The 144,179-nt window shown below is 41.6% G+C and overlaps 1 protein-coding gene across 3 annotated transcripts; it reads left to right on the forward strand.

Moving 5' to 3' along the window:
• The first annotated feature begins 46,253 nt into the window (after positions 1-46,253).
• LOC147625170 (xylose isomerase family protein) lies at positions 46,254-119,214 on the forward strand. Of its 3 annotated transcripts, XM_086818420.1 has the most exons (21): positions 46,254-46,392; positions 46,516-46,592; positions 46,966-47,073; positions 48,744-48,818; positions 48,972-49,101; positions 52,816-52,907; positions 55,149-55,199; positions 55,287-55,366; positions 55,475-55,529; positions 55,942-56,043; positions 56,441-56,492; positions 56,604-56,649; positions 69,537-69,592; positions 69,716-69,767; positions 70,106-70,185; positions 70,264-70,334; positions 94,393-94,433; positions 94,551-94,650; positions 94,885-94,956; positions 95,047-95,124; positions 118,990-119,214. In XM_086818420.1, the coding sequence occupies exons 2-21, from the start codon at positions 46,527-46,529 to the stop codon at positions 119,023-119,025; spliced, it is 1,443 nt and encodes a 480-aa protein (XP_086674546.1). In that variant the 5' UTR covers positions 46,254-46,392; positions 46,516-46,526; the 3' UTR covers positions 119,026-119,214. The 3 variants fall into 3 exon arrangements, with proteins under 3 accessions (XP_086674546.1, XP_086674547.1, XP_086674545.1); XM_086818421.1 differs by lacking the exon at positions 46,516-46,592 and having other exon boundaries at positions 46,256-46,392; XM_086818419.1 differs by having other exon boundaries at positions 46,301-46,592.
• Positions 119,215-144,179: the final 24,965 nt, after the last annotated feature.

The following is a 144,179-nucleotide window of genomic DNA, read 5'->3' on the forward strand; positions in this document are numbered from 1 at the left end:
GACTTGATGAGAATTTTTAAGCACCTATATTTCGATGCTTTGATGACAATGTCTGTATATCTTATCATAAATCTCCTATAGAATGATGCAAGTCCTAGGAACCCTCTAAATTAAGTTGTATTGGTCAAAATAGGCCACTTGTGCACACTATGCCTTCTTGGGATCCACTCTAATGTCGACTTTCCCAACAATGTGAACAAGGTACTCCAACTCACTAGCCATGAATGTATATTTGCTTTCCTTAACATACATTTGGTTGGCAAAGGCATCCACAAACATTGCACACATGTTTCAAGTGATTATATTCACCCTTAATATACACCAAAATGTCATTGAAGAAGACCAACACAAACTTGTAGAGAAGAGGTTGAAGCACTTTATTCACATTAAGGCTTGAAAAGTGGCGGGTACATTGCATAGCCCAAACGACATAACCATGTAGTCATAAAGACGCACCTCAATCCTAAACTCCATCTTATAGTCATCACCACTCTTTATCCTTATTTGATGCTATCCGAACCTCAAGTCAATCTTGGTGAAGATACAAGAACCCTTCAACTCATCCAACCAAAAGCTAATTAATGCAAGGTATAGAATACCTATTCTTATTAATAGAAGCTTTGTTCAAATCACCATAATCCACAAACATTCAAAATTCCTATCCTTCACCGGAGATACAAAAGTATATTTACTTGGCTCCACCCGTCCCACATCCATCAGTGCTTACCCTTGTTTCACCACCTCATCTTTCTCCACTTTCGACAATCTAAGTCGTGGCTTCTTGATGATAGGACTAGTAGCATTAGGAGATTCATAGTATTGAAGGATCCAAGACTTGAGAGCCAATCACAACTAGGAACCATATTAATGGGTCCCATGTCAGGAACAAGAAAATCAACTTTTCATGTGTATTGTTTTGATAGCTCCAAATTCACATCTTGACACATCATTGTGTAATCCAATGTACCCCCATTTGCCACTTGAACTTCATGAAAAGTTACCAAAGGTATGGGCTGTAATTTGAGACTGCACAATGACTTCTTATTCACAAAACTATGCATACTTCCGCTATCCACCAAAACATGAGCCACTCTACCATTGAAATGAACCTTGAACCTCAAAGTGTTTGCACCCTTGCAGCCCGCATAAGAATCATAAGATAAGGTACACAAAGTCGGCTTCATGCTTGCTCGATCAAAAGTACACATAGGCATCCATCATTATATACTTGCAAAGTCTCTTGCAATGTAACACCACGGTCAAAAGGAAACTCCCTCTCTAGTGCATGATTATCATCACCCTCTTGATGAACTCACTGCAAATTACCAAAGGTTTCATTGTCTTCCACACATGTTCATTTTTAATAACTTTGGGTTAAACTATATTGATAGTGACATTTCTAAATTTGCATCTCTTATTATGCTCCTTATGCCACTTCTCACCACGTTTATAGCAAAGGCCCTTGTATCTCAGCCTATTCATTCAGTCTTCCTTCATGAAATTGCTTTTATTGACACAACCATTGGCTGGATTTGCATCCCCACTCAGAGCTTCAGAAGGAACCACTACCAAATTTGAAATTTTGCATAGACGGTGGGATACCTAGGAATGGTGGGAGTTGACAAGACATCCCTGTCAAACGTTGAGGCATTCAAATCAACCCTACCACCACTCTTTGTTGGTCCTATAAGACACTTTTATTATTAAAAAAGATGCTTCTTGGACTATAAGCGAGTTTTAAAGAGCTTTTCTCAAGTGCTTTTGGGCAAGAACTATAACTTTTCATCTATTCTTTCATTGTTAAGACATGAAAAAAGACAAAAGTGCTTCTTGGACTATAAGCGAGTTTTAAAGAGCTTTTCTCAAGTGCTTTTGGGCAAGAACTATAACTTTTCATCTGTTCTTTCATTGTTAAGACATGAAAAAAGACAAAAGTGCTCTCTAGCTCTAAGAACTTGTACCAAGACTCCTCCAAGGAGTTTTATTTAATATAACTTGAAGTGAGCGGCTGGCCCAAGACTATTTCAACCCCTAGTGTGGTGTCTTCTCTCTTTACTCTCTCTCTTTTGTTTATTTTCATATTTTCTAAAGGTTTTACGTGTGAAATTGTTTTTTTCTTGAAGATAAGCTAAGTACCCGTGCCATAGCCCTTATGAAGGTGTATTTCAGTGGTATCAGAGCGAAGGTTATATGTGTCTTCGACGAGCACTAACCATATTTACACATGGTGCTTTTGACTTTTTTTTCACATGTTTCAAGGGATAATCTTCACCCTTACTATACACCAAAATGTCATTGAAGAAGACTAACACAAACGTGAACTTTTCACTGAATCCATCCACATGGGAACTTTTGTGTCACTGAAGCACCAAACACAAGTTGTTGATATGTAAAAAAGCAATGTGCGCACAAAAAAAAAATGTTTTGCAAAAAAGTAGCGTGGTACTCATGATGTGGCACTAATACGTGGTGGCAAGAAGAGAACCAAGCCACTAAAAGTGGAAAGTAAACCCAATAAGACCCAAAAACCCTCATGGTCAAAGAAACTATTTGGACACTATTCTCAAAGATCCCGACTTGATGAGAATTTTTAAGCACCTATATTTTGATGCTTTGATGACAATGTCTGCATATCTTACAATGAATCTCCTATAGAATGATGCAAGTCCTAGGCACCCTCTAAATTAAGTTGTATTGGTCAAAATAGGCCACTTTTGCACACTATGCCTTCTTGGGATCCACTCTAATGTCGACTTTCCCAACAATGTGAACAAGGTACTCCAACTCACTAGCCATGAATGTATATTTGCTTTCCTTTACATACATTTGGTTGGCACGAAAGGCATCCAAAAACATTGCACACATGTTTCAAGTGATTATATTTACCCTTACACCAAAATGTCATTGAAGAAGACCAACACAAACTTGTAGAAAAGAGGTTGAAGCACTTTATTCACATTAAGGCTTGAAAAGTGGCGGGTACATTGCATAGCCCAAACGACATAACCATGTAGTCATAAAGACGCATCTCAATCCTAAACTCCATCTTATAGTCATCACCACTCTTTATCCTTATTTGATGCTATCTGAACCTCAAGTCAATCTTGGTGAAAACACAAGAATCCTTCAACTCATCCAACCAAAAGCTAATTAATGCAAGGTATAGAATACCTATTCTTATTAATAGAAGCTTTGTTCAAATCACCATAATCCACAAACATTCAAAATTCCTATCCTTCACCGGAGATACAAAAGTATATTTACTTGGCTCCACTTGTCCCACATCCATCAATTCTTACCCTTGTTTCACCACCTCATCTTTCTCCACTTTCGACAATCTAAGTCGTGGCTTGTTAGGCCTAGTAGCATTACGTGATTCATAGTATTGAAGGATCCAAGACTTGAGAGCCAATCACAACTAGGAACCATATTAATGGGTCCCATGTCAGGAACAAGAAAATCAACTTTTCATGTGTATTGTTTTGATAGCTCCAAATTCACATCTTGACACATCATTGTGTAATCCAATGTACCCCCATTTGCCACTTGAACTTCATGAAAAGTTACCAAAGGTATGGGCTGTAATTTGAGACTGCACAATGACTTCTTATTCACAAAACTATGCATACTTCCGCTATCCACCAAAACATGAGCCACTCTACCATTGAAATGAACCTTGAACCTCAAAGTGTTTGCACCCTTGCAGCCCGCATAAGAATCATAAGATAAGGTACACAAAGTCGGCTTCATGCTTGCTCGATCAAAAGTACACATAGGCATCCATCATTATATACTTGCAAAGTCTCTTGGCAATGTAACACCACGGTCAAAAGGAAACTCCCTCTCTAGTGCATGATTATCATCACCCTCTTGATGAACTCACTGCAAATTACCAAAGGTTTCATTGTCTTCCACACATGTTCATTTTTAATAACTTTGGGTTAAACTATATTGATAGTGACATTTCTAAATTTGCATCTCTTATTATGCTCCTTATGCCACTTCTCACCACGTTTATAGCAAAGGCCCTCGTATCTCACCACGTTTAATAACTTTGGGTTAAACTATATTGATAGTGACATTTCTAAATTTGCATCTCTTATTATGCTCCTTATGCCACTTCTCACCACGTTTATAGCAAAGGCCCTTGTATCTCAGCCTATTCATTCAGTCTTCCTTCATGAAATTGCTTTTATTGACACAACCATTGGCTGGATTTGCATCCCCACTCAGAGCTTTAGAAGGAACCACTACCAAATCTGAAGTTTTGCATAGACGGTGGGATACCTAGGAATGGTGGGAGTTGACAAGACATCCCTGCTGTCAAACGTTGAGGCATTCAAATCAACCCTACCACCACTCTTTGTTGGTCCTATAAGACACTTTTATTATTAAAAAAGATGCTTCTTGGACTATAAGCGAGTTTTAAAGAGCTTTTCTCAAGTGCTTTTGGGCAAGAACTATAACTTTTCATCTATTCTTTCATTGTTAAGACATGAAAAAAGACAAAAGTGCTTCTTGGACTATAAGCGAGTTTTAAAGAGCTTTTCTCAAGTGCTTTTGGGCAAGAACTATAACTTTTCATCTGTTCTTTCATTGTTAAGACATGAAAAAAGACAAAAGTGCTCTCTAGCTCTAAGAACTTGTACCAAGACTCCTCCAAGGAGTTTTATTTAATATAACTTGAAGTGAGCGGCTGGCCCAAGACTATTTCAACCCCTAGTGTGGTGTCTTCTCTCTTTACTCTCTCTCTTTTGTTTATTTTCATATTTTCTAAAGGTTTTACGTGTGAAATTGTTTTTTTCTTGAAGATAAGCTAAGTACCCGTGCCATAGCCCTTATGAAGGTGTATTTCAGTGGTATCAGAGCGAAGGTTATATGTGTCTTCGACGAGCACTAACCATATTTACACATGGTGCTTTTGACTTTTTTTTCACATGTTTCAAGGGATAATCTTCACCCTTACTATACACCAAAATGTCATTGAAGAAGACTAACACAAACGTGAACTTTTCACTGAATCCATCCACATGGGAACTTTTGTGTCACTGAAGCACCAAACACAAGTTGTTGATATGTAAAAAAGCAATGTGCGCACAAAAAAAAAATGTTTTGCAAAAAAGTAGCGTGGTACTCATGATGTGGCACTAATACGTGGTGGCAAGAAGAGAACCAAGCCACTAAAAGTGGAAAGTAAACCCAATAAGACCCAAAAACCCTCATGGTCAAAGAAACTATTTGGACACTATTCTCAAAGATCCCGACTTGATGAGAATTTTTAAGCACCTATATTTTGATGCTTTGATGACAATGTCTGCATATCTTACAATGAATCTCCTATAGAATGATGCAAGTCCTAGGCACCCTCTAAATTAAGTTGTATTGGTCAAAATAGGCCACTTTTGCACACTATGCCTTCTTGGGATCCACTCTAATGTCGACTTTCCCAACAATGTGAACAAGGTACTCCAACTCACTAGCCATGAATGTATATTTGCTTTCCTTAACATACATTTGGTTGGCACGAAAGGCATCCAAAAACATTGCACACATGTTTCAAGTGATTATATTTACCCTTACACCAAAATGTCATTGAAGAAGACCAACACAAACTTGTAGAGAAGAGGTTGAAGCACTTTATTCACATTAAGGCTTGAAAAGTGGCGAGTACATTGCATAGCCCAAACGACATAACCATGTAGTCATAAAGACGCATCTCAATCCTAAACTCCATCTTATAGTCATCACCACTCTTTATCCTTATTTGATGCTATCTGAACCTCAAGTCAATCTTGGTGAAGACACAAGAATCCTTCAACTCATCCAACCAAAAGCTAATTAATGCAAGGTATAGAATACCTATTCTTATTAATAGAAGCTTTGTTCAAATCACCATAATCCACAAACATTCAAAATTCCTATCCTTCACCGGAGATACAAAAGTATATTTACTTGGCTCCACTTGTCCCACATCCATCAATTCTTACCCTTGTTTCACCACCTCATCTTTCTCCACTTTCGACAATCTAAGTCGTGGCTTGTTAGGCCTAGTAGCATTAGGAGATTCATAGTATTGAAGGATCCAAGACTTGAGAACCAATCACAACTAGGAACCATATTAATGGGTCCCATGTCAGGAACAAGAAAATCAACTTTTCATGTGTATTGTTTTGATAGCTCCAAATTCACATCTTGACACATCATTGTGTAATCCAATGTACCCCCATTTGCCACTTGAACTTCATGAAAAGTTACCAAAGGTATGGGCTGTAATTTGAGACTGCACAATGACTTCTTATTCACAAAACTATGCATACTTCCGCTATCCACCAAAACATGAGCCACTCTACCATTGAAATGAACCTTGAACCTCAAAGTGTTTGCACCCTTGCAGCCCGCATAAGAATCATAAGATAAGGTACACAAAGTCGGCTTCATGCTTGCTCGATCAAAAGTACACATAGGCATCCATCATTATATACTTGCAAAGTCTCTTGCAATGTAACACCAGGGTCAAAAGGAAACTCCCTCTCTAGTGCATGATTATCATCACCCTCTTGATGAACTCACTGCAAATTACCAAAGGTTTCATTGTCTTCCACACATGTTCATTTTTAATAACTTTGGGTTAAACTATATTGATAGTGACATTTCTAAATTTGCATCTCTTATTATGCTCCTTATGCCACTTCTCACCACATTTATAGCAAAGGCCCTTGTATCTCAACCTATTCATTTTTAATAACTTTGGGTAAAACTATATTGATAGTGACATTTCTAAATTTGCATCTCTTATTATGCTCCTTATGCCACTTCTCACCACATTTATAGCAAAGGCCCTTGTATCTCAACCTATTCATTTAGTCTTCCTTCATGAAATTGCTTTTATTGACACAACCATTGGCTGGATTTCCATCCCCACTCGGAGCTTTAAAAGGAACCACTACCAAATCTGAAATTTTGCATAGACGGTGGGATACCTAGGAATGGTGGGAGTTGACAAGACATCTCTTTCAAACGTTGAGGCATTCAAATCAACCCTACCACCACTCTTTGTTGGTTCTATAAGACACTTATTATTAAAAAAGATGCTTCTTGGACTATAAGCGAGTTTTAAAAAGAGCTTTTCTCAAGTGCTTTTGGGCAAGAACTATAACTTTTCATCTATTCTTTCATTGTTAAGACATGAAAAAAGACAAAAGTACTCTCTAGCTCTAAGAACTTGTACCAAGACTCCTCCAAGGAGTTTTATTTAATATAACTTGAAGAGAGCGACTGGCCCAAGAATATTTCAACCCCTAGTGTGGTGTCTTCTCTCTTTACTCTCTCTCTTTTGTTTATTTTCATATTTTCTAAAGGTTTTACGTGTGAAATTGTTTTTTTCTTGAAGATAAGCTAAGTACCCGTGCCATAGCCCTTATGAAGGTGTATTTCAGTGATATCAGAGCGAAGGGTATATGTATCTTCTACGAGCACTAACCATCTTTACACATGGTGCTTTTGACTTTTTCTTCACATGTTTAGGGATAATCTTCACCCTTACTATACACACCAAAATGTCATTGAAGAAGACTAACACAAACGTGAACTTTTCACTGAATCCATCCACATGGGGAATGACCTTCAAGAACTTTTGTGTCACCGAAGCACAAAACCGAAGCATAAAACACAAGTTGTTGATATGTAAAAAAGCAATGTGCGCACACACAAAAAAACGTTTTGGAAAAAAGTAGCGTGGTACTGATGATGTGGCACTAATACGTGGTGCCAAGAAGAGAACCAAGCCACTAAAAGTGGAAAGTAAACCCAATAAGACCCAAAAACCCTCATGGTCAAAGAAACTATTTGGACACTATTCCGACTTGATGAGAATTTTTAAGCACCTATATTTTGATGCTTTGATGACAATGTATGCATATCTTACAATGAATCTCCTATAGAATGATGCAAGTCCTAGGAACCCTCTAAATTAAGTTGTATTGGTCAAAATAGGCCACTTTTGCACACTATGCCTTCTTGGGATCCACTCTAATGTCAACTTTCCCAACAATGTGAACAAGGTACTCCAACTCACTAGCCACCATGAATGTATATTTGCTTTCCTTAACATACATTTGGCTGGCAAAGGCATCCAAAAACATTGCACACATGTTTCAAGTGATTATATTCACCCTTAATATACACCAAAATGTCATTGAAGAAGACCAACACAAACTTGTAGAGAAGAGGTTGAAGCACTTTATTCATTAAGTCTTGAAAAGTGGCGGGTACATTGCATAGCCCAAACGACACAACCATGTAGCCATAAAGACGCATCTCAATCCTAAACTCCATAGTCATCACCACTCTTTATCCTTAATATCCGAACCTCAAGTCAATCTTGGTGAAGAGACAAGAACCCTTCAACTCATCCAACCAAAAGCTAATTAATGGAAGGTATAGAATACCTATTCTTATTAATAAAAGCGTTGTTCAAATCACCATAAGAATAGGTATAGAATACCTATTCTTATTAATAGAAGCTTTGTTCAAATCACCATAATCTGTAAACATTCAAAATTCCTATCCTTCCCGGAGATACAAAAGTATATTTACTTGGCTCCACCTGTCCCACATCCATCAATTCTTACCCTTGTTTCACCACCTCATCTTTCTCCACTTTTGACAATCTAAGTCGTGGCTTGTTGATAGGCCTCGTAGCATTAGGAGATTCATAGTATTGAAGGATCCAAGACTTGAGAGCCAATCACAACTAGGAACCATATTAATGGGTCCCATGTCAGGAACAAGAAAATCAACTTTTCATGTGTATTGTTTTGATAGCTCCAAATTCACATCTTGACACATCATTGTGTAATCCAATGTACCCCCATTTGCCACTTGAACTTCGTGAAAAGTTACCAAAGGTATGGGCTGTAATTTGAGACTGCACAATGACTTCTTATTCACAAAACTATGCATACTTCCGCTATCCACCAAAACATGAGCCACTCTACCATTGAAATTAACCTTGAACCTCAAAGTGTTTGCACCCTTGCATCTCGCATAAGAATCATAAGATAAGGTACACAAAGTCGGCTTCATGCTTGCTCAATCAAAAGTACACATAGGCATCCATCATTATATACTTGCCAAGTCTCTTGCAATGTAACACCACGGTCAAAAGGAAACTCCCTCTCTAGTGCATGATTATCATCACCCTTGATGAACTCATTGCAAATTACCAAAGGTTTCATTGTCTTCCACATGTTCATTTTTAATTACTTTGGGTAAAACTATATTGATAGTGACATTTCTAAATTTGCATCTCTTATTATGCTCCTTATGCCACTTCTCACCACATTTATAGCAAAGGCCCTTGTATCTCAACCTATTCATTCAGTCTTCCTTCATGAAATTGCTTTTATTGACACGTTGGATTTCCATCCCCACTCAGAGCTTTACAAGGAACCACTACCAAATCTGAAATTTTGCATAGACGGTGGGATACCTAGGAATGGTGGGAGTTGACAAGACATCCCTTTTAAACGTTGAGGCATTCAAATCAACCCTACCACCACTCTTTGTTGGTCCTATAAGACACTTTTATTATTAAAAAAGATGCATCTTGGACTATAAGCGAGTTTTTAAGAGCTTTTCTCAAGTGCTTTTGGGCAAGAACTATAACTTTTCATCTATTCTTTCATTGTTAAGACATAAAAAAAGACAAAAGCGCTCTCTAGCTCTAAGAACTTGTACCAAGACTCCTCCAAGGAGTTTTATTTAATATAACTTGAAGAGAGCGGCTGGCCCAAGACTATTTCAACCCCTAGTGTGGTGTCTTCTCTCTTTACTCTCTCTCTTTTGTTTATTTTCATTTTTTCTAAAGGTTTTACGTGTGAAATTGTTTTTTTCTTGAAGATAAGCTAAGTACCCGTGCCATAGCCCTTATGAAGGTGTATTTCAGTGGTATCAGAGCGAAGGTTATATGTATCTTCTACGAGCACTAACCATCTTTACACATGGTGCTTTTGACTTTTTCTTCACACGTTTCAAGGGATAATCTTCACCCTTACTATACACCAAAATGTCATTGAAGAAGACTAACACAAACGTGAACTTTTCACTGAATCCATCCACATGGGAATGACCTTCAAGAACTTTTGTGTCACCGAAGCACAAAACACAAGTTGTTGATATGTAAAAAAGCAATGTGCACACAAAAAAAAAATGTTTTGGAAAAAAGTAGCGTGGTACTCATGATGTGGCACTAATATGTGGTGGCAAGAAGAGAACCAAGCCACTAATATGTGGTGGCAAGAAGAGAACCAAGCCACTAAAAGTGGAAAGTAAACCCAATAAGACCCAAAAACCCTCATGGTCAAAGAAATTATTTGGACACTATTCTCAAAGATCCCGACTTGATGAGAATTTTTAAGCACCTATATTTTGATGCTTTGATGACAATGTCTGCATATCTTACAATGAATCTCCTATAGAATGATGCAAGTCCTAGGCACCCTCTAAATTAAGTTGTATTGGTCAAAATAGGCCACTTTTGCACACTATGCCTTCTTAGGATCCACTCTAATGTCTACTTTCCCAACAATGTGAACAAGGTACTCCAACTCACTAGCCATGAATGTATATTTGCTTTCCTTAACATACATTTGGTTGGCACCAAAGACATCCAAAAACATTGCACACATGTTTCAAGTGATTATATTCACCCTTAATGTACACCAAAATGTCATTGAAGAAGACCAACACAAACTTGTAGAGAAGAGGTTGAAGCACTTTATTCACATTAAGGCTTGAAAAGTGGCAAGTACATTGCATAGCCCAAACGACATAACCATGTAGTCATAAAGACGCATCTCAATCCTAAACTCCATCTTATAGTCATCACCACTCTTTATCCTTATTTGATGCTATTCGAACCCCAAAGAACTCCAGCCACTCAACAAGCGTGGGTACCAAAAAGGTTACTGCAAGCTCAAGGGTACTACCAAGGTAATACCAAAGCTTGTATTCCCAAGTGCATCAAGAAGTCACCTAAGCCTACACAAAGAAAGAAACCTCAAAACCAAAATAATCCACACCCACTTCATAATGTTCATTAAAGATGGGTGTCTGTGCACATGCTTCAAGAACAAGGATATTATGATGGAAATTCCATCATATGGTTTAAAATCAAACAAAGTGAAAAAAGCCTCACCCCACCGACGTCAATTCCAAGAACTTCACCTAGAATTCGACAAGAATGGAGGCCCAAGCAACACCAAGCAAGCCACTCAACCCATCTCATGCATACAAAACATACACATTAGCTTGCATGTTCAAGTAATACTAATGGCAACAACCAACTAGCAGCTGTACCTATCGCCTCGACAACACTTGAGACACAAATTCAAGAATCAATCCCCACGTCACGGAGACTTATGAGCGCATCAAGGACAAACTCACAATGCTATTTTCACCCCTCTGGATGAGAAGCATGAATGTAGAAGCTATGCGACAGACATAAGTACCTATTCTCTCAAAAAGGATAGTTGCCATAAGAACCTGTTTGCTCACAAGGTGGTAACCAAAAATAAAGAAAAGAAAAAATTTACAAAAATACAAAAACACAAGGGAGTCACACAAATGGCCTACCTGAAAATGGTAGAATATCACAAGAGACTCCCAACGATCTTGAATAGCCAATACTTTTTTGTTAAGCTTATAGCTTACTATTGTTTTGGCTAAGTTAATATAGTAGCTTCTCCATGAGTACATATCCATACTCATGCACTGGAGGAAATTTGCACCAAAGCCTCATCATTGACAACTTTCTAGGTACATCTCTAGATGGGGGGGCCATGGTGGGTGAAAACCTGGTCAATGGTACAACCCATCGCCTATAATGTTCCTTCAAATTGCAAATATCTCCAATGCAAACTTCACAACACATTAATCTCTAATCGTTTAGTGAAGATTTCTATATTAGCCTTGCAAGTTGCCATAATTCTTTCATGCCTCGCCAATAAGTGGTTACTTCAACACGCAGTAGCTCCATAAGAGTCTATTTGACTCAATTCATGTACTTCATGTATATCTATTTCATAGAATACTTAAAAATAAATAAAATCATAAAAAGCACATGGGAAGAAGCATGCAGGAATATGTCCTATTCAAAAACATTTGACAAGAATCTTACCACAAAAAAGGACATCATCAAAGGCCAAACTCTTCACATGATGAATGTTGCTTCAATGAATCAAATGAGGAACTGAAAATCACAATCTCATTCTTATGATCTTGTCTACGTTCATTCAGATCCTTCCTTCTCGTCTCCCCCATTATAAACATCTCGTAGTTTACCAACTAACACAAATAACATGTAACTCTGCTTATGATTGCATTAAAAAAAGTGAGCTAAAAATATACCATACAAAAAAGGCTCACAAAAATATAAAAATGCAATCACTAAATAAAAACCCCCACCCCGTTAGGAATTATAGCTAATCTCTAACCTTTTCATTTAATAACTAGCCTTTTTTTATTCCTTTTGGAGGAACAAGGACCATTGAACGTCACTCAACATCAAAAGCCATCAACAAAGCTTGTCAATTCTCCCCACACAAAGGTCAATGTGATCACGATGACACGATCAACATCAAGAAGGGGGGAATGTTAACCCATTTTTAGGGTTAACAAGAACTAATGCCATTATCTTAAATCAAGGAGTCAAGGTAAACACACCAAAAGGTCTTACTTTTAAGATATAAAGTAATGGTGTCTAAATCTACAACTTAGATGGGCGCCCATAATGGTCCGACAAAATACTTATGGCAATTTCCGCTTCAAGAGCATGTGGTAGCAAGTTAGGATGAAGTCCCAAGTGATGTACTTCATGGATATATTATGACAGTAGTAATTGTAATACCATTAGGCCTCTTATGAGCCTAAAGTGGCCGATCGGACATAGTTTAAGTGAATGTGAACACTTATGGCCATGTATATAAGTGAAAATCTCTCATAATACAAAAAACTCTCCCATTGTGCAATAGAGTCTTGCTTTGCTAATCCTAAAGTGGCCGACCGGACATAGTTTAAGTGAATGTGAACACTTATGCCCATGTATAGAAGTGAAAATCTCTCATAATACAAAAAACTCTCCCATTGTGCAATAGAGTCTTGCTTTGCTAATCCTTTTCCTAACCTCTCTCTAATCCATGATAGTGAGTGTGTGTGAGTGAAGTGAGGTGAGAGGAGAGATGAGTACACGTAGTGCAATGGAGCGGTGTGACAACACACCTGGGAGGCTACGGTCAAATTACTTCTCAAGGAGTTGTGGAGCTTGGAGACCTCAAGGATTACGAGCTCGGCCACCATTGGAAAGATCCTCACGAGACAGTTGCGGTTTGCCAGGTAATCTTCTTGTTGGATGTGTTTCAACAAGGGTTTGGGCGAGCCAAACAGCTTGCTATTGTTGCCTTTCCATCACCCTCAGATTCCTGTTCTGAGTATTGTAGAAACACATTTCTGCCGTATGATTGTTCCTCCTGCAAATAGTATATATCTACTGAGTGTTTCTTAACTGGCAACACTCCTCCTTCATGTGACCTTGATTGTTACACCTTGTGCACCAGATGTCTAGTGTGTGAGTCCAGATCCTGCATGTCCTTTAGCAATCTTGGCTAGGGCGGCCTTTAGTTCTTCTTGAAAAATTACTGCCTACTTCTTACCTTTGTTTTTCTAGGGCTTCTTGCCTTTCTTGAACATTTACTGCCTACTTTCTACCTTTCTTTTTTCCGGGCTTCTTGCCTTTCTTGAACATTTATTGCTTGCTTCTTGCCTTTCTTTTTTCGGGGCTTTCGCTCTTTGGTGAAAGATCCCTACCCGCTCCGCATAATGAATTCGGGGTTACTAGCAGCGGAAGTAGCACTTCTTACGTAGGGCACAGCCTCTCACTCGGGGCCTCGCCCGCGGATATCCGGACAAGAGACTAATCCCTCAGTTCTTCCAAAACCGAACCCGGAAAAACTTCCCTCGCCCAAAAAGCACGGGCGATTCCTCCAGGATATTTTTATTTTAACGTAGTCAAGGTCATCACAAACCAAACTGATCCGACCGAACCCGTAAGTCACATGGTCAGATCCAGGAAAAGACTTGCACTTCGATCATAGAGACCAATGCTTTTTTCCTCATCGAGAGACACATCCGTTGATTCTTTTCCATAGAATAAGGACTCTCCGATATTTACTTCATCTATCGTACCATAAAAGAATTGAGTCTCATTTTTTAAGGATCCATCAGTCCAGCCTAGTCCCATGCGTTAGCCAACCGCCCAACCACTGTAGTGAGGATCCATTTAGGAATTTGGTTATGTTTTGTCCCGAGTACCAGGGAAAAGAGTTCCCAGGCCCCCTAGCCAGCGCTTCATGCAAACTTCAAGATAGTCACATCACTTACACACCCAATATGAAATTGTCTTTTTCACAGATTTGGCTGTCTTTAAAACAATCTTTTAATGAAACCATAGTATCACTGATCATAATCCTCCAAAATATCCGGTTGAATTCTAATTTTCAATCATTCCTTCATCGGTGTAATATTCGCGGGCGAGGCCCCGAGTGAGAGGCTCTGCACCGTGCAAGAAGTGCTACTTCCGCTGCTAGCAACCCCGAATTCATTGTACGGAGCGGGCATGGATCTTTCAACTGCTATCAAAGCGAATTGGCTAAAGTGGATCAACCGAGAAGCAAGAAATATCAAAAATTTATGAAGTACCAGTAAAGGATTGTAATTGTGTGATGAAATTCATACAAATTGATATTCATAATGAAGATTCATAAATAGGTAATTGGGTCTTCAGATGGAAGTACCGCAATTGTATAGAATCCCTGACTTACTTGAGGGCCTAGACATGATGGTATTTACCTTATAATTCCAAGGACCATGACTACCCGTATATACCGAGGGTATAACTGGAGCTCTTTACTGGTAGTATATACGAGTAAATCTAAGACCTTGAAATTATAAGCAAAAATACTATCCAAATGATGAATTCGAATGCTAGTTGGTATGATTTTAAAATTATGGTTAAGAATTGATGAGTTGATTTGGATTCTGATTGAAAGATGATGATTTTTGAATTCTAGTTGAAAGAAGATAAGTTGAACAAAACCACAATGAGGATGAATGGGACGAATCCCAGTAATGATGTTAATAACTGGAATGGTGATAAGGACTTCAGCAAATCACTATGAGATTAGTGGATTGTGTTGACAGATTGCTGCTATTAACACTTGACCCAGTGGATGAAGTTAAGGGATGACAAATTAAAAACATGCAACAGATGGAATTTTTGGTCTAATGGACCATTATTGTGTTAAGGATATGAATGATATATTCTGAATGAATTGTTATCTGATAATGAGTTCTATATGTTCTTCTTGTAAAAGGGATCTTTATCCTAGGATTCTGTTGGATTCACCACCAGACTATAAGGAAGCCCAGAATCAGTTGGATCTTAAGGGAAAGAGTTGTCCTCTAGCTACTGCCGTCGTCGCGAAATGAGGACATCTCGCGGTTTTTAAGTAGGGTAGGATGTAAGATTCCTCCCTCCAGCTTTTGAGGTGTAAAGTAGTAAGAACCTCCCCTTCTGTTCTTGAAATTCTTCCCCTCTCTGGAATAAAAGAAAGATCTTGTTTTACCCTGTTTTGACCTGGAGAGAGAAAATGTCTAGAGAGAGAAAATCAAAATTTGATATATTTCCTCCTAGTGTCTAAAATGGTTTCCCCTAAACAAGAGATTAATTCCTCAATTCTTCCAAAGCCAAACCCGAAAAAACTTCCCTCGCCCAGAAAGCACGGGCGATTCGTCTAGGATATTTTTATTCTAACGTAGTCAAGGTCATCACTAACGAAATTGATTCGACCGAACATGTAAGTCACATGGTCAGATCAAGGAAAAGACTTGCACTTGGAAGACCAATGCTTTTTTCCTCATCGAGAGGCACAACCGTTGATTCTTTTCCATAGAACAAGGACTGTCCGGGATTTACTTCATCGAGAGGCACAACCGTTGATTCTTTTCCATAGAACAAGGACTGTCCGGGATTTACTTCATCTATCGTACCATAACAGAATTGAGTCTCGTTTTAGGGATCCATCAGTCCAGCCTAACCCCATTCCCGAGTACTAGGGAAAAGAGTTCCTAGGCCCCCTAGCCGCCTCTTCATATGCAAACCTTAAGATAGTCACATCACTTACACACCCAATATGAAATTATCTTTTTCACAGATTCAGCTGTGAAAACAATCTTACACACCCAATATGAAATTGTCTTTTTCACAGATTCAGCTGTCTTTAAAACAATCTTTTAATACAACCATAGTATCACTAATTATAATCTTCCAAAATATCCGGTTGAATTCTAATTTCCAATCATTCCTTCATCGGTGTATCTATGGCATCATTGGCAACCAGAACGCTCCACCACCTGTCCACTCAAGGGCCTTTTCAATAGTTCCTAGATCATAGTACCCGGAAATATATTCACTTATAAAAATCCAAATGGAGTCTGTTGAAGATCAGAAAGATCACCAACGAGATCCATATAAAAGAGCCATGGACTCATCCGTTGGAGAACCAGCAAGGTCAGTTAACCAGATCCATGCCCGGTTTTAAAAAACAACTCTAACTCCTTGTTCCATTTTCTTCCTCGATGCAAGCGTGGGTATCTTTGACGACCCAAACCCCGAGCACTGTATGGTCAGCACCCTCTAGGATCCTTCGTAGGTCACCTAGCATTTCACTCATAGGCCGCTTCCTTGGTCCCTCATCCACCGTACCAGAAGCTCACCATTTAAATCGAGGCTGGTCTCGGCCGACGACCTTGCTACACGCGAGACGTCCTCCATTGACTCTCCGTCAACTGTTGCAACTTTATCACTTAGGTCTCCACGACCTCATTCACAAGACGATCAAAATGCTTCCCTAGCATTCTTAACATAAAACAGTCATTTAAAAACAAGTCATAAATACAGTTTCTATAAAACGAACTCTCGTCTTTCCACATTGTTTCACATCAATCTGCATTTCTTAATCCATGTCCAATCATATGTATTCCCATAGTCCTTCATCCATTCTCATCCAATTACATCATATTCCATCTCATCCAATTACATCATATTCCATCTCATCACATCTATCCACATTTATTCTTATCACATCTCATCCATTCGCATCTACCCATGTCCACATCTCATCACATTACATTCATTCACATCTCATCCATTCATATCTACCCCGATCCACATCACATCACATCTCATCCATTCACATCTATCCCGATTCACATCACATCTCATCCATTCACATCTATCCTGATCCACATCACATCACATCTCATCCATTCACATCTATCTCGATTCACATCACATCACATCACATCCATTTCACATCACATCTCATCCATTCATATCTATCTCGATTCACATCACATCCATTTCACATCACATCTCATTCATTCACATCTATCCCGATTCACATCATGTCACATCCATTCACATCCATCATATCACATCCATTCACATTCATCACATTCATTTATATCACATCCATTCACATCCATCATATCACATCCATTCACATTCATCACATTCATTTATATCACATCCATTCACATCCATCACATCACATCCATTCATATCCATCATATTCATTCTCATCGCCATCCTATCACATACATTCTATCCACATTACATCACATCCACATCATATCTCATTCATACACATCCCATCTCATTCATCCACATCCATCTAATCATTCACACGACTATTCACATCCATCCATTCATTCACATTCACACCTATCACTTCACATCTCATCACATTCACATTCACATCCACATCCCTTTATATCACATCACACCCACATCCCTTTACATCACATCACATCCATTCACATCTCATCACATTCACATTCACATCCACATCCCTTTATATCACATCACACCCACATCCCTTTACATCACATCACATCCATTCACATCCACATCCCCTTTAAATAACATCACATCTCATTCCACATTCCCATTCACATCCATTTACATTACATCACATCTTATCGCATCCACATCCACATACACATCCATTTACATCCCATCACATCTTATCACATCCACATCCACATCCACATCCATTTACATTACTTCACATCCTATCACATCCATATCCACATCTATTTACATCACATCACATCCTATCATATCCACATCCACATCCATTTACATCACATCACATCCTATCACATCCACATCCACATCCACATCCATTTACATCACATCACATCCTTTCACATAACCTCACATCTCATTCTCATCTCATCATTCACATCCACATTCATTTACATCACATTCTTTCACATGCACATACACATCCATATCTATTTATTTTACATCACATTCTTTCACATGCACATACACATCCATATCCATTTATTTTACATCTCATCATTTCGCATTTCACATCTAATTCTCATCTCATCGTTCATATCCACATTCATTTACATCACATTCTCTCACATATACATCCACATCCATTTACTTTACATCTCATCCTTTCACATAATCTCACATCTCATTCTCATCTCATCATTTACATGCACAATCCTCTTTTCACGTTATGCATAAGAATGATTTATGTATCACTTTCTTAAAAATTTTGCCATAGCTCCACTGTTATTACTTATTTTTAATATTTTTGAAAAAGAATAAACTTAGTAATATAATTATGATAGTATAACTATCTTCTAAACTTAAATCTAATTTATGGATTTAAATCATAAGATTATCATAATTTTAGAAGCATAAAAGTATAAAAAGTCACTTTCTTAACCTCTAGCTTCACAAGCCTAGAGTTTGATTTGTGAATTGAGAATTTATCGATGAGAAGCATCATTTGGATAGAGAATTGGTCATAAGAATGACCATTCTTTTTGGGAGAGAGATAAACATAAAAAGCATTCTAATTAAGCATAAATGTAAACTTTTCTTAATTATTCATTAAAACTCTTAAGAAAAGCTTGATTTGCATTATAAACACTTAATTTAGAAACTTCTCAAGCTTGAGAGGGTTTGAGAAGTGAAAACATTGAGAATAGTAGAGAAAAACCATAAAATTACACTTTGCCTCTTGTTTTTGCTTGCTTCTCTATCTTAGAAGAAGCCCCCAACCAATTAATTGGTTAGTGTGTTGAGAGGAAAGCTCCAAGGAAGGTTGAAGAGAGAGAGAAGCTCTAATCTCTCCAAAATGTAGAGGATTTTTAAAGGATAATAGAAAATATCATTATTTTAATGTAATACTAGCATGGTATAGTTCACAGATGAGAATACAAAAGAATGAGGGTCTATTTATGGTGAGGGAGGCCACTAATTGAGTCCAACTAAGTTCTAGAATTTTCCAGCTTCAGTTTGGCTGAATTTGGACAAGATTTAGATCAATTTGGCTCCCTTTTTTATTTGGTCCAAGAGAGAGGAGAGATAAAAATATCAGTTTGGACAAGATTTAAATCAGTTTGGCTCCCTTTTTTATTTGGTTTGATCCAAGAGAGAGGAGAGATAAAAATATCACAATTTTATTGAATTAAAAACTCCACCATATGTGTGAAATAGGTGCCTCCTTCAAGTCTCCCGTCCTCCTTTTACCAAGGTGTCAAAAATGTATCATTATACCAAAATATCTCATTTTTTTAGTAATATCTCATAGTTTTTAACTAATAAACCTTATACTCAGTCAACTCTTCATCTTATGTGAGCATTTACTCATTTTTGGGTATTTTCTTTTATTCTCTGAATTTATCTCCCCACACTTGGATTAATCCAATTGGTCCATAGGAACCTTAATTGGACCATAATCCAAAAATTTCTGAAAATCTTGACCCTTAGGCTAAGGTATACACATTTTCAATTAATTCCAAATGCACATTAGAAAGTTTTTTTTGAAATTTTGTTTCAGGGGAAACCATTTTAGACACTAGGAGGATTTTTATATCCAAAAATATCTCAATTTTGAATTACTCTCTCTAGACATTTTCTCTCTCTAGGCCAAAACAGGGTAAAATAGGATCTTTCTTTTATTTCAGAGAGGGGAATAAATATAAGATCAAAAGGGGAGGTTCTTACACCTGTACACCTCAAAAGCTGGAGGGAGGAATCTTACATCCTACCCCACTTAAAAAACGCGAGATGTCCTCATCTCGCAGCTGGAGGACAACTCTTTCCCTTAAGATCCAACTGATTCTGGGGTTCCTTATAGTTTGGTCAACTCAATAGAATCCTGGGATAAAGATCCCTTCTACAAGAAGAACATATAGAACTCATTATCAGATAACAATTCATTCAGAATATATCATTCATATCCTTCACACAATAATGGTCCATTAGACTAAAAATTCCATCTGAACATTCCTCCATGGGAATTCCAGTTATGCATGTTTTTAATTTGTCATCCCTTAACTTGATCCACTCGTCGGTCAAGTGTTAACAGCAGCAATCTGTCAGCACAATCCACTAATCTCATAGTGATTTGCTGAAGTCCTTATCACCATTCCAGTTATTAACATCATTACTGGGATTCGTCCCATTCATCCTCATTGTGGTTTTGTTCAACTTATCTTCTTTCAACTAGAATTCAAGAATCATCATCTTTCAATCACAATCCAAATCAACTCATCAATTCCCAACCATAATCTTAAAATCATATCAACCGGCATTCGAATTCATCATCTGGATAGCATTTTTGCTTATAATTTTAAGGTCTTAGATTTACTCGTATATACTGCCAGTATTAAAGAGCTACAGTTATACCCTCGGTATGTACGGGTAGTCACGGTCCTTGGAATTATAAGGTAAATACCATCATGTCGAGGCCTCAAGCAAGTCAGGGATTCCATACAATTACGGTACTTCCATCCGAAGACCCAATTACCTATTTATGAATCTTCATTCTGAATATCAATTTGTATGAATTTCATCACACAATTACAATCTTTTACTGGTACTTCATAACTTTTTGACATTTCTTGCTTCTCGGTTGATCCACTTTTAGCCAATTCGCTCTAATACCAGCTAAAAGATCCGTGCCTGCTCCGCGTAATGAATTCGGGGTTGCTAGCAGCGGAAGTAGCACTTCTTGCACAGGGCAGAGCCTCTCACTCCTCGGGGGCAAGGTCAAGGTCACTAACCAAACTAATCCAACCGAATCTGTAAGTCACATGGTCAGATCAAGGAAAAGACTTGCACTTGGATCATAGAGGCCAATGCTTTTTTCCTCATCGAGAAGCACAGCCGTTGATTCTTTTCCATAGAACAAGGACTGTCCAGGATTTACTTCATCTATCGTACCATAATAGAATTGAGTCTCATTTTAGGGATCCATCAGTCCAGCCTAACCCCATCCAATCGCCCAACCACTGTAGTGATAGGATCCATTTAGGAATTTGGTTATGTTTTGTCTAAGGTACCAGGGAAAAGAGTTCCCAGGCCCCCTAGTCGGCGCTTCATGCAAACTTCAAGATAGTCACACCACTTACACACCCAATATGAAATTGCCTTTTTCACAGATTCAGCTGTCTTTAAAACAATCTTTTAGTGAAAAACCATAGTATCACTGATCATAATCCTCCAAAATATCTGATTGAATTCTAATTTCTAATCATTCCTTCATCGGCGTACCTATGGCATCATTGGCAACCAGAACGCTCAGGGGCCTTTTCAATAGTTCCTAGCTCATATTCCTTCATCGACGTACCTATGGCATCATTGGCAACCTGTCCACTCAGGGGCCTTTTCAATAGTTCCTAGCTCATAGTACCTGGAAATATATTCACTTATAAAAATCCATATGGACTCTCCGTTGAAGATCAGCAAGATCAACCAACAGTTCCATATAAAAGAGCCATGGACTCATCTCTTGAGGACCAGCAAGGTCAATCAACCAGATCCATGCCCGGTTTCAGAAAACAACTCTAACTCCTTGTTCCATTTTCTTCCTCGACGCGCGTGTGGGTATCTTCGGCGACCTAGAGCCCGAGCACCGTATGGTCAGCACCCTCTAGGATCCTCCGCAGGTCACCTAGCGCTTCACTCATAGACTGCTTCCTTGGTCCCTCATCCACCGTACCGGAAGCTCACTATTTAAATCGAACCGAGGCTGGTCAAGACCTCGGCCGACAGACGTCCTCCATTGACTCTCCGTCAGCTGTTGTAACTTTATCACTTAGGTCTCCACGACCTCATTTACAAGACGGTCAAAATGCTTCCCCAGCATTCTTGATATAAAACAGTCATTTAAAAATAGGTCATAAATTTAGTTTCTATAACGAACTCTCATCTTTCCACATTGTTTCACATCAATTTGCTTTTCTTAATCCACGTCTAATCATAAGTATTCCCATAGTCCTTCATCCATTCTCATCCAATTACATCATATTCCATCTCATCACATCTATCCACATTTATCCTTATCACATCTCATCCATTCGCATCTACCCATGTCCACATCTCATTACATTACATTCATTCACATCTATCCACATTTATCCTTATCACATCTCATCCATTCGCATCTACCCATGTCCACATCTCATTACATTACATTCATTCACATCTCATCCATTCATATCTACCCCGATCCACATCCACATCACATCACATCACATCCATTTCACATCACATCTCATCCATTCACATCTATCCCGATTCACATCTATTTCACATCACATCTCATCCATTTCACATCACATCTCATCCATTTCGCGATTCACATCACATCCATTTCACATCACATCTCATTTATTCACATCTATCCCGATTCACATCACATCACATCCATTCACATCCATTCACATTCATCACATTTATTTATATCATATCCATTCACATCCATTCACATCTATCACATCACATCCATTCATATCCATCATATTCATTCTCATCACCATCCCATTACATACATTCTATCCACATTACATCACATCCACATCTATCCACATCATATCTCATTCATACACATCCATCCAGTCATTCACATGTACGACTATTCACATCCATCCATTCATTCACATTCACACCTATCACTTCACATTTTATCACATTCACATGCACATCCCTTTACATCACACCACACCCACATCCTTTTACATCACATCACATCCACATCACATCCACATCCTCTTTACATCACATCACATCACATCTCATTCCATATCCGCATTCACATCCATTTACATTACATCACATCTTATCGCATCCACATGCACGGCCATATCTATTTACGTCACATCACATCTTATCACATCCACATCCACATCCATTTACACATCACATCACATCTCATTCCATATCCGTATTCACATCCATTTACATTACATCACATCTTATCGCATCCACATGCACAGCCATATCTATTTACGTCACATCACATCTTATCACATCCACATCCACATCCATTTACACATCACATCACATCTTATCACATCCACATCCATTTACATCACATCACATCCTATCACATCCACATTCACATCCATTTACATCACATCACATCCTATCACATCCACATCCACATCCATTTACATCACATCACAATTCACATAACCTCACATCTCATTCTCATCTACATCCACATTCATTTACATCACATTCCTTCACATACACATCCATATCCATTTATTTTACATCTCATCCTTTCACATAACCACACATCTCATTCTCATCTCATCATTCACATCCACATTCATTTACATTACATTCTCTCACATACACATCCACATCCATTCACTTTACATCTCATCCTTTCACATAACCTCACATCTCATTCTCATCTCATCATTCACATCCACATCCATTTACTTCACATCTCATCCACATTCATTTACATCACACCACATCCTATCACATCTCATTCACATCTTATCACATCCATTCACATCCTATCGCATCCCATATACATCTTATCACATCCATTCTCATCCTATAACATCATCACATTCACATCTTATTCCCATTTAGTAGCTTTTCCTACTTCGATACTGATAATGGGACTTTTTCTAAATTTATGTCAATTCTTTGGTCTAGATAAAGGTTCTTTTTCTTGATGGCTATTTCTATATTCTTTCTGAATTTCTCTCGAGTGAATTATATTCAATATTCTTCTTTTCAATAAAAGAATTCATGGGATTTACAAAAATTAATTCTACCCATATTTTTCAATAATGCTCAAAATTTCACTTTTGATCAAAAGTGTTGCTTTATGATGGAATGTGATCAAATGTGCTTGTAATCACTTGATCAAAAGTGTTGCTTTATGATGGAATGTGATCAAGCAAGATAAACATCCATCGAGCAGGGTAAACATCAAAATTGCTGCTTTATCAAAAGTGTTGCTTTATGATGGAATGTGATCAAATGTGCTTGTAATCACTTGATCAAATGTGCTTGTAATCACTTGATCAAAAGTGTTGCTTTATGATGGAATGTGATCAAGCAAGATAAACATCGAGCAGGGTAAACATCGAAAGTGCTGCTTTATGGTGGAATGTGATTAATAAGGATAAACATCACCCTTTAACATGGAAAGAGTTGGATAAACTCTTAAAGAAGCACTTCCTACCATCGCAATACAAGGCTAAATTGTGTCAACAACGATGGGACATTTTACGCCAGGTCGAGAAAGAATACTCATTATGCTAAAAATTTCTCTTTCTCAATTATCATGAGAATTCCTCTTTTTACATTTAATTGATTGAATTTAAATGTCATGGGAGTTCCTCTTTTATCATCAAATAAATTTATCTAAAATTTTTCTTTTCTTTAATAAAAATATCCATTAATTCAATATGCCAAGAATTTCACTTTTACTATTTAAATGATTGAATTCCAAATGTCATGGAAATTCCTCTTTGATCATTTAAATATTTCTCATGCATAAAATAAATTTGTCTAAAATTCTTCTTTGAATTTTAATAAAAATATCCATTAATTCAATATACTAACAATTCCACTTTTACTATTTAAATGATTGAATTTCAAATGTTATGAAAATTTTTCTTTTATTATTTAAGTAAAATTACTATATTTTTTTCTTTTCTTAATTATTTAATTATACATAAACCTTAAAGATTAGTTTTCCATTAAATGTGATGAAAATCATTCTTTTGGCATAGGATGACCAATCCTAGAATATGGTAGGAAGTCCTCTTTTCACGTTATGCACAAGAATGAATTATGTATCAATTTCTTAAAAATTTTACCATAGCTCCGCTGCTATTACTGAAAATTTTTAATATTTTTGAAAAGAATAAACTTAGTAATACAATTATAATAGTATAACTATCTTCTAAACTTAAATCCAATTTATGGATTTAAATCATAAGATTATTATAATTTTAGAAGCATAAAAGTATAAAAAGCCACTTTCTTAACCTCTAGCTTCACAAGCCTAAAGTTTGATTTGTGAATTGAGAATTTATCAATGATAAGCATCATTTGGATAGAGAATTGGTCAGAAGAATGACTATTCTTTTGGGGAGAGAGAGATAAACATAAAAAGCATCCTAATTAAGCATCAATATAAACTTTTCTTAACTATTCATACAACTCTTAAGAAAAGCTTGATTTGCATTATAAACACTTAATTTAGAAACTTCTCAAGCTTGAGAGGGGTTGAGAAGTGAAAACATTGAGAATAGTAGAGAAAAACCATAAAACTATACTTTACCTCTTGTTTTTGCTTGCTTCTCTATCTTAGAAGAAGCCCCAACCAATCAATTGGTTAGTGTGTTGAGAGGAAAGCTCCAAGAAAGGTTGAAGAGAGAGAGAATCTCCAATCTCTCCAAAATATAGAGGATTTTTAAAGAGAGAGAGAAGCTCAAATCTCTCCAAAATGTAGAGGATTTTTAAAAGATAATAGAAAATATCATTATTTTAATGTAATACTAGCATGGTATAGTTCACAGATGAGAATACAAAAGAATGAAGGTCTATTTGAGGGAGGCCACTAACGGAGTCCAACTAAGTTCTAAAATTTTTCAACTTCAGTTTGGCTGAATTTGGACAAGATTTAGATCAATTTGGCTCCCTTTTTTATTTGGTTTGATTCAAGAGAGAGGAGAGATAAAAAATCACAATTTTATTAAATTAAAAACTTCACCACATGTGTGAAATAGGCACCTCCCTCCTCCTCCTTACCAAGGTGTCAAAAATGTATCATTATATCAAAATATCTCATTTTTTTAGTAATATCTCATAGTTTTTAACTAATAAACCTTGTACTCGGTCAACTCTTCATCTTATGTGAGCATTGGATATTTTCTTTTATTCTTTGGATTTATCTCATCCCCACACTTGGATTAATCCAATTGGTCCATAAGAATCTTAATTGGACCATAATCCAAAAATTTCTGAAAATCTTGACCCTTAGGCTAAGGTCCTTTAACCATTTTAGACACTAGGAGGATTTTTATATCCAAAAATATCTCAATTTTGGATTACCTCTCTCTAGATATTTTCTCTCTCCAAGTCAAAACAGGGTAAAACAAGATCTTTCTTTTATTCCAGAGAGGGGAAGAATTTCAAGAACAGAAGGGGAGATTCCATCAGGTGGGCTTTGACGCATCCTCAGTTGGTCAGGCTCCAAGCAGCAGCTAACCGTATCCAAAACTCCCAATTTTTTGGATATGGTCCCTTGGTATTCAGGGTATTTTGGCATCCTACCTGGCACAATCTCTTAAATCTCCATATTGTTTTCAAATTTTTGACAAGTCTTTTCCAGCTAACCAACTGTTTAACATGGGTGCATAACATCAGCTGAATTGTTTAAAACTGCGTTCGTACTACACATTGTAAAATCATGAGCTTCTTTTTTTATAGTTGCTTAGAAGCGTGCTACGGGGGAGTCCACTCCGTCAACGTCACCTGGGATTCGAAACCCGACCCTCCATAGGCAGATTCACATGGGAGGTAAATCATAACCATTAATGAGAGCCCACTTCATTGATGGAGGCCACACGCAACCACATTGAGGGTGCCCATTCCTCCACACACACACACACACACAGAGAAGATTTTTTTTTGTAATACATACACACAGACACATCTCTAGCCTAACAAACACAAACTCTGGCACACACATGACACAGAGAAGATTTTTTTTTGTAATACATACACACAGACACATCTCTAGCCTAACAAACACAAACTCTGGCACACACATGACAAGACACATAAAAAATACAAAACACATGACAAAACAAAAGCACAAAAATAGACACACACAGAGAGAGAGAGAGAGAGAAGCAAAAAAAAGCATCAAATAGAAAGAAAATGATCTACCTGTACACGTCCAACGTCCTCAAGATTCCTGCAAGTTTAACCGCTAAATCATGATTGCAACACTTAGAAGTTGTAAATTGCAACACTTAGAAATTGCAAATTGCAGCACTTGGAAAATTGAAAACGCAGGTCTTGTATACCTCGTTGGATCGCCTTACATAGTCATTGAACAATGCGGTGCGCATTCACAGACCCATGGCCCATTGGCGGGTCATATCCCTCTATCTAAGAGCCTCGTCACCATTAGGGTGCGGATCTCGTTGATCAGTAGGTTCGACCTACCCTCTTAGTTGAACATAATTGTGCAAGACACAACAAGCTACTACCACACAGATAGTGCAAAAGGTAGTTTGACATTCAAATCTCTTAAGATACGCCAACAGTTCCTTAAAATTTCAAAAGCATTCTCCACTTTCACTAAAAAGCTAGTTGGCTTGTACGCTGAGTCTCCAACCAAATATAGCATGACAGGCAAGCCCAAACACTAGAGGTCTATCAAGAACCTCACAAGATTTAAGTTTTCCATATATCCATGAACCTTTGAAGTTTGTGGAATCATGAGTGGCCCCAGGTGCACTACATACCATATTCGAAAAAAAATTCTTTGCATCTACAATTCCTTGCAAAAAAGGAGACTGTGAAAGCCATGTCGGCACACATATTGTGCCGGAAAGTACTGTGTTCTTGGTTTCCTTTGAAGTTTAATGTGGGAACCATCAATAACCCCACACATATTTGGCAAGGTGGTTATGGCCTCAAAATCAGAAATGATTATTGCTAAACATTCACCTATCAGGACCACTAATTAATTTTGCAACATGTATGGATGGCATAAGACATGTACAATAATCGTCATGTACTTTCAAATGGTAGAGTCACCTATACCGAACTGCTCAGAAACTGCTATAGTTGAATGTCCGTCTGCAAATCGCCATAGAACAACTGCGAGGGCTAAGTCCACAGTGTCCTGGATTTTGGTTGTGCCCCTTGCCCATTTGGGAATGCGAACATTAAAATGGCTCATGGTGAGATATATTACACACACACAACACCACACCTACATTACACGTTATGGTCCTGACATGTAGATGAAAATCAACAATGAATGATCAACCAATTGTTTTTTTTAATGTGTGGTTGTGCGTGGGCATCAATATGCGATCGGTCTTTTCTGTGCTTGGTGGAGTGGAAGTGCTCACCAACTATAGGGTTTCTTTTAAGGGGACAAAAAAAACTGTATTGAAAATGACGGGCTCCTTTACAAACACAATAAGAAGATGGGCAAAAGAGAAGAAGATGTGCGAAATATTATCGTATATTTTGGCAAAAAATAAATAATATGAATTGTATTGAAATGACGGGCTCCATTACAAACACAATGAGAAGACGGGCGAAAGGGGAGAAGACGGACGAATGTGCAAAATAAACGACAAATGAGAACTAACCTGGACAGTGCGTGCGCCTTTGCATAAATCAACAGCAGCACGTAGAGCCGGGAGAGGTGAGGGGAGGAGAGTCGCCCGTTGGGCGCTTTCTTTTTTTGGGATGCCACGTACGTATACGCGCCTGTTGAAACGCAAGCTTGGCCAGCTGGTTCGTGCTGTGTGCTAAGTGCAAGAGCCCCATTCAGAGAGAAAGAAGATTATGTTGGAGCAAGAGAAAGAGACATCGAAGAGAGAGAAAGATGCAATGAAGAGAGAGAAGGGGCAGTGGGGCAGGAAGGCCAAAACGAAACCCTATGTACGCACAGTCTACGAACCTCATATCAGATGAAAAAGCCCTAATTGGTGCAGATGACATGGCAAAAACATCAAAGGAGAAGGCTAGCTGGCGCACGTCAAAAGGTGACGGGCTGGTGTGCATTCTTGTACTACTGTGAGAGAGAGAGAGAGAGAGAGAGAGAGGGGGCGAAAACCTTTAAAAAAGATGAAACCCTAAAACACGGGCAAGAACCCTAAAAGAGAAGCAAAAAAACCCTGAAGATTAGGAGGGCAAAAGCGAAATCCTAAAACAGAGTGTGAAATCCTAAAAATAGAAGCAAAACCCTAAATAACAATAATGAAACCCTAAAAATAGTTGTGTATAAGAAGAGTATCTATATGTTGTTGGTTTTTTTTGGGAATAATAATTATATATATTATTAATATTAACATCTCTTTACAAAAAGTTCACATCAAAGACTTAGTAGACACCTTTTCTGCATACCAAATTTACATCACAGATTTAGTCCCACTTTCTATTTAGCAAATTGCATACTAAGTCCCACATTTCATCCTCCCATAAAAAAGAAGAATTTCCCCATGAGAAGTGGTATCCCAACTGCATACAGGCAATAAGAAGCACATCAGAGGTGTATCCATTGGGGGACTATTTTTCTCACTCCTCTCCTTTAATCCATATCTTCACTGTTGGTCTCCTTCCCATAGGATTTTCCACCAGAGCCATGAAGATCTCTTGTGGTTGCTTATCTTTGAGGTACCACCTTCTGGATCTTGGTCTAAATTTGGGAAACTTCACTGTAACATCATCCCATGTATATTCCTGCAGGTGATCAAACTCATTAAGCTAGCCCAGTATGCATTAACATTTTACCTTCCTAATTTATATCACCTAATCCCATATTGTAATGCCTAGACAGCCTCAGGATATCTATTATTATTCATCCTATTGATGTGATACATAGCCCAACAAAAATGTACACTTCTAAACATAACTTCAGTGGCCTCTACTCCCTGTTTGTCCCCTGCAAAAAATTAGCTCATTTCTAGAGACCCAAATTCCCCACAAACATTGATACCTAATAATGCAAAAAAGCAGATCGATCTCATCAGTCATTTTGTATAACTTTCTCAATAATCAGTCCCACCAAGACCCTCTCACTCCTAAATTGTCCTTTACCCATCTACTCCTTTTTCCCAAAACCCCCTTAAAGCAGGGCACTCCCAGAAAGCATGCCTCCCAGCTTTGCATCTGGGGCATGTCCAGCACTAAAATTCCTTAGGAGTAGCTTGAACCCAAGAGGTAAAGCTAGGAGATAGACTCTCCACAAAAATACTTGGGCTTTCACTAGGATCAAGGCATCCCATTACAGATTCCATCTTTTCTTCCAAATGTTCCCATCCCAATTGATTCTCCAGACTTTATTGCAATATTTGACATTCATTTCCCCTTTGCACATTTCTTCATACAATGTCTTTGTATTGATTCTATCCGGTTTAGCCCCATTAAACCAGCTCTAATCCTGGAACTAGGAGTCTTCATTATATGCTGTAGAGGGAACAATTGTTTTCCACCTCAGCAAGAATTGAGCTCAGAACTTGAATCTCACTTTGTTGCAATGTGAACTCTCCCATAATCTGCTGGAGCTCTTTCCATCCTGCTTGAGAGAGATCCGATATGTCTTCTAGTCTCCTAATTCCCTTACTAATCACTCTTCTGGAAACCCTAGTATCCAGCAGGGCTAGGGGAGGCTTAACTCTATGGGTCCACCAAATATTCAGATTCAATAGAGAATTTCAAGTGATCCTGGTGCACCCATTCGACTTGATCAGACCCATTGCTTCTTTCCAATTGTAGCAAAGGAACTTGCAAAAGGAAGAGCTTCTTACTTTTAATGGAGCAAAGGATAATCTTTTCTCTTTCCGATTGAGACCAAGCCATTTTACCCCTAAGCTGTGGACTTCTGCCCCCACTATCTCTTCTCTCTCTCAGTATCCTAGCCCATATACTTTCTTGTTTAAGAAATTTGGGGAAGCTAACTAGTATTCTGGCTTTAGCATGAGAGGGAAGGTGAAGAATTCCCAAGCCTCCCTGATTTTTGGGGAGAGCTACCTTGTCCCAAGCCAACCAAGATAGGGCCTTTTTTCCATTGTGACCATTCCTCCATAAAAAGTCTCTAATAGCAGCAATAATTTTTTCCCAGTGTCCTTTCTTGAACTCTATCTTAAGATAAATAAATAGGATGTATGCATTGAGGACTGTGTTTAATTTGGCAATCTTGTCCTTTCTTGAACTCTATCTTAAGATAAATAAATAGGATGTATGCATTGAGGACTGTGTTTAATTTGGCAATCTTGTCAGGAAAATATAGCCTTATCCCTCCCCATTTCTTGAGCTTGGAATAGAATCTCTCAATAGTCCATTCAGTCAGGTCCTTGTTGCGTACTCCCACTCCCATGGGGACCCTAGGTGTCTTGTAAAAAACTCATAGAGATCTCTCTATATAATTGTTATGCATAAACATGCATTAATCCAGCATAAACTCATCCACCCGACCACCGCCGAGCCCAAGGGATGCACACATAAATTATAATGAAATACATCATACCTTTACCTTGATGTCCCATACCATCAAGAGGTATAACTCCAATCTATCAGCATGTAGCTATAGTGTGAAATGGTAGGTGAGTAGTTATGATCCTCTACACGAGAGCATAACATAACCTAGCCTCAAGCTAACAACAAGAGACCATAGCCTAAGCCTCAAGATAACATAGCCTTGGTGTAAGATTCCTCCCTCCGGCTTTTGAGGTGTGCAGGTGTAAAAACCTCCCCTTGTGATCTTATAATTATTCCCCTCTCTGAAATAAAAGAAAGATCCTGTTTTACCCTGTTTTGGCCTAGAGAGAAAATATCTAGAGGGAGGTAATTCAAAATTGAGATATTTTTGGATATAAAAATCCTCCTAGTATCTAAAATGGTTTCCCCTGAAATAGATATTCAAAAAGAAATTTCCAATGTGCAATTGGAATAAATTGAAATCAGGTAAAAAGGACCTTAGCCTAAGGGTCCAGATTTTTTGAAATTTTTGAATTAAGGTTCCTATGGACCAATTAGATTAATCCAAATGTAGGGAGGAGATAAATTGAAGAATAAAAAAAAATCCCCCCAAAAATAAGTCACATAAGATGAAGAGTTGACTAAGGACAAGGTTATTAGTTAAAAAATGTTGGAATTAGGGTTGCAAGAAAGCACACAAAGCTTGGAGAAGAAGAATGCACACAACACACAATGTATTAGATTGTGTCAATGTACAAAAGATAAGTTAGCCCTAGAGTGATGGGCGTATATACAAGCCGGGGGAAAAAACCTCCTAAAGAGGGAAAAAGTTCCCCGGCGGTCCTAAGTGTGTTCACACATCACTACCTATATATATATGGCAACAAATCTCCCCTGGGAGTGATGGTGTGAACGAGAGCTGGCACTCATGTATAGGGGAGTGCCATGCCCAAAGTAGATCAATCCACAAAGGGAAGCAAGCCCAAAGCTTTGCGAAAAGCTTTGAACTTCTCAGGAGGAAGCGCCTTTGTGAAAAGATCGGCGAGGTTGTCCTGTGTTGGCACATAGGCCAAGCTGATCTCTCCTGCTGAGAGTCTCTCCCTGACATACCTCAATGTGCTTTGTATGAGCATGAAAAACTGGGTTTCTCGCAACTGCCAATGCGCTCTGACTGTCAGTGAAGATAGAACCGACACCCAAGTCAGCCCCATAAGCCGTCTGAGCCACACACACTCAACCGTAGCTATGAAAGCTGCCCTATACTCAGCTTCACAACTCGAAGTGGCCACAGTAGGTTGCTTCTTGCTCAACCAAGATATGCATGAGCTACCGAGCATGAAACAAAAACCACTTGTGGACACTCTTGTGTCATAGCAACCAGCCCAATCTGAGTCCGAAAAAGCATGTAAATCTGCTGCAACAATCCCCCTTGGGATAAAACAACCCAAGATATATGGTGCCACTCAAGTAGCGAAAGATACGTTTAACTGCCTTCCAATGCTGAGACCCTATGCTATGCATAAACCTGCTCACCTGTGAGACTGCAAACTGAATGTCCGGCCTCGTAATGCATACATAAATGAGGCAACCAACAGCTGTCTGATAGAGTGTGACATCAAAGTGATCTCCAGCATCATGAAGACTCAACTTTAAACTTGTCTCCATTGGAGTAGCAATAGGCTTGTAGTCTTCAAGGCCAAATCTCCGCAACAACAATGTCTCAATATACTTTGTCTGACACAAAGCAATACCTCCATCACACTGCTTAAATTGTATCCCCAAATAATGATGCAAATGCCCCAAATCTGACATCTCAAAAGAGGCATTCAAATCAGCCTTAAAATCAGCAATATGACTCTCATTTGGTCCTATGAGCAGCATGTCATCGACATAGAGAGCAATGATTAGATGTACATCACATACAAAGTGCTTTCTGTTGGACTATTCTAAAAACCATGTGCAGTCAAATATGCATGTATCTTTTCATACCAAGCTCGTGGAGCTTGCTTTAAACCATATAAAGCCTTTTTCAACCTGCACACTTTGTTTTCCTGCCCTCTTTGAACAAAACCACGAGGCTGCGATACATACACCTCCTCATGCAAATCTCCATTCAAGAACGCAGTCTTTATGTCCAACTGATGTACATTCCAACCATTATGAGCTGCCAATGCACAAATGCTACGAATGGTAGTCATACGACAAGTGGGAGCAAAGGTCTCATCAAAATCAATAGCGATCAACACTGCCATCTGGCTTTCGTTTCAACTTAAAAACCCACTTACATCCACCAATGGCCTTTTTACCAATAGGCAAATCACACAAAGACCATGTACCATTCTTCATTATAGCATCATATTCACTTTGCATTGCAGCCAACCAATTTTCTGATTTTTGTGCCTCATCAAATGAAAGAGGTTCTTCCTCTTCACACATACTAGACACAGCCAAAGCATAACAATCTGATGCATAAGAGGCATGTTGAAAACCTGAACGAGTACGAGTAGACATAGGTGCATCAATTTTACTATCATGCAAGGTTTGCACCAGCAATTTAGGCATACCTCTAGCCTGCTCATTTTTAGCCCTATCCTCATGAATTACATCCTGTAAATCTGCATCAGAAATAAGCTGATCGATGATGTCGTTTGAAATCTGCATAGGCTGAATATTTGCCTCATTAGGACTTACATTTGAATTCCCACCTGTAAAGAGAGGCAACAATGTATCAAATACATCCCGTGAGCTCACACGTGTCTCTTTAGTACATGATAACAAAGGCTGCACAGCATCTTCCACAAAAACAACATCTCGACTAATCAAGATACATTTTGACTGCGGATGATACAATCTGTAATCCTTGCTCTCTCAGCACTGTAGCGAACAAAAATGCATTTGACAGCCTTATTATCCAATTTCCTGCGTTGTTGCACAAGCACTAAAGCATAGGCCAAGCAACCAAAGACACGCAAGTGACCAATAGAAGGCTTCCTGCCATGCCAAGCTTCGTATGGAGTAATAGACTGCAAGGCCTTAGTGGGACACCTCTTGAGTACATATGCAGCACACATGACAGCCTCAAGCCAAAACGCATGTGGCAAAGCTTGGCTCTTGACCATACATCGTGCCATCTCCATAAGTGACCTGTTTTTCCTCTCAGCAACACCATTTTGCTGAGGGGTATACGGCACTGTACATTGGTGTTTTATCCCACGACTAGTTAGAAATGCATCAAACTCTTTAGACGTACTCCCCCCCTCGATCAGAACGGAGGGTGCCCACAGTACAATTGGATACATTTTCAACCATTAGAAAAAACTGTTTGAAGCACAAAAACACTTCGGACTTTGCCGTCAGTGGATATACCCATGCATGCCTTGAGTAATCATCAATGAAAGTCATGAAGTCATGAAGTACAAGTGTTTACCAAATGACGGAGTTTGCATAAGCCCACATACATCACTATGTACAAGTTGCAATTTGTGAGTGGTCCGCACAGAACCATCCTTTGGAAACACAGAACGCTGCATTTTGCCCAAAATACAGCCTTCACAAACATGTTTCAATGGTGCCTCAAGAGAGGGCAATGAAGCAACCATATCAAATTTCTGCAAACGCAGCAAACTAGCAAAGTTCAGATGACCAAAACGAGCATGCCATAGTTTTGCATCTGAAACTGCCATAGTTTTTCATCAGAAACTGCATTTGTTGAATATTCCACACACTTGTCATAAGAATTGAGCCTATATAGCCGTGCCAGATGCAATAATCGTATCACCAGAAGTCAAATCATGAACAGTACATATGTCATCCAAAAATTTGACTACAAGTCCAAGTCTACGCAGAGACAGACAATAGATTCTTCTTTATCCCTGGCACATACAAAGCATCTGAAAGTGTGAAAGCGCTGCCATTTGCAGCAGTAAAGCATAATTTTACCAACGCCCTTCACTGGGTAAGAAGCATTATTGGCACATGTGACAGTATTTCCATTAGAGACAGCCTCAAGACAAGTGAACATATCACGATGCAAGGTAATGTGCTTTGTAGCACCACTGTCAAAATACCATACATTAGAGTCAACAGAAACTGCCAAACATGCATCATGTACAGATGGGTCATACTGGCAATACACGTTAAACGCCCATTCTGTATCCTGCACAACATTTGCAGAATCTGCATTTGTAGAAGCATTCGCTATTGTGGCTGCATTTGACTCTTTCTTCTTTGCCTCTTTAGCCTTTAGCTTAGGGCAATTCTTAATGACATGATCATTTGCCTTACAATAGTTGCACCTGGTCTTTTTCTTGCCTTTATCAAGAGCCTTCTCAGACTTATTGTTGCTACATGTGGAAGGAGAAGAAGTTGCAGACGTACTAATAGGAGAAGAAACAGTGGAAGGGGCTGCCTTACCACTTCTTCTTTGCTGCTGGGCAGCAATAAATGCTTGATCAACTGCACGCTGCCTGGCCCTATTTTGCCTGGATTGCACTTCTTGCAAGAGCTTGTTGACTAAAGTATCATACTTGACAGCATCAGTCAGTGTAAGAAGTCTCCACGTGGAAGCAAAAGTCTGATATGTCTCAGGTAAAGCATCAAGAACAGTCTGCACAAGAGAATGATCAGGAATAATCTCACCTGCAGAAATCAACTGTTCTTTGAGATCTTTAATCTCAGCAAGAAAAACATTCATGTCATCATCTTCCTGCATAATCTTCAATTCTAGCTCTTTATGCAGGTAAGAGATTTTTACCTTGTTACGACCTGCATACAAACCAGCTAGAATATCCCAAGCCTGTTTTGCTATTTTAGCTGAACGAATATGTGGGGTGATGTTACGTTTGACAGAAAGTGCAATCAAGGCATGAGCCTGCGCATCTTTACCATCCCAACGAGCTTGTTCAGCAGTGGGTAAAACAACAGCAACAGTAGAGCTGCTAGAACCTGCAACATCCTCAATAGATCCTACATCCAAAGAACCTGGACGTACATCCATACCCTGCACAATGTTCCACACTCCTTTTGCAACCAAAACATACTGCATCATGTATGCCCAAAGTGGGTAGTTGATGTCTTCATCCAGTTTGTCTTCAGCAGACAACATGCGAAATACATCATTGTTGTTATCAGCCATGGCCACTGACTGAAACTGATGCAAAAGCCACCTGTAATGAAGCAAAGACTGAACAGAGAACAACTCGTACTATGTAGCACGGTTCACAATAGAATACGTATGCCTGTTTTGCAAAAAATTGCACTGTCGAAATTTCTACACTAAATGACGAAAACACCTGTGCAGAACTTGAAATGCAAAAATGGAGCCCGAAACGACCTCAGATGTAAATTCTGAAAACGCTAAGCCCTACGGGCTTATTTGCAAAGTATAAGGACCTGCAAGCGCTCGTGAAACACCTCAATCGGAGAACGTGAGTCGGAGGGTGCTGGCGGTGTAGCCCTGGGAGCCGATGCCTACTCTGATACCAATTGTTGGAATTAGGGTTGCAGGAAAGCACACAAAGCTTGGAGAAGAAGAAGCAAGAATGCACACAACACACAATGTATTAAATTGTGTCAATGTACAAAAGATAAGTTAGCCCTAGACTGATGGGCGTATATACAAGCCGGGGGAAAAAACCTCCTAAAGAGGGAAAAAGTGCCCCGGCGGTCCTAAGTGAATTCACACACATCACTGCCTATATATATGGCAACAAAAAAGAAGAGATATTTAGAAGAGTTGACTAAGGACAAGGTTATTAGTTAAAAAAGAAGAGATATTTAGAAGAAATGATGCATTTTTGACACCTCAGTGTGGGGGAATTTCCCTCATAAAGGAGGCGCCTATTTCACATGTGTGGTTGAGTTTTAAACTCACAACAAAATAATGAGATATTTTCATCTCTCCTCTCTCCTGCTTCAACTAGATCCAAAAAGTAAGCTAAACTAATCTAAAAATGGTCAAAAATTGACCAAACTGATCTGGAAAATTCTAGAATCAGTTTGCTTGTTAGAGGCTCACTTTTCCTATAAATGAAGCCTCCCCCTTTGTAAATGGTAACAGTGAATTTATTGATAATTTATTGACCAAACTGATCTGGAAAATTCTAGAATCAGTTTGCTTTGTTAGAGGCTCACTTTTCCTATAAATGAAGCCTCCCCCTTTGTAAATGGTAACAGTGAATTTATTGATAATTCATTAGTTTTTGACCATTTCCTCTTCAAAAGAATTGGTGGCCACTCTTGTTGCAAACAACAGTAGATCCCTCAGACCATCAAGCCAAAGGAAAGCTCACAAAAACTCATGTAAGCTAGAAATCTTACTTTTTCTTTATTCCATTTAATGGTTTTCTAATTTTTGTTTCTTTAAAATGAAAAATGATGCTATGCCTTGTTGAAAAGGCTTTCCCCCTCTCTTCATTCTTGAATTCAGCCTTTCTTTACCCTAGATGTGTAATCAAATTGTTAGAATTAAACTTTTCATATTATTTCTCTTTAAAAAGTGGAATTTGATTAGTTTAGAATGCTTTAAACCAATTGGGATAATTTCTAAGTAACTTGAGAATGAAAAAATTTGAAAAATGATCAGCCATACAAAGGAGGTTATGGTAAAATTTTCTTAAATTTTGTGAAATAAGTTTTATCTTTTATTATTCAAAAAGAGTAATCCCCACCGCTTGTGTATTCTAAAAGTGTTATTTTTATTCTATACATAGAAAAATGCATATTAGAAATATTCTTATAATAAAAGTGTTATTTTCATTAGAATTAATTTCTATGCATAGAAAGATGCATATTGGAATATTTTGATTATAAAAGTGTTACTTTCATCAAAATTGATTTTTATGCATATTTTTTTTTGTTATAAAAGTGTTACTTTCATTAAAATTGAATTTATGCATAAATAGATGCATAAAAGTTTTTTTTTTACAAAAGCATTACTTTCATCGAATTTTGATTTTATACATAGAAAGATGCATAAAGAAATTTATTTTATTTCAAAAGAGTTATTCTCATTAATTTTGAATTTGTGCATAGAAAGATGCATTAAAAAAATTATTTTTATTTCAAAAGAGCTATTCTCATTAATTTTGATTTTATGTATAGAAAGATGCATAAAGAAATTTATTTTTATTTCAAAGGAGTTATTCTCATCATCTTTGATTTTATGCATAGAAAGATGCATAAAGAAATGTATTTTTATTTCAAAAGAGTTATTCTCATTAAAATTGAATTTATGCATAGAAAGATGCATAAAAGATTTATTTTTATTTCAAAAGTGTTATTCTCCTTAAAATTGAATTTATGCATAAATAGATGCATAAATAGATTTTTATAAAAGTGTTATTTCCCACTGAAGTTGTTCTTATGCATAAATAGAGGCATAAAGAATCTTTATATCAAAAATAAGAATTATCTTACATTCTATAAATAGATGTGATAAGATGTGATATGAATCAAATAGATGAGAATGAATAGAGGATGGATGTGATGAGAATAGAAGTGATGAGAATGAGAGGTAAATAGATGTGATGAGATGGGATGCGAATCAGATAGATGGGAATGAATGGATGGATGGATGTGATGAGAATAGAAGTGATGAGAATGAGAGGTAAATAGATGTGATGAGATGGGATGCGAATCAGATAGATGGGAAAGAATGGATGGATAGATGTGATGAGAATAGAAGTGATGAGATGGGATGCGAAATCAGATAGATGATGGGAATGAATGGATGGATGGATGTGATGAGAATAGAAGTGATGAGAATGAGAGGTAAATAGATGTGATGAGATGGGATGCGAATCAGATAAATGGGAAAGAATGGATGGATGGATGTGATGAGAATAGAAGTGATGAGAGTGAGGTAAATAGATGTGATGATATGTGATGCGAATCAGATAAATGGGAATGAATGGATGGATGGATGGATGCAACGAGAATAGGAGTGACGAGAATGTGAGGTGAATAGATGTGATGAGATGTAATGCGAATCAGATAGATGGGAAAGAATGGATGGATGGATGTGATGAGAACAGAAGTGATGAGAATGAAAAATAAATAGACATGATGATATGTGATGGGAATCAGATAAATGTGAATGAATAGATGAGATGTGATGTCATGTGAATCAAGATGTAAATGAATGATATAGGATGTAAATGAATGTGATAACATGTGAATCGAGATGTGATGAACGATAAGGGACGTGAATGAATGTGATAACATGTGAATCGGGATGTGAATGAACGATAAGGGATGTGAATGAATGTGTTAGCATGTGAATCAGGATGTGAATGAATGAGATGTGATGTGAAATGGATGTGATAAGATGCGATGTAAACTGGATAGATGTTAATGTATGTGAAGTGATGAGATGTATGGGTAGATGCAAGTAGATGTGATCTGATAAGGATAAATGAGGAAATAAGTGATGAGTTAGAAAAAGATGTGATTAGATGAGAATGGGAATACTTATGAAATGAATGTGGATTGATGAGAATGGGAATACTTATGAAATGAATGTGGATTGATGTGTAGGTAATGTGGATTGACGTGTGGATTGATGTGGATGGATGAGTGGATAATGTGGATTGATGTGGATGATGTGGATGGATGTATGGATGATACGGATTGATGTGTGGGTAATGCGGATTGATGTGGATTGATGTGTGGGTAATGTGGATTGACGTGTGGATTGATGTGGATGGATGAGTGGATAATGTGGATTGATGTGGATGATGTGGATGGATGTATGGATGATGTGGATTGATGTGTGGGTAATGTGGATTGACGTGTGGATTGATGTGGATGGATGAGTGGATAATGTGGATTGATGTGGATTGATGTGGATGGATGTATGGATGATATGGATTGATGTTTGGGTAATGTGGATTGACGTGAATAGATGTATGGATAATGTGGATTGATGTGGATTGATGTGGATGGATGTATGGAAGATATGGATGGATGTGTGGATAATGTGGATTGATGTGGATGGATGTATGGATGATGTGGATTGGTGTGGATGGATGTATGGATGATGTGGATTGATGTGTGGATGATGCAATTGGATGTGATTGGATGATGTGGATTGATGTGTGGATGATGCGATTGGATGTGATTTGATGTGGATGGATGTATGGATGAAGTGGATTGATGTATGGATGATGCGATTGGATGTGATTTGATGTGGGAATGATATGATGTGATAGGGATCGATGAAGAAAAAAAATTTATGGGAAGATGAGAAAAGATGGGGACTAATGTGAGTGATGAGAAAAAATAGAAATATTGTTGGAACTGTATTTGTATGTGAAATCTATTTTTAAATGACTGTTTTATGTCAAGAATGCTGGGAAAGCATTTTGACCATCTTGTGAATGAGGTCGTGGAGACCTATCTGTTAAAGTTGCAACTGCTACAGAGAGTCAACGGAGGACGTCTCGCGTAGCAAGGTCGGCCAAGGTCTTGACCAGCCTCGGTTTGATTTAAATGGTGAGCTTCCGGTACAGTGGATGAGGGACCAAGGAAGCGGCCTATGAGCGAAGCGCTAGGCGACCTGCGAAGGATTCTAGAGGGTGCTGACCATACGGTGCTGGGGCTCTGGGTCGCCAAAGATACCCACACGTACGTTGGGGAAGATATTCGAACAAGGAGTGAGAGTTGTTTTCTGAATTCGGGCATGGATCTGGTTGGTTGACCTTGCTGGTCCTCAACGGATGAGTCCATGACTCTTTTATATGGATCCGTTGCTTGATCTTGAACGAAGATTCCATTTTGATATATGTGAATATATTGCCAGTTACTATGAGCTAGGAACTATCGAAAAGGTCCTTGAGTGATCAGGTGGTGAGCATTCTGGTTGCTAATGATGCCATAGGTACACCGATGAAGGAATGATTAGAAATAAGGATTCAACCGGAGATTTTGAGGATTGTGATTAGTGACAGAATGGTTTCATTAAATGATTGTTTTAAAGATAGCTGATGCTGAGAAAAAGGCAATTTCATATTGGGTGTGTAAGTGGTGTGACTAGTTTTAAGTTTGCATGAATATCCGGCTAGGGGGCTTGGGAACTCTTTTCCTTGGTACCTGGAAAAAAACCTAATCAAATTCTTAATTGGATCCCATCACTACAGTGGTCGGTTGCTAACCCACGGGACTGGATGGGGTTAGACTGGACTGATGGGGTTAGACTGGACTGATGGATCCTTAAATCGAGACTCAATTTTGTTATGGTACGATAGATGAAGTAAATCCTGGACAAAAATTGTTCTATAGAAAAGAATCAACGGTTGTGCCTCTCAATGAGGAAAAAAGCGCTGGTCTCTATGATCCAAGTGCAATCTTTTCCCTGATTTCGGGCTCGTTCAGATCAGTTCAGTTAGTTAAGGCTTTTGACTACGTTAGAGAAAAGTTATCCTGGAGGAATCTCCCGTGCATTCCGGGCAAGGGAAGTTTTTCCGGGATTGGTTTTGGAAGAATCGATGGATTAGTCTCTTGTCCGGATATCCTTGGGCGAGCCCCGAGTGTGAGACCCTGCCCCCTTGCAAGACGTACTACTTCCACTGCTGCTAGAACCCCTGAATTCGTTGCGCGGTGGGGATAGGGACCTCACACTTGGCCTCCCAAGCCCCCAAGCCTCGCTTGAGTGTGCCCCATGCCCCTATTATATAGGAAGGCCCTCAAGTGACTCTTGACTCTCCATTTCCCATGTGTATACTGTCTAGGAAAATATGAATAAAATCCTGTATAAAAGGAATAAGATGGCCTTATCCCAGACTTTCACATACTAAAATCCGTCTCTATATACCTGAGACCACATCAATGAATAACTCTTTCCGAGTACATCATTAGAAAAGAAATTAAATTATTGGCGTCTTTCTAATGATAACTACCCAAAACACAATAAAGTTAGAGTAGAAAAAATCCAAACAAAAATAACTATTAATACGAGGTACAATCGTATTAATAATATACGAATAACCCGCATCTATCTGATGTCAGCATGAGAAAACGTACTTCAACATTAAATAACCCTTGAAAATATTAAATTCTCGAGAAAAAGAATTATCATAATTTTTTTCAAATTTTCCTAATTTTATAGGACCTCAAAATACAATAATTTTGATTTCCACCAAACCTTTCTTATGACATTCCAAACTTATATTTTTCTAGAAAATTTTTAGTAATTAAATTTGCCAAAATACCATTGATATTTTAAAAAATACCAATTTCTATGATTTCTAAAAATAATATCTAGAAAATTTCTATTTTTTTTAAAGAATCCTATCATTCACGAAATTTCCAATTCTGCTCGACAATTCTCAAATCCAATGAAAATTTATAATTTTTATGGATTTTCTAATTTTCTATGTCAAAAAATATATTTTTAAAGGAATTTGAATGGTCACGGGTGCCCAAATGGACACACCACATGCTAAACACCAATCCCACATTTTTCAAAAATTTAAAATAACATTTGTCTAATTTTTCACTAATTTTCAAGAATTTTTTGAAATTTTTAATTTACCGTGAACGCATTCAACTTGAGTTGGAGCCTTGGCTCTCGATGCTAGTGTACACCGGCCCTAAGGCTCGAACTTCAGATTGAGCCTTTGCTCTCCATGCTAGTGTACTCTGGCCTCAAGGCTTGAACTTGAGTTTGAGCCTTTACTCTCCATGCTAGTGCATCCCGGTCCTTTAAGGCTCGAACTTCAGATTGAGCTTTTGCTCTCCATGCTAGTGCACCTCGGCCCCTTAAGGCTCGAAGTTGAGTTGGAGCCTTTGTTCTCCATGCCAGTGTACACCGGTCTTAAGGCTCGAACTTGAGTTGGAGCCTTGGCTCTCGATGCTAGTGTACACCGGCCTTAAGGCTCGAACTTCAGATTGAGCCTTTGCTCAATGTATAAAAAATATATTTTTAACCATAAAAATGCTCAAAAATTTCTAAAAAATTAGGAAAAATTTCCTAAACATTCTAGAAATTTAGAGAATCCATTTTACCAAAAATATCCACACTAAAATATGTAGTATTTTTGTAAAATTTTTATTAATGTTTATTTTAAACCACAAAAAATAGGAAAAAATAGCATTTAAACTCATGAAATTCCCTTGTAACGTCGATTAGTCCATTGAATAGTAGTAACACGCATTCCAATCGCTATATCGATGATCCACGTGCAAATCATCAATACAAATTAATAAAATAATATTTTTATTTAGTAAATATTAAAATTTACTTAAAAAAATTTCAAAAATTACAATAAGAAAGAAAACATAACAACAATTAACAAGAGATTGCTTTGATACCACTGTTAAAACCCTAAGATCTCTCTAGATAATTGTTATGCATAAATATGCATTAATCAGGCATAAACTCATCCACTCGACCACCCTCGAGACTAAGGGATGTACACATAAATTATAATGGAATACATCATACCTTTACCTTAATGTCCCATACCATCAAGAGGTATAATTCCAATCCATTAGCATGTAGCTATAGTGTGAAATGGTAGGTGAGTAGTTATGATCCTCTACACAAGAGAGCATAACATAACCTAGCCTCAAGCCAACAATAAGAGACCATAGCCTAAGCCTCAAGATAACATAGCCTTGGCCTCCCAAGCCCCCAAGCCTCCCTTGAGTGTGCCCCATGCCCCTATTATATAGGAGGGTCCTCAAGTGACTCTTGACTCTCCATTTCCTATGTGTGACCCTTGGATGCCTGACCCTAACCTTAACCCTGACCCTAACCTTAACCCTTAAGGTTAGTCCTAACCCATGCTCCACTAGAGCTTGTTCCCATGCTTCCATGCTCACAAGCCTAATGTGGGTTAGCCTCCTAGTATATGTACACATAATATGCATATAATCCTCTACACAAGAGAGCATAACATAACCTAGCCTCAAGCTAATAACAAGAGACCATAGCCTAAGCCTCAAGATAACATAGCCTTAGCCTCCCAAGCCCCCAAGCCTCCCTTGAGTATGCCCCATGTCCCTATTATATAGGAGGGTCCTCAAGTGACTCTTAACTCTCCATTTCCCATGTGTGACCCTTGGATGCCTAACCCTAACCTTAACCCTTAAGGTTAGTCCTAACCCATGCTCCACTAGAGCTTGTTCCCATGCTCCCATGCTCACAAGCGTAATGTGGGTTAGCCTCCTAGGATATGCACACATAATATGCATATAACATGTCTAATGATCCTTCCTCTTTTAATGACATCACAATCCCATCTTTCCATGTCAAAGCTGTCTTCTTCTGTTAGGCTTATTATTATGGATTTAGAGATATTACATTTAGGAGCTATAAGACTTATGAGTCTATCTTATAATCCACTTTTATTGTAAGAATCCGATACCCAAAAGTGACGCCGAAGTGCTAAAGGTCTAAGTGGATACTAAGGGGGGATATTCGCCTCCTCTCAAGCATGTTAATGACCATGCACACATCAAGGGGGGGTGTTGAGATAATGATGTTAGCATGCCTAAGATGAGCAAATGCATACTAGAGCATAAGTAAAAAGAATGGAAATTGAATGGTTGTAAAGGGGATCCAATGGCACTTTTTGGGAATGGAAGAGTCCAATAGGAACAAGCTAATGTCCAACTGACAACAATGATTGTAAAGGAGATTGATGTATGAAGCCTATATATTAAGAGGCTTGTGTCACGAGAACTAGCTGTAGAGCATTCCTCACATTTTCATTGTTAGCTCTCAAGAATAGCAGAGAATCATCAACAAAGCCTTGAATGATTAATTGTTACCCATTCCTTTTTCACTAGCATCCTCTAGTGCTATTATCAAGGGATGAGAAGCCACATCAAAGAACAAGGGAGCTAGGGGACAACCTTGCCTTACAGACCTTCTAATTTCAAATCCCCCCATTAACCTCCCATTTAATAGAAGCTTAGAGTGAGCTCCAGCTGTTAAATTGTATATGCATGTAACAATCCTATAGCCAAAGCCCATCTTCTCCGGCTGTTAAATTGTATATGCATGTAACAATCCTATAGCCAAAGCCCATTCCTAAGTTTCAGTCCATAGATCCTTTTTCACTAGCATCCTCTAATGCTATTATCAAGGGATGAGAAGCCACATCAAACAACAAGGAAGCTAGGGGACAACCTTGCCTTACAAACCTTCTAATTTCAAATCCCCCTGCTAACCTCCCATTTAATAGAAGCTTAGAGTGAGCTCCAATTGTTAAGGTGTATATGCATGCAATAATCCTATAGCCAAAGCCAATCTTCTCCATTGCTCTAGCTACAAATGACCAGTGTATTTTGTCATATGCCTTCTCTAAGTCTAGTTGGAATATTACACATTCCTGTCCTATTTTTTGAGCTAGATCCTTTCCAGCAGAGCTAGAAAGATGTTATTATATATGGACCTGCCTTTGATAAACCCATATTGTTTTTATTGGAGATCATTTCTTGGAGAGCAGGTCTAATTCTCAGAGCTATAACCTTTGCCAAAATTTTGTATATCAGAATGAGGAGTATCTTTGGTGTTGGTTTTAAATATATAGTTGTGTAGAAGAAGAGTATGTATCTGCTGTTGGTTTTAATACATTAAAATAGTTATATTTCCAAAAAAAATGTGGATGCTCTCACTGAGCTCATTAGAGTGTGGAACAGGTTCTACATGATTTCTTGGATATACACATTGGGCATCAACTAACACTTGGCGCGTGTGAGGTTGCATGCTAGGCTAGCTCTAGTGTGTAGCTGCGTTTGTTTTTCAGGTGAGAAATTCTGCTTTTTGTGTTGTGGATATCGGCTTAGAGGAAAACCATTTCCTCTCTCTCTCTCTCTCTCTCTCTCTCTCACACACACACACACACACACACACACACACACACACACAGCTAGAGGAAAAATGGCAACCAGAGAACTGCTGATCTCGACTCTTGTGCTGTCTTGCCTCCTCATTTCCTGCGCAGAGGTAAGCTATGGCGCAATTTTCTGATCATTTTTTCTTTCCGTGATTCTTTAAAACAAAATACTTAGGTTGACCTCGTAAATTCGATCAGTAGTGGCATTTTTTGTGCTATATTTCGTGCAATTTTCAGCGCATTTTTGGCAGTATTATCTGCAATACTAGGACCATACAGTTTTGTTGCAAAAAAGAAGAAAAAGATATGGTTGGTTTGTGTTAATTTTGTCCTTATTTTTTTTTAAAATATGATTGATTGTCTGAGAGTATTATTCCCAATAATGAGGGAAAGAGTTTCAAAAAAGAATATTTGGCAGATCTTTGTTGGAATTTATGCTTATTTTTATCTAGCAATGATCTTACAATATCTGCTGTTGAACAGGATCGCCTCATTGCAGACATGACGTGCCGTGCTGACGTAGGAGGGGTTGAGACCCCCAAAGAATGGATGGGAGAGTTCTTTCCCAACGTTTCTCACATCAAGTATGAGGTATGGAATTCTCAAACTGAATCTTCTGTTTATAGTCATTCAATCATTAATTCTTATAAATAATAATTGTTTTTTAATTTGGATTTAACCAATTTCTAATGTTTGGATTGGAAATAAACGAAGCGTTACATTTGTTTGAGTGTAAGAAGTTAATGTAAATTAAATAAGGCACATGCCATCACATGTGTAAGGTGGAGGATTCCTCAGGGATTTCCATTTTAATACGGTAGAGATTAATGGCTACCCTTTTCCCTAACGCTTGTAAAAAATATTGTTCTCAGCACCTGGTTCGAATGGCATGAGTGTGGTCAATGTGTATGTGTTCAATCACTTGCACACTTCCACATGGGTGGCTTGCTCTTTTCTGCATCAATCAATGGGTGGCATCCTTGCTCTTTTCTGCATACTTCCACATTCCACCTACATTACTCAGTTGAGTTCTCATGCTAGATAAGTGTCGATGATCCATGCTCCTCCTAAGCAGAGTTATGCACTTAAAACTCACCACCAGGAGAATTACAATGCATCAGTCAGTTGGCAGATTCTGTAACAAAGTTGCAGGCAAACTAAAGATCTCTTCATATGGGTCAAATTGAGTGTGGTCTTGCCTATGTCCCTATGTCTAGCTCAACATGTGATATTTAGTTTGCATGATGATGGACCTCTGAATGCTACGAAGTCAAAGTCCATCGTGAGTGTACTGGAATCACACACATTGAGAGGCATCTGGGGATACATTTATCCTCATGCTGTACTGTGGAGGATATTCGGAGGTTCATTAGGATATAAGCTTTTGGCCTTTTATGGAGGCTGATGAAATCAATACAATCATTTGGGAGATTTTATTGCCATGCACATAGATGCCACCTATGTCTCCTTGTCCTGCACATTGGATGGCATGTGCTAAGGGCTTGTCAGATTGAGGTAGCTAATCTTACTGCTACCTTTTTCTGCTTGTCTTACATGTTGTATTACACTATTTTTTTGTTGTAATTGGTGTGTGCATTTAAGCTATACTAACTTTGAACTTCTTAGAGTTATAATTTGCAGGCATGCTACTCCCGTCATCCTTAAAGCCTGAAGTTCCAGGTCTAGGAGCCCATCTTACAGCTTTTTTTGGGAACTGGCCTACATTTTCAATGCCATGGTGAGGGGTGAAAATAGTATGTAGCAGGTCTCAGGAAATTTGAAAGGTTTGGCAAACTGATTGTTCTGGAAAACTGAAAAGGGAATTTGCATACTGACTCTACACTAGGTGTAGGAGGATGCGTGTCTCAATTTTCACCCTTTGTTAGATTCATTGCTTAGGAAGGTCCTAACTCACCTCAAAACAGCTCATGCCGTTTGATAAGAAGAAAATTCTAAGGTAATTTTCCTTCTTTCTTGGTTCCCTGGTCTGGTCTCACTGCAACTTATAAAATTTTTCCCCAGAAAAGATCATCTATTAGTGAAAAATAAGATGTCTGCTCGTGAGCAAACTCCAACCCTCCAAGGAGTCAAATGTACAATGCAGAAGACGAGGGGGGGCTCCCTCCATGGCTAGGCACTCTCAAAGGGAGACTACATCAAGAAAGTGAAGGGAAAAAGCCACAGTGGAGGCTGGAACTTTGTTTTGAGCTGCTCGTTTTGCATGCACTTGTTTGTCTTTACCTACCTTTTTGCTTTTGTAGGGGCCTTCCAGTCGGAACCCACTTGCATACAAGTGGTATAATGCAGAGGAAGAGATAATGGGCAAGAAAATGAAGGTATGGACTGGTTGGACTGCTTGGGAAATAGTTTACTTATGGCTGAAGTTGAAGACTGCAAGTGTCTCGAGAAAGTTGTACAAGTTTCTGCTTACATGACAAGGATATAGATTTCCGAGTCCTCATTATTATTTGGCACATGTTTTTGTGCAGGATTGGTTAAGGTTTAGTGTTGCATTCTGGCACACGTTTAGGGGTGATGGAACCGACATTTTTGGATCCGCCACAAAAAAGTGGCCATGGGATCAAGGCACCGATTCACTCACTACAGCCTTCAATAGAAGTAATATGCTGAACTCATATTATGGCATTCTTTTGTGTAGTCAGGACTCATAACAACCTTTCTTGAAGTCAGTGCATGTAAAGGCATTGGCCATAGGTTAAAAATGTGATTTGAAAGTCTTCGATGTGTCTTCGTTTAGGTTTGCCTTGCCAATAAATAGTAGATTGCACCACATGTCAAGTGGGCCCCATACTGGTGATTGGACAATCTCCCATCTTCCAAGCTTATACTCCAATAATCTGAACTTGGGCAAGGGTATTGACCTAGCTTGCCTCTGAGTTACCATGATCCATCTTACCTCCACGAACATCTCTCATATTCATTGATCTTGGGGATTAGTGTCCAATTGGTGACATTTAACCTTGGTATGGTACAAACTATTTAACCTTATGATTCACATGTAAGAGCTCAATAATTTACCATAGGAAACCTATTATTCCTACATGAATTAATCAAATAAATTTACCTCTAATAAGAGGAGCCTTACTAGTACTATGTTGGGTTGTATATTGTAGCAATGACTGTTAATGGGGAGGAGTTTTATGATTCCTTTCAACAGAAAAGGAGAGCTCTTGTGTGGCACTGATATGCCAAGTGTAATGGAGTTATTTCCAGATAGTTTGAACATTGTAGTTGAAGGAATGCTTCATGGCGAAGTGGGTTTTTTGAGGGCTGTAGTGAGAAGGTTTGATACATTCCATGTAGCAAAAGAGCATTTTTATCCACAATTTGTCAAGAGTTTAAACACTCTTTTATGTTTTCTGCAGTCGGCAACTTGCTTCCCATGCAGTCATTGGCAGCTTTGTTGCCTTTCCCATTTTGAGTGTATACTCAACCATCCTAGGACTTTTATTGGTAGGGTCCTTGACTCAAAGAAGAACAAGCTTGATACAGAGTTCTACACCCAAGCTTGGGCACTGATGACGTTAGTGGGGATGTTGCAGTATCTAGTCCATACTATGCATAATGGAGTTGATAGTTATATAGTCTTGTGGGTTGACTACCATGAGTATATAACATGCACGTTCCTAAAAGGTGAATTTGGGCATGTTCTTGGATTCATCTAGGTATATAATTCAGCCGTATTAGCAGACATGCAGATTTCACATTGTGAAGTTTTTGTCCGAGTTGCAGCCAGTTGATATTGTGCTTATTCTTTCTATCTTTAGCGGTGCATTTGCCCTATCAACTACTTATTTGCTGGACTAATTCTTTCTATTTGCTACTTCCCTTAGTGCTAGGCTTCATTATGGCTGAGTTTGCCTTGCATCTCTGGAGGTTTGATAGAAACTTAGTACGAAGGGCTTTGTGTGAATATATGCTCTTATATGTGTGTGTGTGTGTGGAGTGCGTGTGTGAGAGCATATCTTGATACAGAGTTCTACACCCACTATTAGGCACTGATGACGTTAGTGGGGATGTTGTAGTATCTAGTCCATACTATGCACAATGGAGTTGATAGTTATATAGTCTTGTGGGTTGACTACCATGAGTATATAACATGCACGCTCCTAAAAGGTGAATTTGGGCATGTTCTTGGATTCATCTAGGTATATAATTTAGTCGTATTAGCGGACATGCAGATTTCACATCGTGAAGTTTTCGTCTGAGTTGCGGCCAGTTGATATTGTGCTTATTCTTTCTATCTTTAGCGGTGCATTTACCCTATCAACTACTTATTTTTTGTACTAATTCTTTCTATTTGCTACTTCCCTTAATGCTAGGCTTCATTATGGCTGAGTCTGCCTTGCATCTTCGGAGGTTTGACAGAAACTCAGTACGAAGGGCTTTGTGTGAATACATGCTCTTATGTGTGTGTGTGTGTGTGTGTGTGTGTGTGTGTGCGGAGTGCGTGTGTGAGAGCATATCTTGATACAGAGTTCTACACCCACTATTGGGCATTGATGACATTACTGGGGATGTAGTATCTAGTCCATACTATGCATAATGGAGTTGATAGTTATAAAGTCTTGTGGGTTGACTACCATGAGTATATAACATGCACGTCCCTAAAAGGTGAATTTGGGCATGTTCTTGGATTCATCTAGGTATATAATTCAGCCATATTAGTGGACATGCAGATTTCACATTGTGAAGTTTTCGTCCGAGTTGCGGCCAGTGGATATTGTACTTATTCTTTCTATCTTTAGCGGTGCTTTTTCCCTATCAACTTGCTGTACTAATTCTTTCTATTTGCTACTTCCCTTAGTGCTAGGCTTCATTATGGCTGAGTTTGCCCTGCATCTCCGGACGTTTGATAGAATCTTAGTACGAAGGGCTTTGTGTAAATATATGCTCTTATATGTGTGTGTGTGTGTGGAGTGCGTGTGTGAGAGCATATCTTGATACAGAGTTCTACACCCACTATTAGGCACTGATGACGTTAGTGGGGATGTTGTAGTATCTAGTCCATACTATGCATAATGGAGTTGATAGTTATATAGTCTTGTGGGTTGACTACCATGAGTATATAACATGCACACTCCTAGAAGGTGAATTTGGGCATGTTCCTGGATTCATCTAGGTATATAATTCAGCCGTATTAGCGGACATGCAGATTTCACATCATGAAGTTTTCGTCTGAGTTGCGGCCAGTTGATATTGTGCTTATTCTTTCTATCTTTAGCGGTGCATTTGCCCTATCAACTACTTTTTGCTGCACTAATTCTTTCTATTTGCTACTTCCCTTAGTGCTAGGCTTCATTATGGCTAAGTCTGCCCTGCATCTCCGGAGGTTTGACAGAAACTCAGTACGAAGGGCTTTGTGTGAATATATGCTCTTATGTGTGTGTGTGTGTGTGGAGTGCGTGTGTGAGCATATCTTGATACAGAGTTCTACACCCACTATTGGGCATTGGTGATGTTAGTAGGGATGTTGTAGTATCTAGTCCATACTATGCATAATGGAGTTGATAGTTATATAGTCTTGCGGGTTGACTACCATGAGTATATAACATGCACGTTCCTAATAGGTGAATTTGGGCATGTTCTTGGATTCATCTAGGTATATATATGTTAAATGAATGTAGATTAAATTCAAAAGAAATTCCTATAAAACGTTTTCATAGTAAAGAGAAAAACCGGTGGCTGACATGACCGGCATCATTGGCATGAGTGATACCTCCAGAGGAGCAGCAGGCCTGTGTAATTATTTTGTGAGATTCCCTTTCTTTCCCAGTATATAATTACCTGAGTGTTGAAGTATGGCATAAATACAGCCAAGGAAGGCCTCAAGTAAATCTCCAAGTGGATGTTCCCAAAGAAAAGTCACAGAAAATGTGAGATGAAATGGTAGAGGTGTAATACATTCGAAGAGTGTAGACAAAACAAGCACTATCAAACCCTTCAAGGATATGTCTGTGTAGCTAACCCTTGTCAGTGACTTCATTATGCAAACAAACAACAACGTAGTGAGCACTATCACACCCTTCAAAGATCTGTCTTCATTATGCAAACAAAAAACATAGATGATATTTCAAAGAGAGAACTTTAGTGGTTATGTTCTCACTGTAGCTTTGTTTGTTTCCAGGTCAATCACAAAGTAGGTAGCTAGATAGTTGACATGTCTTCTTCATGTTTTATGAAGTATTGCTTGATAGCTTATTTTTGTTTGTGTGTTCGTTGGGAATAATAGGGTTTGAATTAAATTTTGGTCCCATTGTATTTGCGGGGGCTAGGTTATGCCTTAATGTGTGGGTGGTGCTACATGTGCAGTGAGAGCCAATTTTGAGTTTTTAAAGAAACTAGGAGTGGATCATTGGTGTTTTCATGACAGAGACATTGCTCCTGAGGGGAACACTCTGAAGGTGAAGTTTATCCCCCGAGTTATGCATTTAAGTCCCTTGTGTTTTTGTATTTGCTGTCTGTATTCTGAAGTAATTGTGTGTGCGTTCCACTGGTTTTACTTGACTTCAGCCATGAGATTGGATACTATCAGCAATGTCTTTTCTTTCTTCAAACCCAGAGGAGCACACAGAGCACAAGGTGTTGGACTGTTGCATTTGAATGAGGTGTACATTCACAAGAGGAATTCTTTTCTTATAAGGAGTTTTTTTTTTTGGGATACCTCAGTAGCTCAGATGATATTTCCTTTGACCCAGCTATTATCTTGAGTCAGTTGATTTTCACATCTTAAAGGGGGATGAAGACCAATAGGCAGAAGTTTCAAGTCACTGGACGGCTATTGGGCACTTTTATAGGTGGAGAGGTTTTTTTTTGGATACGCCACTAGCTCAGATGAGATTTCCTTTGACCAAGCAAAGGTCAAGTTTATGTTGAATTGGTAGATTGCTACATCTGAAAGGGGGGTGAAGACCAGTAGGCAGAAGGTCTGAGTCACAGGGACGGCTATGGACACTTTTATAGGTGGAAGTAGTTCAACCTTTGTTGCATTAGCACCAGTGTTGGCAATGGCCCGGTGGGACTGACCATTTCAGGTGACTTACAACGCTAGAACTCACACCATTGTGGTGTTTTGCAACTTTTATAGGTGGAAGTAGTTCAACCTTCGTTTGCATTAGTCCGACTTTTTAAATGTATTGAAGTCTTTTGTCTACGGCCACTCTTTGGGAAACATTGTGTATGACTCTCTTCCCTCCTGTTTCAAGATAAACATGCGAGTGTGCCACATGCAACATGAGTCATGTCTGTTGGAGACACTAGATTAGGTTTAACCAGAGATAGCAAGCCTTTGTGAGCCCTATTGATAAAATGAGAGGCCATAAATGTAACGAGGATATATTTTTTCACAGGGATACAACTTAGATGCAAGCCATACCTGGTGTTGAAAAGCCCAGTGACTTTGCGCCTTATAGAGTGTCCGGCTTGGAATCAAAGGAGAAAGTTTAGGCATAGTTTGTCAAATGTCCCAATGGATGAAAATGACACCCCCCAAATCGTTTTGAAAACAGTGAAAACAAAAAAGTTCCCAGCGCCATGGCATTGTACCTCATCATAGGGTTAGTTGAGTTTCATCAACTTGCACACAGGCATGAGCAGGATCAAGTTAACGAATGTGCAATGTTGATTAGTTGGTTAAATGCACACCACAGGTGATGGCATAGCTGCACTTAATGCAGTTGCTCACGATATCTTCATTGAAATTTAGGTAGGACATTATTTTCCCAAGGGAAATTTTAATGTGACGTGGCATTGTAACCAACGTGGCCTTTCCCGAATTGTCAACCAATGCTTACCAACATCATCAGCAACATGTAGGAAAGGGTTGCCTGGCAAGTTGGGATACAAACGTCTCAACAGGGTTGGCAACCGCTCCTCCCTAGAAAATAGGCGAGAATGAGGTTTGGACCTTGCAAGCGACAAGTTTCGACAGCTATGAGTTCATGGGCAGCCAAAACTAGCTGAGGCGAGGTGCCAAGGCCCGGCCTCTGGAGTCAGCCAAGTGTTGGACTAAACTCCTTTTTTTCTGGTTGTGAGGATGACGAATCAGTGAAGGGGGTAAGGAAAAGGGAAGGGGGTGGCCAATGAGGTGATAGCTCAAGTGGTGAAGGTGTTTGCCTAGGACCAGGAGGTCCTGGGTTCAGAACCCCCCTTGGTGCTTCCTCGGCGGCATTGCCTACGGGCGGATAATTAAACGCCTACAGGCGGTGAAATATCGTTAACTACGGGAGGATCTTGGGCCAAAGGCCAGTCAGAAAAAAAAAGGGGAGGGGGTGGGGGGGTAAGAGCCTATAAAAAGGCTCCCTAGAAATTCATCAATCAGAAACTGTTCTGCAGCACTTCCAGTTTGCAGAAAATTTCAGCAATCTGTTGGGATGATAAATGGGCCATGTAACACAAAGAGAGCACACTGGGGCAGTAGTTCAGTACCTTTGCCTTGTGATTCTGGACATTATGTGAGATTTCAATGATTTGATAATTTAACCTCTTGATTGTCCAAAACACTTTTGGAAAGAGTTCCTAAAGAGTTGGTACCAAATATGTGCATAGTTGCTCCAAATTAGCTAGATAGATGGAATTTGTCATGTTTTTTGGTAAATTTATCTTGCTTTTAATGTTTTGCGCTTGTTTATGGTTTCTCTTGACAGGAATCAAATGCTAACCTGGATGCAGTAGTCGCTCTTGCCAAAAAGCTGCAGGTAGCTGCATTTTGAAGAGATTGACATCGACTTGCTTACTTGGACTGGCTTGGTTGTTAACTTCTTACTTGATTAATATATGGGCAGAAAGGGACAAATATTCGCCCTTTGTGGGGTACAGCACAGTTGTTCAAGCATCCCAGATACATGCATGGGGCAGCCACAAGGTTTGAGGAGGATTGGGTTCTTCCATCTAGATCGCATTTGGTTATAATTTTCCACTATATACAACAGTGCATGCTGTCTGCTCATGTTCTTAACACACTGTTATGCAGCCCTTATGTGAGCATCTATGCTTATGCTGCTGCACAGGTCAAAAAAGCCATGGAGGTATGGTTATTGAGCATAGCTAAATAGTTATGAGTATTCCTAGGAAATGTAGCTTGTACTGTTGGTGGATGTGTATGGTTACAGTCTTGTGGATGGCATTATGCAAGGATAGAGTCTGCATGAAACCCATATTTGTAGAAATGCGTGCATGGTGTACATGGGTGTGCATGCATCTAAGCATATCAAGTGTAGAGTTTGCATGAGACCCATTTTTTCTGTGCATGTGTGCATCGTTACATCATGCATGCACATAGGGGTGCATGTGTTCAAGCATGCACACCAACATTTTGAGGAGAATTGTGCTAGATAACATTGCTCTTTTAAGAGGAATATAATCCTGTTTGTAACTAATTGACCTTGGTAGGCTAATGAGGGTTGTGATTATTGATGAGAGTTCCAATATTTCTTGCAGGTCACGTATGAGCTTGGAGGAGAAAACTTTGTGTTTTGGGGTGGGAGAGAAGGCTATCAAACCCTTCTGAACACTGACTTAAAGAAAGAACTTGATAACATGGTAAATCTCTTGGCCCTCTTTTTCTAACAGTTATTCTTTGATCTTCCAAATAGTTGATCACATCGGGACATTCCTTGCCTCACAACTCTACTATCATATCCAATCACATCCTCCCTATACGCCTAATTGTAGAGTATCATCTCCTTTGTACTCATTTCAATTCATCCTCACTTCTTCTAGCATTCTGTACCTCACTTAATCAAATCAATTATCTTCACATCTGACCAACCCGGCCTACTTGGCCATTAGAAAGCTACATAGCAAGGATCAAGGCAAGGTGGCCAATCCTCTTAGTGATGCCTACAAGACCTATTTCTTCACTCACTAATTTTCTTTGAAGGCATCAACATCACCAAAATGTGGCTTGATTTTGAGTCATGCGGTCATGTTTATGCAGGCTATGTTTCTGAAGCTAGCTGCTGCATGGAAGGAAAAGCTAGGCTTTCAAGGTGCATTTCTCTTTCATGGCAGCATGTTGAAAGTCGAGCCTGCTTTTACTCCCTATCATTGCATGTATTTCTTAGTTGAGAAGCTAATCAACAGTAGTTGTTTTTATGCAGGAACTTTGTTGTTGGAGCCAAAGCCTCAAGAACCTACAAAACACCAGTATTACATGATCTCAGCCTTGGTGTTTTTTTAAAATGACTAGTGCTGGTGGCCCGGGCTCTACATGGGCTCTCTTTTTTTTTTTTTTCGTAATGGTTGGTTGATTAGATTACGAAAATGTAATACAAAGCAAAGGTCACATGAACAGCTATACAAACATGTACATAGAGGCCATCAGACTGCACACACTAAAAGGCCACATGAGGCATGCCCATCGTACGAAGAGCATGTATCCAGGGGTCAGCTTGCGCCCTGGTGATAACATGTGCATCGATCAAAGAAGAAACTTGCCAAAGCAATAGACCACGAACATGCTGGACATGACCTTTCGCCCCTGATTGTGAATCAAAGATGAAAGCGTTTCACATGAGACATCTTTGGATAGTGATGTGTATGATGCTTACCTTTGTTGGTGGAGTTTTCCTCCCAGATGTTATCCATTAGGAGCTCCTAGGACCGTACTTTTCCTCATAGTTGTTTCAGTTTCAGTTAGTTGTTTAGTTGTTTTTAGCTTTTCTTACACAGACATTGTATCAGATCCACCAATTGTTGTAATCTTTTTTGGTCTCATAGGTCATTTTGGCCTTCTGAAGACGTTAATATATCATTTCATTTCATTTCATTTCATTTCATTTCATTTCTTCGTGAAATAGTGTTTTATATTATATGTAAAAATGTACATCAGCCACATGGCTCACACAGAACCTATGGCCCCAAAAAAACCCCCACAAAAGATCCTCTAAAGGATCATGACCATGCAAACCTGAACACTAATAAGAAAGCCTCCTAGCCAAATAAGGATCCCAGATAAAAGCATCAAAGATGAGCCAGCCGAGCCGCCGTAGACCATAACGAAATAACATCTGCATCCAGTAGCTGAGCTGAGAGAAGAGAAGAAAACTGCCAAAGCAGCAAACCGCGGATACGTAGAATGTGCCCATGTATTCCAGACAAGGAATCAAAGATGAACCCATTCCGTGTAGTCCAAATATGCCAAAGTCCTGTCCATCTAAGGAAATGGAATGTCACAAGGTGACTGTCCGAAGTAATGACTTGAGGACAAATCCCAAATATCCACTGATGAGCCGAAACAGTAGACCTCTCTACTGCCTCCCAAACGCGAGAGACAACAGACCAAATCTGACGGGCCACTGGACAACTCATGAACAGATGCATAACTGTTTCAGTGCATGTCGTGCAGTAGAAGAAGCAAGAGGCCAATGTAATTTTAGGACGGCCGAGCTGATCCCGTGTAGGTAACCCTCCCACCAACATCCTCCAAATGAAAACCTTACCTTGGTAAGGGAGTTTAGACTGCCAACCACGCATAAGAGTTTTCTGCCACCATGATTTAGACTTGTGCAATCCCCACACCTTATTGGCCTTGGCTGAAACCCAATCTTTCTCTGATACGAGCTTATGATAGACCTGGTTAGCTGAAAGTGATATCAAGTCACCAGATTTACATAGTGCCCAATCAAGCCAAGGCTGATCTGCAGATGGCCGAGGCAATGGAGTAAAAGGCTCAACTGCATGCATGATGTCAACCCATAGTGGCTGAAATGTCCGAGGAACCTTAAAGTGCTGCCGAATACGACGAATCGAATATGGCCTGTCACGACCAGGTATCACAGCATCTCGGATTCTAACCAAGCCTAACGTGACCATGCGGTTTGGTCGTATGCGTGAAGCATCTCTGTCTGGCCAAACAATGACACGCGACTCCACAAATGTTTCGAACTGCAAAGAGTTCAAAAGTAGTCTTTCATGACCAGGATCCCACCGAGCCAATAGTAGAACTTCATGCCAAGAAAGGAGAATATGCGATAAAATGTGAGATGAGCGGATACGGTCAGGATGAGCCGCATTCACAATGTCCCACCATCATGTCCGTCCATGTGACAATCCCTCCAACTCAATCAAGTCACGAGCCATGAATACCCTAGGCTGCTCTTGCAAACACATATCCTTAAAAAGCGCCCACCTACGCGCCACCATATGCAAGCGGGCATCCAGTAAAGCAGCCCCACCCATTCTTTTGGGCGTCGTAATGTGATTCCAAGCTATCCATGTTTGACCCATAATAGTTCCTTGCCTCTTCCACTGCATAAACCGAATGGGAGCAACCAAACGGAGAAGAGATTTGTGTGTCCAAGGTAGCAAAGGCAAAAAATAGGAAATCATGCTAAGCATAATAACCTGAGCTACCTTAACCCTCACGTGCATAGGCCACCCTTGAGCTTTCCAATACACAAATTTATCCGAGATCCGAGTGAAAATCCAAGCAAGAAGAGCTTGGGGGTCCACATCCACACCCATCGGATACCCAAGATGACGAACAATATCTCCTGTATGCACCACACGGCCTTGCCACCCTAATGCCTCAAGATCAAATTCCGTGCATACAATTGAGGGCTGATTTTGTTGAATTTAGTTTCAGCCAAGAAGCCAATGCAAAATTATTCCAAGCTTCCATTGCTCGATCTATATTGGCTTTTTCGGCCCTGAGAAACATAAAAGTGTCATCCGCAAGGGCTTCAGCAACCAATTGCTTGCCATGAGGGAGATGCAAACCAACCACTTCACCATGCGATGCCATAGCATCTAGGCGAGATAACATAGGATGAGTGGCAATGGCAAAGAAAAGAGGGCTAAGAGGACAGCCCTGCTGGAGAGAACGGGTGAGAGAAATACCATCCGAAAGTCCTCCATTGAGCATAATCCGCGTGATAGAGCCAGAGCCAAGTAAATGCACCAAATTAGCCATTTTGGGACCAAAGCCCATGGCTGTCATTAACTGAGAAAGGAAAGACCAATTGACATGATCAAAAGCTTTTTCAAGATCCAGCTGCACCATCACAATCTCTTGCTTCTTTGTCTTGGCATAATCCACTCCAATTTGAACATTAAGAATATTATGCAAAATATTCCTGCCATGCACAAATCTATATTGATATGGATGAATAAGAGTAGGAAGCACCTTCTGCAAGCGATTGGCAAAAATCTTTGTAAAGATTTTATACATAATACCCATAAGTGAGATCGGGCGCCATTGAGCCAAAGAAGTAGGCGAAGGGACTTTGGGCAACAAACGAAGTATGCCCAACTTCCAATCGGTAGGCATATATCCCTCATCCCAAACCCTTTGACAAATAAGCGTCAAAGGCTCTGCAAGCTGATCAGCATATTTTCGGAAAAACTCATTTGTCAAACCATCCCAACCAGGGCTCTTTCCCATGGGAAGTTTGGAGAGAATAGCTTTCACTTTCCCTTGAGTAACAGGAGCATCAAGCTGAACCGCCACATCAGGGTCAACTTGATATCGTACTTCAGCAAACAATGACTCCCTTGCAGCCTGGATAGCCGGCGAGACATCCTCTCGAGGGGCAAGCAAATCTTCATAAAACCTGATGCAATGCTGAATAACCTCAGAAGGTTGAGTAACAAGGTTGCCTTGGGCATCCATCAGCCTAACAATATTCTCACGCATATGTTTTTGATGCAACTTATCATAGAAGCGATGAGATTGACAGTTAGCATCCCGCAAAGCATCAAGACGTGCAAGTAGTTTAAGGCGAACATATTGTGCTTCCTGCACCCTAGATAGCTCCTTTTTCAGCCATTCTATGGCATCCACAACTTCAGCATCCATAGAGTCAGTAAACATGAACGCCTGCAAGCCCTTTAAAAGCGACTCAAGAAGAGCCACATGCTGTTTTTGTATAGAGGCATTAGCAAGACCATAATGCCGCGCTAATTTCCGAGTGTTGGTAAGGAACACTGGCCAAGCATGATAATCAGCCATGGACACTCTTGTGGAGAAATGTCGTATCAACTGACGCATATAAACATCAAAAACTTCATGCTCCAAAAAAGTGTGATTTAAGCGCAAAGGCAAACGTCCCAACAAGCCTTTATATGCATCCACAGGATGATAGATTATTTCAAACACAAGCGGCCAATGATCCGAGAAAACCTATTGCTGATTAACCATCATAGTAAGAACCTCTGGCAAAAAGAGATCTTGATGTAAAATATAATCCTATCCAATCTAGCATAAGTGTCCCGAAACTGTTGTGAGGTATAAGTGTAACCCCTTTCATCTGGATGCAACCAAGACCATATGTCTTGTTTTAGCGACCTTGCTGCAAAAGCTTCCCACGCCATTCTCTCCGGGCCATCCATTACAGAATGAGGCGACGTGGCTTGCTCCCTGGAGACACACATATTAAAGTCTCCCATCACAAAGCCAGGATGAGAGATTGAAAGAGCACACAAGTCATTCCACAGCAAACGGCGTGCACGAGCATTATTTGGAGCATACACCCCTAACAACCATAAAGGCGTATCATCCCAAACAATCTGTATCACTAGAAATCTTCCATGAACATCTTGTATCACAAGAGAAGGCTGAAACTGCGAACGAACAGCAAACATAACACCTGATTGCGAAGCAGGATGTCCGCTGTAGAAAACATGAAACCCCTTATATACATAGGCTTTGCCAGCCAACTTATGCTGCTTATGTTCAACTGCACACAAAACATCCCAACCATGACAAAAAGTTGTACGCCAAAGCCTGAACTGCTTTTGGCGCGAAGAAATACCCTTTACATTCCATTGTACAATTTTCATAAGCCTTCCCAGAAAAGGAATCAACAAGGCCGTGTACTAGGCCGAGGATAATGTGCCAAATCACGAACCTTTTGAAGCATTGCATTTTTAGACATGGTATTTGTGATCTCAGACTGCCCTTGGAGTTCCCGAGCATGTGCCGAAGGGTAATGACCATCCCATGGCGAGATGACCTCACCCTTCGAACCAAACACAAGAGGCAATTGTTGTTGTGCTTCTTTTGTTAGGCGGCTTCTAATAGGATAGCGTTCTACTCTATCCACCCCAAGAGCCCCTGTACCTTGAGAAAGTTGGCCTCCCGGCCTCTCAATCCTGGTCTGTTGCTGGGCACCTGAACCCAAAGGGCGACGAGCATATGTATGTAAGGGCCCCTGATGAGTATGCAAAGGCCCCCGCCAAACAACATCTGAGAAATCTCCCCGCGGGGCAACAAATCGTGTCTTTTTACCACGTACTTCCACCCATGGCTGCCCAACCTCATTCTGAACATCCACATGTACATCCATGTGCTTGGCATCATGTAAAGGAGCATCATGCTCATCTTCCACGGGCAACTGCCCATCAACGATATCCTTGGTAGCAACAACTTGTTCTTTCTTAGGACATTCGGAGACAAAGTGGCCTCTCTCACCACATTTGAAACAGTGGCCAGCAAATGTATCCCACCTCAATTCATACATTAAAGGTTGCAGCCCAGCCATATTGACGCGCAAATGTGTCGGCCTAGGTCTCCCAGTATCCCACAACATGCATAGACGATTTCGGTTTCTAGATGTCATTCGAGGCACCACCAAGACATCACCGATACCTCGCATGAGACCTGGTAAAACACGCCAAAACATTGGTGGGAATTGTTTCACTTCAACCCAAACTGGGCAAGCCTGGCGCAACATATCTTGGTACTCTGCCATAGGCTTCCACAGAACCACATGAACCAACTGCCCATCCAAAAAGAGTGGCACCTGCTCCAAGACTGCCCTATGGGCTTCCGAAGTGCGAAAAAGTATTTCATAAAAGCCTCTCGGACCATCATAAATCTCCTCAAGTGCCTCAGGCGACACCAAGTGGCCCAACCATGCTCTAAGACGAGGCAACAACGGAATATGCCCAGCAAAGAAGAAGATAGCAGCATGATCATGAAAATTTGCTAGCTGTTGTAGCAACAAAGGAGTCTCCATGCATACATCAGCCACACCACCATTATCTACTGCAGCTATTTGCACGCTTTTTGCCTTCACATATTCTTGCATAAGCTCACCAGTGATCTGCAACAAACGTGCAAACTCCGGAGAAGGTACCTGAGAACTTTCCTCTGCATTCTCTCCAACATTCACCGGAGTGTAGCTTGCATCAACATCAAGCCTTTGACGTTTTTGTTGCTCCGAGGCATCTGAAGTATAACCCACATCCTTCTCGATCATCTCCTCAATAAGATCCATGTTAAGGCTATTGGCAGCCATGCCACCAACAGCAGCATGTACAAAAGCAAAGAAAACCCGTTCTCTCAAACCCTAATTCAGCACCTGAAAACCCTAATTCAGCACCTGCAAACCCTAATTCAGCAGCTGTACAGTCTCCATGGTCTCCAGTTCACTTTTCGAAGGCTGAGGCGATATATTGCAGACTGCGAACTATGAGTGACAAATCTCTGCTGGAGCGGCTAACGAATCTCTGTTGAGCGGCCTGATGGTGGCGACTTAATGCTGAGGGCGATGAAAGAGAAAAGGCACACTCCTGCTGAGGACGAGCGACAAGGGCGACTATCTACAAGCGACTGTCTGCTGGACAAGGGATGAGTGACGAGCAGGACTCTCTCTCTCTCTCTCTCTCTCTCTCTCTCTCTCTCTCTCTCTCTCTCGACGCACGAGGTGCAATCGGGCCAACCCGATTCTTTTCTACGTTACTCTGGCCGTGTGACTCTACTGTTGTGCGAGGTAGTCTCTCTCTCCATGTGTTTCCTGCATAGTGGAGATACTAGTATGGTGGATTACCTCCTCATGGTCTCTCTCTCTCTCTCTCTCATGTATGCACATATGCACGATCCCTATACGAAATACCAAATCAGCCCCCCATCCCACCACCATCACATCCATGCCCCATCACATCCGCCTTCTTCACATCCAGCATGGTAGCACGAACCATCCGGAGACCCATAAATGATAGATCACAGGACCACAAGGGCCTCTTGGCAGAGCATATCTCCCATGTAGGGGAGACTCTGGCACCCCTTCTGGCCCATATGTTCAACCGGGCTCTTTTGGAAGGCTTTCCACCCACCTGGGCAGCCCATATCGTCACACCCATCCATAAAGCGGGAGATCCTACACATTGGCCAAACTTTATGGGTCAGTACTTGAGCTTGAGCTCAACACACTAGCAGAGAAATAGGGGCACAGAGCATCAGGGCAGGCAGGATTCCGCAGGTCATTCTCTACTTTGGATCGCATCTTTACCCTCCAAGCCATCATAGAAGAGGCTAGAGCACGACACCAACGGGTTTACCATTGCTTTGTGGATTTCCGCAAAACATTTGATACGGTGCCTTGAGCCAGACTACTACAGAGACTCCAGGACTTGGGGGTACCATCAAACATGAATTGGGGGATCATGACATTATATGAGTTGATCATAGGGCGGGTGAGATACCTAGGAGGGTTATCAGAGGAGATCTCCAGTGCCATTGGAGTGAAGCAAAGATGCCCACTGTCTCCCACTCTCTTTGGCCTCTATATCGATGAGATTTCGGCCTTCATTGATAGAGGAGGGGGAGGAGGCGTATCACTAGCAGACATCCTTGTTTCCACACTACTTTATGCGTGCTGACGACGTTGTGCTTATTACAGACTCTCCATAGGCTCTCCAGAGGCATCTTGACACGTTACAGGGCTTTTGTGCACAACAGGATCTCATGGTAAACCTTGGGAAAACCAAGGTTATGGTCTTCAACACATCCACTCTTTTCACATCTCAACTGAGTCTCACCTACATGGGCAGCCCAGTGGAGATTACATACTCATGTGTGTACTTGGGAGTCACTTTTACAGGACCGGTCTTCTCGATGAGCCATGTTACAGAGGATAGGTTGATACGAGGGTATGCTTCTCTTGCTCTCATGGAGACTCCAAAGAGAGTGCTTCCAAGCCCACTTCCAGGAGCCGAGGACCAAGATGTGGCTATTTGACACCTTGGTCACTCCAGCATTGATGTATGGAGCACCCTTTTGGGCACTTCATCTTACAGTGGCCAAATGGCCGAGGATAGAGAGGCCTCAGGTCATGATGCTCTTGTGTATGATACGCAGCAAACCATTGGTTCCACATGATATTATCCTAGCAGAGTTTGTTGCAGCACCCATGGTAGTAGAGGCACTCTTCCAGGCAGTCACATACATTCATAGGATCAGTGCCATGCCCCCTGGAGACTCCCGATGCTCGCCCTACAGTCCTCCCAGCAGCTAGCAGCAGATGGCACACAAGTCATGGTATAGCTGAGTATGCACCTGGTTAATGAGGCAGGGACTCAGGATGGATCGCCTCCGCCCACTCAAGTATGACCCGGACTCCCCATTCATGAGGCTCTCTCAGGATGACAGGAATAGGGTGATCAGATACGATTTATTGGGACTATACATACAAGATACCTGGATCACAACACACGAGCCACTCTCACACAGACGGCAGTACTACGTGGATGCTTTCATGAGGCTTACAAAGGATGGTTTCATATTGAGGGCCAGATTTCTTGAGATATACATGTCACATGCCATATGGTGGGCCAGTTGTGGGTGTCATCGCACTACCTGAGGATAGAGACAGGGAGAGCCATGCAGATACCTTGTGAGGAAAGGATATGCACTATGTGCTAGCAGGAGGTCGAGTCAGAGGAGCACTTCATATGCAAATGCAGCGTATATTATGAGATTCGAGGGAGGTTCCACTATCTCTTCAGAGAGGTCTTTGGACCCTTATCTAGGATTATGGATTTCCCAGATCAGTGGTGCCTAGGCCTCTTCCTACTAGAGCTTCTGGCCGTAGAGAATCACTGATTAGGGAGTCGAGACCCCATGGGAGACATCCACCCCGGCCCCAGACGACCATCACTCAGTTCGTCCGACCACGAGAGGATGCCCCACCAGCCATGCATGACATACCCACAGCCTCATGGAGCCACACATTCTTCAGTGCCTGACCCCCTGCCAGATCCCACTTGGCGTGACTCTAGACCGGGCCACGACACTACAGCGAGCCCAACGCCCTAGACTCCCTGGACCTTGCTAGCAACACAGACATCAGGCCCAACTTAAGGAGATCTTGGAGAGGCACACAGCCACCTTCCCACGCCTTGCGGATCTGCAGAGCCTTCTACAGGCTAACCCCATGCTTGATATCCTTGACGGCCCTCTCCCCCTACCTGGGGGTCAGCTCCATAGGTTGTACGATGATGATGGTCCCACTTTGTATCATATGGCGTGAATTTGACATTCCAAGCTCATAGCTCTAGGCTTTGTTTTCTTTTGTACGTTGTTGAGATTACATGGACACTATTAGAGGCAATCGAACCTCCCCCTAATCTCATAGTATACCAGACACCAGCATATGTTTCCGCCTCTGTATGGCAAAGCTGACACATCCTATCCTCTAGTGCAGTCGTCCCTGGTCCATATCTGGCTATCTCCACTCTCAACTGGTGGGATGAGGTGCAGATCTGGCCAATCACACCTCTCACTACAAATGATAGATGTGTGTCCATGTAGTGTGGGCATGTGATAAAGCTATCCTCCATCAAGTGAAGAAGGTGATCTCTGTAGAAGGCCATCTTCATCCCCACGAGCTAAGTGGGTAGAGAAAGAAAGAAAGAAAGTTATACCAAACGTCTTCAAAAGATCTAGTGGGTCTATGAGACCAAAAGTGATAAAAGATGGGTTTGGACCACTCTTCAAGATCATGAACTTCCCGGATCAAAGACGCCTAGGGCTGTTCCTTTTGGAGCTTCGCAGACATAGGCAATCACTATTGCGGCCTGACTAGCAGCACTTACCCGAGGACCAATGTAGAGAGCTCTCATTTATTTCTTCCAGGCTCGAGCTTCGAGGGTAGACCCACCCACCCTACCTGGAGCCCAGGCTGATGTAGGAGCCCGACGGAGAGGAGTGACACTAGACAGAGCCAGGGAGCTATGCAGAGGTTGACGACCTTGACCTGGGGGCCCTCACCCACACCCGTGTCACCATAGGAGGATCAAGGCCATCATTTTACACCATCATAGGACTCCCTCACGTTGGCTCAGCTTTACCACTCTGAGTGCCATGTTGCAGCATCCCATGCGGGATAATCTTAGGATGATATGCGAGCTTGTACGCTTTGTACATGGATCAGCTCTAGCATTCAACTCTAGCATTTTAGCTTTGTCGTTTTCTTTCATTTCATTTTAGTACCCATGATGATGTATTTCATGGACATGATGTAATCCTTTTGGTCTCATAGGTCATTTTGGCCTTTTGTAGGCGTTAATATAACTTTCTTTCTTTCTTTCTACATGGGTTTCCCGCATAGCGGAGCTACTAGTATGGTGGATTACCTCATGGGGTCTCTTGCTTTCATACCACACATCCTAGACCTCACTATCCCTCCATACATCTCTCTCTCTCTCTCTCTTTTTAGTCTCATTTAGTTGTTCTCTTTGATGAGACACCAACTTCAGATGTACTTTCAGTTTTGGTCTCATAGGCCATTATGTCCTCTTAGAGATGTTAATATTTCATTTCATTTCATTTCATTTCTCTCTCTCTTTATTACTATTTTGTACCCAGGATGATGTACCTCATGGATATGACGTAACCTTTTGGTCTCATAGGTCATTTTGGCCTTTTGAAGACGTTAATACAACTGTCTCTCTCTCTCTCTCTCTCTCTCTCTCTCTCTCCCTCCCCCCCCCCCCCCCCCCCGGTCGGCCACGATCACCTCATCAAGTCCAGATCTAGGACATGCTCCACCGCCATCGAGCTACCTTTCCACGTGACATAGCTGAGGGAGACCTCTCGGCCATACTCATTAGCCCCATGCTTGATATTTTGGAGAGTGGTATACCATCTACTCGGAGCTGATGTTGCTCTCATGTTTCTATGTTCTTAGTATTCCATGATGAGTTTCCATGGACAGCTTTGTATCACCCCATTGAGATAGCTATGTTTATGTTTTCTTTCTGTTTTATTTTCCATTCCATGATGAGATATGCCATGGAAATTATTGTATCACTTTGGTCTCATAGGCCCATCGGGTCTTTAGTAGACACTTAATATCTCTCTCTCTGGGTTTCCCACATTGCAGAGGTACTAATACGATGGATTACCTCATGGGGTCTCTTGCTTTCATACCACACATCCTAGACCTCACCATCCCTCACCCCCCCCCAATACTAGCCGACCACGCATACCTTTTTTGTCATGATCTCATGCCCCACCCTATTGCCGAGACCCACACCCCCTACCACCACCTTCACCCGCATTAATTTCCATCACGATCTTGACCACATCTACGAGGACCACCTCTCCCGTCACATTTCAGCCCTAGACTTATCCCTTCCTATCTCCACCATTACAACCCAATTCTCCTTCATCATCCATGACTCCACCCATGCCAACTTCTGCTACACCACATGCTCCTTAGCAAGTTTGCAAGTGAACGCTAGAGGGAACATGGACTGATTTCAGTATGTGAGATGCAATGCATCTTCCATAGACTCACTCGTTGAAAGAAGTGGGCATTTCTTGCCAAATGAGAACATGAGTTATACCATCTCTTTTTTGAGTGAGGATAACTGAGAAGCTTGGTGCAGTCTTGAGGAAAAAAGAACCCCTACACCTATCATAGATCCTAGCCTCTAGGAAGCCTATGCACGATAGTTATAGGATGTGCCAGACCCCATAAATGTCACACATACCTCGGCCTACAATATCTTACATCTTCGATTCTCTCAATGTAACTAGGGTTCTTAAAAAGTTGCATAATGGGAGAGCAAAAGATCACGAGGATCTATGCGTGGAACACTTTGCCCACAAGCACCACGTATTGGCTTCCATTCTTGCAAATCATGTGAAGGCTTTTCCCCACACCATCATCCCCATCCACAAACAAGAAGACCCCATGGAGGCATGTAACTGCAGGACTATTATCATTGGCCACACAATGGCTAAGATCTATGTAGTAGTACCAGAGGACATGATGAGCTCTGTGGTAGATTGGATGGGAAACAGAGCATCAGGCAGGCTTCAGGAGTCTCCACTTTCGACCATATCTTTACTTTACGGGCTATCATAGCGAAGGCAAAGTCTCGGAAGAGACATGTGTATTACTGCTTTGTGGATTTCCACAAAGCCTTTGACTCCGTCCCTTGATAGGATGCTTGTAAGAGCTCGAATTCTCACATGATATGACATGGTGTGTGATGGCACTATATGAGGCAGTACTTGGCCATGCTATGGCTGTGTTGTGTTCTATTCTGGAGGATGATATCACTGTATAACCACCCATTGTAATCATGTAGTGTCACATGGATACTCTAGCTTTAGCTTATGTAGTTAGATGTTAATCTCTCTCTCTATAGCTTTGGCTTATGTAGTTAGATGTTAATCTCTCTCTCTCTCTCTCTCTCTCTCTCTCTCTCTCTCTCTCTCTCTCTCTCTTTCTCTCTCTCTCTATAGCTTTGGCTTATGTAGTTAGACATTAATCTCTCTCTCTCTCTCTCTCTCTCTCTCTCTCTCTCTCTCCAAATCCAGTTTATTCTCCAGCATCACGGAGCGTCTCCTTTGCAACTGGTCTCATGGATCATATGTAACATCATCTGGCCTCATAGACCTGCCGGGTCTGTTTGTAGATGTTAAATCTCTCTCTCTCTCTCTCTCTCTCTCATGCGGGAAGGGAGTCGGAGCCAACGAGATGTGCCTCTGACCTCCATCACAGATATTATATCCCACCACAGAGCTTGACACCCAAGATCGACAGGAGCAGCAGGATTAGGTAGGTTATAGCTTACAAACACGGGCACACGATTCTATGGCCACCTTGCACTTTGTTTTGGAGGAGGATGGTATTATTGAATGACTCTAATACACACAATGGCACCTTCTATGAGCCACATGGTGGCTACTTGTATTGTCTGTCTGTCTTATCTCATTGGCCTGTCTCATCTTTTTTTTGCCTTAATGCTGATACCACAAAAGCTATAAGAACAGTTTTTTTGTATGCTTGTGACAGGTATGACTGGGATGTAGCAACCACAATGGGATTTTTAGAAAGACATGGTCTAGCAGGTTTCTACTATGGAGGCCTTTTCCTTTCCTCATTGGGATGTGATTGCAGCATTAGTTTCACAAGTTACTGGACATCTGTCTTTTAAGAAAGGGCACACTGATGATGTTTTCTATTTCTTGCAGGTGAATTCAAGCTGAACATAGAGTGCAATCACGCCACTTTAGCGGGGCACAGGTATCACGATCTCTCACCATTATGCACTAGATGGCTGTGTAGGCAAGGCGGCCTTGACTAGTGTTATAGCTTGTCAAACCTTGTAAAGCCATTCTCATGAATGGATTAGAGAAGCCTTGAAAAATCAATAGAAAGGTTATTTGATACCTTTCTCCATCCAAATGCTATCATTTTAGCAGCTGTTCTCACCTCTGCAGACTACCTTAAGTGTCCTCATGCTTTTTACCCCTGATTAAAATTTAGATTTTCTCTTATTATATATATTTTTAATATAATATTACTTTTTAAAATTTAGCACTGAATCGTAGACAAAACACTTGTTTCTACTAATTTCGCAGCTGCTTTCATGAGCTAGAATTAGCAAGAATCCATGGAATGCTTGGAAGCTTTGATGCCAATACTGGAGACCCACAAACAGGTGTTTTAATAACCTGTTTTCATTGGTTTATTCTATTTTTTTTGAATCAAATATACCTGACATTTTCCATTTTAATAGGGTGGGATACGGATCAGTTTCTTGTAGATGTTGCTGAGGCAACCTTAATCATGCTTACAATAATCAAGAATGTGAGTGGGATAACCCATTGTTGTCACAAGTGAGCTTGTGTTTGCTGTGTTTTTCTTATACTTTTATATGATTCCAAGCAATTTGGCGGTCTCCTTTTTGGTGATGATGGGACCTTCTACTTGTTTTAGATCACTTTTTACCTTGTTCTTCAAGACAGATACTATCCTAGAGAAATGGAAGGGGTGCAGGGAGCCGTAACCACCCCACCATACTCTTGCATAGTACCTATTGGAAGACCTGAAGTGTAGCCCAGTCAATATAGGTAGTATTACCATATTGGTAGACCTGAAGTGTAGCCCAGTCAATATAGGACCTGTCACATGGGAGTATTACCATTTTTTAGGGTTAAATATTTTGTCATTATTTATGCAGTGAAGCATGTAATCTGCCTTGGCTCATGATTGTCTGCGTGAGTGTGGAGGTCCTTGCACTTCCTGCCCAGAATCGGTTCAAGTCAGAACGAGATGAATATGAATAGAGTGAATGTTTTTGCTTTTCTTGAATAATCTTTTCTTCTTACTCTACATGTGTGTGTGTGTGTGTGTGAGTGAGAGAGAGAGAGAGAGAGAGAGAGAGAGAGAGAGAGAGTGTTCTACTAAGGAAGGAAGTAGGTGTGTGAAGAGAAGCTGTTTTAGGGTTTCGAATTGCTGTCTGCTGCTCTTTTAGGGTTTCGAATTGCTCTCTTACAACTGTTTTAGGGTTTTGAATTGCTGTTTTAGGGTTCCGAGTTGCTCTCTTACTGCTGTTTTAGGTTTCCAATCTGCTGTTTTAGGGTTTCAATCTGGTTTTGGGCTGCTGTTTTAGGGTTTCGGCTTGCTGTTTTTAGGGTTTCAATTTGCTGTTTTAGGTTTTAGGGTTTGGGGTTGCTGTTTTAGGGTTTTGTACAGCTGTAATCTGCGGTTTTAGGCTTTTAGCACAAAGAGAAAGGGAGAGACAGGAGAAAGTGGGAGAGATGTCGACTCTCAATGAAGATTTCATTAACAAAACAGTGGCTGCTTTGGGTCCTGACATTGACAAAGGCGAGACAGAGGATGAACTTCGTGAGCTAGGTCTTTGTAAGAGGCCTAAATGTTCTGGTGGTGACAATGAAGATGAGGCTATGGTTGTGGCAGCAACCCCAGAGACAAATATGCCCTTGTTGGGTGATGGGTCGAACAATGTTTGTAATGATGCACAGGTGGATTGGGATCTCTTGTTGGATTTTGGGAATTCCCTTCTTCAGGAATATGTGGAATATAATGAATCAAAGGCAGTGGATATCCCTAAAGAAGATGTTTTGGAAGTGTTTCAGGGATGTTTTGGATGTGTCAATGGACACTCCTTGTGTTTTGTAGGTCTTGGCAGCCTTCCATGAGAAGGGTGCAATTTTCTTTTTCATAGGGCGCTTGCTGCCAATGCATATGATCTGTCAGTGGTTGACTTCGCTTTTGCAGTCCAATGTGGTAGATGAAATTTTTGATGGACCCAGGGTTTTTTTTGGAGGACCCAGGGGTTTTTTTGAAATTATGTTTAAAATGCCTGAAACTCGGCAGTTGGTGCTTCAGAAAGTGCCTTTGTTTTTTGAGGGCCAGTTGGTGCATGCCGTCCCATGGAGACCCTTGGCTGAGTTTTAGGAAATTCTTAAGCAGGAATGTCCCATTTGGGTGGAGGTGGAGAATTGCCCTGCTATGTATTGGCCTCTACTGCATGATGCAATGCAATCTTTGGGAAAAGTCTTGGTTCCGCCGCGTTCTAGGTCCAACAATCGGAATAGATTATGTATGTTATGGAATACCACTTGTCCCCGTTCTCCATGGTTGCGCCTTAAGTCACCAGGGAATGAGGTGTATGCATTTCAAGCTCCGTTGGGGATCTTTTACTGGACACTATTTTCAATGTGGTCAATTCGGGCATTACATGGCTAAGTGCAAGTTCAATGACAAAGATCAGGGGGTGCTTGTTGAGGTGGAGTCTTAGGTGGGCAAGGATACTTCTTACATGGTTGTGTAGAACACAAACAATACTTCTGATGTACAACATATTGATGTACACCAGGTTGAGGATAGAGGAAAACAAGTAGTTCAAGAGAAGGCTCCTTGGAAAGATGTGGTTAGTCGTAAAGGCAAAAAGACTTATAAGATGCTACATGTAATCCATGTGTAAACTGGATGTCAAGACAACATGAAAAGAAAACGAGCAGGGCCTACGTACTATGTGGGTCCCTGTGTATACAGTGCAGTAAGCAGAAACAAAAATCTCATGTGTCCTGGATGGAGTATAGGGCTGTGATATCCACCTCCTGCAGTGGTGCCTCTCCGTGGTGTAAAGTATATCTCAGATATGGAGCTGTCGGGTGGAGGACCTGGATCTCTGAGGGCAAGGGTGTGGCTTTTTGGAGGGAGGCAGCCAAATAACTCCACGGGTGTGAGTAACCAAAAACCTGTTGGGAGGGACCGGTCTGCTGTGTGTGTCATTTGCTCTGTGTGCCTCGCTAGGGCTTGGGTTACTAGTAGCTCTGTCTGCTGGGGGACTAAAGATATCTGTGATAGAGGCCTGGGTGGGGTCCTACTATCCTCTCCTGTGTGCGTGGGCACGTCAGGGCCTCTCGATGTCAGGGCATCTCTGCTACTCAAGCATCTTTGATCACTGCAGTGAACCACTGGAGCCAAGAGGGCTAAATCAATCTCTGAAGAGGCAAATGAAACCTCCTCCCATATCTCATAGTACACTAGGCACCTGAATATGTAGTGCTCCTGTGACTCTCTCTCTCTCATGGTTGTAACTTTGGTCTCATAGGTCACTTTGGCCTTTTGAAGACGTTAATATAACATTTCATTTCATTTTCATCTCTCTCTCTCTCTCTCTCTCTCTCTAGTGGAGCATAGTTTGCATATCGAGTCAAGCGTTGTCTGCATATCCGAGCCTCCCATGGGATACCCTCAACTCGTCTTGTCTCTATCTTGGGTTGGTGTGAAGATACCGTCATCTGGCCAATAGCAATCCTCATGGCATGTGACACGGGCCTCTCTCTAGTGGAGCATTGTCTGCATATCCGAGGCTCAGTGTGAGACTCTGAAGGAGTAGAGAGGGTCATCTGGCCAATAGCAACCCTCATGGCATGTGACATGGGCCTCTGAAGGCATCTAAGCTTCTCAATGAAGCCATCCTCTATGATCTGCAAGAAGTGCTGTCTGTAGAAAGCAAACTTCATAGGAAGCTCTAGAGGTGTCAGCCATGTCCGGCTAGTGTGAAGCCATTGAAGATCAAGAGGGATAATGCGGTTGATCTCCTATCTCTAGAGATCCAAGGGGAGTCTGAGGAGTACTCAAAGGGTGGCAGGCGGTCCATGTGTAGCAGCCCGTGTGCATCAAACGGACTGGCCAACTTTCTATGGGCAGGAGAATACAACTAGACAGCCCGGGTCAAGGTGGCTTTTAGGGTTATTGTTCAATCCCCTCACAAAGGGGGCGTGGGGACAATACACCCTCTGGTGCAAAGTAGAGCCCTTTTGACGAGGAGTGGTTCAAGTCATAGTTGCATTCCGTACTTGTACTCATCCATTTGGTACTTTCAATACGTACCGTACCATATCATGCTTTCCGTACTTGTAATTTAAATAAAAAGTTTAAAGTCACTAGTCATTAATAACTACTAGTGAATACATGGTATGTAGGACCATTGTAGGTTGATGTTGAGGAACTCGAGCGTCACAAACAACAACATGCCAAGAAGGGTGACATAGTACGTGATGAGCAGGAGGAGATACACAAACTGCTTCGAAAAGAGCTCAAGAGCATTGATAGACGAGTCACTCGAGCTCTCATGACCACTTCCCTCACTTCTTCACCTAAAGAGAGTTGTCCTTCCACCTCTAAGGCACCAGAGTGTATACTCGTGGTGCACATTCAGGAGGGAGAGTTACAGAGCAACTGGTAGAGGCGATCCAAAGCATGCAGACTATTCTAGACAAGAGACCTCAACCTTCTACCATTGTTGAGGAGATATCGGGTACTGATGTTCTAGGTGATGTGCTGGAGTGGGAGCCGCTATATGATTTTGATTCATCTTCATCTTCAGGCTTGGATGATGATGAGTGAGTGGTGACTCATGAGACTTCATTTATTAGCGAGTGGCCTTGTGGTGATTAGTCGCTCTTACTAGTTAGTAGTTAGCATATTAGTATTTATTTCAGTAGAGTAACCATTGATTAGTCACATATTCATCTTGTAGCTACTAGCTGGCTATGATTTATGATCAAACATGTATGATGTCATATTATTTTGTGCCAGCCATATGGCTATTGGCGTTTGTACTAGCATTTCAGATTTAGCAAGGCTTCATGTTGTATGCTCACAGCTCATTTGACATCTATAGAGCATGGATGTTTGAATTTCAATTGTTTTTTGCGCAATTTTGTTTACTATTATTGCTAGATTATAAATGGTTTATAATATATATATATATATATATAAAAGTGAACGTACTTAAAGTACTTATCTCAATGCTACTTTACGTACTTGTACGCATACTGTACCATACCACATTGTACCAAAAGTACACAACCACTATGGTTTAGGTAGTCTCTGGTATGGAACTCCCTCCTCCGCCTCCCCATAGGTCACCCCTTAGGTGCCTGCTAGGTAGCTGCCCCTTCCTCTGAAGGCAGAGCTACTTGTAGGTCTTATAGGCGGGGTGGGGGGGGGGTTGGGAATAGTATCTCTCGACATCGACTCAGCGTATCCATGATGAATACTGAACCATGGAAAAGAAAAACTGTACGAAACTAGCCACATAAGCTAAAGTATCCATGTGATGCCACATGATGACAATGTGTGGTCATACAGTGATACCATCCTCCTCCAAAATAGAATGCAAAGCAGCCATAGCATCTCCCCTCTGTGATGAGAGCTTGTCATGTCGTCGAAGGATATCCTAGATCTGCAACTGCTGAGTGAAGGGATGAGTCCTCTGAGACCTGGGGTGTTTGGCTCTTAGAAGGGATCGCACACGCTCACTAGTGACACCCCATTACGTGGGGCCAGAGGATAATGAATCCACATAGGCTTTTGTGGACCTGATTGGTCCTGTTGCTGCTCCTGTCTCACGGGTCGCTATAGTTGGTGGTTGTCGGTGAAGCTCCAGTAAATACATGCATAAACATCTCTGGTCCTCATATTGCATGACCCCTTAGAGGGGGCCGAATCCATCCCAAAAGAGAATGAAATCTTTCTTGAATCTCATAATAGGGTGGGCATTTGAACAAATAGTGCTCCTCGTCGTCCACCTTACCAATGGTGCATACTTTGCTCTATCAGACTCAATGCTAAGGCAATAATTTGATACCCTCCACTAGCCAATTACATGTGCATCTGAAATTATGAGAGAGAGAGAGAGAGAGAAAGAGAGAGAAAGAAAGAAAGAAAGAAAGATATATTAAGCGTCTACTAAAGACCCAATGGGCCTATGAGACCAAAGTGGTACAATAATGTCCATGGCATATCTCATCATGGAATGGAAAATAAAACAGAATGAAAACATAAATATAGCTATCTGTAACGTGCGGAAGCTCTGGGAGTCTTCTTTCAGCCCTAAACACTACTGAGAACATGCTAATGCAAAATGCAGATATAGAAATGAAATGAAATGAAATGTTATATTAACGTCTTCGATGTCACCAATTGGCCGACCATTTGGTCCATTCCTAGCTTTTGCGTCTCGTTCACTTGAGGCCAGGCCGGTGTCTCATGTGAAGAGGCCAGTATTTTGCTGACATGGACGGGAGCCAGACTGGTGCCACTCGTGTGTTAGCAGGATGGTGTCGTATGGACGGGAGCCAGATCAGTGCCACCCGTGTATGACCTGGACTGTGTTCGATCCATGGGACTGTCACGCCATGGAAGAGCCAGTATTCGTGCCGTGTTTTACCTATGGGACTGTCACACCTAGGGAAACTCGTGCCTGGAACTGTGTCTTACCTATGGGACTGTCACTCCATAGGAAGACCAGGTTTTTATGTAATAAATGTCGTGCCAGTTTTGTGCCGACAGATATTTTGTACATGTTCCATGAACGGGAGATATGTCCATGTTACTATTTGCACATGCACACATATTTTGCATGTTTGAAACTGTTTTCGCATGACATGTATTCGTGTGTTTGCCTGCCTGACGTGTTACTTACTGAGCGGGGACGCCTGCCAGTGAGTCGTGAAGTGTGCTCTGTATTCTGACGAGTTTCAGTGCATGTGAACAGGTGGTAAGTATATGGTACATGTTGTTAAATGTTATTTAATTCTAACCCCTTTGCTTTATAAGGTTAGAGGTTCACACTCATTTAAAAGTGGGCACCCCCTTTGGGCACCCACTTTGGGGCCAAGGTGGGGAGCCCCACTTTAAGTGAGTGTGGGGGTGGGCAAGGGCACCTACCCAAACTCCCCCACCTTCATGCAAGCGTGGAGTTAAACTCCACATGAATTTTATTAATAACAAAGGGCTCTCTCTCAAACTATCGTATCTGGCCGCTGGCGTGGAAATCATCAACCGGCGACCATCTCTTCCTTTGGCGCATACTCTTCATGAAGGCGATTGCATCAGAATCCCTTGTTGCTGGCTGCGCATACCTCTACACAGAGTTGGCTGAGTATGGTTACAGGCTGGCTGCTTACTCCACGTAGTCATCTCCTACAGGCTGGCTGCTTACTCCACGTAGTCATCTCCTACAGGCTGCTTCATCTTCCCTCTGTACTGCTGGCTGCGCCTGTTTTATTACAGGCGGCTGTGTTGCCAGCCCAGCACTGACTGCAGGCGGCTACTCTCCCCCACACTACAGTACACAGGCTGTTACTCCCTCTGGCGACAGTACTTACAGATTGTTTCTTCTCCTCTGGCGGCGTTGAAACCTGCAGGGGACTACCTATGCTGCTGCACTCCACAGGCGGCTGCCCCTCTACAGGCGACTGAACTTGCTTCTTCAGGCGGCTGCTTCTGCACTCAGTCGTGGGCTTTCTTCACAAAGCACTGCTGCGCATACAGCCAGGCGCCCATTACATGTTTTGCCTACACAGAGTTGGCTGCCATCACATGAAGGCCACGTATTACCTCTGAATTGTTTCCCCCAGGCGGCTGTGTCCTTTGTGGCGGTACATCATCTCCACGGGTGTTCTACAAGGAAGACTTCGCATCACCTGAGTGGCTTCATCATTCCGCAAGTTTTGGTCTTTTATCAACCAACTACAAGTAAGTGATTTTTCAGATTTGAGTAAAGCATTTAATGTTTAAATCTGGTAAAAGATTCGTCCTGCTCGGCCTACACCCGTTCGGTGCCGGGTTGTCCAAGCTATATGGGCGAACCTCGGTCCAAAGGTGCTGAGATCGGGAGAGCCAGGTGTTAGTACGAGAGCGCCTGTCTGTGCGTGGTCTCGGAACACCAGTGTGGTGCTCTCCGCGGAGTCCAGTGAAAGCACAGGACCGTAGCGATTGGACCACACTAGTGGTCAATCTGCTTCGAGCTTCTACATCGAAATTCGAGTTATTTGTTTAGTATTGTTTTCATATGTACATGGACATTATCTGGTTCTCAGAACCCATGGAGCATTGTATTCTTTAAATACTCCCAATAAATATATCATATATTGAGGGGGGGGTCGGCCCGTTCCGGCCCCAGTGCTGGTGTCCATCTTTCCATTTCTGTTCATTTAAATTTCAAGTTGTTTTAAGTTGTCCATTTCATATTTGTGGTTTTAAAAGTTGTGCTATTAAACGTGTAGGTGTCCAACTGAGTCTTTCCCACTTGACGGGATCGGTTTCATTGGTATCAGAGCACGGTTGTTTCCCTCTTCCTAGTGGGGAAACGAACCTGTGTACTGGACATCCCGCTTTTAGCAAACTTTGAACACAATGGACAGCCAAGGCAACCCTTTGGAAGTGCCAAATTCGAGGGGTCCCTCTAGTGCTTCTCGTGGGTCTGATGCCCTGCGAGGTAGACACAAGCCTCTTGAAAGGGTTCTTGATAGTGAATCCAAAGGTCAACTGTCTCCAGGAAAGACAGTTATGCTTGAACAAGACCCTGATGCTATGAGAGCTGAAATGGAACATATGAGAAAACTTTTGCAGGCTCAAGAGCAAGAATTGAAGTTTTTGCATGAAGATCCTCATCTACAAAGTGCTATTGAAGCCAGGAAGACTGATGCTATGGTTGATGTAACCTTTGAATCTATGGCTCGTGAAGTGGGCAAGAAACCAAGGGAGTTGGCACTTGCCTATCTCCTTCGCAAAGGTGATATCAAAGAGGGGGATGACGGAGAGCTAAAATTCAGAAATCCACCTCGTTTGAAGCATGGAGATCCTGCATCCCAGAGGCTGAAATCTTTTATGCAAAAGGAAGAGGTGACTGTCACCTCTCGTCATGCATCCTCTCCACAAGGCACTAAGCCTGACCGATATATGTATGCCAGTGCTCATGAAGGGCACGAAAGTCACATGCATGCAAGATATGTATCTCATGGTGACAGGTCTGCTTCCAGGAAAATTTTGCCTTCTGAGTTGTCCCATGGAGAGACCATGCCATATGTAGCTAAGTCACATGCCTCTGAGCTTCGAGTTCGTGGAGCATATGCCACCGTGCCCCATGAAGCTTCTATGACGGCCCATGGAGCCCATGCAGATAGGGCTACCCCGTTGGATAAGGGGAAAAGAAAAAGAGAGGACCATGAGCCTCATGCCAGGAAGCTCAAGGAGTTCAAAGCAGGTGATAAATCTGTCAAATTTGATGTCTTTCATGGTGAACATGATGCTTCTAAGGTGCTAGCGTTTGTGGCACAGTTCGACATTGCTTTTAGCGATGAAGACTTTACAGAAAAGTCGAAGGTGCGCCATGCTAGTATGTTTCTGAAAGGCACTGCCACCCATTGGTGGATCACCGAAAAGATCACCAAGGATCCCATCTCTACTTGGAAGGAATTCAAAGATAAATTTTATGCTCAGTTCTTGCCACCCAATGCAGAGCAAACTCTCACTCAAAAGTGGGACAGGCTGGAACAAAAAGATAATGAGAGTGTGCAACAGTATGTTAATAAATTCTGGAAAGTGTTGCTGGAAGTGACTCCCTTTATGCTAATCTCAGAGGATGAAAGAAAGAGGAAGTTTCGTTCTGGATTGCAACCTGCTTATAGATCGGGTATTGAATTGCACCCAAAACATACATTGCAACAACTCACAGCTTTTGCCCTTGCTACAGAGCAATTGGTGCTCAAGATCAAGCAGGATCAAGGAGGTTCCAAGGCGAAGGACAAGGCTGCCCCAAATCAGCAAAAGGGCGGACACCCATCCAAAAAGAACTTCCGGGAGCCTTACAAGGGTGGTAAAGCTGAAAATAACCCACAGGGCCCAAGAAAGAACAAATTTGGATTAACCCCGGAGCAAAGAGAGCAATATGCTAAGGATGGAAAATGCTTTTCTTGTGGTAGCAAAGACCACATGTTTCGGCAATGCCCAGATCGCAAACCAAAGCACGAGGACAAGCATACCAAAGCAAATGTTCATGCAGTTCCTGATGTGCAAGGTAATACAGGTCATGATGCAAAAGAGCGTATGGTTTGCAAGGCTTGGGGGCAAATCAAGGATCAGCCCGCATTATTTATGTTTGATGACTGTGCAACTGACAATTTCATCTCTATGCAAATGGCAGCTGCATTGGGTATTGAGGTTGAAAACATGGGACCTCATATTGAAGCTGAAGCTGCATTTATTGGCAAAGAGGTGCAGGTTACCCCTTTGATTGGGAAGTTGCGTATTCATATTCAGGGCTATCTTGACAATGAGCATTTCCTAGTTGCTCCTCTGAATGGATGTGATGTATTGTTGGGCAAGCCGTGGCATCATAGGCTTGAGCCCCGCAAAGACTACAAGTCCAATATGATTTCTTTTATGCATAAAGGCCGCATGCACTTTATTGATGCTGGCAAAGAAGGGGATTCCATCCCAGTTGTATCACACATCCAAATTAATAAAGCAATGAAAAAGAGTCTTTCAGCGTACTTGATTTTTGTGCGTGATAGTCTTGTGCCAAATCATCAAAGTGTGGATGCTATGTCTAATGATAGGCTGAATTTTCTTAATGCATTCAAAGACTGTTTTGCTGACTCATTACCTGGTGAATTACCTCCCCAAAGGCCCGAAGATCACCGCATAGATCTTGTGCCAGGTAGTTCTCCACCTAACAAACCCGCATACCGAGTGAGTGCTGCACAACAAGAAGAAATTATGAAGCAGGTTAACGAGCTTTTAGAGAAAGGTTTGGTTCAGCCCAGTTCCTCACCTTACTGCTCTCCTGTGCTTCTTGTTCAAAAGAAGGACGGATCATTCCGTATGTGTGTAGACTATAGAGCTTTGAACAAGCTTACCATCAAGAACAGATTTCCTATTCCACGTATTGATGATATCTTGGATAAGCTTGATGGCTCAGCTTGCTTTAGCAGACTTGATTTGAAGAGTGGTTATCACCAGATCCGAGTGGTGCCACAAGATGTCCATAAGACTGCATTCAGGACAGCCTTCGGATTATATGAATTCTTGGTAATGCCTTTTGGTCTCACCAATGCTCCTGCTACTTTTAATCGAATGATGGATAGGATATTCCGATCCCATCGCAAGTTTACAGGAGTCTTCTTTGATGATATCTTGGTTTTCTCCAAGAATGAGCAGGAACACAGAACTCATTTGGTCACAGTGTTCGAAGAGTTGCGAAAGCATAAACTTTTCGTTAATGCCAAGAAAAGTGAGTTTTTCCTTTCAGAGATTCATTATCTGGGACATATTGTATCCAAGGATGGAGTTACAATGGATCCTGCAAAGATAGAGACTATTCGGAATTGGCCCGAATTGCAAAACGTACATCAAGTACGTAGTTTTCTGGGATTATGTTCGTACTACAGGCGTTTCATAAGGCATTTTGCTATGATTGCCACTCCTCTACATGATCTCACGAAGAAGAAAACTGTTTTCAAATGGACTTCAAAGGAACACGATGCTTTCTTGCAGCTCAAGCATGCGATCATATGTGGTCCAGTATTGATTGTTCCTGACTTGCACAAGTCATTCGTCGTTGAATGTGATGCTTGTGGTGATTGCATAGGAGCTGTCCTAAATCAAGAAGGGCATGCAGTTGCATACGAGAGCCGTCGTTTGCATGATGCTGAGCTTCATATGGATATCTATGAGAAAGAGCTCTTGGCTGTAATTCATGCCTTAAAGATTTGGAAACACTACCTTCTTGGGGCTGAATTTGTGGTCAAGACAGATCATCAAAGCTTGAGATACTTTCTATCTCAAACCAAGCTTTCAAAGAAGCAAATGAGAATGGCGAATTTTCTTTCCATGTTTCATTTTCAGATTGTGCATACTCCAGGAAAGAAAAATGTGGTGGCCGATGCACTATCTAGGAGGCCTTATATTGCTGCAGTCTCAGTGGCCTCTCTCAGTGGCCTCTCATGGAGATCTATCTGCTATGAGAGATTTGTATCATTTGGATGCTGATTTTTGCCATATATGGACTGATTTGATGGCTGGTCATTCACATGCCTCTTATGTTATCAATGAGGGTTATCTCATGAAGGATAATTGCCTATGTGTGGTGAAGGATTTGCGTCCAAAGGTTATGGACGAATGTCACGCTCCACCATACGCTGGTCATAGAGGTATTATGCCTACTACTCGCATGATTCAGAGATACTTCTTTTGGCCAAGCATGCGTAAAGATATTGAGGCTTATGTGCGTGCATGTATTACTTGCCAAAAGGTGAAATTTGACAGGCAAAAGCCTCCAGGTTTGCTTCAGCCATTGCCTATTCCCTCGCAACCTTGGGAAAGTATCACGATGGATTTTATTATGGATTTGCCTAGATCCCAGCATGGGAATGATGCTATTTGGACTATTGTGGACAGGTTTAGCAAGCAAGCTCACTTCTTGCCCGTCAAGAAAACCATTAAAGCTGATCATATGGTAAAGCTTTTTCTTGCTAATATTTTCAAGCATCATGGTATGCCTAAATCCATTGTTGGGGATAGAGATCCCAGAACTACAAGCCTATTTTGGAGGGCTTTGTTTGATAATATGGGTACTAAGCGTGAGTTTTCATCAGCTTATCATCCCCAAACGGATGGCCAAAGTGAAGCTGCAAATTCAGCTGTGTTGGATTTATTGAAGTGTTATGTGGCAGATCAAAAGACTGCATGGGAGAAGTATCTTCCACTTGTTGAGTTTGCCTACAACAAATACAATCCATGCTTCCACAGGAAAGGCTCCGTTTGAGATTGTTTATGGCAGAGTGGTCTTGCCACCCATCCTTCGTACCAAAGATGAGATTTTTGCTGCTGATGAATATGTTCGTGACTTGGATGTTGCCTTTGGTCAGGTGCGGACAGCCATTGCAAGATCTCAGGATAACCATAAAATGGCTGCAGACAAGCATAGAAGGGACATGGAAGTCAAAGAAGGTGATTGGGTATTGCTGAAATTTGAGAAGGCTAGGCTTCGGAAGAGGCCAGGACGCGAAGGATCATATCCTAAGCTTTCTCCTCGCTATTATGGACCCTTCAAGGTGATTCACAAAATCAATGAAGTGTCCTACAGGCTTGCTTTACCTAGTCATTGGAAGATTCACAATGCTTTTCATGTGAGTCTATTTCGGAAATATGTGGGGCCAGATCCTGATGAGCCTGTCACAGAAGATCCGCCAGAAATTGAAGAGCTTGAGGAGATCCTCCAGCCAGAACAGATTGTTTTTCACAAGGAGAGAAAGCTACCTGCAGGAAAGCTTTCCAGGAGATAACTTGTGAAGTTTAAGAATTATTTGCCTATTGATGCCAAATGGGTAAATGAGGATTATTTTGCAGATTATCCGCAATTGTTGCAGGCATATCTTGAGGCTTTTAAGTTGAGGTCAACTCTTTAGAAGCCCGGGGGGATGTCACCAATTGGCCGACCATTTGGTCCATTCCTAGCTTTTGCGTCTCGTTCACTTGAGGCCAGGCCGGTGTCTCATGTGAAGAGGCCAGTATTTTGCTGACATGGACGGGAGCCAGACTGGTGCCACCCGTGTGTTAGCAGGATGGTGTCGTATGGACGGGAGCCAGATCAGTGCCACCCGTGTATGACCTGGACTGTGTTCGATCCATGGGACTGTCACGCCATGGAAGAGCCAGTATTCGTGCCGTGTTTTACCTATGGGACTGTCACACCTAGGGAAACTCGTGCCTGGAACTGTGTCTTACCTATGGGACTGTCACTCCATAGGAAGACCAGGTTTTTATGTAATAAATGTCGTGCCAGTTTTGTGCCGACAGATATTTTGTACATGTTCCATGAACGGGAGATATGTCCATGTTACTATTTGCACATGCACACATATTTTGCATGTTTGAAACTGTTTTCGCATGACATGTATTCGTGTGTTTGCCTGCCTGACGTGTTACTTACTGAGCGGGGACGCCTGCCAGTGAGTCGTGAAGTGTGCTCTGTATTCTGACGAGTTTCAGTGCATGTGAACAGGTGGTAAGTATATGGTACATGTTGTTAAATGTTATTTAATTCTAACCCCTTTGCTTTATAAGGTTAGAGGTTCACACTCATTTAAAAGTGGGCACCCCCTTTGGGCACCCACTTTGGGGCCAAGGTGGGGAGCCCCACTTTAAGTGAGTGTGGGGGTGGGCAAGGGCACCTACCCAAACTCCCCCACCTTCATGCAAGCGTGGAGTTAAACTCCACATGAATTTTATTAATAACAAAGGGCTCTCTCTCAAACTATCGTATCTGGCCGCTGGCGTGGAAATCATCAACCGGCGACCATCTCTTCCTTTGGCGCATACTCTTCATGAAGGCGATTGCATCAGAATCCCTTGTTGCTGGCTGCGCATACCTCTACACAGAGTTGGCTGAGTATGGTTACAGGCTGGCTGCTTACTCCACGTAGTCATCTCCTACAGGCTGGCTGCTTACTCCACGTAGTCATCTCCTACAGGCTGCTTCATCTTCCCTCTGTACTGCTGGCTGCGCCTGTTTTATTACAGGCGGCTGTGTTGCCAGCCCAGCACTGACTGCAGGCGGCTACTCTCCCCCACACTACAGTACACAGGCTGTTACTCCCTCTGGCGACAGTACTTACAGATTGTTTCTTCTCCTCTGGCGGCGTTGAAACCTGCAGGGGACTACCTATGCTGCTGCACTCCACAGGCGGCTGCCCCTCTACAGGCGACTGAACTTGCTTCTTCTGGCGGCTGCTTCTGCACTCAGTCGTGGGCTTTCTTCACAAAGCACTGCTGCGCATACAGCCAGGCGCCCATTACATGTTTTGCCTACACAGAGTTGGCTGCCATCACATGAAGGCCACGTATTACCTCTGAATTGTTTCCCCCAGGCGGCTGTGTCCTTTGTGGCGGTACATCATCTCCACGGGTGTTCTACAAGGAAGACTTTGCATCACCTGAGTGGCTTCATCATTCCGCAAGTTTTGGTCTTTTATCAACCAACTACAAGTAAGTGATTTTTCAGATTTGAGTAAAGCATTTAATGTTTAAATCTGGTAAAAGATTCGTCCTGCTCGGCCTACACCCGTTCGGTGCCGGGTTGTCCAAGCTATATGGGCGAACCTCGGTCCAAAGGTGCTGAGATCGGGAGAGCCAGGTGTTAGTACGAGAGCGCCTGTCTGTGCGTGGTCTCGGAACACCAGTGTGGTGCTCTCCGCGGAGTCCAGTGAAAGCACAGGACCGTAGCGATTGGACCACACTAGTGGTCAATCTGCTTCGAGCTTCTACATCGAAATTCGAGTTATTTGTTTAGTACTGTTTTCATATGTACATGGACATTATCTGGTTCTCAGAACCCATGGAGCATTGTATTCTTTAAATACTCCCAATAAATATATCATATATTGAGGGGGGGGTCGGCCCGTTCCGGCCCCAGTGCTGGTGTCCATCTTTCCATTTCTGTTCATTTAAATTTCAAGTTGTTTTAAGTTGTCCATTTCATATTTGTGGTTTTAAAAGTTGTGCTATTAAACGTAGGTGTCCAACTGAGTCTTTCCCACTTGACGGGATCGGTTTCATCTTCAAAAGGCCATAATGACCTATGAGACCAAAAGTTACATCATGGTGGATCTGATATAATGTCTGGATAAAAAAACCCAGAAAATGGAAAATAAAGATGATACTACTGGCACCTAGAAAATGAAACTGGAACTGGAATATAGCGAGGGGGGGGTACGCTATGGAGGTGAGTGGAATATAGTGAGAGGATACAATATCATGTGGGACGGAGGGGTACACTATGGAGGTGCCTCCATCTCATAATATGTGCCGCATCGGACACTGGCGGATCTCCTCAATATTCTCTGTGGTCAGCACCCTGACTGGGTGTCCCGCATGCCTCGCAAGAATAATCCGAATCTGCCGCTGCAACCTCCGTCTATGCTGGGATGCCCCCCTCTGTAGTCGTGGGCGTCTGGACCACCCAAGCTCAATCGCACGATCAATCAGTGTACCCCTGGTGTGGGCGGTATCCATGTCCTGCTCTGCTGTGGTCCATCTGGCGCAGTGATGACTGGACTAAAGAAATCTGTAATGTGCCTCTGAGTCTGGCTCTCTGTGCGCCTAAGCAGGCTATCTCTATGTCTCCGCAGCTCAAGCAAGAACAATCCCAAACACCTCTGGTCCTGGTATCCCATGACTCTGGAAAGTGGTCCAAAACCCTCTCTGAATAAACAGTGGAAACGACCACGTATCTCATAGTATGCAGTACAATGGCATATATAATGCAGCTCTGTCTCTGGCTCCCCATGGCATACTCGGCATATCCTGGCCTCAGCTGGTATACCTCTATATCGGCCAATCTCAATCTCAAGCTGGTGTGAGGATGTGCGAATCTGACCAATAGCACATCGTACTGCATGAGACAAGTGTACATCCATGTAACTGGGTCTGATCACAAAACCATCTGCTGTGAGCTGAAGAAAATGCTCTCTGTAGAAAGCCATCTTCGTGCCCAGCTCCTCAGTCGGCTGTATCCATGTCCTCCTAATGTCCAGCTGAACTAAATCCTGACGGATGAGTCTGGTAATCTCTGTCCGTGTGAGAGTGAGAGAGGGTGCCTCCAGAGAATACTGGAAGGGAGGCAATCTGTCCATGCTAAAACCATGTGCCTGGAACCAAGATGTCATCTGTCCATACCAACAAGCCGTGTCTCCCTGTAAAGCTAACTGTCGGGAGGACTCCAGGGCGAGGCGTGCATATCTGTCTCGGGGGAGATCCCACAAGCCATGTATGTAGGAGACTGATCTCGTAAGAGCCTCAATCACCAGAGGGGCAGCCGCCAGCTCTGCTCGAATAATCTCATGAGGTACCACGGCCTTGGCTCTAATAATCCTAGCAATCATAGATACCAAAGGCCTCTCCATACCTCTCCACCCGCCTGCGCTGTGATGGCCCACTGAAGGTCCCCATATCTGCACTCGATAAAGCATAGCTGATGTCACTAGAGTGTCAAAAAGCCAAAGTTTCGTTCGAGGTTCCTGAAACTGAACCTACGAACACATCCTCTCCAAACCACCCAGGGCTGCATGTGCTCTAGTCAATCTAGTCTCTGCTGCTCTCCTCATCGAAAACACTGGCCCACTGAATACTACCCCAAGATATGTATATGCATCTGTATACTCCACAATCTCTTGCCCATATGTAAATGTGGAAGCTGATCGCCTAACCCACTGTGGCGTGGTGTTAAACACCATAACCTTGGTTTTGCCAAGGTTGACAGACAATCCACTATCATGTGCAAACTCATGTAAAGCATCGAGATGACGCTGCATACCCTCAGGGGAATCAGAGATCAACACAATATCATCAGCATATAACAATAGTGGGATCCATGTACCTGCTAGCTGGGCTCCTCTGTCCCCCAATCTCTCAATGTAGTCAGAAGCCTCATCCACATACATACCAAACAGTGAAGGAGATAACGGGCAACCTTGCTTCACTCCTATAGTGGAGTGAACCAAAGTAGAGACCCCCTCTGGGGTGCGTACCTGTCCTACAACTGATCTATATAAAGCCATAATCCCCCATATGAGCTCTGTGGGTACCCCCATCTCCTGTAATCGCCTCATCAATCTGGCTCTGGGCACTGTGTCAAATGCTTTGCGGAAGTCCACAAAGCTACAATAAATCCGTCGCCCATGCGACCTGCCCTCCTCAATAATGGCCCGGAGAGTCAAGATGTGGTCAAGAGTAGAGAAACCTCTCCTGAACCCTGCCTGTCCCTCTGCTCGAATGCCAACTCTCTCTGCCCATCTACTCAACTGCTGCTCAAGAATGGATGCATACAATCGTGCTAGTGTGTGACCAATCATAATAGTGCGATAATTCCCTGGCTCCATAGGGTCCCCTGACTTGAAGATAGGCACGATGGTGGACCTACTCCAAGTCTCGGGTAAGCCTTCGCACAGAGCACGATTGAACATCACTGCTAGAAGCTCTGCCAGCACGTCTCTCGCATGAATAAAGTGCTCAGCGAGCGACCAATCCATCATGATCATATGCTCTCCCAGTCTTCATCCTATCAATGGCCTTCCTTACCATCTCTGCGGTAAAGAAAGTACATGTCTGTGGGCATGGTGTGATCTGCCCCTAGAGAGAGAGTAGAGAGAGAGAGGTGCTGGAATTTCAGTATATTTCATATAGTACAAAAAGGTACTTGTCTACAGCCATAGGCTGCCTTGAAGAAAAGGTGATAACACCCAAAATTCTAGTCCGTACTTGGACCGTAATGATCCACCCCATAAAGGAATGAATAAATACAATGAGGAGCAACTAGGCCTTATATAGTCTCTTTGGAACATTGAAGTGCTGGCCGAACAGCAGTCGGCCACTCGACTGGACCAAACCATACAAACGCTGATGCACCTGTCTTCCACCATGCAGCGACCACTCTTGTTCTCAGCCGACAGCACCTTCTGGTCTTCTCCAAGTCCTCCCTAGCAAATCTGTACTCTGTGCTCCACAATCCTAGTTCTAGTTATCTTTTACTGGTTGCCTCTTCTGGACTAGCATCTGGATTTGTCCATGGGCAAACATGCACATGACATCCCTCTTTGCTAAACTTGATGACGGGATTCCAACCTGTTCTTGGATGACTGTTATCATCCCAATCTTTTCCCGCAGTCCCTCTGTCATCCATCCATCCTTGGCAACCCTTTTCTCTAAAAGCAAGGCCCGGTTCTCCAAACCACTCTGTCTCGGACGAAGATCTATGCATCTATTCCCTCTAGTCCACAATCCATTCTTGCCCTGACTTTGAACACTGTCTCGGTCTTCATTCCTGAGAAATGAGTCTGGCACTCTCACATCACCCTTGGAGGATAAACCTCCCTTGGGACCGTTGCTTGAGAACCTATCTGGCTCACAGGACTGCCATCCCCTTTGGCTTTGTGGAACACCACCAACAAACCTCCTGGGAGTTCTTCCCGCTTCTGTGCTCCTTGCCTTGGGCTTCGTATCCGTGTACTTTCCTGTACCTTGGACCTGTACACCATCATATGGGACTGAATCAGCGTTTAGCGTTGTTGAGTCTGATGCTCTGATACCAATGTAACGCGCGGAAGCTCTGGGAGTCTTCTTTCAGCCCTAAACAGTACTAAGAACATGCTAATGCAAAATGTAGATATAGAGAGAGAGTAGAGAGAGAGAGAGATGTGCTGGAATTTCAGTATATTTCATATAGTACAAAAAGGTACTTGTCTACAACCATAGGATGCCTTGAAGAAAAGGTGATAACACCCGAAATTCTAGTCCCTACTTGGACCCTAATGATCCACCCCATAAAGGAATGAATAAATACAATGAGGAGCAACTAGGCCTTATATAGTGTCTTTGGAACATTGAAGTGCTGGCCGACCAGCCGACTGGACCAAACCATACAAACGTTGATGCGCTTGTCTTCCACCATGCAGCGACCACTCTTGTTCTTAGCCGACAGCACCTTCTGGTCTTCTCCAAGTCCTCCCTAGCAAATCTGCACTCTGTGCTCCACAATTCTAGTTCTAGTTATCTTTTACTGGTTGCCTCTTTTGGACTAGCATCTGGATTTGTCCATGGGCAAACATGCACATGACACTATCTCACTGGGGTGATACAAAATTGTCCATGGAAACTCGTCATGGAATACTAAGAACATAAAAACATGGGAGCAACATCAGCTCCGAGTAGATGGTATACCACTTTCCAAAATGTCAAGCATGGGGTTGACGAGTATGGCCGAGATGTCTTCCTCAGCTATGTCACGTGGAAAGGTAGCTCGATGGCGGGGAGCATGTCCTGGATTGGGAGCTGATGAGGTGATCGTGGTCGACGGGGGGTCGAGGGCATTGGGCACGTTGGAGTGTAGAGGCTCGGTCCGAGGTAACTCCTCTCAGGCGGGGTAGGTCCAGAGCAGCTCGTGGAGGGTCCACAAGATCCACACTGTCGGTGTCCTCCACCTCTTGGGTCCAGAAGAAACTGGTGATGGTTTGCTACCGAGGGAGGGGGCGGGGTGGCTGGGGCTTGTGTCTCAAGAAGGTGTCCCTGTGTCTGCGGAGCTCAAGCAGGAAGAGGCCCAAGCAACGCTGGTCCTGGAAGTCAATGATCCTGGAGAGTGGACCGAATCCTTCACGAAATAGACAGTGAAACCTCCCGCGGATCTCATAGTATACTCTTAGCGGCATATGTAATGCTCCTCCGTCTCAAGCTCTGTGTGGCATAGTCGGCAGATCCTCTCCTCTCTGGGTGTCCGTACGAGCTTCCTGGCTCTGAAGATGCGCTCAGCTCCCTGTCTCCACTCTGAGGCGGTGGGAAGAAACCCGTATCTAGCCAATTGCAATCCACATGGCATGGGACATGTGAACACTCAAGTAGCCCGGCTGTTGGATGAATCCATCCTCAGTGAGTGTGAGGAAGTGGTCTCTGTAAAAGTGCATCTTGGTGGGGAGCTCCGGGGGTGTGATCCATGTACAATGTGTGTAGAGGCTAAGAAGATTTGACCGGATAACCCGGTTGGTATCCTCGTGAGACAGCCGGAAAAAAGGAGAGTCCAAACTTTACTGAAGGGGGGGTAGGCGGTCCATGCAGAGCCCATATACTGAGAACCAAGTGGAAACTAGTGCATACCATACTCTAGAGTGCCCTTCAAGTGCTAGCTGTCTGGAGGACTCTAGGGCAAGCCTCGGGTACCTGTGGGGATCCATGTGACTGATGCGATGAAGGTACGTGACTGTTTGGAAGAGTGCCTCCACTACCATCGGGGCTACAGCAAACTTTGCCTGGATAATTTGGTGTGGGATTGATGGTTTGCTGTGGATCATACAGGAGAACATCATGACCTGGGGCCTCTCAACTCGCTGCCAATCCTCATCGGATAAATATGGCCCCAGAAAGCTGCTCCATACATCAAGGCTGGTGTGAGGAGGGTGTCAAAAAGCCAGCCCTTCATCGTGGGCTCCTGGAAATGTGCCTGGAAGCATTGCCGCTCAAGTAAGCTCAAGGCTGCATATCCCCGCGTCACTCTAGCATGTGCTGCGGGAAGCATGGTAAAGCGTGGGCCACTGAAAGTGACACCAAGGTAGACATAGGATGAGACAATCTCCACAGGATCCCCTCTATATGTGAAGCTCAATTTGGATGTGACGGGGCGAGAGGTATTGAAGACCATTACCTTGGTTTTACCAAGGTTAGCAGAGAGGTCCTGCCAAGTGCAAAAGTCATGTAAGGCATCCAACTGTCTCTGAAGCCCTTCGGCTGCGTCTGAGAGGAGGACAATGTCATCTGCATAAAGTAGTATGGGGATCAATATGCCTGCCAGTGGGACCAGCCCCGCCTAATCCATCAATGAAGCTCGAGATCTCATCAATGTAGAGGCCGAAAAGAGTGGGTGATAGAGGGCAGCCCTGTCTCACCCCAATGGTGCTGGAAATCTCCTGTGATGTACCTCTTGGGGCTCTCACTCGTTTGGTGACGGACTCATAGAGGGCGATGATGCTCCAAACCATGTCTGATGGGACTCCGATCTCCTGTAGACGGTGTAAGAGGCAGGCTCGGGGTACAGTATCAAAAGCTTTGCGGAAATCCACAAAGCAGCAGTAAATCCTTTGGTGTCGTGCTCTACCCTCCTGGATGATGGCACGGAGGGTGAAGATGTGGTCAAGGGTAGAGTAGCTCCTCCGAAAGCCAGCCTGTCCTGAGGCTCTGCATCCCTGGCTCTCTGCAAATGAACTGAGCTCCGCCTCTAGCACTGATCCATAGAGTTTGGTCAATGTGTGGCCAATCATGATCGTCCTGAAGTGGATCTCCGGCTTTGAGGATAGGGGGTGATGGTGTTGGTGCACCAAGAGGGTGGAAATCCTTCACAAAGGGCTCTATTGAACATGTAGGCTAGTAGGGGCACTAGGGTATCATGGGCATGCGAGATGTACTCGGCAGTGAGTCCCTTATGATCTTGAGCTCGCCCATTGCGTAGTCTACGAATGGCCTTGAGGACCATGCCCTTTGTGAAGAAGGTGGAGGTGGTGGGGCAGGGGTCTGGTGGTGGGGGTAGGGGTGGCTGATGGGGGATATGATAGAGGGAGCGTGCATAGGAGTGCCATGTGTCTGGGCAGGTGATAGGTGTGGGAGGGCGATGTTCTCAGAGTTTCCTCCATGCCTCTTTGCAGTTCGTCGGCCCTAAGAAAAGTCGGTATAACTCATCCTCTTTCTGAGCATAGAACTCCCGTTTCTTGCGTCGGGTGAGCCGTTGAGAAATCCGTTGCGCTTGGCGCTTCGTGATTTGCCCAATCCGTACCTCATGCTTAAGACGGAGTGTGTGGCCCGACATTCGTCATCATACCAACAGTTATGGGGCATGGAACCGCAAGGTGGCTTGGCGGTAGACTGCCGTGTACAGATGAAAGAAGCTGTGGTGGATGTGTGGAGTATGGTGGTGAGTTGTATTGTGAGGGTGGATAGGGGGACAGTAGGTTCCACATCCACATCCTGGAGGAGTTGGTGGTAGATGTGGTTGGAGTAAACAAGGTCAAGCTCGTGATCAAAGAGGACCTGAGTGTAATGTGAGATGGGGGGAGGTGGTGGAGGGACGGGTGGTGTGCAGGTAAGAGTGAAAGAGAGGTAGACATGGTCAGCTTCAAAAGGGGGTGGTGGAATGGAGAAGTCGGGGATAAGGTGTGCGAAAGCCGGAGATCCCATAAGGTAGTCCACAGTGCTAGTACCTCCTGAGCGAGGGAAGGAGGTGAGGGCGCTGGAGGAGGGCCATCGGGACATCCCGTTATAGATAACGAGACCATGTGCAGCTCCCAGCTCTAAGAAATATCTCCTGGACATTGTGACCTCCTCACGGTCCTGCGATGATCGCTGCGGCCCTGTGTCAGCGATGTCCAGCTCCTGTAGTCTGATAGGGTCGTCTAGATCGAGTAGTGGGACCTGCTGACTTCCCGTCCTAGCGTTGAAATCCCCGAGTAGGACTTCCCCCAACTATGAGAACTCCATGATATCCTCATATAATGGTAAGTACGGTGACTGGCCATGTTGTGTGGCGTAAGGGGAGTGGCGTGGTGCAAAATAACACACAGCCATGTGGATGACTCTGTCATTGCTAAACTGTTGCCGCACCCAAAGATATCGTGCATCCTCGTCCTTCCGGACGATGCTGAGAATCTGTCGGAGATGGGATCTAAAAAGGACAGCTACCCCCCCCCCCCCCCAGAGCCACGTACTCCTCCTGATGTGCGGGTCTCACCTCGAAAAGATGACTCCCACTCATACCCCACTATGTATGGTAAGCCCCTCTCAGGGCTCTGATGAGTCTCTGTAAAAAAAATGACATCCCTGCCTGTGAGAATCTCGCTCAAGCCTCTTGGATTCGACCACAACATGCCATTGCAGTTCCATACTGCTAATGACTCTACCATCTCTGTAGATAGTCCACTTGCCTGCTCTGCGGGCCTCATGAACAGTCACCATCGCCTCACGCCGGTGTGCCACCTGTGCTGGAATGAGATCATCTCCCATGTACATCTGTGTGCCCTTGAGGGCAGCCCGCTTGTCTAAGAAGGCTTGTCTACTGGTGGCATCAGGGAATCTAATGATGAGGGGTCGCTCTCGTGTCATATCCTTCCCTGCCCTCCATGTGTCTGCAAAGGGGGGGGGGGGGTGGGGGGCGATCCCGTCCACTCCTAGCATCTGGCAAAGTGTCATGGCTTCCTCCTTTGGGGAAGCCCCCGCCTGTAGCCCCCGTACTCGCACATGGAGGGCCCTATCCTTCCTGCGTTTCTCCTCCTCGAGAGTCTCATGTATGATGCTCTGCGGGTGTTTGTGCTTCTTCACCACCTCCACCCAATCTTTCTTTGTGGTCTGCAGTTCTTCCCGCAGCTTATCACTCGCAGCTTTCAACTGCTCCAAGTCAGTCCTTAAACCCTCCTGAATATTCAGTTCCCCTTCCTCCACTGTGTGGTCCTTGATCGTAGCCTTTAGGGCTTCCATTTCTGCCTGGAGTTCCCCTATCATTGGGGCAGCTTCTGGCATTCCTGTTTGTTGCAGCTGGGTCTCTTTCAACATCTGAATCACCACTTCCTGGTGCTTCACTTGGGCTGTCAGTTCTTCAATCCTGTTGTTCTTTCCTTGTATCTCCTTGTGGAGGCCTTCCAACTGTTTTTCGTTTTCATGCTGGTTCAGGACCCTGTCCAGCACCTTCTTTTGTTCGCCCAGTAATTTCTTGGTGTTGTCCTCCACTGTCTTGATGTATGCCTCCAGCTCCTGTAGGTTCATTGTGTTATTTCCTCTAGTTGCTGCCTTGGGGGCCTGAGCAAGGGCAGGTGGGAAAACGGAAGGCGGAACACGCAGTGGTAGCACGGAAGCAGGTCAGCACAGCAGCGCTGCCAGCAGGGGTGCGCAGTGTAAGCAGGGCAGCGGTGAACAGCACGACGAGAGAGCGAGGGAGACCACCAGCGAGAGAGAGAGAGAGAGAGAGAGAGAGAGAGAGAGAGAGAGAGATTCACACAAATTGTCCTGAATGTAGAATGGCATTGCTCCTGGTGGATTTAACTTTGATGCAAAATTGTAAGTTTATCATTTTCTTTATTGACCTGATTAAATAAAATTACAAACATGTCAGTATACTTGACTCCAGGCCTAACATAAGTTAAAACAATTTCTGTATAACCATATGCATTGCAGGAGAAGAGAGAGCGTGGATGTTGAAGATCTTTTCATTGCTCATATCGTTGGCATGGACACAATGGCTCGCGGATTGCGTAATGCAGCAAAAATACTGGAGGCAATACATCTTATTAGGATCAAAATCATAGTTCACTATTTCCTTAGCAAACTCATATGCCTCTGTGTGTGTGTGTGTGTGTATGTGTGTGTGTGTGTCTCCGTCTCTGTCTCTCTCTCTATCTCGTGCCTGCATGCTTGTCTAGCTAACCTGCTTAGCAAGCCGTTCTGTCCAGAACATGATCTTATCTGAATATGTGATTGTCGTGGTTGTGGACTTGGTTGCTGCTTGCAGGATGGAGCATTACCAAGTCTTGTGGACAGCCGTTATGCAAGCTTTGAGTCACCACTTGGAAAAGCCATCAAGGTTGATTTGTTGGAACTTCCATATGATCATTAAATTTGTTATTTTGTTTCACTTTGTTTTCTGAATTGAAACGGATGTGTCCTGGCGCAGGATGGTAGCATGAGCTATGAAGAGCTTGAGCAAGAAGCATTGAACTCAGAAGAGCCATCTCTGTCTTCCGGAAAGCAGGTATGGCGGCGTGAGGGTTGCTTGGCAAAAGAGGGGGGGTTGTTTATATTCTGGGTGCAATAGTCCCCCCCCTTCCCTCCCTCCTCTCTCTCTCTCTCTCTCTCATGGTTTACGTGTGCTACTTTTGGTCTCAGACCCTTTGGGTCTTTTATAGATGCTAATCTCTCTCTCTCTCGCTAGCTCTCTCTCTCTAGCTCTAGCTCTGTGCGTGTGTGCAAACCCAAATCAAAACCAGAACGAGATCGCTTTTGAGGTCAAACCCAAAACAAAATCTGAACGAGATTGGTTTTGAGGTGAATGTATTTGATGCAGCTGCATTGTAGCTCCATTAGCTGATTAGTAGGATTTTTCTCTTTTTTCGAATGTTTATTTTGTTGGATCACAGCTTTGGCTCAAGACCTACACGATCTTCATGTTATGTATTTGGTCTCATAACTCATTTTGGCCTCTTGCAGATGTTAATATAATTCTCTCTCTCTCTCTCTCTCTCTCTCTCTCTCTCTCTCGCACGCGTGCGCATTCAGATGACCAACACCATCGTCCCTTTCCATAAAGCAGGAGACCCCATCGACCCAAACAGCTATGGTGCCGTTATGACAGGCTACACAATGGCCAACATTTATGGGGCAGTATTGGAGGCTGATATTAGTTTTTAGCTAGAAAGATAGGGAGAGAGCCATAGGCCAGGCAGCGGGGCCCCCGGTTTTCAGAGAGCCAGACCCTTTTATCGCACCATGTGGGAATGCTAACTTATGACCATACTCACGGATGGAGAGGGTTTCAAACCCCCAGTATTTTTCCAAATACTTCGGTTTTCAAGATTGACTCTTTGAACCGCTCAGACATCCATCCCTTTCCTGACAGGATCATGTGCCTAGAGCCATAAATAATCAACGGGAAAGTGTGCCAAGCCTGCAGGTCTTTGTAAATTGCACGCAGCATCTTCAGAGAACAAATAGGTTGTACCGCAGGGAGGGCTTAATGAATCCCCCCTCCTTTGACCAAAAGGTAAGCCCCCCCTTCAGAGAGCCAGACCCTTTTATCGTCAAATCCAAATCCTGGACATCCTCTTGCACCATCAAGCGGCTCCCCCATGGACGAGAAACATTGCTTGCATGTACACAGTCGTAGGAGAGGATGACAGTCGTAGGAGAGGATGACACATGATGAGCCCCACTGCTTTCACTGGCCCTACTACTTATTGTATATATAGGTTCCCCGTAGTACTCGACCCTATTTTCTTTGGCTTCTATACATTTTCTATGTTTCTATGTTTATGTTTATGATCTTCAGTTTACACATGGAATATATGTAACACTTTTGGTCTCATTGACCCATTGGGTCTTTAGTAGACATTAGTAAAATCTCTCTCTCTCTCATACTTCTCTTCTCCCCTCTGAGGCCTCAGTTTTACAGAGCATTTTTTGAGACTTTTGATGATGGGTTCATTGAGGGCTTACCTGTTGCATGCTCTGTGGATAGCGGTTGGCCAGCAGAGGGTATCTTCTCATGGCCTTAGAGTTGAGTCTGGCAGAGCTGAGAGCATTTCCCAAGATTCATGTATATGCAGAGTATGCACCATTGGTGAGGTGGAGGATAAGGAGCATTATTTGTTGAGATGCCCACCCTACTATGAAATCCGAGGGAGATTTCATTCTCTTCCTAGGGAAAATTTGGCCCACTCTTAGGAGTCATGCAGTGTGACGACCAGAGATGTTTAGGTGTATATTTATTGGAGATGCCCACCCTACTATGAAATCCGAGGGAGATTTCATTCTCTTCCTAGGGAAAATTTGGCCCACTCTTAGGAGTCATGCAGTGTGACGACCAGAGATGTTTAGGTGTATATTTATTGGAGCTTCGCCATCACTTTGGTACTTCCCTTAGTGCTAGGCTTCATTATGGCTGAGTTTGCCCTGCATCTCTGGAGGTTTGACAGAAACTCAGTACAAAGGGCTTTGTGTGAATATATGCTCTTATGTGTGTGTGTGTGTGTGTGTGGAGTGCGTGTGTGAGAGCATATCTTGATAGAGAGTTGTACACCCACTATTGGGCACTGATGACGTTAGTGGGGATGTCGTAGTATCTAGTCCATACTATGCATAATGGAGTTGATAGTTATATAGTCTTGTGGGTTGACTACCATGAGTATATAACACGCACGTTCCTAAAAGGTGAATTTGGACATGTTCTTGGATTCATCTGCTAGAAATCTAGCATGGTATCACACTAAGCTAGAACATGGAGAAGAGTGCAAGAGGAATGAAGCAAAACTGAGAGATATTTCCATTGATGTGACCCCTGAATAAATAGGGCCAAGTACAAGACATTGAGCAAGAGTGCTTATGGGATAAATGTAGAGGTGCCACATGGCACACACTCAAGACTCAAGACAAAAACTGAGACTAGACAAATGTAGACTAGAGAAATAGTACACCTAGTGTGCACTTATTTCCAACACCCTCCTTAAGTGGACACTAGGAGGAAGACAGAAAGACAAGACTAGAAGACAGACATAAAGACCGATAGACTGAGAGACAAGACAGAAGACATGACAGACAAAGATCCTGAGACACCCCTCCTCAAGTGATATCCTCATATGGGTCCACAAGGGTAGGGACAAGAGTGGATCATAGACAGACAAAGAGAGAGGCAATCAGCTAGTAGAGTGGTCCCATAGAGAGAGAGACTGTCAGATAGACATGAGAGACTGTCAGATAGACATGAGAGAGTCTGACAAATAGAAGATAAATGGGGACATTGACAGAAAATGCCAAGAGAATGTGGGTAGCTAATCCACAAAAGAGAGGCATATAGACTGATAGATAGAGTGTCAGAGACATGACTGTAAGATCACACAAGATAGACACATAGACAGAGAGACTGACTGATTGTAGATAGACAGAGAGATGGACCTTGATAGATAATCCCTCCTCAAGGGTAATCCTCCTGCAAGAGTGGGTAATGCAGGGGTGCCTCTTAGATAGGGACAAAGATAAGTCCATGTAGACATGACATTACCCCATGATCTACATCATTGGTGATCAATGGTGGTAGATAGCATGAAAGCATAGACAAATATGAGAGAGATGGGAAGGTCTTACCATATTTGGCAGTGTCTAATCCCGTACAAGATAGAGAAGTAAATGAGGGAGAAGGGAAGGTCTTACCACTTGCTGAGGATGTGAGGCAAGGGCAGTGTCTAATCCCTAAGAAGAGAGATCTTTGTAGTTTGATATTTTCGAGAGGAGATAAAAAAAAATTCAGAACTGAGATTTTTAATTTTCAAGAGATAGAAAGTAGACTGAAAATACTTCTTAGTTGGAGTGTGCCTTGAGCTGCTGCTGTAGAGGTTGCTGGAGTAGAAGATGGAGATATAGAAGCGGCTGGAGTCGAAGATGGAGACGTGGAAGTTGGAGTGGAGGCCGGAGGAGAAGATGATGGGGGCTTCGTAGCGGCAGATGAAACGGCAGCTTTAGGCGAGCTTGCTGGACGTCGTGGCTCCATGAACAGGCCGGTAAGCTCAAGTAGAGAGGCGGCAGCACCATGATGAACCCCCGCAGCAGCAAGAAGGAGAAGACGGGCAATTGTTGGCGCAGATCTGGAGTTGCAAGCTGGAGCAGAATCAACAGGCCGAGCAGAGGCAAACGGGGCAGGTTGGTATGGCGGGCAGAAAAAAAACGCAGCTATGGCTGCAGCAGACTGAGGATAGGGGCAGCACGGGCAGCAGCAGCTGGAGAGGTAGGCTGAGGGGAGAAGCGGGCAGATCCAGCAGAAAATGGCGGGGCAGATGCAGGAGAAGATGGCGCAGAGAATGGTGGGGCAGAGGTAGAGGTGCGGCCAGATCTAGAGGGGGCAGCTGCTAGAGCATGGCTCTGATACCATGTTAGAAATCTAGCATGGTATCACACTAAGCTAGAACATGGAGAAGAGTGCAAGAGGAATGAAGCGAAACTGAGAGATATTTCCATTGATGTGACCCCTGAATAAATAGGGCCAAGTACAAGACATTGAGCAAGAGTGCTTATGGGATAAATGTAGAGGTGCCACATGGCAAACACTCAAGACTCAAGACAAAAACTGAGACTAGACAAATGTAGACTAGAGAAATAGTACACCTAGTGTGCACTTATTTCCAACATCATCTAGGTATATATCATGATCAGCAGCCTCTCTATCTTCTTCCACCACTCATCTCCCAAGTCTCGTCCCCAAAGGGGGTCCCTTTTATGCGGGTGACAAGAGGGGCAAGTCAGGAGTTTGAGGATTCTTGTCTGAACTGAGGGATTATCCACTTGGACTTCCACCTTTCCTAGGTAATGGGAAAGTATAGATTGTACACGAGTTCCTCACAAGGGTGAGGGAAGGCCCTGATCGGGTGGAAGAAGATTGTGGACAAGCCGATTTCAGGGGCTGAATTTGAGGCTGAGTTCCCATTTCTTCAATGGGATGATGTGTTCGATGGGATGGCCATACTTGCAGATGACCAGATTTGCACATTTGAGCATGTGATGCGGGTGATACTTATTCCGTGACCTATATGGTAAGGGGGGTGGACACATATTTTTATTTTGTGGATCCTTGTGATTGCAAGCTACCTAGTATAGGAGGAGTTGATGCGAACGATCGATAGCATGACTTGGATGGTGCTGTGCACTTTGCTGATTTTATTTTGCTGGCAAAATTGTCATGATTAGTAGTTCCTTTGTGCATCTAGGAATAAACATCGGTTACTCTTGGATAGATAGATTCCAATCAAGAAGCCTTGATGAAGGAATTTTATCAAGGCAATTGCTTCGATTACATCCCGTGTATGTCACAACTGAGTGTTAGTGACCAGATATGTGACTACTTGTACTTGCTTATTACTTTCCTGTATGATCATTGATCTTGCCTATTTAGAGTTTACCGACAATAACTTTAGATCATGTATTTGATCGAGCACATTTCTTGGATGTAGTGCACATGATCTTGAGGGTGGTTTTATTATCATCTTCTGACAGAGAGTTTCCAGTTTTAGACTGGGGATTCAGTGTGGTTTCATGTGGGTAGTTATTCTTTTTAGAGACTCTGATGAGTTTGACCCACAAGGGAAGCATGTCTTGAATTTTGTTGAGAAAATTACACTTGTGAGGATTCTCTATGACCATGGATAATGGTGAGGATGGGCGGTACTGTTGGGTGTTTTTTCCTTGAGGTGCACTAGGTTTACTGGTAATTATAGAATGTGCAGATTCCTTGGTTCTCTAGAATAGATATCTTCTTTCGGATACACCTAAGTTCTGGTTTATCTTACAGAGTTGGATAGGTACTAGGCTTTAGTACCAAAGTGTTTAACCGAGGGGGACATGTTATGGAGATGTGTCATATACACAGCATGACGGTATGACCTATACTTGATTTTCTAGATGCCTTTGGCTCATGTATGTGCTCTACCCAGGATCATAGCAAATGTTGGATGGCATTTGTTTCTTGAGTGTTTTTTTTGCATGTTGTGATGGTAGTGGGTTTCCTTAAGAGCACATTTCAGATGCACCTTTATTTCACCTCAGATTTCGAGATTTCGAGATGCTATCACTTACTGTTTGTGGGATGGGGTTCTTCATAGAGCTTGATTAGGCCGTTCTTCATAGAGCTTGATTAGGTTGGTTCTAGTGTGTAGATACAAAGGTGGAAGTAGGGTATAGCCAAATTCTTGAGAGAGTTAGCAACTTCATATGGGATTTACCGTTTCTTTTGCGAAATGGTACTATTCTAGGTAAAGAGAGCATTTTTCGAGACTACTCTCTTGGGTTTGAACTAAGGTTCATAGGATTCAAATGTGGTAGCTATTCTCAAGATCTAGCCAGCTTTATACCAGTGTGATTTGCGCCAGTGAGTTGCTATAGCCATATTTTTTACTTGAGGCTGGATTGCCATACATGAGATTTCTACACTTACGGTAGCCTAAGATTATAACAGGGAAATGTCATACATGACAGATTAATGTGGTGTACTAACCTGAAAGTTAGCATCCTCAGGGGGGGAGGCTAGTTGTATCAAGGAGGGATTGGGAAGGACTTGATCACGGCAACTTAATCTTATGTCTAAAAGAGGGTCTTGTATGGAGTGTATCATGGTGGTATGGGATGCTAGGATTGCTACATGCAAGGTTTCTCGATACATCTATATTCCTATTTGGTGGATGTCTAGACTAAGGGGAAGGAGCAGATGATTTGGGAAATCAATTACAAGAAGGAAGAAAGAATGAGATTGTGGATTACAGATGATTGGAGAGAGTATTAGCTTGGTATTTGTAACTATGATTGGGTCTATATTTTGGGTAAAGCGGTTATGTTTTGCCATATGTTAGGTGAAGCTTCTTTGCTTCACAAAGCTAGTTTTGAGGATATTCACGTGCGCACACATATTTTGAGATCCAGATTCACAGTAGATTTTGTTGATATTGAGATTCATTAGGTTTCTTGAATAGATTTATTCTCCTGAGAATAAGTTTTTGTGTATAGGAAGGGATCGCTAGCAACCTTCGTTAATCTTTTAGAAGACTACAAACCGAGGAGTGATGGATTTGTAAGACGTATATGGGGTATATTTTGGTGGTATGGGATGCTAGGACCTATCACGTGCAGGTTTACATTATTCTATCGAGGCAAATGTTTTAGCCTTTGATGGGATAGTTATCCAAAACTCGAGATTGTTAGATGCCTAGTTCATGGGGTGAATATACTAGCCTCTGACATGGTAGATGTCCAAGCTTCCACCCTATTACAATGGTTATTATCTAGGACTATGTAGCAAGGTATTTATTGGTGGGGTTCTACTAGTTTCACCCAATAGAGTGTTGATGCTGGGAGATTTCCGCTTTGCATCTTGTTACCTTGACATAGTGGTTTTGTGGAACTTTAAGTTTTTGGATACTTCACGCAGCCTTAGTTGACTAAGATAGGTTACCACTCGTGATGATTGCCCTCAGTCTCTTAGGCAACTAAGAGGGTGTATCAGATCTTGGTGATGCATTTGGACACCAAGAGACCAGTTGGTTGGTCGGATTGCCTATGATTATGCTGAGCATGTAACTCATGGTGATAGCTAGGTCTTGTTTAGTATAGGCTCTCTAAGCTTGCATTTCCCTGAGACTTTAGAACTTACGGTACGATTCTAGGAGTAGTCAGTCATAGTAATAGGCTGATGACTTATTGCAGCTTAGACTAGAGGGTTTTATTAGTGGTGTTCTGGTTTGAATACAAGCTTGATATGTTTATCAGAGGTGTTATGTTTTGAACATGGTTCTGATAAGTGCATTCTCTGATGTTACTCATGATGAGAGTGCTGAGATACTTGATGGCTATATGATTGTCCGATAGGGATGAATTTACTAATCATCCTCGGGCTAATGGGCAAATAGAGAGGGTGAATCAGGTTTTGGAGGATATGTTTCGTGCATAGGTCTCTAGAGTGTAGGCGACCTTCTGATTGGGAGAGGTACATCCAAATGGTCAAGTTTGCCTAAGATCCTTGATAACGGCACAACTTTAGGATATTCATATTTATGCAGTTAGAGATTTCTTGATGGATACGTAGGAGATGCTGGTCATTGTAGGATTCTATTAGTAGTGCTCAGGATAGAGCAAAGTTTTATGTTGGTAGGAAGTCTTCATGTGAAAATTTTTCGAGGGAATGCTTGCGTATTTGCAATGCGTTGTAGTCGGGGATGCCCAACCCTGGTGTAAATAGGTAATATGATTAGCTATGATAATTGTCTCCATGATTTCAGCTTATCCAATTTCGTTAGAGTTGGAGGTTGAGAGTTTGTTGGATTTTTTATGACCTTGATTTGGTTTTGATATTGTCTTTCGTTCCACTTGTAGGAGTGGTGGCTTATGACTAAGCTGGTTCCTATAGAGGTGTCTATATAGGTAACTATGTGGAAAGATTAGACATGTGTGAACGGGATTATGGAGTGAGTTGTCAGATGTAACTCCCAGAGAGGGCCTGGGGGTTTCACAAAACACTTGACCATTAATGCAATTAAACACTAAAATTGGCCACAGCTTTAAACATATGCCACTTAATCCACATAACTATAAAAGAGAGATGTACACAGCTGACACCGCATAGAGGCCGGAATGGGCCGAACCCCCCCCTCGGAGAATTTATCACCCAAGGAGAAAATATCATGTACAAGCTTTGAGGGCCTTACTCTCCCCACGGGTGATGCCGGATTATCCATATACAAATGCCATAACATAGCCCAACACGAGACAACCATAAAATTCAGCCGGTACACAGGCTGTAGAAATGCCGAGCCAACAATATAATCCATTTACCTTAGTGTGGGTACTGATTCTTCCCCAAAAATCAGAGGTCTTCATGCAATAGAGCTGGTATAACAGACTCAGCTCTCCATTCAGCCGGTACAGCAAGTACAATGACTTTACAGTAGATACAATGGCTGGCACAACATGTACAATGGCTGGTACAACAAGTACAAGGGTTGGTACAGCAAGTATAGTGGTTGATACAGCAAGTACAAGGGCTGGTATAACAAGTTCAGTGGCTGGAAATCATAATGAAATGATTAAATACCCTTGCCGTCAGTATTTTTTCGTGATGGAAGCCTCCAAAACAGTCCCCAACAGTCGGTATACTTCATGGGCAGCCTTCAAGAGAGAGAGAAAGAGAGTAGCCATCATTAGGGCAGCCTGCAACGGTGGTAGAGGCTAGTGTGCAGCAAGAGAGCCTCCTTGAATGAAGAGAGAGGGCTCCAATTTATAGATTTGGGCTTCCCATGAGCTAAAATGGCAAGAGAAGGCTATAATGACAAGTGGAGAGCCACACAACAACTGAATTGACACGTGTGAGGCCACTTGTCTCAGTTTGATCCATTTTCTACAAGTGTGAGGCCATTTGTCTCACTTTGATCCACTTTCTTGCCACATGTCCCAATCTAAGAGATGGGTCCTTCCATAAACTTTATCTCTAAAAATATCCCAACTAGTAATCCATTTGTCATAGGTATTTTGACAACTTTTGGTATTTGCTCAATTGCAGATGTAATGACGCGAACAGAATTTCCATTGGAGTCGGGCCAAAAATAGCAACTCTCCTAAATTTTAGGAGTGTGATCCTCTGAATTCCGGGATAATCCCCCATTCCCAAAGCTTGTACTTTCCAAATATTTAGGTGTCCTCAAGTCCACTAGACCCCTTTCATACTGGGAAATGTCCAGGCTAGTGATAGGAAATATCTGTTGGAGGTAGGATGATGTAACATCCACACCTTAGTCTTAGTGGAACTTTGTGGGGGTTAATATTACTTTGCAAGGGTACAAATATTAGCCTAAGTTCTAAGGAGTAAGGAGCAGCCTCTCCCCTAGTATCTAGGGAGGTGGAGATAATGTAGGGGAGGCGGAGAGACTTGGGGGAAGAAGGCACCTATCTCCAATGGGCCTATAAAAACTCTTGGACACACACTTTGTGGGGTGTATGAGTGTGCTTTGTGTTGTACCTTGCTGTGTGATCGCTGAACCTGTGGTGCTTTGTGAATACTCCTTGTGTCAAGCTCATTGTGCTTGTTCTCAAGTGTGTATAGCTTTTAGTTAGTGTTACTTAGTGAATCATTGATCTTCCTTAGTGTTTGTGACTGTCCCTCGTTCTTAATGATTTGATTCTCTTATTACTTTGTGGTGTTCTTCTTAATCAATAGCTCAACACAATTACTTGTGAGCGCTTATCATTTTGTGTTTCAGATTTGTCACCATTTTATATGAGTGTTAGATTCTTCAATTGGTATCAGAGCTTCCCTTCTTGGGAGCTAGCTAGGTTGCATATCATGATTGTATACTCCATGCATATAGCTTTGCATTCTCCTAGTAATAGAGCTCCATCCCCTGCACACCCAGATTCAGCTTTTTTATTCAGTACTTTTTCATTTTGTTGGGATGACAGAGGATAACCCCATACAGGTACTCCGATTTGTCTCATAGGCCGAGTTCGGTCTTTTGGAAGACGTTAATAAAATCTTTCTTTCTTTCTTTCTTTCTATGTGAGGAGTTTTGTGGGTAGTGTGTTTTGATCAGCTTGTGTGTGACTGGGCAGGGTAATCTATATCTTCTCTTCATTCCCATTGAGTGGCACATTGGGTAGATAGAGAGATTGAAGGAACTATGTGAGCATCATTCATTTTCTGTGTGAAAAAGAGACTATGAACAGCTCTCTCTGAGGTCTTCTCTGAGAGAGAGAGAGAGAGAGAGAGAGAGAGAGAGAGAGAGAGAGAGAAGCTTTGTGGGGACCCGACTTCAGCATTTCTGTGTGAGCAATACCAGCTGAAAGAAGGCAACTACAATAGCATCATGGCTTGGTGGGCCTCCCTGGAACAAGCAGCAGCAGCAGCAGTTGTAGTTGTGCTGCAGGCAATGACTTATTCAACTGACAGTGGCCAGTAGCTTCAACCATCGTTGATGACATCAGGTTCCCTCGAGTTCTGATGGTGACTGAGGACATGTGGTAACGAGAAGCTGGAAATGTTGGTGGTGACATGGTTAAAGGCAGAAGGAAGACTTGTGGGGTCATGGTGTTGGCAGCGTGAGCAGCCACGATGTGTGCAATCAGGGCTGCATTTGCAAGGCCCGAACAGTGCACTGAGTCTCATGCAGTAGACAGCCACCTCACTCTCCAAAATAGAAAGGCATTAATTGATATTAAGGTTCTTTTTAAAAAAAGGGAAAAAGGGAAAAAACCTTAAGAGGAGGCTCCTACACTATGTGGTGCACTAAAACCGGTCTATGGACATATAAAGCGGTAATTCATTCACAAATAACCTGGACTTACTCAGACACACAATCACAGAATCCTCGCTCCCTCGCTCAACAACACATTGGCCCCGAAGTCCGGCGCCCCTTGCGGTATTTCTTTATTGTTAAAAGGTTGGAAATTACAAAGTACAAGTGCAACAAAGCACTCTACTTGCATCAGCTGAGTTTTACAAATTCTGGGAGAAATTTGCCAGCATAACTACACTAAAACTGTTCCATAACATCTCAGAATGGGTCCCAACTGACAGGCTCACTTCCATAGGCATCAAGCTACCCAATGGAGTCCAAAACATCACAATTCAGCTTGCTGTAATTTCCTGCACAGACCTGTTTTCAGCTCTGTTTTCAGCCCAAAATAACCCTTGTACTGTCCTGAAGGACTTTAGCAAAGTCCTACTGCATTTTGGCATCAACCGGGCAACATAACAGCCCAAAAACAGCACCTAAACAGTGCTGAAACAGCATTGTATTGAAGAGGTTATTACCCTCTTCTGTCCCTGCTTTGGTTTAGGAACCAACTACACCTGTTCCTGTTCAAGGAGGCAACTAACCTTTACATATAAGCATGAAATTCACACAACTGTACCTGATGAGAGCATTTCCATAGTCTGCAAGAGAGAGAAAGAGAGAGAGAGGCTGTGGGGAGCAAGCTCAACCCTCGATTCATGAGTTGTAGGGCAAGGGAGTGCACCACAAACGTTGATTTTCCTGCAACAAAACCACACGATGGCTGCAAATGAGCCTCCTTTTTCCAAATTCCCACGCTTCCCTCTTCTCTATGAGGAAAATGCACCAAAATTTGACACTTGGCACATTTTTAAGCCTTTTCCACTTGCAATCTTCCAGGCTAAAAATCTCCTGACTGGTTCACATTCTCACAACAGTCCTTTGTCAGCTTTTGGTCCCCTTGACGTTCCGCACAAACTGACGCGAACACTTTTCAATTCCGACACTGCTAAAAATAGCAGTTCCCTAGATTTTAGGGATGATGTCATCTGCATTCCTTCTGGTCTCCTGACCATCTTTGACCACTATGGTCACTTCAGAATTTGCTTAGAATTCAAGATACATTCACATTTCGGTGGCGGCCACTTACTAGTGTAAACTGGCCCTATACCCTCATTCAGTGGCCATGTCCTGGACACTGTCGTTCATCTTTCAGTGCCCATGTCCTGGACACTGTCATTCATCTTTCAGTGCAGTTCTCAGGCTTAGCCAACCACTGGTCCAAAGTCCCACTGGCTGACCCATTCTTACATTGCAATGGCCCAAGCCCTTCCAAGAGATCCCGGGGGAAAGCAACAGCAACCAAAGAGAAAGAAAAGAAAAATATATATATTTATAAAGAAATGTAAATAAGGAAAACAACTGCAAAAAGTTTCACCTCCTGGTGACATACCCCCCTCTTGAAAGAAGCAAGCGACCTCGATTGCAAGTCCACATGCAAACGGATGACACAGGACGATCACAAGACTCCGCAGGTGATTAGTGTCATCGCATGTATCTCCTGCCAACGGATGACACGGGGCGATGATAGGGATTCCCCACTACCATTTGTGCCATCGCAGGTTCAAGCCTTTCAAATACATGTTCCCGAATGCAACACAGGGTGATAGCATATCTCTTGTACTATTAGTGTCACAACATGTAAATCATTCATTTGAAGCGTAACAGATACAACTTCAAAGCACTGAAAGTTCATTCATTGATTAAGTCATTGACAACAAACGTCAAAACTGTACATTGCCAAACATATAATGCAAATGTACAGGTCATTCAGAATTCAGGTTCAAAAAGCAGAAATAACTGGGACAGACTCTCCTTTCAGCTTCACATCCAGAACATGAGTCTTGTCCCTATGTACAATTGTGATTTTCCTGTTGAAAGCATCCAACACTACATGTTTCCTATGACACCATGGAATTCCCAATAGGACATCACATCCTTCCAAGGGCATGATAAGAAACTCCTCTGTGTCGACATAACTCTGTATATGCATGTGAGGTTTGCCAAGTATGGGAGTGACAGGAAGTGAATGCCCAGGGCATGCCAAATCAGCTTGTCCAACTGGTCCCATCTCTTCAGCACGAATTCCTAACTTGGCTGCCAATGCTGGTGAAATAAAGTTGGCTCGAGCACCAGGGTCAAAGAAAATCAGCACTGTAGCATCTCTGATTTTACCCCATGCTCTGCACAATTCTGTTGCATCATCACATGGCTGGTCACCAACCATGTCAGGTATCAATCCTGCACTCGGCATTGTCTTCTTCTTGGGTGGCCCTTGTTTATCCTCCGCATTTTTTGGTGGCTGTTGTGGACATTTTGCAGCCATATGCCCTTTCTGTTCACAGATGAAACATTTCCCAGCTTGCATCAATGCCTTTCTCTCTTCAAATGACTTGCCATACAGTGGCCTCTTCTGTCCTTTGTCTTGAGGTTCCTTCTTCACTGTGCTCTTAAAGCCACGTGAACCTTCCTGTAGCAATGCATTAGCCATGTTTGCATTCTCAATGAGCTGAGTCATATTAGAAACATTGGTCTTAATGCAATAATCCCTGATTTCTTTGGGCAAACCACAGCAATACTTCTCTATTTGCTCTGACAATGGCACTGTCCTGTAGGAAGTTACTGGCAAGAGTGCATCCCAAAACTTCTTATTATACTCTTCCAAATTTACACAGTTGGCTGCATCAAGTTTGTGCCATGCTGTCATAACATCCACTTCAAAAGTATTTGTAAGCCAGGCAAAAGAGAACTGCTGCTTAAATTGAACCCATGTAGGAGGTGCTTGTCCTTGCATCAACAGTGAGGTCCACCACTGCAATGCATTACCTTTCAAGAAAGTAGCAGCCTTCCGCACCTTAGAAGACTCTGTAAAGTTACCCCCAGTGTATGTTGCATCAAACTGCTGAATAAAAGTCAGCGCTTTCAATTTGTCCTGCATCCCACTGAAAGTCTCAAACTTTACTGCTTGACCTCCTTCTTTGTAATCCTTTTGCACTTTTTCTGCATCAGTCCTTACTGCTCTTTGTCCACTAGGTTGAGAAAATTCAGCCACACTGACAGGTGCTGCGGGCCCCAAAGCTGGACTAAAATAAGTTTGAAATCCGGGCTGCACACCTATATTGGCATAAAGAGGGTTCACAGCTTCCATAGGCATCATTCCTGGTGACCCTCTTGACATCAATCTTGGCAAAACTGTGGGCGGCCTAGCCATGGCCTGGAAAACAGATCCACCACCAAAATAGCCAGGCTGGAAAGCAAAGAATGGAGGAATGGTCGGCATGACCCTTTGCACATTACTTTCCTGGCCATTAAATGCATGTACCTGTGCCTGTGTAACATGCTGCACTGGATCAGCTGCCACTGTTGGTGTCTGCTCTACATGCTGTGGCATCCTTGGCATTTGTTCCTGTGCCCTGTCAACTACATGCTGAGATGATTCAGCCTGGGAATCCCCTGTCCTTGATTGCAAATACCTCTTCATCCTGGGATTCTTCACCAACTGTTCAAAGGTACCAACCATGCTCAGGAGCTGCGCATGAAATAAATCTTCTTGTTCTTGCTCTTCCTCTAACAAGGCTGGGTGTACTACTGGCTCCATCCGAGCAGAGGCTGACACCTGGGCACCTGTCACCTCTATATGGTGTCTGCGAGTAGAAGAGGAACTCTCTTCGGCAGGGAGCTTGCCTTTCCCTTTGTCTGTCATACTGTCAACTGAAAGTTTAAGGGAACCTGTATCCAAAGAAAGAGACCGTACTCTTTCTCACCTGTAATCAGTTGTACCTCACTATGTGTGTCTCCTGTTCACCCAATCCAATCCGTGTCCAGGCTCTTGCAGAAAAGAGGACCCTGTCCCGGCAACGGAACCATAAAACCGGTCTATGGACACATAAAGCGGTAATTCATTCACAAATAACCTGGACTTACTCAGACACACAATCACAGAATCCTCGCTCCCTCGCTCAACAACACATTGGCCCCGAAGTCCGGCGCCCCTTGCGGTATTTCTTTATTGTTAAAAGGTTGGAAATTACAAAGTACAAGTGCAACAAAGCACTCTACTTGCATCAGCTGAGTTTTACAAATTCTGGGAGAAATTTGCCAGCATAACTGCACTAAAACTGTTCCATAACATCTCAGAATGGGTCCCAACTGACAGGCTCACTTCCATAGGCATCAAGCTACCCAATGGAGTCCAAAACATCACAATTCAGCTTGCTGTAATTTCCTGCACAGACCTGTTTTCAGCTCTGTTTTCAGCCCAAAATAACCCTTGTACTGTCCTGAAGGACTTTAGCAAAGTCCTACTGCATTTTGGCATCAACCGGGCAACATAACAGCCCAAAAACAGCACCTAAACAATGCTGAAACAGCATTGTATTGAAGAGGTTATTACCCTCTTCCGTCCCTGCTTTGGTGTAGGAACCAACTACACCTGTTCCTGTTCAAGGAGGCAACTAACCTTTACATATAAGCATGAAATTCACACAACTGTACCTGATGAGAGCATTTCCATAGTTTGCAAGAGAGAGAAAGAGAGAGAGAGACTGTGGGGAGCAAGCTCAACCCTCAATTCATGAGTTGTAGGGCAAGGGAGTGCACCACAAATGCTGATTTTCCTGCAACAAAACCACACGATGGCTGCAAATGAGCCTCCTTTTCCCAAATTCCCACGCTTCCCTCTTCTCTATGAGGAAAATGCACCAAAATTTGACACTTGGCACATTTTTAAGCCTTTTCCACATGCAATCTTCAAGGCTAAAAATCTCCTGACTGGTTCACATTCTCACAACAGTCCTTTGTCAGCTTTTGGTCCCCTTGACATTCCGCACAAACTGACGCGAACACTCTTCAATTCCGACACTGCTAAAAATAGCAGTTCCCTAGATTTTAGGGATGATGTCATCTGCATTCCTTCTGGTCTCCTGACCATCTTTGACCACTATGGTCACTTCAGAATTTGTTTAGAATTCAAGATACATTCACATTTCGGTGGCGGCCACTTACTAGTGTAAACTGGCCTATACCCTCATTCAGTGGCCATGTCCTGGACACTGTCGTTCATCTTTCAGTGCCCATGTCTTGGACACTGTCATTCATCTTTCAGTGCAGTTCTCAGGCTTAGCCAACCCCCACTGGTCCAAAGTCCCACTGGCTGACCCATTCTGACATTGCAATGGCCCAAGCCCTTCCGAGAGATCCCGGGGGAAAGCAACAGCAACCAAAGAGAAAGAAAAGAAAAATATATATATTTATAAAGAAATGTAAATAAGGAAAACAACTGCAAAAAAGTTTCACCTCCTGGTGACATGCACACTCATGGTGGGCATGTTTTCATGCATATGAGGGATTGATGGGTGGTTCAAGGCAACCACCCAACTACAGTTGGGTGATGAGTTGCTAGCCACAACCCATCGCGGTCATGCGATGCGTACGATGATGTCGGGGCTATGAAACATTGTTAGGGTTTCGGTTAGAGATCACAAAAGGCTTTACCATGAACCCTTGGTGTTATTTGGATAGTCACTGGGTGGCACGCAGACTTGTTGGGTGCTGACTTCACCTAAGACGGGAGGCCGAGTTAGGCTGTCTTGTGGTGATGGTCATAATCTAAGATGCCTAGGCCGAAATTTCTGTATAGCTTATAGACAACTAGTGGAGCTGTCTGCAAGAGCCAGGGACACGGATTAGGCTGTGAACATGGTGGTATCTTCATCTTTGACTTTGCATGGATTGGATTGATCCTCAAGTTGACCTGAGGTGTGATCTTGGTGTTCAGAGGGGAATTCGGTTACTTCAAGGTTGGGTTGTAGGGAGGAAAGTGGCCATTCTACCTATGATCATGCTTAATGGAGGTTTTATGTGGGGTGTGCTCTGGTGGTATGGGGCGCCAGAGTTTATTCTCATGTAGGATCTGCCGAGGCTTTGCGGATTTCTTGTATGGGACACTCTATGCTTTGGCATAGTTAACCGATGGCAACTGTGAGGAGCAGTGCTGGTTTGTGAGGGACAACAAGATAAGGAACTTTCTTGGTTGCCTGAGCATGGCATGTTACCCATAGGCTGATTCCTCACACACACTCTTGTGATGGCTAAATAAAATTGATGCATCAGATTTGTACATGAGAGGGATGAGAAGTTTGAAACATCTGGGACTTTGACTGAATGTCTAGACTAGTTGATGGTTGGACGGTTTGATACTCTAGGGTAGACAGTTCCACGTGGTTATTTTGATTCTAGGAATTTGGAGTCATGTGGATTTTTCACCTGTTCAATGTGGTGTAACCCATGGACATGCTAGAGGTGGAATATTTTATAACCATTTTCCTTCAGGATATTTGTTAATGGGATAGCGTGGACCTTTGGTTCATTCCAATTTGGTGGGGTGAAAGTGGTTGTTAGCCGTATGTTCTCTTCAAGTTGTTCGAGCACATGGGACATTCACGGAAATTGATGGGGAGTTTTATGCTTGCCCTAAAATAGACGTGAGTATCTACTAGTTATGTGTAAAAACACAATCTCCATTCAGTCTTAGATGAGGATTGGACTGGGGAGATCTTGTATTGGAAGTACAAGGCACGAGGACTTAGTTGTGCATTCAGTGGACCAGTGTTTGTATGACAGTCAAGTTGTGCTATAGGTTTGTGCTAGGGTTGTTACGGTAGAGCTTGTTGCACTTTGTGACTAGATGTCCTATTGAGATTTGGCTCTTGGATGAGAATTGGATTGGATTTTTGTAGTAGGTACTACAAAAGGAGTCTTATATTGACCTAGGTAAGAGACACTAGACTTGACTAGATGCTATGGATGGATGTCTGGATCTGGAGATTCAAGTACATAGGCTTGTCTCCTTATGCATTCACGAGGACATGAATTGAACGGGGGGAAGTATGTTACGTCCCGATAGGCCTAGGATTAGGGCTAGGAGCATGTGCTAATCCAAGATTAGGATTAGGATTAACCCAAGATTAGGGTTAAGGGCTTAGCCGGGGTGTGGGAACTTGGAAGATTCACATGTTGGCTAAGGGCGCTAGCAAGAAGAGGTCTAGATTGGCTAAAAGCTTATAATTAATACCCTATGGTTAATAATGGCTAAAAGCTTATAAATAGAGCAAGGGCCAATAATAGCTTGGTTATTACTATATAAGTGACCTTGGGGTCACTTATTAGACACAAGAGGTCAAGTAGTCACGTGGTGGCCCAAGGTTACCAAGGAAGCATGCAGGATTCTTGTGGCGATGGAGTTGCAAGGTGGGTGGTTTGGTCTAGTGGTATGGGATGCTAGGTTGGGACCATTGGTACCAAGCAGGCTCGCTAGCCACAACCCATCACGGTGTCATGCGATGTGTACGACGATGTCGGGTCTATGAAACCTCGTTAGGGTTTCAATTCTAGGTTAGATAATCCTTGGGCATGGTCAATGGAGTGTTGGGTTTTACGCTGTGTATGCACCCAGAGGAGTGCTAGTGATCATCAGTAGATTACTGGGGCACTTTTTACTTCAGTTAGTGGAGGTTTTTTCCCCCAGTTTAGCCTAGTTTCACTTAAATTCAGTTTATAGGTGTTTTGGTCCACCCGGCACATTTAATGGCCGGACATGTGAACACATATCTTTAGGGTCACTATTATGTGGCTATTGTACTTCACTTTTTATCAAGCATAATATTGAAGTTGTGTTCTCCCTCTCTGTTGCTCTCCACGCTTGTTTGCAGCATCTCCAAACCCTAACCCTAACACCTTCATTGCCTTCATTTGGTATCAGAGCTCTGAAGGCTTGCCCTTGCCCTGCCCGTACTTGGTATCACTACCTTTCATACTGCACTGCTCTGTACATGTTATCGCCTGTTTCCATCAACTGAAGGTACAGTCGCACAGCCCCGTACAGTGTACCTGCACCAGTACACACCTGCGCAGGACAGTACTGCTCCGTACATCTGTGCTTCCGTACACGTCAGCGCCGCCTTCAGTACCCGTACTGTACCTGCATACAGTCGACAGCAGTTGACGTGTACCTGCTCGCCCAGCAGCGTACAGCACTGCGTGCTCCTGTATTGCCTAGTAAATTCACCATATTGTACTTTGACTCCCTTGCTATGAAGGATTATAAAGATGGTCTCCCTCATGTTCAAAGGTATTGAGTTGCACAATCTTCACATTAGGAGCTATCCAGGATGATTTTTGCTTTGAAACTAACTTGCAACAATGATGGCAGTGTGATGGACTTCCTTGCTGGACACACAACTGATGTGGGTTTGAAAGAAGAGTTGGTGAACCCAAGCATGCAGATGGAGGTAATGGGAGGGTAATGGTGATGCATGTGCCTCAACCATCGAATGCGATGGATTGCGGTTTTTATGTCATGGCGTACATGAAGCACCTCATTGATGGTGCCTTTGCAAGTACACAGGCAGCGCTTCTGTACACACCTGCGCAGACAAGCCGTACAACTGTCAGTACAGGCGACCATCAGCATTTGGTGTTCCGTACCTGTTCAGTACCAGTTTTCAGTACTTGCTTCCGAACTGTATCTACTCGCCCTGCTTCTGTACCTGCTTCTGTGCAGCACCTCGACTGTAGCTGCTGTGTACCTGCACAGTACAGTCGACTCTACAACTGCTCAGCACAGTAGTGGTAAGCATTACATTTTTGAATATTGGGCATTTTTATTTTCTCTGTGAAAATCTACAGGCAAATACAGGTAGACTTTCTAGCAAAGAACTATACAGGTTTTTTGCACAGTTTGGGTGCAGCAAATTTGGGCATTTTTGGGGCATTTTGGCATTGTGTACGCCATTTGCTGCTCTACTCAGTCATTGGTGCATTGAGCTGCACATTCAGAGGATTGAGAGTGCAGGCATATTTGGGTGAACTATATTCAGTGGAGTGCAGTTATTTTCAGGGTTTTTGCTATTGGGTTTTTTGATAAACAGGTACAACATTGTGCGTAGGCATAATGGCAAATCAACAGCAAAGTGATGTATTCACGTATTTGTCTAAGGAAGACAAATTGGATGGCACGAACTACTCCTTGTGGAGTTTTATGCTGAAAAATGTGCTTGTGGCAAAAGTTCTTTGGGATTTTGTTAGTGGTGATGAACCACGTCTAGGTCCATTGGCTCCAGAGACTCCTCCCCAAGGGGGTGCTCGTGGACGAGGACAACAGGTACAGGCTCCAGGGCAGCCATTGCCTGTTCAAAGAACAAATGCTCAAAAGACATGGGATGCCAGGGATGCACAAGCTTTGTCACTCATTGCATTGTCAGTACAGAGGTCCATTATACCTCATATTCGTTCAGCTGGCTCTTCACAGAATGCATGGGTGACTTTGGAGCAGATGTATGCTGCTCGTAATGAGGCTAGGATCTCATTTTTGAAAAGAGAGCTGGAAAATCAGAAAATGAATGAAGGAGATGATATGTCTAGCCACTTAAACAAGCTGCAGGATTTGAGAGAGCAACTCATCAATGTGGATGAGATTATTCCTGAGACACAGCTTGTGTCCACCATCTTGCACTCTTTGCCAAGATCTTACTTGGCTTTTCATACCTCTTTGAACCTCAGCATGAGGAATGCTGTTGAACCCCTCAAGTATCAGGAACTTGTTGCTCTCTTACTACAAGAGGAGCAAATGAGGAAGAATATGAATATGAACACAAATGCTGAACAAGCATTTACTACAGGTCAAAAGGGGAAAGGAAAAACTCAGCCAAAGAGTTCAAATCAAAATTCAGGTGATGGTGGTTCTTCACAGGATACCAAGAAAGGTGATGGACAGCCCAAGAAGAAGGGCAAATGTCATTACTGTAAGAAGCCAGGTCACTACATCACTGAATGTAGGAAGAGGATTGCCAAAGAGAAGGCAAAGGAAGCTGGGATGTCTGTTAATGATGCTTCTAAAGCTCCTCCAGAGACTGCTTCTTTTGTTGAGGACAGGGATTACTGTTTTTATACATGCAGCTATGATGCCTCTTGGTCTTCACAGGCACTCAGTATGACAGAGCATGCATGTACTTGGTATTTTGATAGTGGTGCCTCAAAGCATATCACATCTCGCAGGGATTTGTTTAGTCATGTTGGCTCTGCCCCTGTTGGCAAAACTGTTCAGTGTGCCAACAATGCTTCATATCCAGTTCGTGGCATTGGGGAGATTCAGCTCACAGCCATTGATGGATCCATTCTCCGCCTTACAGATGCCTTATATGTACCAGGGATAAAGAAGAATTTGTTGTCCATTTCTTCTTTAGTTATGCAGCGACATAACATGTTTACAGATCTACCTCTCATGGAGAAGCCTCCAGATCACATTTGTGAAGGATGTATTTTGGGAAAAATGCATAGGTTTTCCTTTCCACGTGATCAGGCTCTAAGAGCAACTGCAAAGTTGCAGCTTATACACAGTGATCTTTGTGGTCCCATGCAAACGAAGTCATTAGGTGGTTGCTTTTATTTTGCAACATTTATTGATGACTTCTCTCGTATATGCTGGGTCTATCCTTTGACACAGAAATCACAGGTATATGATGCATTTTTGGCCTTTGTAGCACTTGCTGAGACAGAGTCAGGATGCAAGGTCAAGACTCTCCGTTCTGACCGAGGGGGGGAATATATGTCACATATGCTGAATTCCTTTCTTGGGAGTAGAGGTATAAAACATCAGTATACTACTCCTTACACTCCACAGCAGAATGGGGTTGCAGAAAGGAAGAATCGGTCACTCATGGAGATGGCCAGATGTATGCTAAAGGCAAAGAGACTACCACATATCTTTTGGGTGGAAGCTGTCATGTGTGCTTGTCATATTTTGAATTGATGTCCTACAAAGGCATTGGTTTCCATTACTCCTTTTGAGGCTTGGCATGGCCGCAAGCCGTCTGTATCGCGTTTTCGTATCTTTGGGTGTCTTGCATATGCACACATACCCAAAGAGTTGAGGAGGAAGCTGGATGATAAAGCCACAAAATGCATTTTTGTTGGGTATAGCCGTGAGAGCAAGGGCTACAGGTTATATGACCCACTATCCAGGAAGATATTCACTAGTCGGGATGTGATTTTTGATGAAAAATCAGAAATATCCATGGCTGGTTATGAGGCAAATCAGGCTGAAAATGATGTGTTTGAAGGTCTACTACCTATGGAATTTCATTCCACAGTTGGTGATCCAACTAATGAGGGTACAGGACAGCCAGCAAATGATGTAGGTGGTGCAGAAATTCAGCAGCAAAATGAGCCAGAAGCTTACCTCGAGCTTCATCCGTGCATTTGCTACTGCACCTCTGAGGAGAGAAGGGGGGGGGGGGGGGGACAGAGATTGGGGGGCAACAGGGTGGACCCCAGAGGGGTCGGGGGAGTGGCCTTCGGGTCCTAACCTTCTTTGTTATTCCAGTGATACCAACCTTTACTCATACACACATCCATGGCTGCCCAAGTTGTCTCTGGTGGAGAGTCTAGGTTTTAAGGTCCCTGAAAAAGGGGAGCTGTGTCAAAGGCCTTCTAAACTGCTAGCAAACAGTGGCAGACGTTTTGGGAGAGATCAGTACCTTACCAATCCAGCCCTTAGGGTAAAGCAAAGTAGCTACATTTAAAGGTTGGTTGCCCTCAGGCACTTTGTGCTAGCCCTGTGCAAGGATGCCAATGAAAAGTCTTGCGCATTTATCTTTGGCATTGTGTGGCTCACCATGGTCCTGCGGTTGCCTGGTTTCAGTTAATCCTTTCTTTATGAATGAATCAAAGCATTAGTAGTCCAAGTTTGAGCAAAAATGCTTCATTAAATATTCTTGCTTTTTTCAGAGTCCGTGTTCAAGGCTCATGAGAGGGCAGCTGCCAAATTTGATATTTAAATCATTGCCTGCATTCCAATTTGAGTGCCTTCTTATGGCACCCCAATTCTGGGCCTACGTTCTTTTCTACCGTTGACCAACAGAGCTAACTCCTCCACCTGGAGTGCCTGATATTGGGTAGACCTACACTCATGAGTTCCTCCTCTGGCATGTTAGGGGCTAACCTTTTGTCCTCAAACTTATAGGCAAACCCCTTTCGTTTCCATACAGTTCCTTAATCCTTGGAACATAAGGGGGAGGAAAGATGCCTGGCTCCCTTTTGGGTGCCAGGTACATGTCGTTCTGCCTGAATGCAGTTTATCCCCGCCATTCCCATTCCATTAGGGAGCCATACAACCATGACTCCCTGAACTTCAGTGAGGACAAATCCTCAAAGCACAGCACATTCTGACATGGGAGGGTATATATCTCGCCATTGCCCTAGCTTGGGGAGGCGCATTGCCTCCTCCCCTGCTTTGGTCTAAGTTAAGCTACACCGCACCTGCTAAAGCCCCCAACCTGGTGGGTGGTCAAGACATGAGCTGCCTTACCCTCCAGGGGGGTCAGCTTCAAAGTAGATCTAGCCATAAGTCTGTAGCCTCTCAGGATGATCTTTGGCTCTCCCTTCATGCAATCTCGAGACTGCATCTCTTACGTAAGCTGTTGTGGAATCAGCTAACTTGGTAAACGAGAGAGATTTGGAAGGCTGGTTTGGAGCATCCCATATAAAGCTAGAGATTAATATTAGGCATCTGTAATAGCATTCTTGGTTTAGGGCTCAGTCACTGCTGAGGAAACTCTCAATCAGGTATTACATCTCAAGGGCTCTGCCGTCATCCAATGGGTGAATCATTGGTGTTATCTTACTTTCTTTGGCTTGATCAGATCTTGGGTGTTATCTCCTTGCTTTGGCTGTAAGGAAATCTCTTGCCTTGAGTTTATGCAGCTGAGTATAATGGGCCTTGCTTTCCTTTTCATATCACATGACTAGGGAATTAATGAATTATATCCATGAGTTTGGTTGATGCTTTGCAACTATGGATCACTGTCCCAGTACTTCAAATCTGAACAAATAAATTTTTAACTTTCTAAAACCTCCTCTTCAAAGATAAGGAATGTTTCAACTATATTTTGAGTTCAGCAACAATATTTCCCTCTTAAGGCACATATTATGTCAATTACAGCTACCAATGATCATGTTTAGGAGAAGTAATCTTTCTGTGATTTTTGCAGGAGCTCGCAGAGATGATCTTTTACTCCTTTGTGTAAACAAATTATCCGTAAAGCTTTGATAAGCTTCCAGTTTGAATCCTGACACAATTTGCAGGAGTTGCCTAGATGAGATATACCTTTGGGGAACGATTCATCTATATAGTTTATGATTAGCATCAAGCTTGTATATCCAACATTAGTAAGGATTCTTGAAGATTTAAAAGATAAATATCTACCTTGAAGGGTGTAAATAATTTGAGGTTCAAGGTAAATGTTAATGGTAGAGTGGCTCATGTTTTGGTGGATAGCAAAAGTATGTAGAGTTTTATGAATAAGAAGTCATTGTGCAGTCTCAAATTACAGCCCTTATCTTTGGTAACTTTTCATGAAGTTTAGGTGGCAAATGGGGCTACAACGGATTGCACAATGCTGTGTCAAGATGTGAATTCGGAGCTATCAAAAGAATACAGATGCAAAGTTGATTTGGTTATATTTGCTTTCCTTAGCATACATTTGGTTGGCACGAAAGGCATCCAAAAACATTGCACTCATGTTTCAAGTGATTATATTTACCCTTAATATACACCAAAATGTCATTGAAGAAGACCAACACAAACTTGGAGAGAGGGGGTTGAAGCACTTTATTCATTAAGACTTGAAAAGTGGCGGGTGCATTGCATAGCCCAATCGGCATAACCATGTAGTCATAAAGTCCCATCTCAATCTTAAATGTCGTCAACCCCTCTTCATCCTTATTTGATGGTATCCGAACCTCAAGTCAATCTTGGTGAAGACACATGAATCCTTCACCTCATCCAAAAGATAATTAATGCAAGGTATAGAATACCTATTCTTAATAGAAGCTTTGTTCAAATCACCATAATCCACAAACATCCGAAATGCAAGGTATAGAATACCTATTCTTAATAGAAGCTTTGTTCAAATCACCATAATCCACAAACATCCGAAATTCCTATCCTTCTTCTTTTACAAGAAGCACCGAAGATACAAAAGAAGATTTACTTTGCTCCACCCATCCCATATCCATCAATTCTTACACTTGTTTCACCACCTCATCTTTCTCCACTTTCGAAAATCTATATTGTGGCTTGTTGATAGGACTAGCATTAGGAGATTCATAGTGAAGGATCCAAGACTTGAGAGCCAATCACATGGTCAGGAACACATGGCTAGTGAGTTGGAGTACCTTGTTCACATTGTTGGGAAAGTCGACATTAGAGTGGATCCCAAGAAGGCATAGTGTGCAAAAGTGGCCTATTTTGACCAATACAACTTAATTTAGAGGGTTCTTAGGACTTGCATCATTCTATAGGAGATTCATTGTAAGATATGCGGACATTGTCATCAAAGCATTAAAATATAGGTGCTTAAAAATTCTCATCAAGTCGGGATCTTTGAGAATAGTGTCCAAATAGTTTCTTTGACCATGAGGGTTTTTGGGTCTTATTGGGTTTACTTTTCACTTTTGGTGGCTTGGTTCTCTTCTTTCCACCACGTATTAGTACCACATCATCAGTGCCACGCTACTTTTCTTCAAAACGTATTTTTTTGTGTGCACACATTGCTTTTTTACATATCAACAACTTGTGTTTTGTGCTTCGGTGACACAAAAGTTCTTGAAGGTCATTTCCCATGTGGATGGATTCAGTGAAAAGTTCACGTTTGTGTTAGTCTTCTTCAATGACATTTTGGTGTGTATAGTAAGGGTGAAGATTATCCCTTGAAACATGTGAAGAAAAAGTCAAAAGCACCATGTGTAAAGATGGTTAGTGCTCGTAGAAGATACATATAACCTTCGCTCTGATACCATTGAAATACACCTTCATAAGGGCTATGGCACGGGTACTTAACTTATCTTCAAGAAAAAAACAATTTCACACGTAAAACCTTTAGAAAATATGAAAATAAACAGAAGAGAGAGAGTAAAGAGAGAAGACACCACACTAGGGGCTGAAATCGTCTTGGGCCAGCCGCTCTCTTCAAGTTATATTAAATAAAACTCCTTGGAGGAGTCTTGGTACAAGTTCTTAGAGCTAGAGAGCACTTTTGTCTTTTTTCATGTCTTAACAATGAAAGAATAGATGAAAAGTTATAGTTCTTGGCCAAAAGCACTTGAGAAAAGCTCTTTAAAACTCGCTCATAGTCCAAGACGCATCTTTTTTAATAATAAAAGTGTCTTATAGGACCAACAAAGAGTGTTGGTAGGGTTGATTTGAATGCCTCAACCTTTTAAAGGGATGTCTTGTCAACTCCCACCATTCCTAGGTATCCCACCGTTTATGCAAAATTTAAGATTTGGTAGTGGTTCCTTTTCAAGCTCTGAGTGGGGATGGAAATCCAGCGATTGGTTGTGTCAATAAAAGCAATTTTATGAAGGAAGACTGAATGAATAGGTTGAGATACAAGGGCCTTTGCTATAAATGTGGTGAGGAGTGGCATAAGAATAATAAGAGATGCAAATTTAGAAATGTCACTATCAATATAGTTTTACCCAAAGTTATTAAATATGAACATATGGAAGACAATGAAACCTTTGGTAATTTGCAATGAGTTCATCAAGGGTGATGATAATCATGCACTAGAGAGGGAGTTTCCTTTTGATCCTGGTGTTACATTGCAAGAGACTTTGCAAGTATATAATGATGGATGCCTATGTGTACTATTGATCGAGCAAGCATGACGACTTTGTGTACCTTATCTTATGATTCTTATGCGGGATGCAAGGGTGCAAACACTTTGAGGTTCAAGGTTAATTTCAATGGTAGAGTGGCTCATGTTTTGGTGGATAGCGGAAGTATGCATAGTTTTGTGTATAAGAAGTCATTGTGTAGTCTCAAATTACAGCCCATACCTTTGGTAACTTTTCATGAAGTTCAAGTGGCAAATGGGGGTACATTGGATTACACAATGATGTGTCAAGATGTGAATTTGGAGCTATCGAAACAATACACATGAAAAGTTGATTTTCTTGTTCCTGACATGGGACCCATTAATATGCTTCCTAGTTGTGATTGGCTCTCAAGTCTTGGATCCTTCAGTACTATGAATCTCCTAATGCTACTAGGCCTATCAACAAGCCACGACTTAGATTGTCGAAAGTGGAGAAAGATGAGGTGGTGAAACAAGGGTAAGAATTAATGGATGTGGGACAGGTGGAGCCAAGTAAATATACTTTTGTATCTCCGGTGAAGGTTAGGAATTTTGAATGTTTGTGGATTATGGTGATTTGAACAAAGCTTCTATTAATAAGAATAGGTATTCTATACCTTACATTAATTAGCTTTTGGTTGGATGAGTTGAAGGGTTCTTGTGTCTACACCAAGATTGACTTGAGGTTCGGATACCATCAAATAAGGATAAAGAGTGGTGATGACTATAAGATGGAGTTTAGGATTGAGATGCGTCTTTATGACTAGATGGTTATGTCGTTTGGGCTATGCAATGTACCCGCCACTTTTCAAGCCTTAATGAATAAAGTGCTTCAACCTCTTCTCTACAAGTTTGTGTTGGTCTTCTTCAATGACATTTTGGTGTATATTAAGGGTGAATATAATCACTTGAAACATGTGTGCAATGTTTTTGGATGCCTTTCGTGCTAACCAAATGTATGTTAAGGAAAGCAAATATACATTCATGGCTAGTGAGTTGGAGTACCTTGTTCACATTGTTGGGAAAGTCGACATTAGAGTGGATCCCACGAAGGCATAGTGTGCAAAAGTGGCCTATTTTGACCAATACAACTTAATTTAGAGGGTTCCTAGGACTTGCATCATTCTATAGGAGATTCATTGTAAGATATGCGGACATTGTCATCAAAGCATCAAAATATAGGTGCTTGAAAATTCTCATCAAGTCGGGATCTTTGAGAATAGTGTCCAAATAGTTTCTTTGACCATGAGGGTTTTTGGGTCTTATTGGGTTTACTTTCCATTTTTGGTGGCTTGGTTCTCCTCTTTCCACCACGTATTAGTGCCACATCATCAGTACCACGTTACTTTTTTTCAAAACGTTTTTTTTAATGTGTGCGCACATTGCTTTTTTACATATCAACAATTTGGGTTTTGTGCTTCGGTGACACAAAAGTTCTTGAAGGTCATTCCCCATGTGGATGGATTCAGTGAAAAGTTCACGTTTGTGTTAGTCTTCTTCAATGACATTTTGGTGTGTATAGTAAGGGTGAAGATTATCCCTTGAAACATGTGAAGAAAAAGTCAAAAGCACCATGTGTAAAGATGGTTAGTGCTCGTAGAAGATATATATAACCTTCGCTCTGATACCACTGAAATACACCTTCATAAGGGCTATGACACGGGTACTTAGCTTATCTTCAAGAAAAAAACAATTTCACACGTAAAACCTTTAGAGAAAATATGAAAATAAACAAAAGAGAGAGAGTAAAGAGAGAAGACACCACACTAGGGGTTGAAATAGTCTTGGGCCAGCCGCTCTCTTCAAGTTATATTAAATAAATCTCCTTGGAGGAGTCTTGCTACAAGTTCTTAGAGCTAGAGAGCACTTTTGTCTTTTTTCATGTCTTAACAATGAAAGAATAGATGAAAAGTTATAGTTCTTGGCCAAAAGCACTTGAGAAAAGCTCTTTAAAACTTGCTTATAGTCCAAGAAGCATCTTTTCTAATAATAAAAGTGTCTTATAGGACCAACAAAGAGTGGTGGTAGGGTTGATTTGAATGCCTCAACGTTTGAAAGGGATGTCTTGTCAACTCCCACCATTCCTAGGTATCCCACCGTCTATGCAAAATTTAAGTTTTGGTAGTGGTTCGTTCTAAAGCTCTGAGTGGGGGGGATGGAAATCCAGTGATTGGTTATGTCAATAAAAGCAATTTCATGAAGGAAGACTGAATGAATAGGTTGAGATACAAGGGCCTTTGCTATAAATGTGGTGAGAAGTGGCATAAGGAGCATAATAAGAGATGCAAATTTAGAAATGTCACTATCAATATAGTTTTACCCAAAGTTATTAAAAATGAACATGTGGAAGACAATGGAACCTTTGGTAATTTGCAATGAGTTCATCAAGGGTGATGATAATCATGCACTAGAGAGGGAGTTTCCTTTGGTGGCTTGGTTCTCTTCTTGCCACCACGTATTAGTGCCACATCATCAATACCACGCTACTTTTTTTCAAAACGTTTTTTTTTTGTGTGCACATTGCTTTTTTACATATCAACAACTTGTGTTTTGTGCTTCGGTGACACAAAAGTTCTTGAAGGTCATTCCCCATGTGGATGGATTCAGTGAAAAGTTCACGTTTGTGTTAGTCTTCTTCAATGACATTTTGGTGTATAGTAAGGGTGAAGATTATCCCTTGAAACATGTGAAGAAAAAGTCAAAAGCACCATGTGTAAAGATGGTTAGTGCTCGTAGAAGATACATGTAACCTTCGCTCTGATACCACTGAAATACACCTTCATAAGGGCTATGGCACGGGTACAGAAGAGACAAGAGTAAAGAGAGAAGACACCACACTAGGGGCTGAAATAGTCTTGGGCCAGCCGCTCTCTTGAAGTTATATTAAATAAAACTCCTTGGAGGAGTCTTGGTACAAGTTCTTAGAGCTAGAGAGCACTTTTGTCTTTTTTCATGTCTTAACAATGAAAGAATAGATGAAAAGTTATAGTTCTTGGCCAAAAGCACTTGAGAAAAGCTCTTTAAAACTCGCTTATAGTCCAAGAAGTATCCTTTTTAATAATAAAAGTGTCTTATAGGACCAACAAAGAGTGGTGGTAGGGTTGATTTGAATGCCTCAACGTTTGAAAGGGATGTCTTGTCAACTCCCACCATTCCTAGGTATCCCACCATCTATGCAAAATTTCAGATTTGGTAGTGGTTCCTTTTCAAGCTCTGAGTGGGGATGGAAATCCAGCCAATGGTTGTGTCAATAAAAGCAATTTCATGAAGGAAGACTGAATGAATAGGTTGAGATACAAGGGCCTTTGCTAATAATGTGGTGAGAAGTGGCATAAGGAGCATAATAAGAGATGCAAATTTAGAAATGTCACTATCAATATAGTTTTACCCAAAGTTATTAAAAATGAACATGTGGAAGACAATGAAACCTTTGGTAACTTGCAATGAGTTCATCAAGGGTGATGATAATCATGCACTAGAGAGGGAGTTTCCTTTTGACCCTGGTGTTACATTGCAAGAGACTTTGCAAGTATATAATGATGGATGCCTATGATCGAGCAAGCATGAAGCCGACTTTGTGTACGTTATCTTATGATTCTTATGCGGGATGCAAGGGTGCAAACACTTTGAGGTTCAAGGTTAATTTCAATGGTAGAGTGGCTCATGTTTTGGTGGATAGCGGAAGTATGCATAGTTTTGTGAATAAGAAGTCATTGTGCAGTCTCAAATTACAGCCCATACCTTTGGTAACTTTTCATGAAGTTCAAGTGGCAAATGGGGGTACATTAAATTACACAATGATGTGTCAAGATGTGAATTTGGAGCCATTGAAACAAGACACATAAAAAGTTGATTTTCTTGTTCCTGACATGGGACCCATTAATATGGTTCCTAGTTGTGATTGGCTTTCAAGTCTTGGATCCTTCAGTACTATGAATCTCCTAATGCTACTAGGCCTATCTACAAGCCACGACTTAGATTGTCGAAAGTGGAGAAAGATGAGGTGGTGAAACAAGGGTAAGAATTGATGGATGTGGGACGGGTGGAGCCAAGGAGAATAGTGTCCAAATAGTGTCCAAATAGTTTCTTTGACCATGAGGGTTTTTGGGTCTTATTGGGTTTACTTTCCACTTTTGGTGGCTTGGTTCTCTTCTTTCCACCACGTATTAGTGCCACATCATCAGTACCACGCTACTTTTTTCCAAAACGTTTTTTTTTGTGTGCGCACATTGCTTTTTTACATATCAACAACTTGTGTTTTGTGCTTTGGTGACACAAGTTCTTGAAGGTCATTCCCCATGTGGATGGATTCAGTGAAAAGTTCACGTTTGTGTTAGTCTTCTTCAATGACATTTTGGTGTGTATAGTAAGGGTGAAGATTATCCCTTGAAACATGTGAAGAAAAAGTCAAAAGCACCATGTGTAAAGATGGTTAGTGCTCATAGAAGATACATATAACCTTCGCTCTGATACCACTGAAATACACCTTCATAAGGGCTATGGCACGGTTACTTAGCTTATCTTCAAGAAAAAAACAATTTCACACGTAAAACCTTTAGAGAAAATATGAAAATAAACAAAAGAGAGAGAGTAAAGAGAGAAGACACCACACTAGGGGATGAAATAGTCTTGGGCCAGCCGCTCTCTTCAAGTTATATTAAATAAAACTCCTTGGAGGAGTCTTGGTACAAGTTCTTAGAGCTAGAGATTACTTTTGTCTTTTTTCATGTCTTAACAACAATGAAAGAATAGATGAAAAGTTATAGTTCTTGGCCAAAAGCACTTGAGAAAAGCTCTTTAAAACTCGCTTATAGTCCAAGAAGCATCTTTTCTAATAATAAAAGTGTCTTATAGGACCAACAAGGAGTGGTGGTAGGGTTGATTTGAATGCCTCAACGTTTGAAAGGGATGTCTTGTCAACTCCCACCATTCCTAGGTATCCCACCGTCTATGCAAAATTTCAGATTTGGTAGTGGTTCCTTTTAAAGCTCTGAGTGGGGATGGAAATCCAGCCAATGGTTGTGTCAATAAAAGCAATTTCATGAAGGAAGACTGAATGAATAGGTTGAGATACAAGGGCCTTTGCTATAAATGTGGTGAGAAGTGGCATAAGGAGCATAATAAGAGATTCAAATTTAGAAATGACACTATCAATATAGTTTTACCCAAAGTTATTAAAAATGAACATGTGGAAGACAATGAAACCTTTGGTAATTTGCAATGAGTTCATCAAGGGTGATGATAATCATGCACTAGAGAGGGAGTTTCCTTGTGACCCTGGTGTTACATTGCAAGAGACTTCGCAAGTATATAATGATGGATGCCTATGATCGAGCAAGCATGAAGCCGAGTTTGTGTACCTTATCTTATGATTCTTATGCGGGATGCAAGGGTGCAAACACTTTGAGGTTCAAGGTTAATTTCAATGGTAGAGTGGCTCATGTTTTGGTGGATAGCAGAAGTATGCATAGTTTTGTGAATAAGAAGTCATTGTGCAGCCTCAAATTACAGCCCATACCTTTGGTAACTTTTCATGAAGTTCAAGTGGCAAATGGGGGTAAATTGGATTACACAATGATGTGTCAAGATGTGAATTTGGAGCTATCAAAACAATACACATGAAAAGATGATTTTCTTGTTCCCGACATGGGACCCATTAATATGGTTCCTAGTTGTGATTGGCTCTCAAGTCTTGGATCCTTCAGTACTATAATTAATGCAAGTTATAGAATACCTATTCTTTATAGAAGCTTTGTTCAAATCAGCATAATCCACAAACATCCGAAATTCCTATCCTTCTTCTTTTACAAGAAGCACCGAAGATACAAAATAAGATTTACTTTGCTCCACCCATCCCATATCCATGAATTCTTACACTTGTTTCACCACCTCATCTTTCTCCACTTTCGACAATCTATATTGTGGCTTGTTGATAGGACTAGAATTAGGAGATACATAGTGAAGGATCCAAGACTTGAGAGCCAATCACAACCAAGAAACATATTGATGGGCCCCATGGTCAGGAACACATGGCTAGTGAGTTGGAGTACCTTGTTCACATTGTTCGGAAAGTCGACATTAGAGTGGATCCCAAGAAGGCATAGTGTGCAAAAGTGGCCTATTTTGACCAATACAACTTAATTTAGAGGGTTCTTAGGACTTGCATCATTCTATAGGAGATTCATTGTAAGATATGCGGACATTGTCATCAAAGCATCAAAATATAGGTGCTTAAAAATTCTCATCAAGTCGGGATCTTTGAGAATAGTGTCCAAATAGTTTCTTTGACCATGAGGGTTTTTGGGTCTTATTGGATCTACTTTCCACTTTTGGTGGCTTGGTTCTCTTCTTTCCACCACGTATTAGTGCCACATCATCAGTGCCACGCTACTTTTTTCCAAAACGTTTTTTTTGTGTGTGCGCACATTGCTTTTTACATATCAACAACTTGTGTTTTGTGCTTCGGTGACACAAAAGTTCTTGAAGGTCATTCCCCATGTGGATGGATTCAATGAAAAGTTCACGTTTGTGTTAGTGTTCTTCAATGACATTTTGGTGTGTATAGTAAGGGTGAAGATTATCCCTTGAAACATGTGAAGAAAAAGTCAAAAGCACCATGTGTAAAGATGGTTAGTGCTCATAGAAGATACATATACCCTTCGCTCTGATACCATTGAAATACACCTTCATAAGGGCTATGGCACGGGTACTTAACTTATCTTCAAGAAAAAAACAATTTCACACGTAAAACCTTTAGAAAATATGAAAATAAACAGAAGAGAGAGAGTAAAGAGAGAAGACACCACACTAGGGGCTGAAATCGTCTTGGGCCAGCCGCTCTCTTCTAGTTATATTAAATAAAACTCCATGGAGGAGTCTTGGTACAAGTTCTTAGAGCTAGAGAGCACTTTTGTCTTTTTTCATGTCTTAACAATGAAAGAATAGACGAAAAGTTATAGTTCTTGGCCAAAAGCACTTGAGAAAAGCTCTTTAAAACTCGCTTATAGTCCAAGAAGCATCTTTTTTAATAATAAAAGTGTCTTATAGGACCAACAAAGAGTGTTGGTAGGGTTGATTTGAAAGCCTCAACCTTTGAAAAGGATGTCTTGTCAACTCCCACCATTCCTAGGTATCCCACCGTCTATGCAAAATTTAAGATTTGGTAGTGGTTCCTTCTAAAGCTCTGAGTGGGGATGGAAATCTAGCGATTGGTTGTGTGAATAAAAGCAATTTCATGAAGGAAGACTGAATGAATAGGTTGAGATACAAGGGCCTTTGCTATAAATGTGGTGAGAAGTGGCATAAGGAGCATAGTAAGAGATGCAAATTTAGAAATGTCACTATCAATATAGTTTTACCCAAAGTTATTAAAAATGAACATGTGGAAGACAATGAAACCTTTGGTAATTTGCAATGAGTTCATCAAGGGTGATGATAATCATGCACTAGAGAGGGAGTTTCCTTTTGACCCTGGTGTTACATTGCAAGAGACTTTGCAAGTATATAATGATGGATGCCTATGATCGAGCAAGCATGAAGCCGAGTTTGTGTACCTTATCTTATGATTCTTATGCGGGATGCAAGGGTGCAAACACTTTGAGGTTCAAGGTTAATTTCAATGGTAGAGTGGCTCATGTTTTGGTGGATAGCGGAAGTATGCATAGTTTTGTGAATAAGAAGTCATTGTGCAGTCTCAAATTACAGCCCATACCTTTGGTAACTTTTCATGAAGTTCAAGTGGCAAATGGGGGTACATTAAATTACACAATGATGTGTCAAGATGTGAATTTGGAGCCATCGAATTAATACACATGAAAAGTTGATTTTCTTGTTCCTTACATGGGACCCATTAATATGGTTCCTAGTTGTGATTGGCTCTCAAGTCTTGGATCCTTCAGTACTATGAATCTCCTAATGCTACTAGGCCTATCAACAAGCCACGACTTAGATTGTCGAAAGTGGAGAAAGATGAGGTGGTGAAACAAGGGTAAGAATTGATGGATGTGGGACGGGTGGAGCCAAGTAAATATACTTTTGTATCTCCGGTGAAAGATAGGAATTTTGAATGTTTGTGGATTATGGTGATTTGAACAAAGCTCGTATTAATAAGAATAGGTATTATATACCTTGCATTAATTAGCTTTTGGTTGGATGAGTTGAAGGGTTCTTGTGTCTTCACCAAGATTGACTTGAGGTTCGGATACCATCAAATAAGGATAAAGAGTGGTGATGACTATAAGATGGAGTTTAGGATTGAGATGCGTCTTTATGACTACATGGTTATGTCGTTTGGGCTATGCAATGTACCCGCCACTTTTCAAGCCTTAATGAATAAAGTGCTTCAACCTCTTCTCTACAAGTTTGTGTTGGTCTTCTTCAATGGCATTTTGGTGTATATTAAGGGTGAATATAATCACTTGAAACATGTGTGCAATGTTTTTGGATGCCTTTCGTGCCAACTAAATGTATGTTAAGGAAAGCAAATATACATTCATGGCTAGTGAGTTGGAGTACCTTGTTCACATTGTTGGGAAAGTCGACATTAGAGTGGATCCCAAGAAGACATAGTGTGCAAAAGTGGCCTATTTTGACCAATACAACTTAATTTAGAGGGTTCCTAGGACTTGCATCATTCTATAGGAGATTCATTGTAAGATATGCGGACATTGTCATCAAAGCATCAAAATATAGGTGCTTAAAAATTCTCATCAAGTCGGGATCTTTGAGAATAGTGTCCAAATAGTTTCTTTGACCATGAGGGTTTTTGGGTCTTATTGGGTTTACTTTCCACTTTTGGTGGCTTGGTTCTCTTCTTTCCACCACGTATTAGTGCCACATCATCAGTACCACGCTACTTTTTTCCAAAACGTTTTTTTTGTGTGTGCGCACATTGCTTTTTTACATATCAACAACTTGTGTTTTGTGCTTCGGTGACACAAAAGTTCTTGAAGGTCATTCCCCATGTGGAAAGATTCAGTGAAAAGTTCACATTTGTGTTAGTCTTCTTCAATGACATTTTGGTGTGTATAGTAAGTAAGGGTGAAGATTATCCCTTGAAACATGTGAAGAAAAAGTCAAAAGCACCATGTGTAAAGATGGTTAGTGCTCATAGAAGATACATATAACCTTCGCTCTGATACCACTGAAATACACCTTCATAAGGGCTATGGCACGGTTACTTAGCTTATCTTCAAGAAAAAAACAATTTCACACGTAAAACCTTTAGAGAAAATATGAAAATAAACAAAAGAGAGAGAGTAAAGAGAGAAGACACCACACTAGGGTTGAAATAGTCTTGGGCCAGCCGCTCTCTTCAAGTTATATTAAATAAAACTCCTTGGAGGAGTCTTGGTACAAGTTCTTAGAGCTAGAGATTACTTTTGTCTTTTTTCATGTCTTAACAACAATGAAAGAATAGATGAAAAGTTATAGTTCTTGGCCAAAAGCACTTGAGAAAAGCTCTTTAAAACTCGCTTATAGTCCAAGAAGCATCTTTTTTAATAATAAAAGTGTCTTATAGGACCAACAAAGAGTGGTGGTAGGGTTGATTTGAATGCCTCAACGTTTGAAAGGGATGTCTTGTCAACTCCCACCATTCCTAGGTATCCCACCGTCTATGCAAAATTTAAGATTTGGTAGTGGTTCCTTCTAAAGCTCTGAGTGGGGATGGAAATCTAGCGATTGATTGTGTGAATAAAAGCAATTTCATGAAGGAAGACTGAATGAATAGGTTGAGATACAAGGGCCTTTGCTATAAATGTGGTGAGAAGTGGCATAAGGAGCATAGTAAGAGATGCAAATTTAGAAATGTCACTATCAATATAGTTTTACCCAAAGTTATTAAAAATGAACATGTGGAAGACAATGAAACCTTTGGTAATTTGCAATGAGTTCATCAAGGGTGATGATAATCATGCACTAGAGAGGGAGTTTCCTTTTGACCCTGGTGTTACATTGCAAGAGACTTTGCAAGTATATAATGATGGATGCCTATGATCGAGCAAGCATGAAGCCGAGTTTGTGTACCTTATCTTATGATTCTTATGCGGGATGCAAGGGTGCAAACACTTTGAGGTTCAAGGTTAATTTCAATGGTAGAGTGGCTCATGTTTTGGTGGATAGCAGAAGTATGCATAGTTTTGTGAATAAGAAGTCATTGTGCAGTCTCACATTACAGCCCATACCTTTGGTAACTTTTCATGAGGTTCAAGTGGCAAATGGTGGGGGTACATTGGATTACACAATGATGTGTCAAGATGTGAATTTGGAGCTATCAAAACAATACACATGAAAAGATGATTTTCTTGCTCCTGACATGGGACCCATTAATATGGTTCCTAGTTGTGATTGGCTCTCAAGTCTTGGATCCTTCAGTACTATGAATCTCCTAATGCTACTAGGCCTATCAACAAGCCACAACTTAGATTGTCAAAAGTGGAGAAAGATGAGGTGGTGAAACAAGGGTAAGAATTGATGGATGTGGGACGGGTGAAGCGAAGTAAATATACTTTTGTATCTATGGTGAAGGATAGGAATTTTGAATGTTTGTGGATTATGGTGATTTGAACAAAGCTTCTATTAATAAGAATAGGTATTCTATACCTTGCATTAATTAGCTTTTGGTTGGATGAGTTGAACGGTTCTTGTGTCTTCACCAAGATTGACTTGAGGTTCGGATACCATCAAATAAGGATAAAGAGTGGTGATGACTATAAGATGGAGTTTAGGATTGAGATGCGTCTTCTTCAATGGCATTTTGGTGTATATTAAGGGTGAATATAATCACTTGAAACATGTGTGCAATGTTTTTGGATGCCTTTCATGCCAACTAAATGTATGTTAAGGAAAGCAAATATACATTCATGGCTAGTGAGTTGGAGTACCTTGTTCACATTGTTGGGAAAGTCGACATTAGAGTGGATCCCAAGAAGGCATAGTGTGCAAAAGTGGCCTATTTTGACCAATACAACTTAATTTAGTAGAGGGTTCCTAGGACTTGCATCATTCTATAGGAGATTCATTGTAAGATATGCGGACATTGTCATCAAAGCATCAAAATATAGGTGCTTAAAAATTCTCATCAAGTCGGGATCTTTGAGAATAGTGTCCAAATAGTTTCTTTGACCATGAGGGTTTTTGGGTCTTATTGGGTTTACTTTCCACTTTTGGTGGCTTGGTTCTCTTCTTTCCACCACGTATTAGTGCCACATCATCAGTACCATGCTACTTTTTTTCAAAACATTTCTTTTTTGTGTGGACATTGCTTTTTTACATATCAACAACTTGTGTTTTCTGCTTCGGTGACACAAAAGTTCTTGAAGGTCATTCCCCATGTGGATGGATTCAGTGAAAAGTTCACGTTTGTGTTAGTCTTCTTCAATGACATTTTGTATAGTAAGGGTGAAGATTATCCCGTGAAACCTGTGAAGAAAAAGTCAAAAGCACCATGTGTAAAGATGGTTAGTGCTCATAGAAGATACATATAACCTTCGCTTTGATACCACTGCAATACACCTTCATAAGGGCTATGGCATGGGTACTTAACTTATCTTCAAGAAAAAAACAATTTCACACGTAAAACCTTTAGAAAATATGAAAATAGACAAAAGAGAGAGAGTAAAGAGAGAAGACACCACACTAGGGGCTGAAATAGTCTTGGGCCAGCCGCTCTCTTCAAGTTATATTAAATAAAACTCCTTGGAGGAGTCTTGGTACAAGCTCTTAGAGCTAGAGAGCACTTTTGTCTTTTTTCATGTCTTAACAATGAAAGAATAGATGAAAAGTTATAGTTCTTGGCCAAAAGCACTTGAAAAAAGCTCTTTAAAACTCGCTTATAGTCTTGGCCAAAAGCACTTGAAAAAAGCTCTTTAAAACTCGCTTACAGTCTTGGGGGGGTCACTATATGTAAATCCTCTATATCACGTGCGTTCAAGGCCTATTTAAAAAGTCCCTTATCTGTGAATTTTTTAGTGAATATAATGTATCCTTTGCTATTCAAATCTGTAAAATTTTTTTTAAAATACAATAAATAAATCCCCTCTGTAAATATATTTCTGTAAGTTTTAAATATTTAAAATGTCCTTCTGTTGAACCCACGTGATACTTACATATTTATACGAGTGACCCCCCCGAGCTTACAGTCCAAGAAGCATCTTTTTTAATAATAAAAGTGTCTTATAGGACCAACAAAGAGTGGTGGTAGGGTTGATTTGAATGCTTCAATGTTTGAAAGGGATGTCTTGTCAACTCCCACCATTCCTAGGTATCCCACCATCTATGAAAAATTTCAGATTTGGTAGTGGTTCCTTTTAAAGCTCTGAGTGGGGATGGAAATCCAGCCAATGGTTGTGTCAGTAAAAGCTATTTCATGAAGGAAGACTGAATGAATAGGTTGAGATACAAGGGCCTTTGCTATAAATGTGGTGAGAAGTGGCATAAGGAGCATAATAAGAGATGCAAATTTAGAAATGTCACTAGCAATCTAGTTTTACCCAAAGTTATTAAAAATGAACATGTGGAAGACAATGAAACCTTTGGTAATTTGCAATGAGTTCATCAAGGGTGATGATAATCATGCACTAGAGAGGGAGTTTCCTTTTGACCCTGGTGTTACATTGCAAGAGACTTTGCAAGTATATAATGATGGATGTCTATGATCGAGCAAGCATGAAGCCGACTTTGTGTACCTTATCTTATGATTCTTATGCGGGATGCAAGGGTGCAAACACTTTGAGGTTCAAGGTTAATTTCAATGGTAGAGTGGCTGATGTTTTGGTGGATAGCAGAAGCATGCATAGTTTTGTGAATAAGAAGTCATTGTGTAGTCTCAAATTACAGCCCATACCTTTGGTAACTTTTCATGAAGTTCAAGTGGCAAATGGGGGCACATTGAATTACACAATGATGTGTCAAGATGTGAATTTGGAGCTATCGAAACAATACACATGAAAAGTTGATTTTCTTGTTCCTGACATGGGACCCATTAATATGGTTCCTAGTTGTGATTGGCTCTCAAGTCTTGGATCCTTCAGTACTATGAATCTCCTAATGCTACTAGGCCTATCAACAAGCCACGACTTAGATTGTTGAAAGTGGAGAAAGATGAGGTGGTGAAACAAGGGTAAGAATTGATGGATGTGGGATGGGTGGAGCCAAGTAAATATACTTTTGTATCTCCGGTGAAGGATAGGAATTTTGAATGGATTATGGTGATTTGAACAAAGCTTCTATTAATAAGAATAGGTATTCTATACCTTGCATTAATTAGCTTTTGGTTGGATGAGTTGAAGGGTTCTTGTGTCTTCACCAAGATTGACTTGAGGTTTGGATACCATCAAATAAGGATAAAGAGTGGTGATGACTATAAGATGGCGTTTAGGATTGAGATGCGTCTTTATGACTACATGGTTATGTCGTTTGGGCTATGCAATGTACCCGCCACTTTTCAAGCCTTAATGAATAAAGTGCTTCAACCTCTTCTCTACAAGTTTGTGTTGGTCTTCTTCAATGGCATTTTGGTGTATATTAAGGGTGAATATAATCACTTGAAACATGTGTGCAATGTTTTTGGATGCCTTTCGTGCCAACTAAATGTATGTTAAGGAAAGCAAATATACATTCATGGCTAGTGAGTTGGAGTACCTTGTTCACATTGTTGGGAAAGTCGACATTAGAGTGGATCCCAAGAAGACATAGTGTGCAAAAGTGGCCTATTTTGACCAATACAACTTAATTTAGAGGGTTCCTAGGACTTGCATCATTCTATAGGAGATTCATTGTAAGATATGCGGACATTGTCATCAAAGCATCAAAATATAGGTGCTTAAAAATTCTCATCAAGTCGGGATCTTTGAGAATAGTGTCCAAATAGTTTCTTTGACCATGAGGGTTTTTGGGTCTTATTGGGTTTACTTTCCACTTTTGGTGGCTTGGTTCTCTTCTTTCCACCACGTATTAGTGCCACATCATCAGTACCACGCTACTTTTTTCCAAAACGTTTTTTTTGTGTGTGCGCACATTGCTTTTTTACATATCAACAACTTGTGTTTTGTGCTTCGGTGACACAAAAGTTCTTGAAGGTCATTCCCCATGTGGAAAGATTCAGTGAAAAGTTCACGTTTGTGTTAGTCTTCTTCAATGACATTTTGGTGTGTATAGTAAGTAAGGGTGAAGATTATCCCTTGAAACATGTGAAGAAAAAGTCAAAAGCACCATGTGTAAAGATGGTTAGTGCTCATAGAAGATACATATAACCTTCGCTCTGATACCACTGAAATACACCTTCATAAGGGCTATGGCACGGTTACTTAGCTTATCTTCAAGAAAAAAACAATTTCACACGTAAAACCTTTAGAGAAAATATGAAAATAAACAAAAGAGAGAGAGTAAAGAGAGAAGACACCACACTAGGGTTGAAATAGTCTTGGGCCAGCCGCTCTCTTCAAGTTATATTAAATAAAACTCCTTGGAGGAGTCTTGGTACAAGTTCTTAGAGCTAGAGATTACTTTTGTCTTTTTTCATGTCTTAACAACAATGAAAGAATAGATGAAAAGTTATAGTTCTTGGCCAAAAGCACTTGAGAAAAGCTCTTTAAAACTCGCTTATAGTCCAAGAAGCATCTTTTTTAATAATAAAAGTGTCTTATAGGACCAACAAAGAGTGGTGGTAGGGTTGATTTGAATGCCTCAACGTTTGAAAGGGATGTCTTGTCAACTCCCACCATTCCTAGGTATCCCACCGTCTATGCAAAATTTAAGATTTGGTAGTGGTTCCTTCTAAAGCTCTGAGTGGGGATGGAAATCTAGCGATTGATTGTGTGAATAAAAGCAATTTCATGAAGGAAGACTGAATGAATAGGTTGAGATACAAGGGCCTTTGCTATAAATGTGGTGAGAAGTGGCATAAGGAGCATAGTAAGAGATGCAAATTTAGAAATGTCACTATCAATATAGTTTTACCCAAAGTTATTAAAAATGAACATGTGGAAGACAATGAAACCTTTGGTAATTTGCAATGAGTTCATCAAGGGTGATGATAATCATGCACTAGAGAGGGAGTTTCCTTTTGACCCTGGTGTTACATTGCAAGAGACTTTGCAAGTATATAATGATGGATGCCTATGATCGAGCAAGCATGAAGCCGAGTTTGTGTACCTTATCTTATGATTCTTATGCGGGATGCAAGGGTGCAAACACTTTGAGGTTCAAGGTTAATTTCAATGGTAGAGTGGCTCATGTTTTGGTGGATAGCAGAAGTATGCATAGTTTTGTGAATAAGAAGTCATTGTGCAGTCTCACATTACAGCCCATACCTTTGGTAACTTTTCATGAGGTTCAAGTGGCAAATGGTGGGGGTACATTGGATTACACAATGATGTGTCAAGATGTGAATTTGGAGCTATCAAAACAATACACATGAAAAGATGATTTTCTTGTTCCTGACATGGGACCCATTAATATGGTTCCTAGTTGTGATTGGCTCTCAAGTCTTGGATCCTTCAGTACTATGAATCTCCTAATGCTACTAGGCCTATCAACAAGCCACAACTTAGATTGTCAAAAGTGGAGAAAGATGAGGTGGTGAAACAAGGGTAAGAATTGATGGATGTGGGACGGGTGAAGCGAAGTAAATATACTTTTGTATCTATGGTGAAGGATAGGAATTTTGAATGTTTGTGGATTATGGTGATTTGAACAAAGCTTCTATTAATAAGAATAGGTATTCTATACCTTGCATTAATTAGCTTTTGGTTGGATGAGTTGAACGGTTCTTGTGTCTTCACCAAGATTGACTTGAGGTTCGGATACCATCAAATAAGGATAAAGAGTGGTGATGACTATAAGATGGAGTTTAGGATTGAGATGCGTCTTCTTCAATGGCATTTTGGTGTATATTAAGGGTGAATATAATCACTTGAAACATGTGTGCAATGTTTTTGGATGCCTTTCATGCCAACTAAATGTATGTTAAGGAAAGCAAATATACATTCATGGCTAGTGAGTTGGAGTACCTTGTTCACATTGTTGGGAAAGTCGACATTAGAGTGGATCCCAAGAAGGCATAGTGTGCAAAAGTGGCCTATTTTGACCAATACAACTTAATTTAGTAGAGGGTTCCTAGGACTTGCATCATTCTATAGGAGATTCATTGTAAGATATGCGGACATTGTCATCAAAGCATCAAAATATAGGTGCTTAAAAATTCTCATCAAGTCGGGATCTTTGAGAATAGTGTCCAAATAGTTTCTTTGACCATGAGGGTTTTTGGGTCTTATTGGGTTTACTTTCCACTTTTGGTGGCTTGGTTCTCTTCTTTCCACCACGTATTAGTGCCACATCATCAGTACCATGCTACTTTTTTTCAAAACATTTCTTTTTTGTGTGGACATTGCTTTTTTACATATCAACAACTTGTATTTTGTGCTTCGGTGACACAAAAGTTCTTGAAGGTCATTCCCCATGTGGATGGATTCAGTGAAAAGTTCACGTTTGTGTTAGTCTTCTTCAATGACATTTTGTATAGTAAGGGTGAAGATTATCCCTTGAAACCTGTGAAGAAAAAGTCAAAAGCACCATGTGTAAAGATGGTTTGTGCTCATAGAAGATACATATAACCTTCGCTTTGATACCACTGCAATACACCTTCATAAGGGCTATGGCATGGGTACTGAACTTATCTTCAAGAAAAAAACAATTTCACACGTAAAACCTTTAGAGAAAATATGAAAATAAACAAAAGAGAGAGAGTAAAGAGAGAAGACACCACACTAGGGGCTGAAATAGTCTTGGGCCAGCCGCTCTCTTCAAGTTATATTAAATAAAACTCCTTGGAGGAGTCTTGGTACAAGCTCTTAGAGCTAGAGAGCACTTTTGTCTTTTTTCATGTCTTAACAATGAAAGAATAGATGAAAAGTTATAGTTCTTGGCCAAAAGCACTTGAAAAAAGCTCTTTAAAACTCGCTTACAGTCTTGGGGGGGTCACTATATGTAAATCCTCTATATCACGTGCGTTCAAGGCCTATTTAAAAAGTCCCTTATCTGTGAATTTTTTAGTGAATATAATGTATCCTTTGCTATTCAAATCTGCAAAAATTTTTTTAAAATACAATAAGTAAATCCCCTCTGTAAATATATTTCTGTAAGTTTTAAATATTTAAAATGTCCTTCTGTTGAACCCACGTGATACTTACATATTTATACGAGTGACCCCCCCGAGCTTACAGTCCAAGAAGCATCTTTTTTAATAATAAAAGTGTCTTATAGGACCAACAAAGAGTGGTGGTAGGGTTGATTTGAATGCTTCAATGTTTGAAAGGGATGTCTTGTCAACTCCCACCATTCCTAGGTATCCCACCATCTATGAAAAATTTCAGATTTGGTAGTGGTTCCTTTTAAAGCTCTGAGTGGGGATGGAAATCCAGCCAATGGTTGTGTCAGTAAAAGCTATTTCATGAAGGAAGACTGAATGAATAGGTTGAGATACAAGGGCCTTTGCTATAAATGTGGTGAGAAGTGGCATAAGGAGCATAATAAGAGATGCAAATTTAGAAATGTCACTAGCAATCTAGTTTTACCCAAAGTTATTAAAAATGAACATGTGGAAGACAATGAAACCTTTGGTAATTTGCAATGAGTTCATCAAGGGTGATGATAATCATGCACTAGAGAGGGAGTTTCCTTTTGACCCTGGTGTTACATTGCAAGAGACTTTGCAAGTATATAATGATGGATGTCTATGATCGAGCAAGCATGAAGCCGACTTTGTGTACCTTATCTTATGATTCTTATGCGGGATGCAAGGGTGCAAACACTTTGAGGTTCAAGGTTAATTTCAATGGTAGAGTGGCTCATGTTTTGGTGGATAGCGGAAGCATGCATAGTTTTGTGAATAAGAAGTCATTGTGTAGTCTCAAATTACAGCCCATACCTTTGGTAACTTTTCATGAAGTTCAAGTGGCAAATGGGGGCACATTGAATTACACAATGATGTGTCAAGATGTGAATTTGGAGCTATCGAATTAATACACATGAAAAGTTGATTTTCTTGTTCCTTACATGGGACCCATTAATATGGTTCCTAGTTGTGATTGGCTCTCAAGTCTTGGATCCTTCAGTACTATGAATCTCCTAATGCTACTAGGCCTATTAACAAGCCACGACTTAGATTGTCGAAAGTGGAGAAAGATGAGGTGGTGAAACAAGGGTAAGAATGGATGGATGTGGGACGGGTGGAGCCAAGTAAATATACTTTTGTATCTCCGGTGAAAGATAGGAATTTTGAATGTTTGTGGATTATGGTGATTTGAACAAAGCTCGTATTAATAAGAATAGGTATTATATACCTTGCATTAATTAGCTTTTGGTTGGATGAGTTGAAGGGTTCTTGTGTCTTCACCAAGATTGACTTGAGGTTCGGATACCATCAAATAAGGATAAAGAGTGGTGATGACTATAAGATGGAGTTTAGGATTGAGATGCGTCTTTATGACTACATGGTTATGTCGTTTGGGCTATGCAATGTACCCGCCACTTTTCAAGCCTTAATGAATAAAGTGCTTCAACCTCTCTTCTCTACAAGTTTGTGTTGGTCTTCTTCAATGGCATTTTGGTGTATATTAAGGGTGAATATAATCACTTGAAACATGTGTGCAATGTTTTTGGATGCCTTTCGTGCCAACTAAATGTATGTTAAGGAAAGCAAATATACATTCATGGCTAGTGAGTTGGAGTACCTTGTTCACATTGTTGGGAAAGTCGACATTAGAGTGGATCCCAAGAAGACATAGTGTGCAAAAGTGGCCTATTTTGACCAATACAACTTAATTTAGAGGGTTCCTAGGACTTGCATCATTCTATAGGAGATTCATTGTAAGATATGCGGACATTGTCATCAAAGCATCAAAATATAGGTGCTTAAAAATTCTCATCAAGTCGGGATCTTTGAGAATAGTGTCCAAATAGTTTCTTTGACCATGAGGGTTTTTGGGTCTTATTGGGTTTACTTTCCACTTTTGGTGGCTTGGTTCTCTTCTTTCCACCACGTATTAGTGCCACATCATCAGTACCACGCTACTTTTTTCCAAAACGTTTTTTTGTGTGTGCGCACATTGCTTTTTTACATATCAACAACTTGTGTTTTGTGCTTCGGTGACACAAAAGTTCTTGAAGGTCATTCCCCATGTGGAAAGATTCAGTGAAAAGTTCACATTTGTGTTAGTCTTCTTCAATGACATTTTGGTGTGTATAGTAAGTAAGGGTGAAGATTATCCCTTGAAACATGTGAAGAAAAAGTCAAAAGCACCATGTGTAAAGATGGTTAGTGCTCATAGAAGATACATATAACCTTCGCTTTGATACCACTGAAATACACCTTCATAAGGGCTATGGCACGGTTACTTAGCTTATCTTCAAGAAAAAAACAATTTCACACGTAAAACCTTTAGAGAAAATATGAAAATAAACAAAAGAGAGAGAGTAAAGAGAGAAGACACCACACTAGGGTTGAAATAGTCTTGGGCCAGCCGCTCTCTTCAAGTTATATTAAATAAAACTCCTTGGAGGAGTCTTGGTACAAGTTCTTAGAGCTAGAGATTACTTTTGTCTTTTTTCATGTCTTAACAACAATGAAAGAATAGATGAAAAGTTATAGTTCTTGGCCAAAAGCACTTGAGAAAAGCTCTTTAAAACTCGCTTATAGTCCAAGAAGCATCTTTTTTAATAATAAAAGTGTCTTATAGGACCAACAAAGAGTGGTGGTAGGGTTGATTTGAATGCCTCAACGTTTGAAAGGGATGTCTTGTCAACTCCCACCATTCCTAGGTATCCCACCGTCTATGCAAAATTTCAGATTTGGTAGTGGTTCCTTTTAAAGCTCTGAGTGGGGATGGGAATCCAGCCAATGGTTGTGTCAATAAAAGCAATTTCATGAAGGAAGACTGAATGAATAGGTTGAGATACAAGGGCCTTTGCTATAAATGTGGTGAGAAGTGGCATAAGGAGCATAATAAGAGATGCAAATTTAGAAATGACACTATCAATATAGTTTTACCCAAAGTTATTAAAAATGAACATGTGGAAGACAATGAAACCTTTGGTAATTTGCAATGAGTTCATCAAGGGTGATGATAATCATGCACTAGAGAGGGAGTTTCCTTTTGACCCTGGTGTTACATTGCAAGAGACTTTGCAAGTATATAATGATGGATGCCTATGATCGAGCAAGCATGAAGCCGACTTTGTGTACCTTATCTTATGATTCTTATGCGGGATGCAAGGGTGCAAACACTTTGAGGTTCAAGGTTAATTTCAATGGTAGAGTGGCTCATGTTTTGGTGGATAGCAGAAGTATGCATAGTTTTGTGAATAAGAAGTCATTGTGCAGTCTCACATTACAGCCCATACCTTTGGTAACTTTTCATGAGGTTCAAGTGGCAAATGGTGGGGGTACATTGGATTACACAATGATGTGTCAAGATGTGAATTTGGAGCTATGAAAACAATACACATGAAAAGATGATTTTCTTGTTCCTTACATGGGACCCATTAATATGGTTCCTAGTTGTGATTGGCTCTCAAGTCTTGGATCCTTCAGTGTACTATAATTAATGCAAGTTATAGAATACCTATTCTTAATAGAAGCTTTGTTCAAATCAGCATAATCCACAAACATCCGAAATTCCTATCCTTCTTCTTTTACAAGAAGCACCGAAGATACAAAATAAGATTTACTTTGCTCCACCCATCCCATATCCATCAATTCTTACACTTGTTTCACCACCTCATCTTTCTCCACTTTCGACAATCTATATTGTGGCTTGTTGATAGGACTAGCATTAGGAGATTCATAGTGAAGGATCCAAGACTTGAGAGCCAATCACAACCAAGAAACATATTGATGGGCCCCATGGTCAGGAACACATGGCTAGTGAGTTGGAGTACCTTGTTCACATTGTTCGGAAAGTCGACATTAGAGTGGATCCCAAGAAGGCATAGTGTGCAAAAGTGGCCTATTTTGACCAATACAACTTAATTTAGAGGGTTCTTAGGACTTGCATCATTCTATAGGAGATTCATTGTAAGATATGCGGACATTGTCATCAAAGCATCAAAATATAGGTGCTTAAAAATTCTCATCAAGTCGGGATCTTTGAGAATAGTGTCCAAATAGTTTCTTTGACCATGAGGGTTTTTGGGTCTTATTGGGTCTACTTTCCACTTTTGGTGGCTTGGTTCTCTTCTTTCCACCACGTATTAGTGCCACATCATCAGTGCCACGCTACTTTTTTCCAAAACGTTTTTTTTTGTGTGTGCGCACATTGCTTTTTTACATATCAACAACTTGTGTTTTGTGCTTCGGTGACACAAAAGTTCTTGAAGGTCATTCCCCATGTGGATGGATTCAATGAAAAGTTCACGTTTGTGTTAGTGTTCTTCAATGACATTTTGGTGTGTATAGTAAGGGTGAAGATTATCCCTTGAAACATGTGAATAAAAAGTCTAAAGCACCATGTGTAAAGATGGTTAGTGCTCGTAGAAGATATATATAACCTTCGCTCTGATACCATTGAAATACACCTTCATAAGGGCTATGGCACGGGTACTTAACTTATCTTCAAGAAAAAAACAATTTCACAAGTAAAACCTTTAGAAAATATGAAAATAAACAGAAGAGAGAGAGTAAAGAGAGAAGACACCACACTAGGGGCTGAAATCGTCTTGGGCCAGCCGCTCTCTTCAAGTTATATAAAATAAAACTCCTTGGAGGAGTCTTGGTACAAGTTCTTAGAGCTAGAGAGCACTTTTGTCTTTTTTCATGTCTTAACAATGAAAGAATAGACGAAAAGTTATAGTTCTTGGCCAAAAGCACTTGAGAAAAGCTCTTTAAAACTCGCTTATAGTCCAAGAAGCATCTTTTTTAATAATAAAAGTGTCTTATAGAACCAACCAAGAGTGTTGGTAGGGTTGATTTGAAAGCCTCAACCTTTGAAAAGGATGTCTTGTCAACTCCCACCATTCCTAGGTATCCCACCGTCTATGCAAAATTTAAGATTTGGTAGTGGTTCCTTCTAAAGCTCTGAGTGGGGATGGAAATCCAGTGATTGGTTGTGTCAATATAAAAGCAATTTCATGAAGGAAGACTGAATGAATAGTTTGAGATACAAGGGCCTTTGCTATAAATGTGGTGAGGAGTGGCATAAGAATAATAAGAGATGCAAATTTAGAAATGTCACTATCAATATAGTTTTACCCAAAGTTATTAAAAATGAACATGTGGAAGACAATGAAACCTTTGGTAATTTGCAATGAGTTCATCAAGGGTGATGATAATCATGCACTAGAGAGGGAGTTTCCTTTTGACCCTGGTGTGTTATATTGCAAGAGACTTTGCAAGTATATAATGATGGATGCCTATGATCGAGCAAGCATGAAGCCGACTTTGTGTACCTTATCTTATGATTCTTATGCGGGATGCAAGGGTGCAAACACTTTGAGGTTCAAGGTTAATTTCAATGGTAGAGTGGCTCATGTTTTGGTGGATAGCG

The sequence above is a fragment of the Cibotium barometz genome, chromosome 24 (assembly GCF_041138505.1).
Source record: "Cibotium barometz isolate CiBa-2024 chromosome 24, ASM4113850v1, whole genome shotgun sequence".
In the NCBI taxonomy this organism is placed as follows: Eukaryota; Viridiplantae; Streptophyta; class Polypodiopsida; order Cyatheales; family Cibotiaceae; genus Cibotium; species Cibotium barometz.

Bases quoted from the DNA above. Each gene is read 5' to 3' on its own strand.
- LOC147625170 (XM_086818420.1), top strand. From the start codon at position 46,527: ATGGCAACCAGAGAACTGCTGATCTCGACTCTTGTGCTGTCTTGCCTC. The intron at 69,593-69,715 runs GTTTCTACTATG...TATTTCTTGCAG, and splicing joins AGAAAGACATGGTCTAGCAG to GTGAATTCAAGCTGAACATA. The intron at 94,434-94,550 runs GTAAGTTTATCA...TATGCATTGCAG, and splicing joins TTTAACTTTGATGCAAAATT to GAGAAGAGAGAGCGTGGATG.